Genomic DNA, 144,179 nt, shown 5'->3' with positions numbered 1-144,179 from the left:
GGATGAAAAACCTTTTGTGATGAGGTGTGGCACATAGAAGGATTTCCTGACTACTGTGGCAATGTGATTATCAAAGGAGAGACTACTGTCCACCTGTGTCCCAGCGTCTCTTATCACACATTCGGTGTTAAGTAGACTACCGACTATATGGTAGTTCATGGGTACAGAGTTTTTACCAAAAGGGATGACAATGAACTTTTTGGCATTGAGCTTGAGGCCATGGATTTGACACCAGGCATCTGTCTCAGTTAGGCCCTTTTGTAGGATGCCCACATTGTTAGTAGTTTCGATTATGGCTCCTAGTTTGCAGTCATCTGCAAACTTCATTAGCCAAAGACCTTCTGTGTTAGCCTGTACTTCAGAGAAGTAGATACCAAACAGGAGAGGATCCAGGACTTAACCCTGTGATACACCACTTGTCACTGGCCTGAAGTCGGATTTGGAGTCTACTACTTTTACAGTGTGGGTTCTGTCAGTGAGCCAGTTGGCAACTCATTTTGTGACATAGGGATTTGTACCTAGTTTAGTGAGTTTATCTATAATTCCAGAGTGTGGGATGGTGTCAAAAGCATTGGCAAGATCGAAATAGGCTGTGTGAACCACCTTACCCTCATCTATTGCTTTGGTGACTGCTTCAAAGAAGTCTATCAGGTTTAGGAGACATGATCTGCCTTTTACAAACACAAACTGGGTGGGGTCCAGAGTTTGGAGATTACCAATGTCATTGTTTATAAGTTCCATGATGATACATTCCATAGCCTTGCAGACCAGGCTCGTCACGCTAATGGGGTGGTAGTTCCTAGGGTCCGTGGTGGCTCCCCCTTTGTGGAGTGGGGTAACCGTCACTGTGCATCATTCGGTGGGCACAAAGCCTGAGATGAGGCTATGACTGAACATGGTACTTGGGTGGGGTGCCAATTCCTTCTGTAGTTCATGCAGAACACAGCCTGGGATGTTGTCAGGTCCCATGGATGCTGTGTTCTTGGCTTTGGAGAGTGTGTTTTTTACCTGTGCAGCCGTGATTACAGGAACTTTGCATTCTTCTGGTATAGAGATGGGCCCTTTAGGGGGTGAGAGTGGGGTAAAGTTAGCATTGAACCTCTCTGCCAGGATATTGGCAATATCAGTTGGTTCTCTATATTTAGTGCCATTGTGCTGTAACTCAGAACAGATCTGAGTTTTGGCATTGAGATTCTTGATATAGTTATAGAATGCTTTGTGGATGTCTTTAGAATCAGTGGCGATTTTGTTTTCATAACTAGCTTTGGAGGATTTTATGAGGGATCTCAGCTTCTTACTGAGGCTGACTAGGGAGTTCCTCCAATCATGGGATTTTACATTTTTGCAAAATTTTTTTGCTTCTGTTGTAGAGTTTGTTTATAGTAGGGGACCACCAGATTAGCTTCCTTTTTTGGAGGATAGCATCTTGGTTCTGTTAGGGATTGCATGATCCATGCACTTGTGTAAGTGCTTATAAAGTGCATTTGTGTAGGATTCAGCAGTCGTACCTCTATTGTCCGTCTGCATGGGTGTCGTGAAGTTTGCCACTTCTGTTTTAAGAAGTGCAAAGTTGGCTTTGGAAATTTTTTTTACGGTGGTTTCCCTAATGGGGGGTGGGGGTGGGATGTGGATGTCTAGTCTTAGCACACAACACTATCTGTACCCCATTTGCCTGCCCAGCAATTAGCCACATACTCTAATTCTCTCTACCAAAAATCCCATTTGATCAAATGATAAACAACTGGTTGCCATTCACAAACTACAAAGGGCTGCTGGGGTCAGTCTGTATTCCAATAAATGTAGCTAGAACGTGGAATAAAATTCCTATATCAATCGGGTCTATCTCACACTTTCATCTTTTCAAACCATTACTAAAAGGCTTCCTCTCTGTCTCCTGGCTTTGTCTCTGCTCCTCGTCTGGGATGCAATTTTTCCTAGTATCCTTCATCAACATCTTATACCTCCCTTTAAAGCACTTACTCAATTAACCTGCTTATCCCCCTTCTAATACTTCACTTTACTATACTACTTAAACTACTATACCTACTTATAATTAGCACAACAAAATACCATTCCATCACTACTTCTCTAGTAACACTTAAATTTGCTTATCCCCTCAATGCTTGTATATTAATGTTTGTAAATATTGATATAAATGTTATTATGCTGACTACTATGCTATGTATTCCCTGAAAGTGCATTATAAAATGTGTTACTGTAAATATTGATTGTATTAAATTTTCTTACCTTGGAGGTTTTTCTCCCAGGGAGTCCACTGAAAAAGGGCACTTGTACATAGTCAGACTTTCCCGCAGTGGCAGCTGGTGACTTCAAATCAAAGGGGGGCTGCAGGAGACAGCTGAATAGGTGGGGGTCAATGGGAATGGGTGTGGCCAACTAGAAAGGGGAGGAGCTATGCTCACAACCACAAAAACTGTAACTTTAATTAAATGCTCTGCCCTGGGTGCCAAACCATCATTATGAGAGTCAAATCAAGACAAAATGAAGTGTAGAAGAAAAAACATATTTCAATCAATTGGCTGCATGACAGCTTACTTAATATCTAGATGGAAACAAAAAGGTTGTGAGGCATGAAAAAATAAATTACTTTTTAAATACATTACTGGAATGCTAGTCAAAATCAAGTATAAGAAAAACAAGCAGAACTCAACTCAAACCACTTCTCCTTGTAGTCCAGTTCTAATTATAATTTATATTCAGCTTTATTAAAGTACCAAGTAACGTGCTGAAAGTAGCAACCTCTGTGATACCCCCAATTGTAAAAATGTTTCTTATCCAAAAAATACCTACTGCCTGACAACAACTATCTACTTGTTTCAAAGGGAAAACATGATCAAAGTAAAAAATGAAAAGCAAACAGGAAACAAGCTCAACATACATTGCTTAAAGGATTACTGCACAGGATATGGACCACGCATGATAGATTGGCATTCTGTTTAGTTTGCAGGTAAAGCCTGTAGTGAGCTCTTAAAATAATGTAATCCTGTCCTTTATTACAAATACTGTTATATGAATTTGAATACCCAAGGCTTATTATATGTTATCTAGTTATGTAAGTATTCTCTGCATGGCAACAACAGAAAGGCTTTCAATGTTGGCAATTCTTTAACAGTATGCATATTAAAACTTACTTGCATCTTACAATCTCAGACAAGCTTACCAGATGGTCATTAAAGCACTGCTACTTAAACACAGAGCAACAGGCACTTTCTGAATAATAATAAGCATAAATCAACAGTATAAAGATATGACAGAAACCAGAACATTCTGCAAAATCAAGGACAGATGAAAAGCCATTGTAGTACTTGTGTCTACCTTGGATGGGGGGATAATCTGCACATTTAAACTGCATAACTGCTCCTTGCCTTGCTTGGACACATCCAAAGTCATTACATGGGGGAGTGGGGTGCAACAAGTATGTCACAATTTGAAATGTCTCTGACTGACTGCGATGGCCCTGACACATTTGTCATACCTCTCAACCTCAGAGCAAGAAATCTGGACAAAGCCATACACAGAAGTGGGACAAAGGCCCAAAAATAAGGACAATTTTTAAATATTGCTCTTATAAACTTAGAAAGATAATAGAATAGTAGGTCTTGCATTAGTATGAATTTTCTGAAGGATATGAAATCTGAAATTGAAATGTCTGTCATTATTTTCTAACTTCAGTCTTTAATTATTTGCCACTAATTTGCCAAAAAAAATAAATAATTTTATGAAAAATGGACCAAAAATGTGATTCACAAATATAAAATAGCCACACAATATAGCTGGGAACCTGTCAAAGAAGGCACACTTTTTAATATTAGTACTGCTAACTTGAGCAGCTGACAAAATAAAAGAATCTACATGCATTTTTGAAATAAAAGTAATCTATAACTGATTATTACAGTTATTTATTAATTGTAAACCCTCCATGTTTTCTTCCAAAATTGCCATTTTGCAGAGGGATTATTAGGGGAAGAGTAACATTTTGAGCCAAAATCGGGAACAGTTGAGAGGTTTGGATATGCCTAATTCTATAAAGCAATTTATTTGCATGTACTTCTCAACCTGTTAATGCAGGAAATCTGGACAAGGCCAAATATATGGGGGGAACATATAAACAGTACTAAAAATTGCTCTTGTATAAACTGAGACACTTAATCTAATAAAATGTCTTGCTTTAGCATGCATTTTTCTGAAGGTTATGAAATCTGAAACTCAGTGTTTGTCATTATTTCATGACTTCATTCCTAAATGATTTGACAGAAAACCACAAATTTTATGAGGAACAAATGAAAAATAAGAAGCAAAAATCTATTAATTTGCAAAAATCTGGACAGTTGAGAGGTATAGTTCAGCCGGGGCTGTCTTTGAGTTTGCTGCCCTTCCCCCCTCACAAAATCATGGTCGAATGGAGCTTCCCCCCTACAGCCATTCCAATGAACCATTACTTGGCTATTTCACCCCATTTACCATAAACACTAATGTGCATACTGCTTTACTTCTGCGATGATTTGGACTTCAATTAAAAGTTTTATTTTGCATTTTACAGCGCAAAAACTAATAGATATCATATCTGCTAAACAAAGCAATGCAGTCTCACAATGAGAACAGACAGCATTAAAACTTCTCTGCCCTTGAAAACTCACAATCACTGAAACAGCATTGAAACCCACATTCAAAGAAAATACATTTTGCCAGTGGCAGATTAACTTTGGATTTGGGCTGTTTTCAAATCACAGGCCCCTTGCACACGAAACATACACATGCTCTTTCATACACCTTCCTGATTGTAATAAATTATATTCCTTGTACAATACAGTACCGTTTTAGAGGGTGTTTTAAATTTATTGTTTTGAAAATTTCCAGTAAACAATTAAACAAAATGCATGCACCAGTAATGACAAAACTGCCCAGTTCAAAATATTTCCATCATAAAAGTCTACTCAAACTTCTACAGTCCACCAGTATCAGTACATATCACAATCTCTGAAGAAGTAAAAGTCATCTAAATAATTCCACATTAAAGAGATTTGTAACTAACGAAGAGGTTGCTGCTAGCAAACAACTTTGTATTTCATTGTTTTATCTACAAATAAAGTGCCCGTTACCCTTAAGGAATAAATTTCCTATCTTACACTAAAAAAAATGATACGCTAGCAATATTGCAATAGGGAATGGATGGCAAACTTGATAACAGGTTCATAGGTATCTTCACATCCACCCCTTTTGCAACACAGTACAGTATCAGAAATGCATTTATCTACTGTGGGAATAGAACCCACAGCCTTCTGCATCAAAAGCAAGTATACTACCTGTTGTGCTATTAACAATGCAAGCAGATGCAGCATAAGCAGCACTAAACTTTTGCTCCCCTGCAGCTCTCAGCTCCTTGTAAAATCTACTCACTCAGTTGTATCTCTGAACTTTGCAGCACAGAGAAATCTGGAAAAAGCCAAAGTTTATTGTGGAGGGGGACAAAAGCCCAAAAACCAGGGACACATTTTAAACATCACTTGTATAATGTTGGAAAGTTGCTAGACTAAAATGCTGTGTTACCACCATACATTTCACTGCCAAACCTTAAACCCAGGACCCAGTCCAAAACAGTCAGAGCAACATACCACTATGCCAAATCGGCTGTTTTGTGAAAGAGGAAGACGGAAAATTAAATGGCTACTGTTTAGTGACTTCAGTTCTCACCATAGCACAGTTGTCAATCTCTTAGCACAAAACACATGAACAAAGCCAATAATGGGTGAATACAGCCCCCAAACATTCAGTGAATTCAGTTCTCACCACAGCTTTCAACCTCTTAGCAAAAAACACCTGGACAAAGCCAGTAATGGGGGAATATAGCCCCCAAACATATTCAGTGAATTCAGTTCTTACCATAACTCTCAACCTTAGCACAAAATCTGGATGAAGCCAATAATGGGGGAATACAGTCCCAAAAATAGGGACAAATTTAAAATATCCATGTTATACACTTAGAAAATTGCTAGAATAAAAGCTTTTGTGTTACCGTGCACTTTCTGAAGAATATGAAGCCTGATTTTCAAATTCGTGTCATTTTTAACATTTGTTAACCAGGAAAGTCTGACTTGGAACAAAAGCTAATTTTTAGCAGAGGCCCAGGGAGAAACACTCCAGATAGACACGTGTTTTTGTAAGATGGGAGGACACTAGAGAAAACAAAAACAGGGAGGGCATACAGACTCCACACAGAAGGTAAGGCACCCCAGCCAAGAATCAAACCAGAGAACATGTAGCTGTTAGGCAACAATGCTACCACTGCACCAATGCACTACTGGCTTTTCAAGGACACAAAAATACAGAAACCACACATTTTGTGAGGAACAGAACAAGTATGAGGGAAACATCTGCAGCATTTTTACAAATGGTGGTGGGTAGGGAATTCAGGCTCTTGCAACCTGGGCCCAAGGTATAGTGTTCAAGCCTTATTCTCTACATAACACCTAGGGCATTGCACACACACACACTACCTGGGACAGGTAATCCTTCATTCATTGGAGCAGCACTAAATACATCCACAGCTTCATTAAGCCCAGGTAATCCTTCCACAGTCAGCTACTAAATACATCCTTCCTTCCACAGCTTTGTTAAGCCCCTCGAGATGTCCTTGCCTGCCGATGTTGCAGTGTGAGTCCGATCCCTTTCCAGCAACAGTCTATGCAGTTACAACTGCATAGACTTCTGGGATCTCTGCACTTGAATGCTTCATAATCCAGACTGCTGTTGAGACAGTCTGTGGATGCTCCAGACTGTCTCAGCAGCAGTCCGGATATTGGAAATGCTAGTGTGAAAAAGTCCACTATTTGCAATTATTTTTTTTCTTTTGTGTTTTATTTTATTTGATTTTATTTTCTTTCTTAATTTACAGCTGGGGGGCTGCAGTCCGGCAGTCCAATAGCACGGGCCACCCCTGCTTTCTGGTAAACAAATGTCAGTAAATAAATAAATATACATATCTTCTTGCCACCTATTAAATTATGCAGCATCCATCTGCTTGTCGAGCACTAAATTCCATTATACACAACTATGCTCCCACTTGGCCATTTTAATCCAATGGCCAAAATACTTCTCTCTGTCCAGAAAACCATCAAATCTTCTGGGCATTATCTGTGCTCATAGCATGCTGTTAAGGCCTGGGACTTCTTACCTGTATCCATCAGGTCAATACCTTTCATCCAGTCCTTTAAAACCATTCTAGAAGACTCCCTAGCCAAAATCTGGCTTTTGCTCAACTATAGGATAAACTGTATCCCTAAATATAAACAGGTACCTGTTCATAACTTTCACCTCCTTAGTCCCCCTTCTTCACTCACTTCTTTACTTCAACTAATTTCTCTCCCCTATCTAAATATTTCATAACCCTGTTTTTTTTTTCTCCCACTTCATATTGCATTTCCTGTTTGTATTATAGCAATAACCCATGCCTGGGTGTGGGTAATGCTGGATTTACCCACGATTGGCATGGTTTGGTCCCAAGGGCGAAGCTCGAGGGACCAAACAAAGCCAACCGTGGGTAAATCCAGCATTACCCACACCCAGAAGTGGGTTATCACTATTATACAATGACATTATTTAAGAAAAAAAATAATTACTTTTCTTAAATAATGGCATTGTATAATGCCTCCTTGCTGCCCTTTCGCAGCTGTCTGGTATTCTGCGGCAGTTCTGATGTACTGCGCATGCATATGCCTACGCAGTACATCAGAGGTGTGGGCAAAAGCAACGGAGAAAGCAAGATCTCCATTGCTTTTTACTGTTTCGCTATGTTAAATGGGTTTAACATAGCGAGACAGCTTTAAAAAAAGCAACAGAGAATCTCCGTTGCTTATTTTAAAGCTGTCTCGCTATGTTAAACCCAGTTAACATAGCCAGACAGGTTTAAAAAAAAAAGCAACGGAGAAAGCAAGATCACTGTTGCTTTTTACACACTGTGTCGCTATGTTAAAGGAGTTTAACATAGCGAGACAGCTTTAAAAAAAGCAACAAAGATCTCCGTTGCTTTTTTTAAACCTGTGTCGCTATGTTAAACTCCTTTAACATAGCGAGACAGTGTTTTAAAAAAGACTTATACTAATGGAAAAAATCCGGGCGACCGGACCTTTTTCCATTAGTATAAGTCAATTTACAACATGCATGCTGGCAAATCAGCGTGCATGTTTTGGAATATTAATGGGGGGTCATGGCATATTATATTATCTTACCTATAATATCTCTAAACTGGCTAAAATTTCTCTTACTATTGCATCACTGTCATATAAGTTGTATTTTTATTTATTATTTTATTTATTTATTTACCTTTGTTGACTGGGAAAATCCGACTGGACACAGGTCCTTTTTCAGCGGAGGCTTGGGGAGAAAAGCTCCACAATAAAAACAACAATTAAAAACAACAATTGCAAGTTACAAGAAATATAGGTAGGTTTTGTTTAACAACAGTAGTAAACAGTTATAGTTCAAAATGAAATCAAATATTTAGTTAAATGGTACAACACTTATATCATTGGTGCCATAAAGACTAGCAAGTATTTTAATAGCTGAGCAAGCAGCTATTACCCTTGAATAACAGTGGCTAAGATTACAGCTGCGATATAGGTTTACAAGCAATGTATTTGGCTGCAATCCGAGGTAGTTAGAGGTGTGGAAGAAAGGGATTAGAGAGGTTGGGGTAGAGATGTTAGAGAAGTTTTTTTCACATTATGACTAATTTGGTATAATTATTTAAACTGTTGATGTTTTTGCATTATAAGATTGTAAAATTATTGTTCTTAAAATGTTTTAGTAATACTTTGGAGCTCTTCTCCCTTGACTGCTGCTGAAAATGGGTACCTACCCAGATGGACATTCCCAGTAATCAAATGTCAATAAAGAAATAAACATCTAGACCAAACCTCACAAAATCACACCTGCATGTTGTCTAAGCTAGTTTGTAGATGCCCACAGTGTTTGCAGTTAAATGTCTATCATTTTTTAAATAAATGCATTAATTACATTAGGAGCTCTCTAGTCATATTCCTATATGTATTCCTTATGGAATAGCAATGGCCCCAGTTCATATAACAACATATGTGACCAGTAAATGCTAACAGTTAGTAGTGGGTGTTAAGCTGTGGAGTTTGGCACTTATTGTAGGAATCTGACTGGGGCTGGGCTGAAACCTGACTGATCATGTTCTGCAAGTTATCCCATTTCCTATAGTGAAGGTCATTGTATCAGTGCCAGGCTTGCACACCTGTCTTAAAGATCCCTGTTCATCCTTGGAGCTCCCTTGCAATCCAATTCCAAATGTGGATCTATGTGAAATTCTTCAGTTCTGGTCGCATCTTCTGCTCATGTCCAACATAGATGGCCAGCATTTGTAGAATCTGGTCCTCAGTCCAGTGGGACACACAGATACATCACAGCCTCCTCTCATTTGACATCTTCAGTATTGTCATTATAACTTGTAGAAAAATGCCTTACAAAAAATATTCACTGAGCACTCATTCAGTTTGCAGGTAGCAATGGTAGTACAGGAAAAGATTTCAATATCACCTTTTAAAAGTACTGCATATACGGTGCTAGTAGACTATCGTTGGGCATCAGACACATATTACAGATATTCACATTTATCAATATTTATTGGGCATTTGCTTTGAGCAATGTACAGTTATGCCATGCTATTGGCTGATGCAGCAAGATTTGAGAACTTCCATGGACGTTCACTGATGGCATCCCAATACATTGTATGCAAATAAACCTCCTTAATTATGTATGGCACAAGTGGCACCTAAAAGGTATTTGCACTTAGCTAACCTCACTACGAGGTATAGCTGCCTGACTGCTGCCATCACAAAGGTAAGCTGACCACTGCCCGCTGCCTGAATTGCTTTTGTGGAATGAGCTGCTCATTATCACTCTCCCATGTTCATAGTGTTCTGTGTGATAAATCTAACACATCTCATGCATATTTTCTGTGAAATTCTCTGCACTTCAATATGTCAGTTGCTTAAAATATGCAGTCGTACTTCCTCAGTATGTATGCATATGGGTACATGTCCCCATATGCAGCTGTATGACTATATGCAAACCAGCCACCGTGAATTACGGAAATTCACTTTTATGGCTGAAGTAAATTTGCAGATAATGACAATTCATGAGGCTGTCCACAGGTTGTATGTTCAGGGACTGATGTATGTATATTCTCTGATACTTTCTGACTGCAGTGACATCTGTGCTACTTTCCCATATGCTTGAGGTAGCATTGGTACATGTAATTGGATGTGCATGTAACTGTTGCAACACCATTCTGGTAATACTGAATTTGTGACACATTACTTACACATGTGACCCTTACTTGTATAAACATCCAATGACATGGGTTCACATCTAACCTCTGAATATATGACATACCAGATGTGGAATAGATTGGTAGCTGTGCACATGTATGCTGATGATATTAGGATATATAGATCAGCTATTTAGATATGTTCTTTATGCTTATCTGTGCATGACAGTAATATAGATGACATGGATTGGTTTGCATACCTGTGCACTCTAAAAGAGGGGTGAGGCATTCAACTGACATAAGCTTTGAACATTGACATTTTAATATGTGAACATCTGTATAAAATCTGATGTGTGCATCTTACCTGTTCTTTCAGATGTCTAACCAAAATAAGCAGGACAATGTTTCTCCATGTGAGAATTAAATTATTAAAGAGGATCTGGGGCAGCATGGCTAGAACTTGCTAGGGAGGATGGGCAATACTGAGTGTAGACAGCAAGTGTGGAGAGGTGTCAGCAACATGATAAATGGTGTGGGTGGACACAAATGATCCAGAGAAGCCTGACAGTTATATTTCTCTGACTCTCTACTCCACACCAATAGTCAACTCCTCAATGGTTAGATCTGAACACAAACTAATCACCTTGGAAATCCACATCCCTCTCAGCCACCCCCTTCAAAGGTAACCACCATGAAAAATTTCTCCAAAGCTAATTTTGGACTCCAAAAAACAGAGGTGGCTAACTTCACGGTACCCATGCAAATGGAGAATAATTGCATGACCACCGAATCATACACCAATGCAGTGTATGAACACATACACAAATGCATGGATCTCACCATACCCAATAAAACCAAGATGCTCTCCTCCAAAAGAGGAAGCCAATCTGGTGGTCCCCTGCCATAAACATACTCTACAACAGAAGGAGGAAACTGATGCAGAATAAGGTGAAGTCCCAAGACTGGAAAAACTCCCTTATCAGCCTCAACAAAAAGTTGAGATCCCGCATCAAATCCTCTAAAGCTAGCTATGAAAGCAGAATTGCAGCAGATAGTAAAGACAACTACAAGTCCTTCTATAGCTATGTAAAGAATCTCCACGGCAATACCCAGATTTGCTCTGAGCTACTGCACAATGGTACCTCCTACACTGATCCAACAGATACTGCCAATATACTAGCCAGCAGATTCCGTGCCAATTTTACCCCCCCCAAAGGGCCAATCACAATATCAGTAGATTGCAACGCACCCAGTATTATTGCTGTACAGTTTAAAACAACACTCTCTAAGGCCAATAATACAGCTTCTATGGGACCTGACAATATCCCTGGCTGTGTTCTACATGAATTACAGAGTGAACTGGCACCTCACCTGTGTGCCCTATTCAATCACAGCCTCACCTCAAGCTTTGTCCCTATTGAATGAAGCACTGCTATAGTCATACCTCTCCACAAAGGAGGAGCAACTACAGACCCTGGGAACTATCGCCCCATTAGCCTTACAAGTCTGATATACAAAGCTATGGAACGCATCATCATGGACCTAATAAACAAGGATAGAGGGAATCTCCAAACTCTGGATCCCACACAGTTTGGTTTTGTGAAGGGTACATCATGCCTGCTCAACTTAGTTGACTTCTTTGAGTCAGTCACCAGAGCTGTGGATGAAGGCAAGGTGGTTCATACAGCCTACCTTGAGCTGGCCAAGGCTTTTGATACCATTCCCCACTTTGGAATCATAGATAAACTCACTAAGCTAGGCATCAACCCCTATATCACTAGGTGGGTTGCAAACTGGCTCACAGATAGAACCCCACAGTGTCAATGTAGCTTACTTCAAGTCAGGTTGCTGACCAGTCACGAGTGGAGTCTCGCAGGGATCAGTCCTGGGTCCTCTCCTGTTTGGTATCTACTTCTCAGAAGTCCAGGCCAACACGAAGGGACTCTGGCTGACAAAGTTTGCAGACGATTGCAAGTTGGGAGCCATTATTAACTCCCCAAGTGATGTTGACATCCTACAGAAAGGCCTCACTGAGACCAATGACTGGTGTCAGAACCATGGCCTTAAGCTCAATGCCAAAAAAATGCGTCGTCATCCCCTTTGGGAAAACCCAGTTTGCATGAATTACCACATCAATGGCAGTCCACAGAACACAGAAGGTGTTATAAGAGATCTGGGAACACTGGTTGACAGCAACCTCTCTTTTGACCACCACATTGCCACTGTGGTCAGAACGTCCTTGTATGTGGCACATCTGATTACTAAAGGTTTTCATCCAGGAAGAAAGAGGTCATTGTCTCTCTCTACTCTTCCCACATTAGGCCAGTCATCGAGTACAATGCCCTATTTGGCATGTACCTCACTAGACACCTCCAATAACTGGAGAGGCCACAAAAGTACCTCACAAAGAGGATCCTCAGCCTTAAACACTTGTCCTGTATGGACAGACTCAAAAAACCCAACTATTATCCATCTCATATAGCTTACTTAGAGGCGATCTCTGCTTGACTTACAAAGCCATGTCTGACCCAGTTCTGTTAGAAATGCTACATCTAAAGAAATCCCAATCCCTCCACACCACACACCCCAGAGACCTCAACCTCATTACCACAATCAACAGAACGTGCTGGAGGAACAGGTTTATAACCCACAGACTGCCCATGGTATGGAATAGACTTCCCATACATGTCAAACAGAGCACCTCACTGGCCCTCTTCAAGAGAAATCTTGATAAGTGGATGGGAAATAGAAAATTCACCATGGGGATCACTCCAGTTTTTCTACTAGACAGGGGCACTGGGAACTAAGGTTGGGTGGCACGATGCCAGGGTAATCCTATGGGCTAGGCTTGTAAAGGCCCTCGGACTATTAGCCTACTACACACCTATGACCCTATGAACTTTGATCCTCCTTGCAGCCAACAGACTCTATTGCTGTGAGAGGGTAAGGATTGTCACTGGAGGTGGGCCACCATTACCAGATGTACAGGTATGGCCAATGTTCACAAACACTGAAGCATACTCCAGTTGTCATTAAAGGACTTTCATTCACAATTCTTACCTTATTTTTATATTATTGTTGCAGCAGCAAAACTACTCTATGTACTTCACTGCACCCCTGATACTGATGCACAAGGTAAGTGTTATAGCATGTTATCTTATATACACAATTCATAGATTACATTGTGCCCTATCTACTTCAGAGCAGCATCACCACTTGTCATGTAAGTGTCTCCATATTGTGTTAGTATGAGACATGGTTGTTATGTGCTGTTATGACTGAGGAGTATATTCACATATTATTTGTGAGCCATGATAACCTAAAGATACCCCATTGCACAACATAGGGCATTCATCCTCAGGCACAGACAGACCTGGTAAGTTTGCTCTTATTGTTGCAATAGTACAACACTATTTAGCACACCTGTGATCTTTGATATTAATATTGTTTTTTTGCCTACACAGGTTAATCTTCAGGACATTAGCACTGTTCGCCAGTGTCAGGTAAGTGTCTCCATATTCTGTAAGCATGGTCCACAGCTGCTGTGTACCTCTGCCTCCTGTTATAACTGTGTGCCATTTTAAACTACAGGTTCTGCATTATGCAGGATGATTCATTGCCTAACCAGGCTGGAGGGACCTGGTGAAGGAATATGTAGAGTATTTCCAGTTCAATATTGTTAATTACATCTGTGACCTTCATGACTAATTTGGTCTTGTTCACCTGCATAGGACACCTGCAATCTGCACAATATCTTTGGCCATCTAGTATGTGTATATCTTATTCACTGCATGTTATACGTCATGTTGAATGCTAGATGATGCCTTGTATGTGTTCACTACTGACATGTTTTGTATGCTTCTTTTTCTACATGACAGTGGCATTTCAACCCTCATCACCAGCAGTGAAATCAGAGGAGGATATGGCAGGTAGTTTTTAGTAGTTGTTTTCAAATTTCCCATCATATTTGCTTGGTATGTGAATGACATGGCATGTCTCTACTTTATAGGGCTCCTGCACCACCCACAGCCGCACTGACCTGGTAAGTCTATATCACCATAACCGCTGTAGTTAGACAGCTGACTAAGAATGTCAGTCATATGCTGCCTCATTTGACTTCTGTGAATGTACATGATGTATTAGCTGTCTCTTTTTCCATTATGTCCAATACCTGCCTCCTCCAGTAGGCCTTCCACTGATCGTAAGGTGGGATGCAATGTGCCTCACTCTGATAATACGCCAAATGGCACACAGACCACTGTATTGGGTTCAATGTCCATTCCAGAAGGGGACAGACATGTGTTTCGTGGTGTAACTTCCAGTAAGGAGGACAGTGTGCTTGGCCATTCTGATGATGTGGGGACTTCAGGTGACTCTTCTACCATTGGCCTATATGTGACGTCAAAGCATGTCAGAATGTGTACATTTATTGTTACAGGCACGCACATGAATGCTCACAGTGATGTCATGGCACTCCTGTGCACACTTGCTCATGCCACCAACCATACAGCACACTCGCTGGATGTGTTCTACGAAGGTCAGGACTGCAGACATGCAAAGGTCATGGCAGCATTGGCTGCACAGCACGATGGCGTGGTATGTGTTTTATGCTCTTTTGAAACTCTTGTTTCAGTGGTGTTAGAGCAGTTCAATAGTACAAGCCAAGTGTTATGTGCTGTAACTGTACTGAACAGATTACTTCCAATGGGGAGAGGCGGACCCCCCCCTCTTAATAGACCCACACATGGCCCTTGGACATCACTGTCTGTGCTGCAGTGTGCACGCACATCTGCTGTTGGATAATCTACTCTAAACTGACCAGTCATGTCCAGACAGACACATCACATTTCTGCTCTTTCCCACACTGTGTCCCAAAATATAGTGTCACTGTGGAACAAGTGTTTCTAGATGTGGCAGGGGCAGCCAGGACTGTGTTGTGAGCCATCCATGTGGGTGTCCTAGTCTGCATTAGAATAGCACTGACAGTTGATTTGATGTGTGTCCTGTTATGTCTTTCTGATCTTTTGACAATGATGACCACTTTGCTGACCACTGTCTAACCCAGCTGTAGGTAGCTTCTCCAACATCTAATGCTACAGGGTTTTTCTTATCATTTGTCTGACTTAAGTGACTCCCTTCAAGTTCCGTTACATTGTACATATTTGTTATTATTGTAAGTTAGTTCAGTTATTGATGACAGCAATTTTCTATGTGACAATCTTCATGTTTCAATGTTTGCATCTTTTGATAGTTGACATACAGCAAGTATTTTTGTGATCAACAGCATGTCACCTTAATCATCCACTATTGATTGATTCATTACATATTTCCTTGTTGCCTGCCATTACCAAATGCACAGGTATACCTCTGTATATATAACAGTGCTACATATGGCATTTTACTTAGATATTGCACATCCCTCACCCTTAGCACTACATGCAGTTATGTTGACATGTTTCATTTTGTTATCCTATTGCTGACATGTACTTTCTACATCTTCCTTCCCAAATCTCTCTGTTTATATGCACATATATACCTATGCTGCTGTATCCCAAACAATGATGCATGTTCCACGGCTGATGTGTACTGACTGTCATTGATGCTCTGCATGATTGCACATATTCCTACATCTAACTGACTCATGTTGCAGAAATACACTGTGCATCGTAGTGTTGCCTTATGTGTGACATTCCATATCAGGCATGTGATATGAAACTTGTTTGCAGTATGTTTCCATTTGGCCAGTCCATTACATGCTGCCATTACTCATATCGCTCTATGCTGTATAATGAGCTGTACGACACTGTTACAAATGACTATGTTGTATGTGATGCATCAATGTTAGTGTATGACCATGCAATTAGGTTATGTTTGTGCTGATAGATTCACATACACTGCATGGGCGTAGATTTATTGTGGTACTGACTGCACCAGCTCTTTATGCAATCTGTGCCTATCTATTACTTCCTGCTCAGAGAGACAGCTTAAATGTAGCCTGGTTCACCGCCTTGCTGGCTGCCTTCTGAGACACCTTTGTAAATCATTCTCTATTATGGCTTCTACGCATTAAATGTCAGTTGCATTTTTAAGTTATTTTTGCAGAATCTGGATTGCTTAGGACTTCACAGAATTAAGTAATGTTAAGAGTAAGCACAAATGGCATCTGCCAAATGCTATCTTAAAATTGTCAGTGCACTTGTCTGTTGCATTTTATTTGTGTTAGGCACACCTGTTGTGTTTTGGCAGAGTCCACAATTATCATATGCAGAATAAATTATTACTTTCTTGTTTTACCATCTATCATGAATTTGTGTCCTCCTCTGGTGCACTAGCATTTTCCTTCAGCATTCTACACTGTCCCCAACTTTCTTTTGGAAACCGTCCCAAAGTGAAAAATGAATAAAAAAATGTTAACTTCTTGTGCCTCAATTTAGATAAGAAATGTAGCCAAGGAATTATGCCAATCAGCCAGCTCATTATAAAGAAAACTGAATCCTTACAGTCCAATACACACATCCTGAGGTAAAGCTAGCAGCAGTGAGGGCAACAGGAAACAGTCAGGCAACCAAATAAAGGATAAATTTAAGAAATCATTGTAAAATGGAAACCAAAAAGGCAGTCTATACAAAGCTGGCTGAAATTAATCAATGCCACCTTTACCTGACCAATAAATAACAAAATAAGCACATCTATAGTTTATAAAGTGATACATTTGATTGATATTTTTTCAGACCTGCATCACAGTATTGAGGCAGTGCTCCACCTTGCTGTAAAATCACTCCAAAGGAATCTGACTTTCCTAAAAAATGCAGATAACTGAGACAAAAATCACTAAAAAGGAATCTGACTTCCCTAAAAAAATGCAGATAACAAACATTAAAGTTAACACCACAGTTCTCATCTTCTTACTTTCAGAATCAGGAACAATGTAAAAAATAATCTGGGACACGAGATGCAAAGAAAAATCATAGAATAAGATGCCATAAATTAACAAGCACTTTTGAAAGCAGAGGAGGTCTGTAACTATAAATATCCTCCCTTAGATAACTATTGCAGTATTCCAATCTGTTGAGATATCGCACCAGATAACTTGGACATCTAACCAGGGTACCAAAGCCAAAACCTTCTATAGAGCCATACTTCCAATTTATGACCTAAGCCTGTGTGAGTAAAGGAACATAAGCAGATGTATGAGCGTAAAACCTCAGACTATGCAGGTCTCGCACCCATTGCTCTGTCCTCTATGTGATCATTGATGCTTCACTGGCCCATTGGGGAACCTCCCTTGTTTTTTCTTAATATCATTAGTGTTTGTTACTCTATTAGATGTCAGTAAGGAGGGAAAAGTGTGATTGTAGAGGCAGATTCCCCACAAGGACGTCCACTTTCAGCGGCTCTTCTATTTAGGCACAGAGTATTATTATAAGAATTATACTATTTGCCAGTGATTAGTACCCAAAGCCGATTTACTATCAATATGTCAAATGGCAAAATAATTTCCATTCTACACATCGAAAACAAAACTCAAAAGTCAAAATAAAGAACAAGTCACAATGTCGAATCAGCTGAATGAATTCAGCAGATTCAACACTGTCTTGAACACATCACGTGATGTCCATAAGAGCTCATGTAAAGTAAACTCCTATACATAACATCACGTTTGCACAGTTGCATTTGCTAATATAAACTTTCGAACACTGAGATGTTCAGCCAGATGAAAATTCGAACATCTGTGTTTCAAATTTTCCATCTTCGTGCATCTCAACTAGAGATTATGATGTTAAACCACTAAAGCCTTACTGATGTGACTTTCTTCCCTCAATACTTATTTGCAAACCCAGTGCTTTAAGCACCTCACCCAAGCTAAGATGCAAGATCTTTGCATTACTTGTTGACTGTAACACATTACTGTTTCTCTAAATCTCAACATGTTCAGGAGGGTTAGAGCAAACATTTGAGCCAAAATCGGGGGATACCACCTTAAAGAAGAAGCACTTGAAAGGTATGGTTAACGATATAATGTTACAACAAAAACAATATCCAATGTCATATAAATATCACTATGCATTGTGCATGCATGTACATAGAAGGCAGTCACCACTGCTATTCATTAAGTACAAATTATGAAGTGAGGCACTATGGTGGACTTTGCTGAAAACTTCCAAATGAAGGGTGGTTTCTTTGCTGATGTTGCACAACATGAGAGCAGTACTTAGAGGAAACAGATATATTATTATATTTTGGTAGAATTTCAGATATCTTCCTATGGAATTTAATCACTGAGGGATGCTACGAAATGTTAAGAAACACAGTATTATACATCAAGGTATCCATTGCCCTGATGTGTCATGAGTGTGATCCAACTTAAGAATATGATGGAGAAGAAGAACCCAAGCTGAGCTTTCATTCATGTCAGGTGGGTTGGAGCTAAATGTATGCAGTGTGCATGTCATAAAAGGTAACATCTAGGAAGGTAGTAATGTTTAAAGCATGGTCAGATCTCACCTGAATTATTTCATCAAATTTTATACAGTAATTTTAGGCAGAAAAGATGAGGTTTTGCAGAAGAGGAGAGTGCTAATGTAATGAGTAAAAACAGACATGGTATATCATATGTATGCAGAGGGCAATAGATTCTGCAGCCATACCCTTTGTTGAAAATAGGGAGCAGTATGCAGATAGAGAAATCTAGCTGTGTAAACTGAATCTGTGGTAGTAGACATCTTTAACTCTTTCCGCAGTTTAATATTCATGCAATTAACTTGGAAGTTGGGCATAAAAGGAAGGGTCTTGCCTTTATCTTACAGGAGAGATACTTTAGAAGGCAATTAGAGGATTTTGATTTACACAAAAGTGGTGATTATATGGAATTGTTTTAATAGTATGCAGTAGTGGCAATACAGTGCTCGTTATGTCAGCAGAGGCTTCACTGGCTCCATATCACAGAAGGATAAGTCCTTGCAGTTCAACCCAAACCGTCTAGAACTAGCAAGCAACCTGGATGCTAAATGGAAGATGAGTGAGCAAACAAAGGTTGCTCACACATTCAGGGTGTAGGTAGCTGGATCAATCCACCTTAAGTCTGGCACCTACTGGATAGAGAGAGAGAGAGAGAAAGAGATAGTTCCACATTATTCAGTGCATGGACCAGGGACATGAAATTGGAACTAATAAGTCGCCTGGACATGATTGCCTTCATGGGGTGTGTGAGAAAAGATGTACAACTCTAGAAGAAGTCATAGCTAGATCTTTATTTTGATGAGCACATCAGTTACTGGGTGAGGGGTTAGGGACAAAAAATAGCTGCATGAGTAATGACCCCCACCCCCATGACCATCTCTTGTCTACGGAAAATGAATGAGCTGGCTATGCCATGGGAGTTCTAATGAGTGACAGGTAGTGGTAAGAAAAATTAAAAAAAAAACAAGCTTCAACAGAGGCTTGAAATTCATATGCAGGACATGTTGAAAGAAAGACAGGTAAGCACTGGGAAAATTACTGCAGATGGACAATGTGTCCGTGAGTGTGGATGAATTCTAACTGCATTGGAAAACCTATTTTTTCAAGAAATTATATTGTAATATTATATAAACCAATGAGCAAAATCATATATTTACTCTGTACAAGTATGTTCATGTTTCTTCAAAAATTATTAAAGTGATTTCCAAGTTAAGTTTGACACTGAAGTACAAGAACTGAAAAAAAAATACTTTCAATATTAGACTTTTCACACAGTTATATTAATGAAGTTAAAATGTTAACAGTACTTTTCAAAATGACATTCCAGCCTTAGCAAAGTTTATGTTTTAAATAAATAAACCAGATTTAAGATATCATCAAGCCCATGTTTAGACAAACTGAAGTAGGTAGAAAGAAAAATTGTATGGTATTCTAGTGACATATGAATTTACATTTTAATTTTTTTTCAAAGTATACATTTCATTAATTTCCCCTGCAGCAGTGTATAATGAGAATATGAAAAAGGCTCTATTGGTAATTAAGGCTGGAACTCAGAACTCTTTCAAAATTTGCACAGACACACATGCACGTATATACACACACACACACACACACACACACACACACACACACACACACACACACACACACACACACACACGCACGCACACACACAAAACAAATGAAATGCAGGTCAGACTTAATGAAACACTCCTTATAGCACAACATCTTAATAAATATTGTATATAAACATGTTAATTATATATGTTATATAATTACATGTAATGCAATGTATTTGTTCTTTGTTGACTGGGTTAATCCAACTAGGCCAGTGTCATTTTTTTTCAAGGGACACTCAAGGTGGCTACTGACAAGGGAAAATTTAGCCAGGCAACAGGGGAACTATCCCTGCCCTTTTTTCAATAAATGCCATGGGGTCTTTTATATCCACCTGAGCTACAACCAGCTCAGACAGATGTGATTTTGGTTTCACATCTCATACAAATAGCAGCATCTTCAGGAGTGAAGCACCCCTCTTATGCTGCACAGCAATGTCAGTACTGGGAAATATAGCCAATTACATGACGTGGGAATAGAACCCTCGGTCTTTTGGTTTTTTATTAACAAAGATGAGTGCCACCTGTAGAGCCACTGAATTTGTTCAAAATGCTCCATTATTAGCTTCAAGATTCTCAAAAACTATATCCAAATGCAGAACAAGAAATAAATGAATAAAAGGAAGAAGCATGCACAAATACTCAGCTGTTTCCCAGACTAACTTTACACATTCTTCTAAAGTAACACTAACTTAGACTTCGAAAATGGCACCTTATAGTACTCAAGAGTTTTAATAGAATGCACAATTATACCTCAAACATCCATTTGAGAATAACTCAAGGAAATGCACTTTGAAAATGACTACAGATTTATATCAGGGTCATTGAGGACAGCACAGCACATTGAAGAAAATGTCAGTATCAGTGGTGGACCAGATTTCATAACATATGATAACTCAAGACCAAGAAATTATCTATTCATAGTAGGATAATAGCAGACTCTGCATATGCCTACCAGATTCTTAAATACAACAGAAGCTCCCAATGCAATTTAAATGAGACAATACTTCACTAACGACATTCTGAAAGCAGTTGGCAGAGGCCATGTATGCTTAATTTTAAAGCTACTATATTCTGCAAATTCCTGGGGAATCTTGCAGATTCCACAAACCTAACTTAAAAAAGGAACTCGCATGTAATGCACTACAGCTGGCTGGGGTACTGCAAGCCATAATAAAAGGCAATCTGCGAAGGCATCCCAGAAGACAGCTTGCCAGACATAAAACAAGGCTACAGTTAAGCGAGCTCTTTGAACCGGAAATAATATAAAGAAACTCTACGGAGCTGGTGCAGGCTGTGTGTAGGATGTGTGAAACACACACATGTATGCTCATAGTCTGTGGTGTAACCAGTACTGGCAGAAATAAAAGTATGCCTGAGTCTAGGTATACTAGCCTCTGGGACATTTCAGCAGCATGTGAAAGTTGCTGTAGGAATGTCCCAGATAACTGCTAGTCACATGTTTGCACAGTTCCTAGCAGCAATGTGCACCAAGGTGGATGAATATCTCCACCTCCCAACAACAGCCATGGAACACAGAAATGTCATGCAGCAGTTCTATGCCATAGCTAAGTTCCCCTGTGACATTGGTACAATAGACTGTACCTACATCCCCATCAAAACACCAACTGTACCTGATACTGAACAGTACATCAAGTGAAAGGGGTGGTCATTGCACAGTTGTCATGTGGTGTGTTCTGCAGATACCCTCATTGCTAATATCATGACAACACATTCCATAAGTGTGCATGATGCAGCAATATGGAGGAAAGGTGCCCTAAGGACTGCTTTCCAACATGGTAAAATATGAGAGGGGGTCCTACTAGGTAAGGACATGTCCACCAGAGTACAGTACGCTATAGCCAAACATTGCCACAGGAAGTAAGATGAACAAATATTGTTTCTCATCTCCCAGAAAATAGGTGACAGTAATTATCCACTGAAGCCTTGGCTAATAACACTGTACTGAACCCCATCAACCCCTGACAAGGATGTATACAGCAGAGCACAAACCACAACATGAAACACCACTGAGTGTGAGTTTAGTATGCTGAAAGCAAGATTCAGATGTCTGGACACATCTGGGGGTGCACTACAGTACACACCAGATGGTCACCATGTGTGCCATACTTCACAAATGATTACATCAAAGCATGGCTGCCTGCCAACCACAGGTGTAGTGACCTACCCCAAGAACTCTAGATGTCTGATGTTCATCGATCAGACCTGTCACAGGATGATCACGAGAACACAGCTTTGAGAAGAGATAGTTGTGAGTGATGAAGGATGGGATATCCAGTCACAGTTGCATAGTTCATAGGTATTTACTAGGCTAATGACCACCAGGGCCTTTATAAGCCTAGTGGTGCAATCCATCCCAGTTGTGTCCCTATGTATCATGGGCATTTGTTAGAAGTAAATATGTTAGTTAGGACATCTTTAAGGGTTGTGTAGAAGGCATGTTAGTCTGGGCAATAATGTCTGGCTCTGTCTATCAGAGACATTGGGGCCAGACCCAGGGTGAATTTACAATTTCCCATCCATTGGTCAAGGTTATGCTTAAATAGGGTTTGGGCTGGATGAGGTGCCTGTTCCAGATTATTGGCATCATCTGAGACACATATATATGTCTTGCCAATGCATTTTATTTATATCACAAGAAAAATTGAAATCCTTGGATCTCGTGGTGTTGATGTTGTTCATTTTGCAGATGTACAAAAGGCTCATTAGAGTTGGATTTCAGGATGGCTTGTATGCCAGGCATAGATCGGCTCTCAGTAACCTGTAGGACAATGAGAATAGAGAGAGGGATTTAGGGCAATCAATACAGGATGATGTATTTATAGCTTGGATTCTCCTGGTAAGGAACCTTTGTGGATGTCCCAGCTGTTGCATATGTCTGGTCATGTGTATACTGAGGGGGGCATTATACTCAAAGATAGGTCTGATAAGGGCTGAATAAAGTGGAACTATGACCTCATTGGACATGGATCCCATGCCCTTACGTATAAGTTGAGTGACAGGGAAAGATTTTTCTTACTACCTTGGCCAAATGTTGCACAAAGGCCAGATTACTCTCTACAAGTGTTCCCAGATCTCTGACTACTGGGTCAACTCTTAGGGGTGTCTTATCAATGAGTAATTAGCCTGGGTGGCAGTTTTCCCAAAAGGCATTATAATGCATTTCCTGCCATTGAGATTTAATCCATGACTTTTGCACCCGTCATTTATTTGTATTAGACCCTCTTGTAAAATGTTTGTGCCATGGGAGGAATCTATGATAGCTCCCAATTTGCAATCATCTGTTAACTTAGTCATCCAAAGTGCTGACCAAGAAGTAAATGCCAAAAAGGAGCAGTGATAGCATGAAGCCCTGAGGTACTCCAGGATGCTAGTGATCAGTCTCTTACTGGAGGTGGTCTCACCAATTCTGACTTCCTAGGTCCTGAATGTGAGCCAGCTAGCAATCCATTCAATTGTGTAGGAATTGATGGCCAGTTCAGTGAATTTGTCAATTATATCCATGTGAGGTATGGTATGGATCATATTATCTATACCCATGTAGGTGGTATGCATTGTTTCCCCTCATACATTGCTTTGGTGACCTTCTCAAAGATGTCCACCAGTATTAGTAGGCTTGACCTTCTCTTGACAAAGCCATACTGGGATGGGTCCAGTGTCTGACATTTGCCTTTGTTTTTGTTGAACATTTCCAAAATTATCCATTCCATGGCTTCACATATTAGACAAGTTAGACTAACAGGTCTGTAGTTTCTGGGATCAGTTGATGGTCTACCCTTATGAAGTGGGATAACCATTGAAATCCTCCATTCCTATGGTACAAAGCCTGTTTTGAGGCTACAGTTGAAAATAGACTCAAGTGGTCCTAATAGGCCATCTTTCAAGCTATTAAGGAGGGATTTTGGGATATTGTCTGGGGCCCATTGAGGCTGTGATTTTGGCCTTAGTGAGTGCCACCAGGACCTGCTCCCTGTTAATAGTTGGAGAGGTATGCTAGTAGGCATTTCATGGGTGGAGGCAGAGGGGTTGTTGGGGGGGGGGTTAAACTTTGAGATGAATTTTCAGTCATGAAATTCGCTGTCACATTGCTCAGGGAAAGTGGCAGCGTTGACCATTTCAGAGCACTGATTTGTGCTATCTTTGAGCTTTTGGACATAGCTGTAAAAAGCCTTGTGATTGTCTTTAGCCTATGAGGCTAGCTTGACCTCATAATTGGCTTTGTTCGACTTAATTAGTCCATTTAGTTTCCTATTTAGTTTAATAAGAGAGCTCTTATCATTATGGGAGTTGGTCTTCCTGATTTTAGCCATTACTTTTTTACTTTTGTTATATACCCTATTAACATTAGGATTCCACCAGTGTGGTTTGGTTTTAGATTTTATTTTGTGATTACTTCCAGTAGGTACAGCAGCCTCTATGCAGCCATTTACATGGTTGCATAGGTTCTCTGTGAACAATTCTGCATAGGTTGCTGTGAACTCCGGATTGGGAGGGGCATTGAATTTTGACAAATTATAGGATGTGGTTTGCTTTGGAATATTTCTTAACTGTTACAGGATTTGCTGGGGTTACCAAGCTGATTTTAATTTTGAAGGAAAGAGTTTGTGGTCCAACCTCACCAGTGAGGATATGACGCTTGGGGGGGGGGGGGGGTGTTGCTGCAGTGATCTCCCATATTGGTGAATATCAGGACAAGTATGTTTGAACTTCTGTTGGGTGTGTGCACTGTGTGAGGGTATTTGTGTTAATAAAGTCCAGGAATCACTGTGCCTGCAGGTATAAGGTAGTGTATGTTTCCTAGTCTATAGAGGGGTTGGGAGGGAGGCCTAATGGTTAAGGTGTTTGCCTTACAAACTCAAGGTGCAGGTTTTGAGTCTCACAAGGGATAATATATAAACACAACTTCATGTTTGGCTAATATATGTAAGTCCATGTCCAGACAAAATGACAAACACATGTACACTTATACATATAGGTCTGCCTATCACTCTATATGCATCTGCCTATGTAAACATACATATGTATTAAAATAAAATAAAAGGAGACTGACTTAGCTGGAAACAAATAAATCTTTTGAATATTCCAAATATGGTCATCTCAGTGATACATAAAAGTCAATAAAGCAATTATACCAAGACAATCCAAGTCCAAGTCAGGTTGTTGTATAGTCAGCAAAAACACCAAAATATCAGCATAAAATCCTTTAATGTGGAAAAATAATGGCAAGCGCTTTCACCTGATAGGCTTCCTCAGGCCATTTACATACATTCAACGGATGAGCCATATTTGTAGGTTCATATCCATGACATCACTTCCTATCATATTGTCTAAAAAATTAGTATGTTATAGCTATGATTCGCAACAAAACATATGTTATAAATAACTTTCCAAAAAATAAATACAATAATTTTTACAACATATACAAACATTGCTCATAATTGATTATAATTATCCTCATGGATTATTAGGCTGAGAGCCGATTGTCCACCTGGATTAAATGATATGGTTCCTATTAGACCTATTTTAAAAGGTAAAGGACTTAGGAGAGTAGTGTAGGTATCTAAGCCTTTACATAATAATTGTAATTTTAATAATAATTTAAAAAAAAAAAATGTATGTATCAATGCAAGCTAGAAATGTGACCTTATAGGTGTTTTATGAGCAATGTTTGTATATGTTGTAAAAATTATTGTATTTATTTTTTGGAAAGTTATTTTTTGGGAAGTTATTTATAACATATGTTTTGTTGTGAATCATAGCTATAACATACTAATTTTTTAGACAATATGATAGGAAGTGATGTCATGGATATGAACCTACAAATATGGCTCATCCGTTGAATGTATGTAAATGGCCTGAGGAAGCCTTTCAGGTGAAAGCGCTTGCCGTTATTTTTCCACATTAAAGGATTTTATGCTGATATTTTGGTGTTTTTGCTGACTATACAACGACCTGACTTGGACTTGGATTGTCTTGGTATAATTGCTTTATTGGCTTTTATGTATTACTGAGATAACCATATTTGGAATATTCGAAAGATTTATTTGTTTCTAGCTAAGTCAGTCTCCTTTTATTTTATTTTATTTTATTAACTTGGCAACTATTTGGAGACTTGCGTACGGAGCAGCTATGACATTTTTGGTTATTTTCATACATATGTATTAAATTGTATACATGCATATGTATATACAGGAAGATTTCAACACTGAGGTATCATTCATCATATACATGTGCATGCATTTTTATTGACAATGACATAGCACCACAATAAGTTCATCATAAAATAACTGCACATTGGTATGTCTTTGTCTGCATGGTTAAATATACATGTACATGTACACACGCACACCTGTAAGTGTGTATAATGCTTCCCTGCATATTTATAGAAGCAAGCTGTTTGATTTCCGTCAGTTCATATAATCATATTGAAGCTCAATTAGCTAGGCAGGTAGGGTACTGGTTTGTTGTGTGAACGCAGGTGACAGTTGTAGGTTTGAATCTAGCTTTCGTCTTTTTGTCTGCATGTGCTCATCCTTGCTGTTGGTTGGCTGATACTTGCACTGCTGATAGCCTAATGGGTAATTGGATTTGATATCCATTGTGTACTACAAAGATTTTATTCCCCATATAGTGTTTTCCTAAACATCTATCATCAGTCATACTCATTCTGGTATGGCTGTCACATAGTTTGCAAAATCTCAGCAATGACTTTTGCATTAGTGTATATGTATTTTTGCACTGTATCATGCCTGGTATGCATTCCTAGCCTGTTTGTCATTTTTCCTTTACTCGAATTGTATAGTTGTCTGTGTGCTGTCTGTGTACCATGCCTATCCTTTATTTGTATTTCCAACCTTTGTCATATCTTGTGATATTTGTTATATGTTTGTATCTGCTCCTTTGCCCAGTTCCTCTTTCCATGTCTTTTCCATCCCATCTTTTCTCAAAAAATTGGGGACTATTCCCACCCAAAAGAAATTGCTAATGACCCTATGACTCTTCCCCTGACTTTCCCATTCCATCGTACCTCTTATGTGCCCATCTTCTTCATCCATACCCCACATTTGCTTTCCTATCACCCTATTTCCTTAGGTTTGTGTGTTGCTTGTGTTACCCACGTGTCCCGTATCCATTGTTAGCTGCTGTTAGCCATGGTGAAGTGGCCAGGATTGCCCCACACCTTACTTAATTATTTTTTTTATTAGAAATTTTGTGGACTGTGTCAGATTCCACAAATTATGATGGGGAATTTATATCTGTCCATCTACATATTATGACAACATGTATGTAACTGTTTGCGGACATTTGCCACTTTTTAAACATAAAGACTGATGCACATTTGTCTTCAATTAGCACTTTCCATGTATTAACAAAAGTTCTTTTGGGATTATATACTTCCATAGATATGCACTGGTAATGTACATACAAAAATTACTTCATGGATAACTCTTCCTGGAATACACATTTGACTTGGCTGATTGTGGTTGCACTAGCATTGCTGGTTATACATGCCTTGTGCTGGGCTATTCTCCATGGACTGGAGCATGTTTGCATTTTACTTGGTTTCCTGCAAGTCTTGTGTGGAATTCAATGGATTGTGCTAAGTTCCATGAGCTTTATGAAACCTGATCCAACATGTGACAGGAGTGCAGACATACAAATTCATAAATGTGCAGATTCTAAAATTTATTCTCAGACAAATCAGATTACAGATATATTTACGAAATCATATGCAAAAAATTTGGCTCCACAAATGAGGGGATACATTGTTCTAGTAACATTCAGATAACTTCAAATATCGATATTAAATTACATTATGTTGAAAAAGACTTAAACAAACTGGATCCAAACAAAGCTCAGCGAGGAGATGGATTTAGCAATAATTATTTGAGAGCATTTCAGCATGAACTTAATGTACTATTATATAAGTTATTCACTAGGTCATTCAAGTATGGGGAGATTCCACTAGATTGGAGACATGCACTTGTTAAATCCATCTTAAGGGAAAGGAGAATAGCACAAACCCAGAATTATGCAGACCTGTATGTTTACTTTCTTGTTCTAGAAAATTATGGAGAAATTAATATTGGATGCATAATTGTCACAACTGAAAAGTTTGGCACTTGAAACCGTATATCAGCATGCATATGTCGAAAATAGATCTATGACCATCTGCAACACAATGTTCTATAACAATATAATTACAGACATAAATGCAAACATTGTGTTGTGATGTCATTTATATAAACCTAACTTTAGCCTTTGATCGGGTCATAAGCAAAACATTGATGAATAAATTAGGAAAACTAGGCAATGATGTAATCCTGATAAGATGAATAACTGCATGGCTTACAAACTAGACATGGTAAATATTGTATAGCAATTGGACAGGTGAAATTCTAGGTAACAGTCAGGGTGCCCCATAGGGCTCTGTTGTATGCCCATACTTGTTTAGATTTTATGTTTCAGATCTATCAGATTTTATGTTTCAGATCTATCTTTTTTCAACTGAGATGCTCTACAGTCTATATGCAGATGATTTAAAAATGAGTAAACTGATTAAATGTGTTTCAGATAGGGCATGTCTGCAAAAAGACATGACTAAATTGACCATTTGGACACAGGAGTATAATATGCAGATAAATCAAAACCAAACATAGACTGAAGAGTGACCATTTAATACAGCACACAATGATTAAAACAGTAGAGTCATTTAAGGACATGGGTATATGGATAGATCCAGCTTTGAGCTTTTCCAATCATATTAACCAGATGGGTTAATGATTGTTATAAAACTATAGTTTTTATTAAAAGATTTGTAAAAATCTAGAAAATAAGAAATGAAGAAATAATTGTTTGTAGATTACATTTTACTTTAACAAGAGTATTGAATAGCAATATGGAAACTTTATAAGAAAACAAACATGAGTAAATTGGAAAGAGTACAGAGGAAACATGACAAGGACATTCATGAATGTGAAAATTTAAGTTATAAAGTTTCATCTAGATATTTAAGAAGAGATCCTTTTCAGGTATATAGGGCATTTTGAGATAACTACCCCTGAGAATGATTGGGATATTCACCTTTATAACAACTTAACATCTCTAAAACAAAAAAAAAACTTTTTAGTTAGAATTTAGTATATTTGGGTATAATTTAAAAACTATAACAAACTACAGAAACTTTAAACTGACCTTGAGTCCTTCTTCTTAAGTGATTGTGTTTGTTTTTTTTTTCACCTGAGCTGCTCCAAGCTCAGTGTAGCCCTGCTGCATTTACCCTAGCTATGCTTGGGCTCCCTCCGCTCCCCTATCCTACCTACATTCCCACCCACTCCTAATCAGTTTCATTAATTGTAACCATAACTCATCCCCTTTACCGTCACAATCTCATAAACACTCTACTTACATTTTTCTTCTAAGTAACACATTCCAACACCTACAGACTATATTACATCTAATACATCTCCTTAATAAGACTCTCCTATTTAGAGTAATTATATCCTCAGTTTACATTATTTTCAACTCAATCCTTAACCATACTACTCCTCCTTTCTCCTCTATCCTACAGAATTATATAATTTCTCTCCTTACAACCTGCCCCTTTTTCTATCTTCTTGTATATCCAGTTTTTCTGTTCTATCACTATAGATAATGCCACTACAAACACATTCTATTATCATCTTAACATTCGTTGGCTTACCTCTAACCCTACTATTACAAGCCACCTCCCTCAATGGCACTCTAATACCTGCACCTGTAAAAACTTCCACTTTAGACTTGCATCTTCACATGCTTACAAACAGCTTCTCTACTATAGCTGGCAGCCATTTTGAGTACAGTTATATACACCTCATCAGATTCCAATGTCTTAACTTTACTACTAAACCCAATTTAAAATTCTGCACAGACAACAAGCATGCTACCAAATTCTCCCACCTTTACCACTTCTTACACCAGCTCCTTAAACTTTCCCAGTACGGTGACATTCACCCATCCCTGGTCTTAGTACACATTTATCTACCTCTCCTCAAGCACCCTTCTCTAAAAACTTGCTAATAATGACACTAAATATACATGGTAGATGTAACAAAATCACTGAATTTCACTCATGGCCTGCACACTACTCCCTGGATATGGTAGCAGTTACAAACATCTGGTTAAAAACACATATTCAAGGCAAAGAAATAGTCCCTCTATAATATAATATATTAAGAAAAGACAGAACCCACAAAAAAGCAGGTGGAGTAATACTAATTTATAGTAGCACCTTGTCAATATCACCCCTCTCCAAATCCACTCCATCATTTAGCAATGTAGAAATTTTCATGGTATCATGCCAAGTAAACTACACCAAACAAATATGCATGTCAGTAGTATATATACCCCCTGGCTAAAACATTCCTATGCTAGAAGACTTTCTGTCCTGGACCTCTGATGCTATTACCAATGAAAGTATTATTATGGATGATATAAATATCAATTGACAAAATCTGATTATTGACTCACCATCAAATAGCATCAACCTACATGGTTTCACGCAACTGATTACTACCGCCACAAGAATGCAAGGTAACAACCAACTAGATGCAACATTAGATTGGATCCTAGTTATTGATCCCCCACAAATTTTCCAAATCCAGCACACTCCCTAATACCTTAAGTGATACCTTCCTGCATATGCCCATTGGACCTCTCCTCTAGAGAATAAACCCCATACTTATAAAACATCCAGAAATGTAACCAGTTTCTGTCCACATCTATTTAATAACATCCTAAAATCTAAATAATTGGTCCTAACTAAAAACATTACCATTGAAAGATGAGATCTGCCTCTTCAATACTCTTTTTGGACAGCTTAAACAGATTAGCCCCTCTCTGAACTAAAAGGACAAAAACAAGCCATGCACCTTGCCTAACCAAAGCTGCAAAATAATTATTTCAAACTAGAGACAGAACCTGAATAAACTGGCAAAAGAACAAAAATGACACACATCTACTAATTTGCAAGAAGTTAGAAAATAGAGCTAAAAAGCTAGTCATCACTGACAAAAAATTACTTCTCTCAACAAATATCCAATCAATCCAATAACACAAAAAATTCTGGAAGACAATCTCATCACTCCTTAATCCTGGATCCATACAAACCCCCTCACCAGCCCCTAATAAAGATCCATCCCTACTAGCTAAAATGTTCAATTCTCACTCTAAATATAGCATACTTAAACTTGTACATAATCCCAAGGCCAACAGTAACTCTACAGAAAATCCTATTTCTACATTAGCAGAGTCAACTAATAATTACACCTCTACTTCAACCCATCCTGACCAAAGTACTTCACTATCTAGCAATTCATCTCCTAGTCTCTCACTACAACCCATTTCTAATTTACTAACGCACAAGCTTCTTCAAAAACAAAAAACCCTGCTCTCTCTCCTTTGATAACCTCCCATATGAATATCTAAAACTTGCTGCAGAATCAATAGCCTATCCTGCCACTATCCTGTTAAACTGATCCATCCTAGAGTCTGAATTTTCTAATCTTTGGAAGAAATCTATCATAATCCCTTTACATAAGCGTAGAAAAATAACAATGAATTAACAAATTATCGACCCATCTCTATCCTCTCCTATCTATCTAAATTGTTGGAGAAATATATACACATACAATTCCTGAAGCATCTTTCTGATAACAATCTCCTTGTATCCACCCAACATGGCTTTCATTCTACACATAGCACTATCATGGAATTACTATCCTTCACAGATACTGTGAGCAAAGCCATAGATTCCAGACAATTTACTTCAGTAATCATATTAGATCTATCAAAGGCCTTTGATACAGTATCACATTACAAACTTATACAGCAACTATCTACATTAAGATGCTCCCAAGTAACCCAAAAATGGTTTGCTAATTACTTAACCAACAGACAACAATGCATCAGATGGCAAACTTGGTTGTCACAATTCAGGGTCAATAAAACAGGTGCACCTTAAGGGTCCATTCTTGGACTCTTACTGTTCAATATTTTCATTAATAACCTTCACACTGGCACACTTCAGAGCACACTCTTTCAATACACTGATCACTCCACCATTGTGTTATCCTCCAACAGCCTCCAGCACCTCTTACAAATAACACAGACTCATTTACCCCTATTGAAACCTGGCTAAATGAAGCACATTTGCTTCTAAATCCTAATAAAACTCAACTCTTATTATTCACACCATAATCTCTACTACATAATTTCAAACTATACTCACAAAACAACACAGACATTGAAACTGTAACTCAAGCAAAACTTTTGGGCATCACCATAGATAATAAACTTACTTTTGAACAACACATACTCAATGCCATTAAAAAAAAAACACATTTTAAACTAGGAAAACTATATAAACATAAAGACTGCATGAACAAACCTACTAGAATAACACTCACTAATACCTTCTTACTTCCTTCCCTTCTGTATAGAGACCTATTTTTATCAACCTTCATATGTCCCTAAAGAATAAGCTTCAATCATGCTATTACACAATTGCTAACTTTGCCACAGGCACATCATATCATTCACACTACTGCCATGGTCATGCCATAGTCTTAACAAATTAAATTGGCTAGAATTCTCCCATCGCCTTCACTTTGTACAAATATAACTAGCATACAAAATATGTCATCCAGATAGCTGCCCTGCATTCAAATAATTCCTACAGACCTATATTCCAAACAGATTCCTCTGTTCCACCAGTAAACAGCTTCTAACGGTATATAAACCCAATAAAAGAGCCAGACATAGCCTCTAATCCTTACAGCATCGCAAAACTATGGAATACCTTACCTTCAAATGTTAGCGTCCTTGATTCCTTTAAGACAGTTAAACTTGCACTAAAAAATTATGTTCTCAACACCCACATCCGCCCTTGCTCCGCAACTAAACACAACTATACTTAACTACCCATCTCACAAGTATCTCTCCTTATAACCTCTCTCCCCCTTAATTCTTCCATTCACCCTTCCCTTCTTGTCAGCTGTCTGACCCTATCTTATCTCCTATTTCTCTGCTCTGTTCCCTCCTCTCGTTCCCTCTATCTCTCTCTCCCAACCTATTTCTTCCCTCCTTCTAGCCTTCTCCCTATGTACTCTCCTGATCCTTTCTCTGACTGAACTTGCATATTAACTGTTGTTTTTCTCCTTACTATATCATATCACTTTTCTAACCTCCTTACCTCACCTACCTCTTCCCTCCACTCTTGTGGCATAACTCAAGTTTTTTTCTGTAAATATTTATCTGTACTTATTATGATTAACATGTCTCTGCTTTTTATCTTCCTTGCTATATTCTTGTCTGCTTTCACTCCTTAAATTCTTATACATCGATTCCCTTTATTTTATCTCAAATTACAAAAATAATTACTGTATTACTTTTCTTATGTATAATTTCTGTCTGTTCTTTTATGGCTTGGACCACAGAATTAATCTTGACCACATTACTCATTAATTTTCTTTGCAAAGTTCGTCAAACTATGTTGTATAAATTGTATAACATCTCAGATTGTATGAATGTATTTTAAATGTAGATATGATTGTATTTGCTGGTGGTTTTCTTCCCGGGTCTCCGATGAAAATAGGTTCCTGACCCAGTCGGACTTTCTTGGTCACCAAATGTCAATAAATAAGTAAAAATAAAAAAGTAGTATAGAATCATCAGTCAACCTATGTAAAGGATTATAGAGGAATGAAATAGGTACTGACTGGGTCTCTGAGAGAGTAGCTGATGCATGGAATGGGCTACCAAATTATAATAAAGCAAGCACTAGTGTAGATATTTTTTAAGAACAACATGGATACATTATGGGAATAACTTTTTTGGTTTATGGTCAGGCTAGAAGGGCATTATTGCCTGTGTCTGAAATAACTGTATATATATAAGTATGTATGTATATATGTATGTATTCAGTCAGCATTTACAGCATAATATACATTTTCCATTAACTTTATGGAATCTGATCCAACCACAAACCACTGTCAAGAGAAAGCACAGAGTAGAAATTACTTAAACATAATTTAGTGTGTCACCTAAAAATCTTTTACAAAATAAAATGCAAAGTCTAAAAATGATAATCATACTGATATGATGTAAAGGAATTTTACATTAGCTACAGGACTTCAGAATTTGCATTTCCTGTTTTCAACAGTCATGTACATCGTTTAATGCCTTTACATTACATTTCAGGATACATTTATTTTTAGTTCTCACAATCAAAGATAGGGATCAGTGTCAAATATTTCAAGAAAGGAGATTTATATATGAATGTAACTTTCGCTAACACATCATGGAATCCTTAAAAAAATGGATATCTCTGAAGAGTAATAAGAAAATAATAGTCGTACATTTTTCATATATATTTAACAATTCCTGGTTAATATGCTTATCCAGTTTTAAGCATTACATTTAATGATTTCCTAATTTAACAAGTTAAATGAAATATGCCAATGTCCAGGCAGAAAATTATCATCTTGTACTAAATGCATCATTTTTAGAAGTCAGAACACATTTCAAACTAAACATAGAAAGTAATGACTAACAAACATGAAGAGCCCCATCTAAGCATTTTTCAGAATGAGAGCAGTGGCAGAAAGTAAAACATACAGGTGACTGACATTTGTCATGTTACATTCCTGGCTTGAATGCTGAACATTTTTTTCATTCCAAGATGGCCACCAGCTAGGAAGCACACTTCTCAGTCAGCTCCTGACAAAAAGTTATAATCTAACCCAATCCGAGCTCCTGCACCTCTACCAAATCATCAAAAATCAAGAAATACTGTACTATACTGGATACTAAAGCATCTTTTCAGAAGATTATGTAAAATATATGGAATTTATATACTTATCTTCAAAACTCTTCAAGAAAAATCTTGATGAGTGGATGGGAAATAGGAAATACACCACGGGGATCACTTCTGTGGCTCTGCTCAACAGGCGCACAGGAAATTAACTTTCTTGGGTTGGCATAAGACAGGGAACTTTGCTGGCTAGGCTTACTTAGGCCCTTGGGTCGATAGCCTTGTACCTACCTATGAACCTATGAACCACATGTGCTGAAAGGGGAATTTATGCAAGCAGTTCAGGCCTCACCGATAAACTACAGGAAGCTAGACAGAAAATAAAAAAACTTTGATAAATACAGAAGCGTGGACTCAATGGAAGCTCAAACATCAAAAACAAGACTTTCACAATTAATTTCACCGGAGAAAGAAGTCTGTAAAAAGAGACAAAAAACTGAAAAAACAGCAAACAGACCTATAGAAGCAGGCTGCCAAAATGAAGAGAAAACAACCCCTTTTTATGGAAGAACTCAAAGCAGATCCAACACCCCTTGCAAGAAGAAATACACTCGTTTTCTACAAAACTAAATGCTTTTGGAAGTACTTTAGATCAAATATGTTCTAGACTAGAGAAAAATGAAGGGAAAACTGTAGAAAATGAAACTAAGATAGAATAAATCAGAAGTACTAATGCCACAGAAAAAAACAACGTCTGAACTACAACATAAAATAAAAGATTTAGAATCAAGATCCAGAAAAAATAATGTGCTTATCAGGGGCATCCCTGAGTCATACAAACAAGATTCTTTACATACTGCAATAAAAGAAATCTTTGAAATACTCTTGGACAAAAATGCTGCAATACAAAACTTTGTAATACAGAGATTTCATAGCGCATTAAGAAAATCTCAAACTCTTTATGCCCCAAGGCAAGTCTATGTGAGACTACTGAATGCAGCTCATGCTAACATGGTTTTACAAGCTGGCAAAACCAAAAAACAAATCATTTGGTAAGGCAATAAAATAGCAATTGCACAGGACGTACTCTTAGCTATCAAGCAACAGAGACAAATTCTATCACCTTTCTGTGCATACTTAATAAATAACAAAATAAAGTTCCAAATAAAATATCCTGCTTCTCTACAATTCCAAAACAAGGGGTCTACATACCAAGCAAAAAATAAAGAAGCAACATCAGCTTTCTTAAAAGCATTCAGTGAAATCCCTCCAAAATAACCAGTGAAATGTAAGTAACATTTATACTGTTCTTATCAGCATTTAGAATGCATTTAGACTGTAAAAGACCTTAAATCCGATGAAATACAGATGCCACTAGTATTTTCATGCATTATTTTGAAGTTTCTGAAGATTTTTTACCTTTAAATTGCAAGAAAAAGTCTCCATGGGCTTTCTTTTCCATTGCAACATTCTAAAGCAATTTTTCCAGGAAGCTGAAACACATCAGATGTCCTGTGAACTTTGACCTTGCTTCGCACATGCTAAATATCTCATTCAGTGATGTCAGAGCCAATTCCAGTCTACAGCAGCCAAGAAGTCCCAAAAAGAAGCAAGAACCATGTGAATGCTTTGTGCCATCCAATAGCTCGACCAAATTGCCATCCAGGAAGTAAACTGCAGTATTCCAAAGCTGAAAATTGAGAGGCTTCTACACTTAATGAAAAAGAACAGTTCATGGCTCAAAAATCATTCAGGTACTGCAAAACTTCCTTAATTCACTAACTGTAAGCTTTATTGAAGAAGACTATTTATCTATTGGCAAACTAGACAATGTTGTTGTGTCTTTCGGCTTTTTCCGGTTAGGGGTTGCCACAGCAGAACTCCGGTCCCCTAATAATTGGCAGTGGATTTTTAAGTGCCGAGTTGCCAGCCCTGATGCACAACCTTCAATGAAGGTACGCCCATTCACACATGTCTCCACACAGAAGACGCTCTAGCTGAGAATCGAACAGGACAAGGTCTTACTGTGAGGCGACAATGCTACCGCAGCACAACCACCGCAAACTAGACAATGTAAAAGAAGAAAATAAGCTTTAAACAAGAACTGAATGAGAAAACTAAGGTTACAGTGATCTCTCCAGAATAAAATGGCTGATGAAGAAAAGATGCACTACAATTTGGACTTGGCTGAAATACTACTGTAAATAAAAATGACTTTATGCTCATCCAACAGTTTTTTTTTCTATTGGACTAGTATTAGTCGAAAATACTAGAAAAGGTCAAGTAACAACTTTGTGCACTAGATGCATTTTAATATGAAGTATATAGGGAGCTATATCTTATGTTGATTTTCTATAAGTTTATGTAGGTAAAACACAACAAGGGTACTTATAACATATGCACATAGTATATCTGTATAATACACTATGTAGTAACAGAGTCTGTTTTTCTACTAAAACAAGTTCCAATGTCTGAACTATATAGTACTCAAAATAAGGTTTTGATAAAAAAGATTATATCTAGCCACACGACTGCATATATAAGATTATATTTTTTGTATTGAAATTTGACATTACAAGCCACAACTTACCCTTACTGCCTAATTGGGTTAATAACATCTATATTTGTTATCTTATTTAAGTTGCTGGCTGAGTGGCGTTTATCCTAGGCGTGTTGTGATGTTTTTTGGAATGCAAAATATTTACTGTAAGATAGTCAAAATTGTATATATGCTTAGTTTTTTTCGAGAATGACGTATATGTTATTTGTTTACTGGATTAACCTTTCTCCTTCAGAGGATAGTGGTAAGTGGTCAGGTACTAAGGAAATTCTAAAAAAGAGTTATGTCACCTTCTCCTCTCATGCTATTATTTCTCAACACACAGTAATCAGTACTCTCAGTGCTTTCACAAATCCCCCCCATGACATACATAGTTAATTCAGGTACAGGATTATTCAAAATAATATTCACATAAGATGATTGACATAGCCTCATGGAATGTAAATGGCTTACATGGCATTAATAAGAAAAAGCTAGTTATGCACCTCATATACAAGTTGAAGTCAGATATAACTTTTTTGTAGGAAACTCATATGACTATGGAATAATGGGACAAGAGAACAGAAAAAAACACTAAGTGGATTCAGCAAATAATAGCAGCTAGGGACAGTACCTCATCAAGAGAAACAGCTATAATAATTAAGAAATCTTTTAAAGGGAACATCATTAAACATTCTATGTAATGTTTATGGTCCTTGTAACTATCAGCTTGATTTCTTAATCAAAATGTATAACTTACTAATTAAGCACCCAGATCATCTGATTATAATTGGCGGACATTGGACTATAACAATTAATCCACTCAAAGATAGATTGAATAAAAATTTTCATCAGAACTAATTGAAGATTTCAACCTAACAGATCCCTTTGAACATAACAACACAGATAGTCTAGGTAGCAGATGCACATATTTTTCCCCGTACCACAAATCCTGGTCTAGAATTGACATATTTCTAATTTCTCAAAGCTTTGCTCATTATGAAGTGTGATATAACTCAGAATGTAGATCATTATCAGACCATTCAAAAATAAATCTAACAATAACACAAAATAAAACTGGCTTTACTACCCACAGTACATCAAACTGAAAATTAAACTCAAGCCTCTTGAAAATTAAAGAAGTGGAACAAGAGATTATAAACTCTCTTATTCATTTAAAGGAAAACTTTGCAAACAGTGATATCCTTTTGGATATTCAATAGGCTGCCTTTAAAGTTACGACTAGGGGTACCCTCATCCAAAAGGCATCATATTACAAAAAGCAAAGAAGGGAAAATATAAGTAAAATAGAAAGTAAGCTAAGGGTATTTGAACTGGAACTGCAAAGAAACTACACTCCTACTATTGAGAAACAAATAGCAACTCTACAGAAACAGTTAAATGAGATTATAATGCAACAGTATACATTTACAGAACTTACAGTGCTACACAAATATGCAGAGTGTGCTCAAACCCCTTATAAAATGTTAGCAAGACATATCAATGTAAGGAGTCCCACATGTAAAATACAAGAAATAAAATATAAAGACAAAATTTATAACTCTGATATTGAAATAATAGGGGTTTTTGAAGAAATATTTCAAATCATTTATGGTCCACAAGATCATATTAATGACAACCTATACCAAACCTTTGTGGATAATCTAGAACTCCCTCAGATTAATGACTTTCAATCTAATAATCTCAAAAGTCCATTAACAGAAGAGGAAGTAGTTAAGGCTATTGATAAATTAAAACCTGAGAAAGGTCCTGGTCCTGATGGGTATGTAGCAGAATTTTATAAACATTTTAAGCAACAAATAACACCAGTACTTTTAAAATTATACAACTATATAATAAAAGTTGGGATATCAGACCTTTATCTGAACAACTCCAAAACCATACTTATCCCAAAACCAAATACAGATCCCACAAATCTGAAGAACTATAGACCCATTGCTCTGATAAATATGGATATTAAGATATTTTCAACAATTTTAGCACAAAAGATACAGAACATAGCCCCAGCTATAATTCCACCTGAACAGCTAGGCTTTATGAGTCAGAGACAAGCAAAAGACAACACATTAATCATTGATGCCCTAACCCACTTATGTGCCAAGAACAAATCCCCTAAATACTCATTATCAGTAGATGCAACAAAATCCTTTGACAGAGTCAATCAAAAATTCCTCCTCTTTGTACTTTATCATTTTGGATTCCCAAAAGAATACATAAAAATGATTAAAATGTTACATACTAAAGGGACTACAACTCTCTACATCAATAAGGAAACTTCTAACCCAATACAAATAGTTAATGTAACCAGACAGGGATGCCCACTCTCACCAAACCTGTTTAATTTCTATATAGAAACATAATTACTGCAAATTACCCAGAGAACATACCATCATCTTATTTCAGTATCAAAAACTCAAATAAAATACATAGCTTTTACAGACGATCTCAATATTCACTTTCAATATCCTAATACTGATTTAAATAAAATCATATTACCCATAGATACGTTTTCCCTAGTATCTAACTATGAAATTAATCCTAAGAAATCAATTATTTATCCAATTAACCTGCTGGGACATAAGGAATTTTGCTTTCAGGAGACTAATGTTAAAGTGTAATATACTTTGAAATCTTTAGGTATAAGTTTTAGCCATACACAATCTGATATGTTCAATAATAATATAGTTAAAACTTGGTCAAATATAGTCAGTAACATTAATAAATGGGAAAAGCTTAAACTATCTACATCATCAAAAGTTTCAGTTGTAAAAATTAACATATTGCCTAAGATTTTATACCATCTGAATGCCACTTTCATAAAAATTCCGGTTACCTTCTTCAACAAGATAAAAGTTCGACTGGCAAAATTCATATGGTACCCAAAAAGTACAAGAATTGGTTATAATAAGCTAATACCCTCAAAAGAAAAAGAAGGCTTAAGCCTTCTTGATTTTCAATTGTACTATGAAATTATCAATGCAAGTCGCATCATGCAGATTGCAAATCATGACCCTATAGGTAATGAATGGTACCCATTATAGATTAAATTATTTCACCAGAACATTACAACATATAAAGTTAATCCAAAAACAATTTCCTTCTTAAAAAAAGAAACTCTTAAGACAACAAAAATTCACCCAGTCTTAATAAATAGCTGTGAAATTTTCAAGCAGCTACTGATATCAATAAGTTTAAAAGACACAATTGCTCTTCTGCCACCAATACATAACAACACAGATATAAAACTAGCAAACACTATGGTAAACCTAGATAAATACCCTTTAATAAAAAATTATACAGTATGGGATTTTTACCAATTAAATAACCTTTCAATGGAAAATATCATGAAACTACTTAAAGCAAGCAATAAATATAAAATGATAAACAAATCTTATACCTAGAAAGTACTATAACCAAAGATATCAATGTAGTTGAGCAAGATGTTAACTTAGCACAACAAGTTCTAAAATTGCTTTTGAGTAAAAAGAAAATGATATCAAATACATCTAAATTAATAGCAAATATTAAATATCAAAATATAATTATTTTTTCAAAGCTTTGGGAAAGTAAAGATAACACCATAACAAGCAATCAAAAGGAATTAGCTATTAGAAATACTATGAAACTAACACCATATAAAAAGTTAATATACACACAAATCATGATCTTCAACAATGCCTACAATACACCTGTTCACCTTAACAAATTCAACCCATCCAAGTCACCATATTGCCCCTATTGTCCTAATAAAGAGGCAGATATTATCCACATCTTTTGGAGATGCAAAACAGTTTATAAACTATGGTGTTAACTAAGATTCCTTTTAGGGAAATCAGGCTATTCAAAATTCACGTTGGAATGGGAGACAGCTATACTACATGTATTCAAATGCAATAATAATAATTTCTCTAAACACTTTATAATAACACAGCTCCTTACCTCTGTTCAAACAAAAAATCAAACTGTATTTCCAAAATCACTGGCTCTGTTCCTGTTGGACTCCTGACTAATTTCTTCTTTCGCCTCCACCACTAGAACTCTACACTTTACTTAGTAAATATACTTACTCCTACTTCTTATTGCCCTGTTACTATCCTCTCATGCTCTAACCTACTCCTCCTTTCTCTCTCCCCTGTCCTCTTATACACATTCTTACCCTTCTCCTCTCCAGACTATTTCTTCTTTCCCTCTTCCTCCTTTTTATTCCCTTCTTATCTCCTGTTTTACTTCTCTTCTTCTTATTTCTTTTGAAACCTTCTTGCTAATCCTAATTTTTCATAATGCTTTATACTGAACAACAATTTTTGTAATGCTTTTTACTGAACAACAATTTTTTTTATAGTATGTTCCTTAGATACTTCATGTATATTTATTTTTTGTTTATTCATGTTACTAAATGATAATTCACTTTGTACTTAATTATGTACTCTGTAAATTGTCCCATTGAAATATAGTATGAGTGGAGCTTTTCTCCTCGGGCCTCTACTGAAAATGGACATATATCCAGCTAGACTAGCCCGGTTAACAAATGTAAAATAAAATAAAATAAAACACTATGCACCATGTTAAAAGCTTACATATAAAAAAAAACGGATAGACAAATCAAGACTAACCTGGTCAGAATATAAAAGCATGGCGAAAAAACATATTTTGGCCAAGAAGTTGTATACAAAAAGTCAGAAGAACCAAACCTACTATCAGAGGTGCTGCAAAGCATTAATTGATATTCTATCATAAACAGTAAGTTAAATGCTAATTATATAAGGATAGTAAACACATCACTTAGTTGAGATTAATAACCACAATAATTAAAGTGACATGTTTGTATATATGTATAAAAGGGATAGTAGAGTAAATTGTTATCCTTCTATAGGTTGATGTTATACCTCTAGTACTGCTCGCAATTGCAAAATAGTGTACAAGAGAACTGCTATATGATAAAAGTTCTTGAACTAAATCATAATATAAGTATATCCTCGTACTAATACAAAATTGTAGATCTACTTAATTTAAATGTTAATTAGTAAAGTACACAATATCTATTATTACTTGCTTATGGTATGCATTCTGTAACATCAACTGTACCATATCTATATGTCTTGTTTATCTTCTGCATATTTTGTGTAAAAATATTTAATAAAAAGAAATTTGAAAAAAAAAAGAATGTTGAACATTTTTGGTATTACGGCCATTACTCCTTATATATATATATATATATATATATATATATATATATATATATATATATATATATATTCATCAGTAATATTGCAGCTGGATATAGTTTTGATACCTGCAGAATCGGTATTGTTATGTTGCTGTTAGTACTGGAAAATGCCCTTGTTCATGATACACATCTCCTCCTATACATGCACTGTACATGCAGGCTGCCCTTTTGTACCACCCACGTTACCTATGTGAAGTGACAGTGCTGTCATGATAGTAAAGAATGGCATGCTTCTAGATAATCCCTAAGATAACTTGTACCGTATTTTACACTACATTAGTAAGTTTAGCTCCATGCATTTCTATGTCCATTGCCATAGCTCAGCAGTCCAAACAGGGTGCAGTGATTTGCGTGCCTAATGTGCTGCATGCACTTAAAAATCTCCATGTGATTGCTATTTACATCTGTTATACCTGGACATGTCTCATTGTACCATATTTACATACTTGTGGCGGACATATGTCATATTATGTCATTGTCAACTATTGAATGAGACTCCTGTTTACACCACTCCTTTTGGCAGATGTGGCTGTGTCCCAGTAACATAGTTCAGATGATTCCATACAGGCCTCTGTCTCTTTCATCCCCTTGCATGTCCCCTTGCATAGATAACAATGCACTAGAGGAAGCCCTCTCCACCTTTCATGGTCCAGAAATTTACTCATAGCACCAAATGCATTGTCTGCTCAAAAACATACCATGAGAGTGTATAGTAACCATTTAATTCAAATCTTTGTGGCACATTATCTGCAACAGTACCTTTGGAGTGGCAGGCATATCTTCTACACTGGCATTGCATATTTAATGGCATGTTACTCTTTCCGGTACTTTTTGCCTTACAGAATTATACAGTATCACTGTTTTTTTTTTTTTGCTGTTGCATTTCTCTCTCTTTATCTATAATCTAATTTTATATTTATTTCTTGTTTGTTGCTTTATTTCTATGCATTTATGTTACTGCTTGTCAGCCGCAACTGTAGCTATGGTGCAGAAGTGCTCACCACACCATTGGTCAGCCTTGCCGTCCCCTGCTGGGTCTTCAGCTATCTCCAGACCTCATTCTCTCTACATTTAGTGGTCTGTCACCAATGTGGTGGAGAGGTGTAATCTCTGGATCTGGGGGTGCCATCTCTAAGTCACAGTATGTAAATTAGTAGGAGTTTGTAGACCAGCAGTGTGACACCCACATTGGCTGCCTTGAGGACATCCATGTGTGATAAACAGTCACACCACTGTCTGGCCCTACACATAAGCCAGTCAAACCAGCAGCGAGGGCAGTCACTGGTAACTGACCTCTGGCTGGATATGGCACTGGCCAATGCAAACATCAGCTGTCACCCTACCCTATCCCCATCATAATTGTCCCTTCCTTGTCCATAGGTTCATAGGTATATACTAGGCTAATGATCACCAGGACCTTTATAAGCCTAGTCATAAACCCAACGCAATTGTGTGCCTATGTATCATGGGTATTTATGAGGAGAGGGTATGTTGGTTAGCAAGTTTCTAGAGGTTATATGGGGGTATGTTAATTTGGGAATTGCTGTCTGCCTCCATCAGAGATATAGGGGTCAGACCTGGGGTGAATTTCTGATCTTCCATCATTTGGCCAAGGTTACACTTAAATAGGGTTAGGATGGACTCTGCTTAACATGGCTGGGGAGCCTGTTCCAGATACATGGATCCTATGAGTGGTATGCAGAGAAAAATATTCACTTTTGCCAATGAATCTCAGAAGGTAGGATATCTCTTTACGGGCAAACAGTGATCTCCAAAAGAAGAGACAGAGTTTGTGTAAGAGAGACTATATAGATACCTAGAATTCATGTACTGACAGACACACACACACACACATATATATATATATATATATATATATATCTATATATATATATAGATATATATATAGATATAGATACAGATATATAAATTCTGAAAAACACTGAAGGCATGAGGTCTTAAACAACTCAAACTTCTTGCTCTACACAAACACAAAAATGAAAATGTAGCCCACTTGGCTTAGCACAGCATTCACAAGTCGACATAAAATATGTACATTACTTCAATGCAAGGCTTTATAGCCCATATTCATACCCCACCATTTAGGTTCAGTCTCAAATAGCCTCTCCATTCTCAGGCTACTAAACAGAAAGTCATAATAACACGCCTTGTCTGGCCTTTAATATTGCTCCATCAAATGAAAAATATCTTCACTTGAGCATACCTCAGGTTAATTCCACAAGGAGCCCCACCTGGGCTATCCATCCAACAAATCACAATGAATTTGTGCTTGAGGAACCAATTTCCTGATTTCTCTTTGTCATGCAACCTCCTTTGATATAAAATGTCACTGACAATTGACTTCTCATTCACTGACTAATATTCCAATTCCCTGACAAAAGTGCAATGAGAGTTTTACAAGCACAAGTCACTTCAGACACTTTTAAAGGCACACTCTGCACTTCCTACAGGCATGTCATTAAAACTAGCCCCCGTGCTCACAGTTGGGTTATTGGACCTCAACAACCCATGAGCATTCTTATCAGCTAACCCAAGCCTACAAGTCATGATTCGTTGTAATGGCTGGAGGGAAAGTACCCACTGGCACAATTTTGTTTTGCCATCTTGTTTGTTTATTGATTACAGTGGGGTGTGGTCAGTCATGAAGTTGAAGTACCTATCCAGTAGGTGGTATTTCAATGAATGGAAAGTCCATCAAACAGCCACACATACTCTCTCTATAACTGAATATCACTTTTCAATATTGCTTTATTTTCTGCTAATATAGCACACTGACTGAATTTCCCCTTGAATATGTTAGGACAATATCACTTCGTAATATACCTGTGATGCATCCACGTTCAAGGTAAATTTCTTAGAAAAATCAGGAGATACTAAAACTGTTTAGAATATTATGCTACTAAATTCTCTCTCTGCCTCAAGAGACTACTGTACCTTAATTTGAGCTTTTCTTTTGGTAAGATCTGTCAAGGGACAGGCAATAGTTACAAACTTACAAAACATTTTCCTGTAATAACCCTGTTAGTTCAAGAAAAAACTTTTACTTGCCTTTTAGTGAGAATGTATGGCATCTGGCAGTTTTTTAATGCCTCTTTTTTTCCTAGTTGTGTTTTTTACCACCCTTCTTCTTTTAAGTTACCCCACTATTTGGCTTCCATCATGCTCATCTTATTGTTTTTTGACAATCACATTTAAGCTTGCATGTCTCATAGACTCTAACACACCCAGAACTTCTTGTCAATGAAGCTCCCAGGCCTCTGAATGGATGATCACATAATTTGTTTGTTTCTTGATTTCTTTCTTTCTTTTTTGTTTGTTTATTGATTAGTTTGTTTGTTTGTTTGTTTATTCCCAGAAACAGCCATATCACCCAAGCACTCAAGTCTCTCAACAAGTACTGTCATGACTCTGTCATAGTCCATGCTGGCATGAATGCTTCAGATGTATCTCCCTGGAATATATGAAGAGAGACATGATCGAACTCGCTGAACATGTGTCCCAGGCAGGTATGTTCCTAGCCTTAAGCAGCATTCTACCATCGTCCACAATGATGCCTCAATACAAACAGAAAATAATTGACTTTAACAATTGGCTTAGTTTCTGGTGTCATTAAAAGGGAATCCAGTACCTGACAGGCCGGGATGACATGACTGACAAACCACAATGCTTTGCAGAGATGGTCTGCATCAATCTTCCTTGGGCTTCAGGCTCCTGGCAAAGGCTCTTGCCTCCCCCATAGTGCCTTTTCTTAGGCAATGCCAGTAGATCAAAACTACCAACATGAAAATTTCATCAAAACGTATATTAAAGGTCATGTTGCCAAATGCAAACTGCACTCATTGCAAGCATTCTTAACCCTGGAAGATGCTGACATTTGTGCACTCACAGAAACCTGGTAAAAAGCTGCAGACAGCACCCTAGCCATACCAGGTTACTCATCCTATCATGCTTTCATACCCTAAACCATGGGTAGCAAAGCAAAAGGAGATAGAGTTGCAATATATATTAAAGAAATGCACACCTCCAGGCTGGTCAAACAGTATGATGCACAGGAAACACTCCAGGTGCAGTTAACAATTGACAAGACCACTATTCAAATCATAGCTAGCTATAGGCCCCCAACTTTGACTCAAGATGCCCACTCCACCTATCTGGACTTCTTCAGATCTATCATGGTTCAACCAACCCTTTACCCTGATCCTGGATGACTTTAAATATCCAGCCATAGATTGGAAGAAATACTCATGCCAAAACATAAATGCCCAGAGATTCCTTGATTTTGTCAATGCAAATGCCTTGGACCAGTTGGTCGATAACCCCACAAGAGGTGAAAATATCTTGGACTTGGTATTAACCAACATGAGTGACCACTGCAGCATCCCTACAGTGTCATCATCTCTGGTAAGATCCGACCACAAAGCGGTCAGTTTCAAAGTCACCATCTCCCACCCCCCACCCCCAAGCTAGGGCAAAAATAAAAACTTCTCCAAAGCTGATTACAACCTCCTGAGAGAAGGTATAAACAGCTTCACAGCCCCCTCCCCCTCCATAGGAACTGGCACATATCATATGTCTAAACCTACACCAAAGTGCTATACGAGCATTTATATAGCTCAATCAGAAATACCCAACAGAACAAAATCATCCTCCTCAAGGAAGAGTAAACCTGTCTGGTGGACATCTGCAATAAATAAACTCTATAATAAAAGGAAAAAATTGCTGTCCAGGACCAAGAAGGAGCAGGTGCCTAATTGGAAGCAATATTTCCTTAGCCTGAGCATGCAAATAAAAGCACTAGTGAAATCCTCCAAAGAAAACTTCAAGTACAAACTGGCCACATCTACTAAAGACAGTTATAAGGCCTTCTTCACATATGTCCACAGTATTATGGGAAGCACCCAAATCTGTTCAGAACTGATGGTCAAGGACACCATATACACAAATGCTGTAGATATAGCCAACCTGCTGGCAGACAGGTTCAATGAAAACTTCACCTCCCGGGTCCCTATTACATCATAGTGAGATCGCAGTACAGTGAAGATCAGAAAGTTTGCCCTTTCCTCACTGTAGTGCGATCTCAGAGTTAGAATATAAAATTAGAAGGGGGGGTTTGATAAATGGCATTTTCGATGAAATGACATTTGTTCAAGAGAGTTTTCACTGATGTAATATAGACCCTCACCTCCCTGTCCTCCCCCATCAGTAAAACAAGACATCCTCAGTACCTGCCCCCTTCATCTCTATGGAGCAAGTCATCAGTGCCCTCTCAAAGGCAAAAAATACAGCCTCCGTGGGACCCGATAACACCCCAGCCTGCATCCTACATGAACTCAGGCAGCACCATTAGGCACCCTATTTAACCAAAACCTAAGTACCGGCTTCATCCCAGCCAATAGGAGGACAGCCAATGTCATCCCTTTGCACAAAGGTAGAGCATCTACTGATCCAGGAAATTATAGGCCCATCAGTATAACTAGCCTGATCTGCAAGGTCATAGAGTAGATTATTATGGACCTCATTAACAAGGACATTGGCAACCTCCAAGCACTCGATCCCACACAGTTTGTTTTCATCAAGGGGAGGTCATACCTAATAAATTAGGTTGACTTCTTTGAGACAGTCACCAAGGCCATAGATGAGGCCTGTATTCTTCCCTTATAAGACACATTATTGAGTACAATGCCCCTTTTGGCATGTACCTCACAAAGCACATGCAGCAGCTGATGAGACCACAGAGGTTCCTCACCAGCAGAATCCAGGGCCTCAAGCATCTACCCTACACATATAGGCTAAAGGCCCTGTCATGGTACTCAGTCCCCTACAGACTCCTCAGAGGTGACTTCTGCCTGGCATACAAAGCAATACCAGACTTCGACTTGATGGAACTGCTGCATATCCACAAGTCAAGCTCCACTCAAGTAACCACATGTGTGACCTCAACCTGGTCTGTGACATCAATAAGACTTGTTGGCAGGACAGATTTGTGCCCCAGAGACTCTCCCTTTTGTGAAATAGAGTCCCTCTGCATGTCAAGCAGAGTACCTCATTAACCCTTTTTAAGTGCAACCTGGATAACTGGATGGGGAACAGAAAATACACCCCTGGGATTCCACCTGTGTCCCTGTTGGACAGTGGAATAGGATCCTGACTTGGAACATGGGCTAAATTCTTGGCTAGACTTGTAAGGGCCAATAGCCTAGTAACTTCCTATGATCCCATGATATGTTTTCTACAAGAGTGCACTTGTACAAGACCATTTTCTGCCATTACCAAGGCCATATGGCAAGGACAAAAAGGGCACGTAGTAGCATGACAAATTATCAACAAATACATTACAAGAATATGAGCAAAAGACGGGTCTATATCAGTTTGTCGAAAGCTTAGTAGAACAATTGCTAATCGTTGAACCCTTTTTGGTGAAACTTTGATTAAGCAAACAATCATGTCAACAAAAAATGTCCTAATGAAAGGCTGTGGTTAGCCATCGTCGGGGATTTGTCCTTTTCCCCACTGTAGTGCAATCTCGGAGTTGGTATATTTAGTTCGGGTGGTGTGGAGGGCAAAGCCCCCCACTTTGCAGGGTTTTAAATTTTGTTGTATTTGTTACGGACTGTTGCTGGCTTACTACTTTTGTTTAATAGGAAATGTTTTGCTGAAATAGTCATTCGTTTAATTGAGCTGTCATTGATTTGAGTTTGATGATTAGCAATTTGCTCAGTCAAGATTTCGGCAAAGTGATATAGACCTGCAAGAGACTATACTTATACAATATAAATCATTAAAAAATATATTAAGCAGAAATGTAATGCGGGCTATAAAGACCACTAATACATGCGATAAAGCAAGAGAGCACAGTGTCAGGATTATAGTAATAAATGTCCAGTATCTTTGCAGCCAATACACTTATTTTCTTCAGCAAGATGTAGAATTCAGCCTTGTCATAAATAGGTACAAAAATTGTCTAATCCAGAAGTCCCTTCAGGCAAACTGTTCCAGGCTTTGTAAGCCAATTTGCTCAAAGACTTTGATAGTGGCCATTGAGTAAAGGGGTCTAGTTACTTTTAGACTATTGCTGTCTCAAAATAAATGTGTAGAATTTTGCACAGATAAGTTGTTTAAAAGTGCTGGCCACCACCTGTCTTTTAGCAATTTGAATATAAGTGTGTTAAGTAGAAGCAATGATCTAGCTGAGATAGAGAACCTGTTAGCCTGCTGAAAGGCAGTGATGTTTATTTGAACTAGCAAGATGAATTATCTAAAAATTTTAGTCTTGGTCTTTTGTAAGAAGGCTCTATTGTGACCTGAAAGAAGGGTATGATGGGTAAGGCATATTCTATCCTATGGATTAAAACATTAATGACAATAGATCAATGTGTTTCACTGGACGGTAAATGAGAAATACCGTAGGCTACCTCAAATTGCTGTGAAACTTTAGCAGTTGTCTGCTCTGTGTGATTGTGAGAAGACACAGCATCATCCATCAATAGAGTTATTTTAGAAACAGAATAAAACAGCAGGCAGTAGACCCAAAAACACTGAAGAAACTTTTATCAGTTCTAGCGGCTCAGCAAAATGCCTTCCAGGAATAAAAAAAATCAATAAAAAGCCACATATTTATAAAACCACACGACAAACAATTGACACGACAATTCCAATTAAGTACTTCCAAGTACTTTCAGAATTCAAACCCATATTTTAAAAAAAAAAGTTTCTTTGTAAAATAGTTTGTATTTTAGTAAAACATTTTCACCAAAGTTGACAGTTACCTGTTCGAGGATCGTACCCAGTAATAGAGAAAAATCACCATCATGTTTCTGTATAAAATGCAAGGCTAAAGGATGCTCTACACTAAGTGTACATAATATGTATTCAAGAACATTTTTACCAATATTTTTGTACTTTCTAATCACTCAGAAAGAATACAGTAAGTGTACACGTAGTCTCCACTTTATGGTAACCTTTATGAATCCCTGTCATTATTTAAAGCTGCAAGAATATCAGTAGGAAAAGCCAAATTAGTAAGAAGAAGCTGTGAGTTATGTCTGTGAAATCTGTTCACTCAGAACAGTGTACACTTAGTGTAGGCATTGTTGAATCTCTGGGGTTGTTTTTAATATCCGTAATATCTGCTTGCAGTCTCAGTTTAAATGCTCTTTTACGTTCTCCTATATAGAACATATTACACAGCCATTTAAGGTCAACAACACCCTCAGTAGTACATGCAAATCTACTTAATGGATAAAGTTTAATATTATTAACCCCTGAGAAAGAATCAACTATAAATTGACAAATACATTTTCCACAATGGAAGGTACCCCTCAGTGAATGGTAATATGTAGACAATTAGGCAGCAGGAGAAACAAATTTACTAAGGGTTTTGCATGCAGGAAGAAATAGGTCATTGTCTCCCTCTACTCTTCCCTCATTAGGTCAGTCATCGAGTACAATGCCCCATTTGGCATGTACCTCACTAGACACCTGCAACAACTGGAGAGGCTGCAGAAGTACCTCACAAAGAGGATCCTAGGCCTTAAACACTTGTCCTATATGGACAGACTCAAAAAAATTCCAACTATTCTCTGTCTCATATCGCCTACTTAGAGATGATCTCTGCTTGACTTATAAAGCCATGTCTGACCCGGCTCTGTTAGAAATGCTACATCTAAAGAAATACCAACCCCTCCACACCACACGCTCCAGAGACCTCAACCTCATTACCACAATCAACAGAACATGCTGGAGGGACATGTTCATAACCCAGAGACTGCCCATGCTATGGAATAGACTTCCCATACATGACAAACAGAGCACCTCACCGGCCCTCTTCAAGAGAAATCTTGATGAGTGGATGGAAAATAGGAAATTCACCCTGGGGATCACTCCAGTGGCTCTACTCGACAGAGGCACTGGAAACTAAGGTTGGGTGGCACATTGCCATAGTAATTCTATGGGCTAGGCTTGTAAAGGCTCCAGGGCCATTAGCCTAGTACACACATATGAACCTATGAAACAATGAACTATGAACCAACATATCCTTCAAACTGTGACCCGGTTAAAGGAAATAAAAGGAACATTATTTAATATATTAGAAAGTTCACAATTCCTCATCAAAAATTGCCAATAGTACTTAAGCAAATCAGTCACATTCTGACTAAAGATAGTATAAGTGGTAACAAAGTACACACTTTTCTTTTTGTTCCTATTACCATCCATCATATTGCCCTAAGTCCGAGACAATGAAGAAGAAATAAGCTTGGTATTAACTGGTACATCAAAAGCTGGCTCTGCATTGCTAAGTAGCTGAGGAATCAGCCTATCCAGAGGATAAACATCACTACTGCTGAGGAATCTATTGGATGATTTGCCTGTGCATGGGCTAAACTCTTGGCTAGGCTTATAAGGCCAAAAGCCTAATAATGCCCTATGATACTATGATCCTATGGTCCTATGAACATCACTACTGCTGAGTAATCAGCCAATCCAGAGAATAAACATCACTACTGCTGAGGAATCAGCCTATCTAGAGAATAAATATCTGTAGCTATCTGAAGTGTTTGTGTGGTCTGCATTGCTCTGAGTATCACTCATCTCTGCATTTAATTTTGATTTGAATCTCTTTATTTAAGGTTTCATCACTTCTATTTTGTATCTTATTCTAGTATTACATTTGTTTTGTTTTAAGTTTTCTGTTCTGTTGGAGTTTTAAGAGTTCTTGGCTAGGGTCAGTAAAAAAAAGTTACCAAGAATTCCTTTGCAAAGAATTGCTTTGCAAACTGTGAATAACATCAGTTAATTAGTAGGAGGAGCTGAGAGACAGCATTGCTATTTTATTTAGAAATATCTGTAGTTATCTGAAGTGTTTGTGTGGTCTGCATTGCTCTGAGTATCACTCATCTCTGCATTTAATTTTGATTTGAAGCCCTTTATTTAAGGTTTGATCACTTCTATTTTGTATCTTATTCTAGTATTATATTTGTGACTTTTGAGTTGCCCACCTCTACTATAAATCTCATTTTGGGCACTCCTCCCAGTCCCATTTCATCAGCTTATTCTACTGAGTAGAGAGAGATCATTTGGGAAGGCCCACCCCCTTAGTTTATCAACCTTAAATTATCATGTTTCCTCCCTTCCCATTTAACCAAAAACAAAATTGCACTTTATTAGTCTGCTTTTACTGTATTTGTGTATCTTCCTACTTTATTACTTTATTTTGCTTTTGCTGAAGTACTCAATTGCATTTATTCTGCTGCATTTATTACTGCTTGTTAGTAGCCTGATTAAATTGTAACTGTTATTCTAAGCCTTTTGGTTTAAGCACCTGGGCTTCAGGCCAGTTCTTTTACATTAAGAAGGTTTGTGGTCTGCACTCTTCTGGCAGGATAGGTAGCTTACATCCTTCTAAGCTGGGAGTTGCTGGTTGAAGACTTAGTGTCTGTTACTCTAAAGGTGTCTTAGGTCTGGTTTAAGCACTTGGGCTTCAGGCCAGTTATTTTACATTAAGAAGGTTTGCGGTCTGCACTCTTGTGGGAGGAGAGTGTAGATTCTGCACTTCTGAGCTGGGAATTTCTGGTTAAAGGCTTATTGTGCCTGGTTATTTGAACTGTTTCTTTCTGAAATTGGTGCACCTTGCTTGCTGTAGCATAGACTAGATTCAGACCTGCTGAATCTAGCTTTGTTTGTATAACTTGAGCACTAATCCAGGCTATCTTTTTTGGAGAAGGTTCCCCTGCACCCTAGTGGCAGGAGTGTGCAGCTGGAGCTTGTCTGATTGAAGACTGCTGGAACAGGGCTCAGCTTTGAGCTTTTTTATTGGTTAATTGGTTAATTTGTTTAAATCAGTTTGCTTATTTGCTACTGTTATATTTAAAAAAAAATAAAAAATTCTAGCTTGTTTTACCGCCTTTCCTGTTACTGGAGTAGTCCAGATACATATTTGCTGTATTCAGGACTGTATTGTAGTTTCTGAGTTCCCCAGACCTTTTTGTGTTAGAGGGAAGCCTCTCAGCTTATCGGTGGGAATGGTAAGCACTAGGTAGCCTATCTACCACAAGAGTAGTGGTTTCTAGCTCCCTTTCAACTTTCTGCTGTGCAGAGCCACTAAGCTAGAGTAAACTATTACCAGTGCCAGAAAGTCTCCTTTTCAATTTTTTCCCTTAGATCTTGCTAGTTCTCTTCTCTCTTGCATTTAACTAGCTTATTCGCCTAGCACTTCATCTGGTTTCTTGTAGCAATTATTGTAGCACACATAAATTCTAACAGCACTAAACTTCCTATAAGGAAACAGCTCAAGTACTTATTAATAATGATCATCCCTCTTGGCATGTCTAATGGTCAGTTACCTGTGCTTTCTCGTATTAACTTGGTAAACGTGGGCATTCTGAGGCAGTGTAGAAACTGCTTCATGTACACAGACAACCCTCTTCTCTTACCTCCCAACACTCATACTTGTGAGAAATGCACTTATATATCCAAACTGGAAGACATGCACTCTCCAGCCAAGACCGGAATAGCTGGTCAAGAGGAGAAGGTCAATACCTGCACCACACCACATGGAACACATAGCCCTCCAGAACACCCACCATCACAGCTCTCACATAAAAACACAAACTACACACTCACCTTTGCGGAGGCTGTCAATAGAAATCTATTCAAACAGCAGAGACCTCCAAATCAGAAATGCACTCGACCACCACAACACAGCACAAATCACAAGACACATAGCTCACCTACACAGTATGCCCCTCAACCTAAGCCTCGAAGGCAAAACAGCTTGCTCAATACACTAATCATAGGTGACTCAATAGTGAGGCACACTGATGTCCCACTCACTAGGTTATTTATTTATTTATTTCCAGTTTGATTACCGGGGAAGTCCACTGGGCCAGAACGTACCCATTTTCAGTGGAGGCCCGGGGAGAAAAGCTCCAAAAGCAAAGCAAATACAATCTAAGTTACATAGTGTAAAAGATAGTAATAAAATATATACATTTGGAATAACATTACATTGAATACAGTTAGTAAAAAAGCAAATACACGCAGTATACTTCAAAAAACATCATTCAGGAAGGTAGATACAATAGATTTAGTAATTTCCTTAAGTAGCAGGTTTGACTGTATGAAAAGAAGGTGTAAGGTTACATGCTATTTACAATATTTACATATGAGGAGTAGAGAGAGAAAGTGCATAAACTGAGAGTAGAATATAGTTTGATCAAGCAGTGATCGAGAGAGAAAAGAGAAGAAAAGAAGATAGTATTAGGGTAGAGTAAAGAGAAAGGATGTAGAGGGTTCAAGGGGAATTTATGTAGATTTATGTAGGATGTAAGCAGGTGCACTTATGTTTAGAGGATAAGTAAGAGAAAAGTTGGATTTTGAAGGCTTCAGTGTTAGATGTTGTTCTAAGAGAAGAAGGATAGAGTTCCATTTCCTGCCAAGAGAGTAGGAGGGAAGGAGCTGGCCAGCAGGGCGATTGGGTTTGTGGATGGTGATTAAATTTTGGTGTTCAGATCTAAGAGATCTGTTTGGGGTGTATGGCGGAAGGATGTTTGCTAGGGCTGGGCATTTTTCAGAGTAGAATATTAATTTGTGAGCAGTGGTTAGTTGGAGGTAGTCTAGGTAGTTAGGGAGTTCTAGCCAGTTCAGAGTTTGTAGGGAAAGACAATGGTGAGAAGAGGTTTTAGATTTGGTAGCAAATTTAGAGATTTTATTATAGCAGATTTCGAGTTTAGTGGAGATGGAAGAAGACAGGTTAGTAAGGAGAGGGGCTCCATATAGTAGAGATGGTAGAAGATAGGTAGTTGCTAAGGAATGTCTAGCGGAGTTGGAGAGAAAGCAGTTGTTCTTATAGAGCATACCTAGGTTTTGGTGGGTTTTCTTTATGTTTTGTTGTATAAGGTTAAATAAGGAGAATGTAACCATCAGCTGTCTGTCGGGTGCCAGGATCTGACACATAACACACGCACTCAGGTCACTCCACAACAAGTACAAGTATGCCTGTCATTGTCCATGTGAGTATGAATGACCTCAGACATACATCCCTGGACTACATGAAAAGAGACATGGAGGAGCCCTCGGATTATGTGGCCCAGGCAAGTATGACCCTAGCCCTGAGCAGCATCCTACCGTTGCCCAAAATGATACCGCAGTACAAGCAGAAAGTGATTGACTTCAACAACTGGCTAAGTTTCTGGTGTCATTCTATGGGGATCCAGTATCTGTCTGCTTGGATGACATGATTGACAGGCCTCGATGCTTTTCCAGAGATGGCCTGCATCTGTCACCCCTAGGTTTCTGGATACTGGTTAAGGCTCTTGCCATCCCTATAGTGCCTTTTTTAGGTGGTGTTCCAAAGACCAAATTACCACCATAACAGCTATAAATAAATGCAATCTGAAGGTCATGCTATTCAATGCCAGAAATCTAACTCTCAAGATGCACTCGCTCAAAGCACTCCTCAAAATGGAGAATATTTACATTTGTGCTGTTATGGAGACCTGGTTTAAAGAAGCACCCCTGTGCTACCAGTTTATAACTCATTCCACACCTTTCAGCCTCAAAAAATGGACTGAAGCTCCAAAGGCTGTGGCGTCTCCACATTCATAAAGGATATACACACCTCCAGACTAGTAGCCAGCATAACACACTGGAGATACTTTAGGTACAACTAACAGTGGGTAAGACGACGATTCAGGTTGTAGCCTGCTATAGATCCCCAACCATGTCACAAGACTCTCACTCCACATTCCTGGAAACTATTAGGGTTCAACCCAACACTCTCATACTAGGTGACTTCAACTACCTGTCCATCAAGTGGGAAAACTACTCATGCACCAATACACTTGCCCAATGCTTCTTGGAATTCATTAATTCCAATGCGCTAGACCAGCTCATTCTTACCCCCACTAGAGGAAGCAATATCCTTGACCTGGTTATTACTAACATGGGCAATTGTTGCTCAACACCAATGGTCAATTCCTCCCTGGTTAGATACGACCACAAACTACCATGGAAATCCACATCTCACCCACACCACCAGCAAAGGTAACCACCATGAAAAACTTCTACAAAGCTGACTTTCGGCTCCTAAAAACAGATGCAAATGGAAAATAGGTGCATGACCGCCAAATCATACACCAATACACTGTACGAACATGTACATAAATGTAGGGAACTAGCCATACCCAACAGAACTAAGACACTCTCCTCCAAAAAAAGGAAGCCAATCTGGTGGTCCCCTGCCATTAACAAACTCTACAACAGGAGGAAGAAACTGTTGCAGAAAAGGTGAAGTCCCAAGACTGGAAAAACTCCCTTATTAGCCTCAACAAAAAGTTGAGCTCTCTCATCAAAACCTCTAAAGCTAGCTATGAAGGCAGAATTGCGGCAGACACTAAAAACAACCACAAAGCCTTCTACGGTTATATCAATAATCTCCATGGCAATACCCAGATGTGCTCTGAGTTACTGCACAATGGTACCTCATATACTGAACCAACAGATATTGCCCACATACTGGCCAACAGATTCAGTGCCAATTTTACCCCTCTTTCCCTCCCAAAGGACCAATCACAATACTGGAAGAATGCCAGGCACCCAGCATTACTGCAGCACAGGTTAAAGCTGCATTGTCCAATGCCAGGAATACAGCTTCCATGGGACCTGACAATATCCCTGGCTATGTTCTACATGAACTACAAAGTGAACTGGCACCACATCTGTGTGCCCTGTTCAATCACAGCCTCACCTCAGGCTTTGTCCCTACAGAATGGTACACTGCTACAGTCATCCCTCTCCATAAAGGGGAAGCAACTACAGACCCTGGGAATTATTGCCCTGTTAGCCCGAGGAATCTGATATGTAAGGCTATGGACCACATCATCATGGACCTAATTAACAAGGATATAGGGAATCTCCAAAGTCTGGATCCCACGCAATTTGGTTTTGTGAAGGGTAGATCATGCCTGCTCAACCTGTTTGACTTCTTTGAGTTAATCGCCAGAGCTGTGGATGAGAGCAAGGCAGTTCATACAGCCTACCTTGATATGGCCAAGGCCTTTGATACCATTCCCCACTCAGGAATTATTGATAGACTCACCAAACTAGGCACCAACCCCTATATCACTAGGTGGGTTGCAAATTGGATCACAGACAGAAGCCACAGTGTGAAAGTAGCAGACTCCAAGTCAGACTGCCGATCAGTCACAAGTTGAGTTCCACAGGGATAGGTCCTGGGTCCTCTCCTGTTTGGCATCTACTTCTCAGAACTCCAGGCCAACACGGAGGGTCTCTGGCTGACCAAGTTCACTGACAATTGCAAGCTGGGAGCCATTATTAACTCCCCAAGTGATGTAGACATCCTACAGAAAGGCCTCACTGAGACCAACGACTTGTGTCAAAACCATGGCCTTAAGCTTAATGCCAAAAAATGTGTCATCATTCCCTTTGGGAAAAACTCAATTCTCACTAATTACCACACTGATGGTAGCCCACTGAACATTGAAGGCATTATAAGAGATCTGGGGACACAGGTTGACAGCAACCTCTCCTTCAACCACCACATTGCCACTGTAGTCAGAAAGTCCTTCTATGTGGCACATCTTATTACCAAGGGTTTTGCATCCAGGAAAAAAGAGGTCATCATCTCTCTCTACTCTTTCCTCATTGCACCAGTCATTGAGTATAATGCCCCATTTGGCATTATACACCTGCAATAGCTGGAAAGGCCACAAAAGTACCTCATGAAGAGGATCCTAGGCCTTAAATACATGCCCTACATGGACGGACTCAAAAAAATCCAGCTTTTCTCTGTCTCATATCATCTAGTAAGAGGCAATCTCTGCTTGACTTACAAAGCCATGTCTGACCCAGCCCTGTTAGAAATGTTACACCTAAAAAATCCCAATCCCTCCATACCACACGCTCCAGGGATCTCAACCTCATTACCACAATCAACAAAACATGCTGGAGGGACAAGTTCATAACCCAGAGACTGCCCATGCTCTGGAATAGACTTCCCATACATGTCAAGCAGAGCACCTCACTGGCCCTTTTCAAGAGAAATCTTTATGAATGGATGGGAAGTAGAAAGTTCACCCTGGGGATCACTCCATGGCTCTACATGATAGAGGCACTGGGAACTAATGGCGACATGATGCCAGGGCATTTCTATGGGCTAGGCTTATAAAGGCTTCTAGGACCATTGGCCTAGTACACACCTATGAACCTATGAACCTATAAATATCACTACTGCTTAGGAATCAGCCTATCCAGTGGATAAACATCATTACTAAGCTGCTCAGTATCACAATTAATACATCCCCATTCATCAATAATCCTCCTATAGGACTTCCAGACCTCATCTCTTTTATAAGCCCTATGTATAAACATATCGACAGTCTTCCTAACTTTTTCGTAGAAGTCCTTATCATTATCTACCTACATATACATATTTTTTGTAACAATAAGGTTCCTGTGGGATCGGAACAGTGTTAATTGGTAGGTGCCATTGTGATGTGCCAAAAACTATAAATGTGGATATTGTGGGATTAATGGTCAGCTTGTTTTTCACAAAACCAGTTACAGATAACAGATAATTCATTTTGTAAGGTAACATTGTGGTTATTTTATGATTTATGATGTTGTCAGTAGAAGAGTGTAGGCAGTCATAGTCAGATTGGGTTAAGCAAGTCAAATGGAAGGCTGTTTTTGTACAAAAAAAAGAGTAGCAAGCTTAGAACACAGTCATGGAGAACAACAGCCATGAAATGATCGGTCTCCGAGTAGGAAATTTCCCCCAGCAATAGTGAGCCAGTGGTTATACACATAACCAATAAACCACAATATTATCTCTGAAAAATAAGTCAAAGTTTGTTTTTGCAATAATAAATTGTGCTTAACTATTTCAAAGATACTTTATAGGTCATGGAAAAACACACCCATGTCACCTGTTAGTAGCATTTTTTCTATATTTGCATGAATGTTGCAGGTGAGTGCACAGATTGCTGTATGTGTGTTCTTTTTAGTTTGGAAGCCATATTGTGTATCACAAGGTAGGTCATATTTGCTAACATACAAGATTTCAATTAATATGTAATCTGGAGCAATCTTACTAACAGGAATTTTAGGCAGTGTTATGTTAAGGGCATGTTTAAAATTTAGAGGTACTATCTTTGTTTTAAGAAACAAATTAAAATGTACGAAAAGTTTGACGAGGGTAGTAGAAGTCAGGATTATATTTTAGTTTACCATCTTAAGTACGTTTTCCTTATTCTTGGAAGACAGTAAAAGAGATGGCAATCAAGAATTTAAAGTCTGGTGCATTGTAAAGAGCACGCTAGGTAATGTGGCCTTTTTATATGCAGGGGAGGACTCTAAAAGACTACCTCCAGCATATAAAAAAGTCTGTCTTCATTAGGAGGAAAAATGGGAAACGGTCATATTAATCATGCATATGAGCCTCTTAAAAGCAGGCACTGCAATCCTTTTTGTGAAACAAGAGAAGATTAGTCTTTGATAATATATTTCAGGAAACATAAACCCTATAAAAGTGGGCACAGCCGTTCATGTTACATGTGATACAAGTGTTAATTAGGACAAGCCAAACTGAAAAAAAGTTCTGTAATAAAGTTTTCATAATTTACTTCAAGGAATAAGAGCTCCACAAAGGCATTCACAGTCTCTCATGTTACATGTGGTACAACTATGTTAATAAAATATGTCAATAGCCTCATAAAAAAGGCATTTTCAATGATCAAACTGTAAAGCACTACACAAACCCCTTTATTAGATGGTCCTGATGAAGCTCAGGTTTCATAACTATAGTTCCATATTGGTTGTTCACAGTATGCTGTCATGCTTGAATTCTCATTTTTTATGTTTGTTAAAAATAAAAATAAACCTTTGAGCTAAGAATGAGATTCCACAGGCTGCTGAGGTGATACACCCTCATGGATCCTTCGGGAATATTCAAATAAGGAGCAAACCGCTATGCATTGCGATTGTCACTTTATTTTTCTATCTTCCAGATTTCCTTAGTCAGCTCCCCAGGACCCTCCCACCATTGTCTGTAGCTACCTATAAATAACTGGCCTGTTGACTATAATGCATTGGGACAAGAACACTCATCTACCTACTTAACTGAATAAACTACTTGAAACTTCAACAAGGCATCTTTATTCCTCCCATAGGGAGGGCATCAGAGACAGAAAGTCTCCTAGATAGGCTAACTAAAGCAATTTGATCTGGACAATTCCCTAAAAGAAAATGCAATCCAGGCATATATCATTACTGTTCAGCTTTCTAGTGGCAAGAGTAAAGGGTTTATTCTAAACATACAGAGAATGTTACAGACTGAGGTCAAGGCAGTAGTATGGTCTTTACATGCATACATTTCTGACTAGTTAGCTGCAGTTATGTTTTAAGTAAATCCTCAGAGTTGTTAGGGAATGAATGTTTAACTATTTGCTTGGATGAGTGCTTAAATGTTTTAATAGCTAAGCAAGAGATAATTTGGCTAGTGATAAAACAATCAAAGCTCAGACATGCTCAGAAAGCCACATTGAAAATGGAAACAATGACCAGAATTAAACCAAAAAATCCCTGGGACTGTCCTTTTAAGGTATATTACTTAACATCGGTATATGTATATGACCAAATGCCTGTTTAAAAAAATGTTTTCAATACAGTGGAGATTTTCTCTCCTGGCCTCTGCTGAAAAGACTTTTTATTTTGACTAACCTCAGTCAGACACACCCATTAACAAAAGCAAAATAAATAAATAACAATAATAAAGGATTCTGAGACTAATGTGAGTATGGTTATTTAACTTGTTATTAGCAACAGAATTTTTTGCAGCATAGTCTCAAGAAAAGGAATTATGACTGGTATAGGAATATAAACAGTAGCAATGAATACTTTTGTGCAATAACCTAGCCACAGTTGAATGACACTCCATTTGGGTTCAGAGTCAGATGTAGGATTACTTCTACCAGTTAGTGCTGGGATTAGATGGCAGTCCTTTTTCACTAGTTCATAGGTTCATAGAAGATTACTAGGCTAAGAGAGCTAGAGCCCTTACAAGCCTCTTCATATTTATCCCACGTTGCCCCAGTTGTTGATGGTTATGTGACTGAAGTTCACAGAGGTAAAGGTTTATGGTAGTTAATAATGACTTCCTCTTCCTAGGAGGGATGTGGGCACCACTCCAGGAGTGACTTTGCGGTAACCCATCCATTGATCTAGGTTGTGTTTAAAGAGGGTCAGGGAGGGACTATGTTTTATGTAACTTGAAAGCTTATTTCAGAGAAGTGGCAGCCTCTGGGAGATGCATCTATCTCTCGAGCATGACCTGTTCATGTCAGAGGCTAGGTTAAGATCCCTGGAGAAAGTGTCCCTCATACAGTTTGATTTATGAATGTGTAGTATTGCCATCAGGCCCAGGTCAGAGACTGCCTTGTAAGCCAGGCTGAGGTCACCCCTTAGCATCTTGTAGGCGACAGAATATAGTGAGAGGGCTTCCAGTCTTTCTGCGTAAGACTTGTTTTGTGTACCCTATAATTTCTTGGTGAGAAACCTCTGCAGTCTCTCCAATTGCTGCAGGTGTCTAATGAGGTACATGCAAAAGGGAGCATTGTACTCAATTACTGGTCTGATGTGGGCTGAGTATAATGGAATTATAACATTCTTTGATCTAGATGCAATGTCTTAATTTATAAGATGTGCCACAGAAGGATTTCTTTACTATTCTTAATATTGTGGATACATGGTGATGAAAGTTCAGGTTACTATCAATGTGAGTTCCCAGATCATGTACAGCTGGGTCTAGTGTAAGTACTCCCTGCCTTACCTGAATCCTGATTTGTGATTGGAGAAAGCTGTATAATTAGAAGAAAAACAAAGGTGAAGTACAAGAGCTTTCTTTAATCTAAGACTGAAATAATAATAATGTATGTATTTTATTTATATATTTGTTGACCAGGTAAAGCACTGATCCCAGTGGACCACTTTCAGGTTCAGCCTGAGGGTTTACAGCTAAAAGTGTAGATAGCAAAGACATTATACAAGAATTTTAAATATCACAGTTTGTGCAAGTTATTTACAATTAGTAAGACTTTTGACAAACAAATAATTGTGGTAATTTGTACATGCTTCTGTTTCTGATCATTTATTATGTCTGCCACAGATGTTTAGATAACCTGTGGATATTTTAGTGATTTGCAGTCACTGACTTTGGGTCAGGGTTTACATGAATGCTGCCTTATAGAAGGATTGAAATAATAGTTAAAACAGTTAAATAGTTCTGTGATTTAAAAGCAGACGGAACTGCGACATACAAATAATAACTTTTTTTTTTTTTTTGTAGAAAGAGGTAGTGCAAATGATTTGTAACATACCTGCCATTGTTTGTTTTATGGCCACTAATTTGGGAAAGTAATAAGGTATAAAGACACACACACACACACACACACACACACACACACACACACACACACACCCCTCCCATCAGTGTCAGTCAATCAGTCTAAGCATGTAGAGCAGTGCAAGCAGAAACTGAGACTCTTAGTTAAGAATAGGTTAAGAAAAACAAAGAAAAGAGCTTTGAAAATGTGAAACACCATGGGCCCAATTCCAAATGACTTGCTCTCAGTATAAGTGACTTATTTTGGTCTAAGCCTGCACTGATTACAAAAGACTTGCTCTTCATATAAGCTCATAGGTTCATAGATTTCTACTAGGCTATTGACTACAGGGGTCATCTAAGCCTAGCCATGCAACTCAGCCAAGTTTTATTCTTGAATACATTGGACGCTCATATGGTGAGGATATGGTAGTAAGGAGGTAGCTAAGGGTTATGTGGGGGTGAGTATTTTAGTTTGGGATTAGTTAACTGACTATCAGCATCTGTCCATGTCAGACATGGAAAATTTATGATTTCCCATCCAATAATTAAAGTTTCACTTGAAACTTGTCAGACATGAACTCTGCTTCACATGGATAGGGAGACTGTTCTGTTCCATACTGTGGTGATCCTTTCAGATACATACTGGTCTTTCCAGCATCTTTTATTTATGTTGCAGGCAAAGTTCATGTCCTTGGATCTAGTGTTTCTGATGCTGTTTATTTTTCAGATGTGCAAGAGGTCCATCAGAGCTGAGTCTGAGGATACCTTGCATGCCAGGCAAAGATCACCTCTCAGTAACGTGGAAGAGACTGAGTAAAGAGATAGAGCCTTAAGTTGATCTGTGTAGGATAGGTTACTCATACCCTGGATTCCCCTGGTAAGAAACCACTGAGGAGGTTTCAACTGTTACAAGTGCCTAGTTAGGTCCATGCCACAGGGGGCCTTGTATTCAATGATGGACCTGATAAGGACTAAGTAGAGTAGTACTATAACTTCCTTGGACCTGGATGCCATACCCTTTCCTATGAGTTGGGTGGTATACAATGACTTTTTTACTGTCATGGCTATGAGCTGGTCAAAAGCCAAATTATTGTCTATATATGTTCTCAAATCCTTATCTCACAGATCAACTCTTAGGGGTGTTGTATCAGTGAAGTAATTAGCTTGGGTGGACAACTTCCAAAGGGCACTATAATGCATGTCTTTGCACTGAGTTTTAATTGGTGTTCTGGCACCAATCATTTGTTTCTGTCAAACACTCTTATAGGATATTGATGTCGGGGGAAATCTATGATAACTCATAATTTACAGTCATTTGCAAAACTTGGTGTGCCTAAAACTTTCAACATTAGGCTTGACCTCTGAGAAGTAGATGGCAAACAAGAACATGCCCAACACAGAGCCCTGGGGCACTCAACTTGTGGAAGTGATCTCACCAGTCCTGACTTCTTGGTTCCTATCTCTGAGCCAGCCAGCAATCCAACAAAGTATGTAGAGATTTATGCCTAGTTCTGAGAATTTATCAACAATAGCTGTGTGGTAAATTGTATTGTATAACTTAGCCAAGTCAAGGTAGGTGGTATGAACTGTTTTCTCTCATCAATAGTCTTGGCTACCCTCTCAAAGAAATCTACAGGTTGAGTAGGCAAGACTTTCCCTTGACAAAAACAAACGGGATGGGTTCAGAGTCAGTAGGTTGCCAATGTCCATACTGAAGATTTCCATGATAATTCTTTCCATGGCTTTGCATATTAGACTTGTCAAACTGATGGTCTGTAGTTCCTGGCGTCAGTTGATAGTCCACCCTTGTGCAGAAGGATAACAGTTGTGGCCCTCCACTCACTCTGTACATAACCTGTTTTGAAGCTGTTGTTGAAGAGTGTCTCTAGAGGCCCTGCTAGATCATGTTTAAAGCTATTTAAGAGGCAACCAGGGATATTGTCGGGCCCACTGAAGCAGTATTTTTTGGCCTTTGAGAATGCTGCCAGGACCTGCTCCCTGTTGATAGTTGGGGGGATATGCTAGAAGGGATTTCACAGGGGGTAATAGAGGGAGTGGTGGGTGGAGTTAGAGCTAAATTGATTAACTAAAGGATTTGCTATGTCACCCTGATCAGTAAAGGTTGTTCCATCTACCAGCAGTTCTGCACACTGCTGAGTGTTACCTTTAAGGTTCCTGACATAGCTGAACAAGACCTTGTGATTGTCCTTAGCCTGAGATGCTATTCTGATCTCATAATCAGCCTTGCTGGATCTTATTAGACCTCTAATTAGTTGAATCAGAGGGCTCTAGTCTCTGTGAAAGTTGTTCTTTCTGATTTTTATCATGACTTTTTTCTTTTACCATATACACTATTAAGGATTCCACCAGTGGGATTTGTTTTTGTTGTTAGATCCGGGTTTGCTTCTGGTAGGTATGTCAGCCTCAATGCAGCCATTTACATGTTTGTACAGGGTTTCTGTGAATAATTCTGCATATGCAGCTGTGTTTTTGATGTTTGTGGGAGCCTTGAATTTTGACAAACTGTCACTTAACAGGATGTAGTTAGCTTTAGAACAGTTTCTAACTCTTACTGGTTTAGATGGGATTTCTAGGTAGATTTTTATTTTGAGAGAGTGAACTTTGTGATCTGACCTCACCAATGAGGATGTGAGACATGGGGAGAGTCCAGATGTTTGTATTGACAATGTCCAGGAAATGTTTTGCCTGTGAGTTAAGAGGCAGTATATCTTTCCCTGGTCTATAGAAGAAGTAGTTAAAGTATTCCATGAATAGGGTGTTTGGTTGGATGTTGAGTGCCTCCAGTAAGTACAAGTATGAGTAGTGATCTTTGTTGGTCAGAGATGGCGACCTGTAGCTGGTCAGGACAAGTTACAAACCCTTGTCCATGGAGATCTGGCGGCGAATAAACTCCAGGGCATCATCCTGATTAACTAACCTGGAGTAGTAATTTTGCTAATGTAAATTGAGATACCTCCCCATTTAGCCATTGTTTATGTTGCTGTTGGTCTAAATGTGTGGAAGGCACTATAATCTTGCACTACCAGAGTCCTTTATGCAGCTTTAAGCCAAGTCTCAGTAACAGCACAGATGCATATGATCATATTCCTATGGGAGTCCAGTTATATAGATGACTATGTGGACAGCATAAGTCATCATAAACAGTATGCATTCTTGTGCAGTGCAAAAGTCTGTACAACACTATCTGTGACAAATACTAATTTTTATTTTATTTTTATTTTATTTAACATTTGTTGACTGGGAAAGTCCGACTAGGCTCCACAGAGCCTGTTTTCAGCTGAGGCCCGGGGAGAAATGCTCCAGACATATAATAATAATGTGACATATAAAAAGTAAGAAAAAGGCCTGCATACATAACAGTTGTAAAAGCAATATAACCTGTAATATAATGCACCCTGAAATCCATCTGCAATCTAAGTTTTCTCAAGACAAATTCAACGAATTGTTAAAGAACGTAAATTGGTCACTTCTGAAACATCTTCTCCTAGATGCAGCAGTACAGTATTTTAACACTACTTTTCTAAGTATACTTACTACCCTTGCTCCAGTACACAAATACTAATTTTTATTTTATTTTTATTTTATTTAACATTTGTTGACTGGGAAAGTCCGACTAGGCTCCACAGAGCCTTTTTTCAGCAGAGGCCCGGGGAGAAATGCTCCAGACATATAATAATAATGTGACATATAAAAAGTAAGAAAAAGGCCTGCATACATAACAGCTGTAAAAGCAATATAACCTGTAATATAACGCACCCTGAAATCCATCTGCAATCTAAGTTTTCTCAAGACAAATTCAACGAATTGTTAAAGAACGTAAATTGGTCACTTCTGAAACATCTTCTCCTAGATGCAGCAGTACAGTATTTTAACACTACTTTTCTAAGTATACTTACTACCCTTGCTCCAGTACACACAAAATGAATCAAAAACAATCTTGCACCCTGGTTAAGCAAAGTATGTAAAAATCTCATGAAAAAAGGGACATACACTGGGATCACTGGAAACAAAATAAAAATGAGGAAACCGATTAGTGTTCAGACAACTCTGTAACCAGATAAAGAAGCAAGTGAACAAAGACAAACAATTATACTACACCCACATCCAACAGGAGCATAGGTCTAATCCTAAAACAATTCTGGTCTTCTATCTCATCCTGACTTAACCCCAGAACCAAAAAAGATCATGGCCCTTCCTCTGATGCCCCACCTTCACAAATAGCTAATGATGTCAACAGTCACTTTATACAATCTATAGCTTCCATGATCTCAAATTCCCCCAATCTCAGCTCTAACTCCTCTACTTCCATAACTATCATCAATCCTGCCTCATCTTCACTCCCTGACTTTCATCACTGTAACCACCTAAATCCCCACTTTAATAAGTTAGCAAATTTCTCTTTTCAACCCCTTCCCCACAAGTCTCATAAAAAAACTGTTGCAAAAACTAAAACCCTGCTCTATCTCAGCAGATAACTTCCTACCACAGTACCTAAAATTAGCTGCTGACTCCATTGCATACCCCATCAGTATTCTTACCAACAGATACATCTCTGGATCCACAGTTCCCAACATCTGGAACATATCACACATTAATCCTATCCACAAAGGAGGAAACCCTACTGAGCTATCAAACCTCTGACCTATAGTCATTCTATCTCCCATCTCCAAGATACAGCTTATGCATTACTTACTGCAAAATAGCCTACTAACCCATACACATGGCTTCCATCCAGACCACATCATTTTCACAGTCCTCCTATCCTTCACTGACACTGTAAATAAGGATGCTTGTAACTTTATAGTGGCATTATTTATTGACCTATCAAAAGTTTTCAACACAGTCTCTTACACCTTACTCCTGGCAAAGCTCTCCAACCTAAGACTTACACCTCCCACCATACAGTGGTTCTATAGCTACCTAAACAATTGAAAACAAGCAGTAAAATGGTTAAATACCATCTCGCCCTTTCTTCACACCTCCACGGGTGTTCCACAGGGTTCCACCCTTGGCTCCTTACTCTTTAATATTTTTACTAACAACCTATACATCCTTTCAACCCTAGGAATGCTCAAACAACATGTGGATGATTCCACTATCATCTGCACCTCCCCCACACTTCCTCAACTGCACTCCATCACACAACAAACTTTTACCTCTATTGAAACCTGGCTCACTAACTCTCAAAACAAACTTCTCTTTATGCCTAGAAATTCCTCTCTTGGCTTAAATCAGTTCAAAATTCGTTCGGCGGACAACTCTGTTATTGAAATTGTCCCCACACTACAATGCTAGGAGTCATCATCGACAATCAGCTTAAGTTTGATCTACATGTCCATCATAATATTAAGAAACCCACTAGAAACTTGCTATCCTCTATAGGAATAAATACTCCTTGAATGCATTAACCAAAGCCATTCTTGCCAAAGCCTTCCTCCTCACAAGCCTACTATATGGTGCTACAATTCTCACTAACTTACAGACCACTATCAGGTCCAAAATACAATGTTGCTACAACAAAGTGGCCAAGATTGCCACTAACTCAAAAACCAACATGTGTCATTGTAGAGCATCACATATGCTACAATGGCTTTAACTCCCTAACCACTTCCATTATGTCCAGCTCTCGACCTTACGCAACATCATTTATAAACTATTAGCATGCCCAGCCCTGACTCACATAGTTAATCCTTACACCCCCAATAGAACCCTAAAGTCTAAAGACAAAAAACTCCTAGCTATCTCCAATCCCTCAAAATTACCAGCACAATGGTTATATTCTTACACTGTAGCTAAAATCTGGAACTCTCTTCCCCTATCCACAAGGACTATAACTAACCTGGAAGCCTTCAAATCCTCCCTAAAACAATATCTATATAACACATGGCTATACTTATGTTCAGCCCCTGGGTAACTTGAACTTAAAATTTCCACCTCTGGCTGATCTTATTTAGAAACTTACAAACCAAAAAATAAAATAAAATAAGCAAGACAAAAGGCAGAATATGCAAACTGAACTAGAGAGCTTTATCTTCTCTAGGCCAACTTATTTCTCTACATCTCTACCCCTGGATTTAGACTGCTACCAAAACCTGTATATATTACAGCAGAATTTTTCATGTAATCTCCTTCCTAAACTCTTCCCTCATCTCTCCTCAATGCCTTGTCTCTTGTTTTATATTATAATGGCTGCTAAACAACACATCCCTGTGTCAAACCACAAGGAAGAGCTGTATAATAGCATGTATTACCCTATGAAAGAATGTATAATACCTATCTTCCATCCTAATGAAGAAAAGAATGTATTATATGTGTTTGAACTTGGATGATTTAATGTATTAGCATGTATGAAAAATTAAATGCCTTTATGTAAGTTTCTACATATCAGACTAAACTAGTGTTATATATATACAAAATTGTATGTAGGTTTGGAGCTTTTCTACCTGGGTCTCTGCTGAAAACAGGTCAAATAGATAAATAAATAAAAATCTTTATTAGCTATGTGTGAGATTAGAATCCCTTACACTACATATCTGTAGTGTAGATCCAAAGACACAGCATCATGTCACATGAGTCTGCATGCATTTCATATTGAATTAGTACACAAACTAACAATCCAGCAACTAATGGAAAGCATTGGAAAACCTTGGGATCCATAGTCAGGCCAGAGATAGCATGTAACCTTTGTATATTGAGACAGTAGTCATAAAAGCTTTGTTATGAACCATCAATGAAGAAATATCCATAACAGCAAAAGAACATAACATTAAAGACTTTTATGAAGAAACAAACAACTTATGGAAAGCTTTGGGAAATCTCAGGATCTGTAGGCAGGCCACAGGCAGTATGGATCCTTTCTATATTGAGTCAGTAGTTATCAGACTTTTGTTTACTGTATTTATTTATTTATTTGTTTGTTTTCTGGGGTAGAGCAGTGATCTCCACAGACTTTTTTTTACACTCATCTTGGGAGCAGTGTCAGTTTAAGTGACTTGCTCAGAGTCATACATCTAAGTACCATCAAAGAAGAAATATCCGTAACAGCAAAAGAATGTAGTAGATACGGATAGTGTCAGAATCCATGGGATTCTGTACACACACCACAGAGTATTCAGAATTACCAGTAAGAAAAATGGATGGTCTATAAATCTGTCTTTATGTACTGCACATTTGCAGTATAAATCTATCTATACAACTACATACAGGAATGAAATCCATTAATGAAAATGGCAATACCTCTATGCGTAAAGGTCAGTCAAACATCAGTCCACTAACTTACAACAATTTCTGTTAAAGCACACATTTTCAATAAAGATAAATTTAAATGGCTTCCTTTCAGAATGAGTAACTTTAACAGACATAATATTTCCAAAACAGAAATACTAGCAGGTGCCAATTTACTTCTGACTCGGAATCACTGAAAGTAAGAGCACCTAACGTACATCTGAATTTAAGTACTACTTGATCCATACATAATTAATGAGGTTCATTAACATTCTAAGCTTTGGAGTTCCATCTGCACACATCCGTGTAAATTGGCTACCTATAGCTTAACACCCAGGTGCACTGTGCAAGTACCCAGTAGGTATTGATAAAGTGTACCATGTATGGCACATGCCCGTTATCTTCCAATGATCTGATAACATGACATAAGCACCACTTTTAAATATTGATTTTGATACACTTACAGATCAGATCATTGCTGCCTTCTACCTCAGTGGGACTTCACTGAGCATTTTTCATATTTTGCATTTTCCATACATAAAAGTGTTTTTATGTATGGAAAATGCAACATATGAAACATTTTTGTGGGGGGTTTTTGGTTTTTTTTGATGTTCAGGTTTTCGGAAACTCGATTGTGTTGTCTCTTGGATATTTTTTGTTTGAGTTTCCGAAAAGTTTATCATACAACATAGACCCAATGACCTGTATCGGAGTGGCATGGAGGAGCTTTATCAGGGGGTCGCTGATGTGTGCAGACAGTTCGTGGACCCCTAGAATAAGTGTGACTACTCTACATATATCTGAGCATTCCTACAGAATTTAGAGATATGTCTCTGTCCATATATATATACCAGAAAGCTGTTTTTACCAGCAGTAAGGAGCTCTTCTGATACTTAGCTCATCTGGATAATTAAGTAGACATGGTAACTGTTCCCCATGTGAGTATGGATTCAATTCCCATGCTGTTTATTTACTTAATAATGCTTATAATGTACATACAGTAATTATGACCTTTGCAGATATACATCTGTTTAGCAACATATAACGGCATCATTTCACACATCCCCATTCCTCGTGCATCACTGACACATACAACAGCTAGGCTACTGATAACTAGACATTCCGTAGTTATCAGTTACAGTACGACAGCACTGCCTACTATAGCAGTATATGTCTGAATAGTAATGCATAAATAATTTATTTTATTCATTCCTCCTAATAAAGTGAACATTCTTACTGCAGTTCCATTACTTAAACCAAATGGAATTCTTGTCCAACTGCTTGTACATGTTTTCAGTTATGTGTTGATGGCTGTTATTTCTTTAGAGTATAATGGCCAATACATGGTGGAAGTTTCTGTATTCAAACAGTCTCTGCATGAACAGAAATGAACACAGCAATACCCTGTTTGTTAAAAAGAAACCTGAGGCTTGATCGAACCAATAGAAAGGGAGGTGGGGTAGCTGTTCTGCACAAATCCATGCTTGAAGTGTCCAAAAATGCCCTGCAAACATCCCTATTTGGCAATGCTGAAATTCTTATCACTAAGCTCCACATTAATAAGAACAAATGTAAAAATCTCATCTTTGTGTATATTCCCCCAGGCAATAACATAAATACCCTTGAAGATATCCTACATTGGTTATCCAGCAATTACCCCCAAGAAACCATTGTACTTGGGGACTTCAACATAGACTGGAACATGTGTTCCTCAGAACCCCCCACTCACTACATAAACCTTTATGGATTTTCACAGGTCATATCCTACCCCACTAGGATCAGTAAACCCAACAATAAAGCAAGTATTCTAGATTGGATTCTTGTTAACACTCATCCCCTCAAATACAAGAGTGGGACCCTGCCTGATGATGTAAGTGATCACCTCCTCACCTATTTAATCAGGCAAAAAGCTGATATCCACAACCAGTCCACTTTCAAAACAATAAGGAACAATAAGAATTTCAACTGCACAAATTTCCAACATGAACTCAAATCTTGCAATTGGTCAGTTCTGAAACAATTACCACTTGAAGAAGCAGTAAATTACTTTAATACCAAATTCCTATCCATCTTTGGCACCCATGCACTAGCACAGACTATTAGAACCAAAACAAAAGTTGCTCCTTGGCTCTCAAAAGAAACCAGACATAAAATGCTACTTAGAAATAGAGCTTGGGCTACTTCGAGGACCACAAAAAAATCCATAGATCAACTTAGGTACAGACAGCTAAGAAATGAAACAAAAAAATCCACCATATTAGACAAGAAAAACTCTTACTGTAATCTGCAAGAAAAACATCAAAACAAGCCACAAAAGGTTTGGATGGGTATAAGCAAACTCCTTAGTCCAGGACAGTCCTCCACTCCTACCCCCAGCAGAAATTGCCAACACCTTTAACAGCTGCTTTACAACAACCATCCAGATCCTAACTAACTAATTATCCCCTAGATGCCCATATTCTCTGGCCACTACACCCTGCTCCCAATTCCGCTTTAATTTCAAGCCAGTTTGCACATCTTTGGTCCAATAATTACTTAAACTAAAGCCTACCACCCTGTCTGCTGATCTCCTCCCTGCAGAATATCTACAAAAAGCTGCAGATGCCATAGCATACTCGATTACTATCCCTCTATCTGTAAGATATCCCATGTCATCCCACTCCATAAAGGGGGTAGGTCTACTGAACTTTCAAACTATAGACCCACAGCTATTTTGTCACCCTTGGCTAAAATTATGGAAAAATGCATCCACAATCAACTCCTGAACTGTCTTATCCATAATAATCTTCTAGCCAACACTTAACATGGCTTTAGACCATTCCATAGTGCAACCTCAGCCCTCCTCTCCTTCTCTAACATCATTAACCAACTCCGAAACAGTAATAAACTTTCCTCTGCTATTTTTCTCAATCTTTCAAAACCCTTTGATATGGTAAACCACCAAATACTCATAAACACTTTGAAATCCATCTCCCTAGAGGACCAGGCCATCCAATGGTTTCAATCATATCTCAGTGGTAGACAACAGGCTGTCCTGTGGCAGAGCAAACTCTCCACCCTTTCACCCATCATCCTCAAAGTACCCCAAGGCTCCATACTAAGTCCACTATTATTTTCCATTTTATCAATGATTTGTATAAGGTCATTCCAAATGCAACATGCATTCAATATGTGGATGACTCCACTTTAGTATGCTCTGAAACTTCACCTACAGAGTTGCAGATTCTATCCCAAAATACTTTTAACACAGTTGAAAATTGGCTCCTTAACCGCCACCTCATGTTAAATCCTAATAAAACCAAACTGCTGCTTTTCTCCCCCACTCACAGGTCTGCCCCTATAACCTTTACAGTAAAATCCAACAATGGCACCATTATTTCCTCAGATTCCTCAACCAAACTGTTAGAAGTTATAATAGATAATAACCTTAAGTTTGAGCTACACATCAATAAAACTATTAAAACAGTTAATAAAAAACTTGGCTCACTATATAGGATCAAGCCCTTCCTAACACCATTAGCCAGAACTGTAATTGCTCATACACATCTACTCTCCACCCTCCTCTATGCTTCCCCTCTATTCACAAATTTCAGCAAAACTGACCTTAATAAACTTTCTAGCAGTTACAATCACATTGCTAGATTTGCTACCAATGCAGCCTACAGAACTCATCACTGTCATAATCTAAATCTACTAGGATGGCTTAAACTGCTTAACCTACTTCAGGTTAACCAACTAATAGTTGCATACAAGAACCTGTACCAACCAGATAATACACCTGTACTTAAAAACCTCATCACCCCCTACAGTAACCTTAGCGCACTTCGTGCATCTGAAAGACTACTAGTACAAACTATCAACTCCAACAGCACAGCCGGCAAATCTCTATTTGCTAACTCTGTTGGCAAAACTTGAAATTCTCTTCCTGCTAATCTTACATCTGAACTCTCTCTACCTCAATTCAAGAAAAGTCTGATTCAGTACTTTAAAAAACAATGGCTATGTCATTGTCCTAATCCAGACTAACTCTAACCATCACTCGTGTGCACATGGAGGACTTCTGCCTACATTTTATTGTTTCTTAACTTATACATCCTATGATATCCTTGGATCTACTACTAAGTTAGCCTACTAGGCATTCAATATCCTATCATTCTTAAAAACACTGTCTAGAATTTTCCATCTGAGTAAAAATGTTATCGTTTGTTTGTGTATCTGTTTTTGTGTTTGTTTACATCTGTGTAAAAATCCTTTTATTTGTGTTTTATTTTCTGTTTTAAACTGTAAAAATGTAATAGTTTGTTGAATGTCTTTTTGGAGCTTTTCTACCCAGGCCTCCACTGAAAATGGACATGTATCCAGTCGGACTATCCCGGTAAACAAATGTAAAATAAATAAAATAAATAAATAAACATGTTACCCATTAGTTTCGCCTATAGGGAAACCAGCTGGTATGGTTCAGTTTTGGCATGTTGTGGATTCTAATCCATATAGGCGAAACGTATTATTAATATTTTTCTCCTGGTTTACTTCAAACACAGTAGTTATGTAGAAAAGCATATCACTCATTGATATTAATGTTTATTTTGTGCATGGTTATGAATAACTGTTATTCATCAAATTCCTATGAATATGCCCATAATCTGTAACAAGCAGCTCTTTAACTACAGGGTTATTAAAGCAGTACCTGTTTGTTAAGCAAAATCATGTGCTGCATGTTAGCTTGGCCTGTAAGAAAACTGGTCACATGCCTGCATATTTGGTATGCTGTGGGTTCCATTCCACATAGTGTAAACATATCAATAAATTGTTCTCTTGGTTTACTTCACCCATAGCAGTTATGTAGGGAAGCATATTGCATTTACTGATATTAATGTTTATTTTGTACATTTTTCTGAATAACGTGGTTATTCATAGAATTACTACAAATTTGTCCACATACGTTGTCATGTAGAACACTTGTTTGCCCTTAGCTAAACCATGCTAAGCAGTGCTAAGGCAAGCTAAGCAATGCTTAAACAGGACCTGCCTGAGCAATACTTAGCAATGCTTAGCTCCGCTTAGCTGATTTGAGCATTGTTAAGCAGTCCCATTCTAAGCAGTCCTCAGCTCAGCTAACCAGATTTGCACACCACTAAGTGCTGCCAAGTCTTTGCCACTTTAAGCACTGCTCAACTCAGCTTAGCAGGTTTGCACACTGTTGAGCTGTGCTTAGCATTTTTAAAAGGGGTTCAATGACAGCAAAGGGTGAGAAAATGGCCTCATTTAAACCACACAGCTGGGAATACAGGCAGAACCTGTTAGAGTTTTATCCCTGTAGGAACTATGGCAGGTGTTGGAGAGAGAGCGTGCTTTTGGGTGAAGTGCTAGGGCATGTTGGAGTCCAGGGTCATGACTGGGCTCCTTGTTAAAGTACCAGGGCTCAAAATGCAAGTTTGAGGCCTGGGACTGTCTGACAAATGAGCTCACCAATGCCACTGGCATCCCCCGCACTGGTGAGCAGGTCCATCACCATTATGATGACCTGAAACAAAGGAAGGGTCACTCTTGGATCCAAGATGCTTGGGCCTGTAATGCCTCAGAAGTTTGTAAGTATATCAACTGGTGATTTATCAAATTATAGTATGAATATCTGATAGAAAGGTATGCATAATGGTGTGTTTTACCCCCAGAGCTGCAGAAGAGACGGCTCTTGAAATTGAGGCCCACACAGGATGACTAGTGAGGCTGCACCAACAGTGTGGTGAGTACAGATCTAACTTGTAATATATACTACAATAAATAAGAAAGTGTAATTGTTTGCTGCCATTATGTATAGCGTGTTGTGAGTGTACTGAATAAATGTGTTGTTAGATCAACACTGATATAAGCGACTAATGCCAAGTACTGTGTAATACAGATGAAGGCAGCAAACAAGCTACTATTGATGAAAGAAAGCCAGTACTGTAATAATACTGTGTAGGAATGAATCTGGTAGTAAGGTACATTGTGATTGCTACTATGAAGGTAATAAATGACATTCATTCATCATCTACAGGATATGCAGTACAATTGAAGTGAGAATTTTGAATGTAATGTCACTCTCAATAAAACCTATTCCCACAAACTGGTGTGTTTAATCTGGTCTGTTGTTGAAGAAATACAAGTGTACAGGTGCTACACAGCAAATATAGTTATGAGAGCATGAATTGATGGAGGTTTGTCTGATAACCAGCTGTTAAGCCAAACTGTAGATGTGGAGCTGTAAAACAAGATACAATGAAATTTGATATATGTTCTGCACTAAGACCTGAATTTTGAATAGTAATGTGTAATGTATTATAGTGTGCTCCATACAACAGTGTATTGTGTTAATCTTTGCATTTCAGTTATATGTAGTCCTGAATGTAGGTATGCTGATGCAGCCAAGTATGAGACTGCAATAGGTGGAGACTGCAAATATATGATCTGCAAATGTGTATGGGTCGGGTATGCAACCCAGCACCCTGCTATGGTCTGTACAGATCACACATAATCACATCCACTAGGGGTTATCTGTGTACACCTGCATTCAAAGTATTAATACACATTTCCCTATCTATCATGCATGACTCTCAGGCATGTATATTCAACTGTCACTACAGTCTTCTGTGACACTCCACGTATATTACAAGGTCAGACTTTGTAACCAAGTGAGTTTTAGGTACAAATTAGTCAAGCAGTAGACAGCGGAGCCCCACTAGCTCAGTGTGTTAAGAAATAGATATGTTGTTCATTTTTGAACAAAGAGACCACATTTTAAATCCAGGGACTGGTACTAAGATGTGTTTATAGTTACACACAAGTAATCCTGACTATTTGTAGAAACAGTCAGGTAGTGTTAACAAATATTTTCTCCACAGGGCTTACAGGTAAAGAAATGTTTTTTATTAGCTGTATGAAGGGTATACTAATAAACTGTGTACAAATGTTCCAGTGTCCAACCCCATGCCTACAAATGAAAGCAGGATAGCTATATACACTATGCACTCTTCCCAATACATGTCTCTCAAATGTCACACTGTCACAGTTAGTGATCACTGTTGCCAGTAACCTTGGACACAGATATAAATCCAGTAGAAGCATGCCAGTAGCACACTCACACAACATCAGTTCAGGGTACACCTTGTTAGTCATATATGTAATGCTGACATGTACAAATCCCCTCTAGTCATGTACCAAGAGTTGTCACAGCTTGCTCCATACCATTCCAGGTCAACAGATTAACAGGTATGTATGTGCTACAGAAACTATAGGCCTCAGGAACATGTAAAATGAGGACAGACCTGTAGAGTATTGAGCAGTACTGTTGTGAAAAATATAGCCTATTGGTAATGGACTGTTTTTCTCTCCCCCCACCCCTTATCTGCATCACTAATTATTATTTATATACTACAGGCATGTTCTTCTTAAAATCTTATGTTGGGATGTGTGTTGTATTACTGTTCATATATTTCAATTGGTTGCATACTAACATACTTTGTTCAAATCGCAATGTTGGTGGCCTGTTGCCATAACTGTTGCTGGCATGTTATTACAATAATGACTGTTATTCCATTTATGCATGCATTCCATTTGCTATGCAGTTTTTTCAGTTCTATTGTTCTGGGTTAATTGGAACACCCTTGCATGCTGTTATAACTAATGTTGAAATGTTTCATTCATGGCTAACCAATACACTTTGACAAACCTCAACACCATAGCATGTTTGGGTAGGCAGATCCCAGTGGTTCTTTCTGTCCCGCCTCATCTGGACATGGCACTGGGTCCCAGCATGTCTGTGACCCAACCCAGAGCTGCCACCTCTTCTGGTCCTACTCCACCCTCGGGTGGAACAGTCTCAGAGAATGGGGCATGTCCTCCCCTTGGGCTCGGGTGTGGAGATGACCCTGTCACCCAAGACCAGGTCTGAGGTATGGTGCACAGGATCATCCAGCGGGATCTGGATGACCACATGTGGCAGATTGAGGGCAGAATGGCACACCTCAAGGGGCAGACTGGGACCATTTTCCAGGGCCCATCACAGCCACCTTCATGGCCATGAAGGGGCAGTGGTGGCTGCCCATGGGTGGGGACCTCAGTCCCACTGTTTCCATCTGGGGGCATGTGGTCCTCTGAATCCCAACCACCCTCCCCTCCCAAGATGTTTACCCCCTCATGTGTCATACACCACCCCTGTCTGTTGTTTTGTCTGTGCAAAAGCAATCTGTCCTACCCAACTTACCTACCCAAACATACCTACTACCCTTCCCCAACATCCCAGTCTCATATTAAAAAAAGGGGCATCTGTCCCCTCAACAAATCTTGTCCCATACATAGCTCCCATTTCATCCCCAGGTACTTTGACATTAATCACTTTTGCCATGAATTACTCAACAAATTTATGTTGCCCACACCTGTCCCTGTGGAGTGTCAGGCTTTAAATTCCAAATTGTCCACATCATGCACAGCTGTTGCTGCACAAGAAATGGAGTGCTGTGGTCCTTTCCTACACTCATCCTGCACATCCCTAGCTGTCTTTCATAATGTTTTTCCCCCTGCTTGTCCCATTTCTTCACTTTCCTAGCACCCCTTTTTTCTTTTCTTTTTTTTAGAAATAGCATGGGTTTAAGCAGGAGTAAGTGCCACTAAGTGAAGCTAAGGGAGCCTAAGTGTCTCTTGGCATTGTTTAGTGTCACACAAAACTAGTCAAACATGCTTAAAACTGCTTTAGTCACTCTTTAATCACTCTATCTCATTCAGCCACTGTTCTGCCCAGTAACAAAGTAACCACCCCTGGCAAATCTGAAACATAGGACTCTGTGCACTAGAGTCAGAGCAAAACACCATCACATTAAATCAGCTGTGGGAAGCTGCTACTGCTTTTGTAAATATATCATGCAGTTGAGTCATGTAACATTAGGGGGGAAAAAAAGACATCATTACAAGTCTCAAACCCAGGATCCTGTGCACTTGAGTCAGAGGAATGCACCACTAAGCCAAACAAGCTCTGGAAGTGGTCTACTGCTTTTGTAAATATATTATGCAGTGCAGTCATGTAAAAAGAAAAAAAAGACAAAGCTACCAAGTACTGAACCCAGCACTTTCTGAACTACAGTCAGAGCAGCACACCACTATACTAAATCAGCTCAGTGGAATTGCTGATGCTTTTGTAAATATATCATGCACTACATTGATGTAACTTTAGGTAAAAAAGACACCACTGCCAAATATTGAATCCAGAACCACCTGAACTACAATCAGATCAACATACCAGTAAGCCAACTGACCTCGGGAGCATAGCAACTGTTTTTATAAACTCATCCTGATTGCCAGTCACACACTACTTCCATATATAGTAGCCCAAATCGTAGTATACATGGGTCTCTGATGCAAACACAGAACCAGTACACAGTCAAATAAATGTTGCTGGATTAACAGGAGGCCTACAATAACAGGTAGAGCTGAAACTGCACAGACTGTTGCTGAATATCCACAGTTGTGTCCCCTATTTATGGCAGGGTCATCATAAAACCTATTCTGCGTGCCGACATACTAGCAAGGCAGTGCAGATTGGGGTTACAAAATCATGATGGACAGCTCATTGCCAGACGTCATACTCATCAGAACACACATGTCCATGCTAATCCTGTGTTACATATTGTATACATACACATATGTCTTACAAATACACCCTGCCATGATAATGACTCAGTAGCTCTATCTGTTACATTTCTAGCATCTGTCACATCTAGATACCCACAGTCCTGGCCTATAGCCCAGTCTGTGACATGACAACTAGAAGCATGTCAATGCAACATAGGAATAATTTAGGCCTGCAATGTCCAGAAAAATTGGTTGCTCCTACCGCAGTCACTGCCACCCACAGTAGTATGTTAAAGGCCTGCAGGTTGGGACACATTTAAAAATTATGAATATGTGTACGAAATGTTGCCTAACACTCTCTGGATGGAACTGTTATGTAACATATTCACCACAGGCACATGCCTCACCTGGACTGTTGTGGGTACCCTCAACCAGGCCATCCTGTGACACAACAGCTGACACTGCACCCTCACTGACAGTAACAGTTTGTTCTCCCCCATTGTCTTCACAATCCCTAGTCTGACTCCTGGCCAGAATGCAGCAGCTGTGAACTGCTACACATGCAGCAGTATGTCCTGCTACCAGCTACACACCTAACATTGCTCCCAAACACCTAGAGCAGGGCATCCACACAACAGGCAAACATAAAGGGTTGGGGGGAATGTTGAGGTCTTAAGGGACATGTGCCACTGTCTCCCCCTACAAACATGCACAACTGATAGACCAGCATCAACTGTAGCAGCATGCACAGTCAGACAGAAAAGGATGTATGACACTCACATCTGCCTGTCTCCTTACTCCCCCCAACACACATTTGCACAGTACACTGCTACAGAATCTGAATTTCTGTTAACAATGCCCAGGCATAGCATGCAAAACTGTGGACATAATACATCAATCCAAACAGTGGGCAGTATTTCCACCTACCCTTTGTGATGCTATAGCTCCCTTACCTCCATAATATCCTCCTCACAGGCCAGGAAAAGAGGCAAGGCCCACATGAAGGCCTTAATTATAGCACTGTGTTGTCATACCACTGGCTTATGGAAAGGCAATCCAGGTGTTCTGGATGCAATTAGCAAGTGGGAGCTACATATTTGGTGCACAGGCCATCACCTGTTCATGAGCATTACCTACAAAAGGCAAGCTACTGCCTATGGTAAACAGGTCTGACACTTTCTTCATGAAGACAGACTGTGATTCTTTACAACACTACAAGTTGATTTCTTCTCACAAAAGAGTACAGTACTATACCAGGTATGCCATACAATTAAGCATGTAATAGAATGCAGATGGGGGGATGCAGTCATGGGAAATAGGACTTTAAACAGTAGGTCTCAACAACACTTCCTGGACTGACGTGTTGCTGTTAGTTTGCTGTCCATCACCTACGGCCATCCGTGATGGCTCTGTCTGCAGTGACATAGGTCACAGCTCTGGCCCCTGAGTAACCCCAACAATGGTTAGCTCACATATGACTACTACTGGATTGTCTGTTGTACAATACTGACTGTGACACTGCCAGCACAGCTATCTGGAATTTTGTAAATAATCATATGTAATTTGTGAATATTAATATAATTCATATGCTTGTCTTACAAATGCTATGTGGATATTAAACTACTGGTGCAGAAGTGTGTGTTGAACTGTATGTTATGTACTAAGCTCGTACCTCTCAACTGCCCAGATTTTAGCAGAATGTCCACATTTTTGCCTCGCATTTTTAGTCAGTTTCTCATACATTTCTGTTTTTTCTGGCAAATCACTGGGAAATCGATAAAGACTGAAGTCAAAATAATAGCACACATTTGAATGTCAGACATCATATCCTTCAGAAAATTCATGTGAATGCAAAACCTGTTATTCTATCAAGTTTCTAAGTTTGTAAGAGCAATATTTAAAAAGTGTCACTATTTTTGGGCCTTTGTCCCCCCTTTATTTGTGAATTTGTGCAGATGTCTTGCTCTTAGAGGTTGAGAGGTATGACTGAACTTCAAGAATGTAACCACAGTGCACCGTACTGGACAAGAACAGAAATGTATGTAATCTATTGCCTGTGCAAATGTATGTATTAATGCTAGAAGTTGGAAGCCTTGAACATACAGAGATAACTTGCAAAACGTCAAGAAAATAAGCTGAACGTGTTTTATAAATGTGTTATCTCTGTTTCAGTGCAGCAAGCAGACATAAATGTCTACAGCTAGAGTTTTTTGTATTGTCTTGAAACGAAACATAAATAATTACTAGATTGAAAATGTTTAATCGTGTTATGAATTCCAGTTCTAGACAAACATCTGAGAGATATGTACTTATGATATAAAGATGTTAGAAGGTATGTTAGTTGCTTTTAGCCTGGGAACTGAAGGCAGGTGACAAAGAGTGAGGTAATTTGAGCTAATCCAGCACTACTGTTGATTATTCATTTTAGACCTGTCTCAGGATCACAGGTGCCACTATTGAGATTAGAAACCCTCCCTATCTAGTTTTCTGTACTATAGTGCTACATAGTTATCAAGTACACCACAGAGCTTATATGGCTGAAGGGTGTCCAAAGGTGCTTCCAATGTGAATGACATCAGCAGGCCTTGTAAAGTAGGGCAATGGTAGGTTTACTGGGTGGAAAGGGACACAAAAAAGCTTTAACCTAGAAACACACACACACAGTTGCCAGTGTTGGGATTAGAACCCCTACTTACGTAGCTGTATGTACTATAGTGCTCTATACTTATCACATACCATACTAAGCTTATATGGCTGAAGGGTGTCCAAAGGTGCTTCCAATGTGAATGACATCAGCAGGCCTTGTAAAGTAGGGCAATGGTAGGTTTACTGGGTGGAAAGGGACACAAAAAAGCTTTAACCTAGAAACACACACACACACACACACAGTTGCCAGTGTTGGGATTAGAACCCCTACCAATCTAGCTATATGCACTAGAGTGCTATGTACTTATCACATGCACCACAAAGTGCACATGGCTTAAGAGTGTCCAAAGGTGCTTGTAAGGTGAACGACGTCAGCAGGCCTTGTAAAGTATGTCAATGGGGGGTTAAGCATTCTTAACACTGGAAGAGGCTGACATTTGTGCAGTCACATAAACCTGGTTCAAAGCTGCAGACAGCACCCCAGCCATATCAGGATGCTCATGCTATCATTCATTCATACCCCAGACTGTGGGCAGCAAAACAAGAGGAGGTGGAGTTGCAATATATATAAAAGACATACACACCTCTAGGCTGGCCAAACAGTATGATGCACAGAAAACATTCCAGGTGCAGCAAACAATTAACAAAACCTCTATTAAAATCATAGCTAGCCACAGGCCTCCAAATCTGACTCAAGATGCACATTCCACCTATCTGGACCTCTTCAAATCTATCAAGATTCAATCCTTTACCCTGATCCTGGGTGAGTTTAGCTATCCAACCATAGATTGGTGGTAATGCTCTTCCCAAAACACAAATGCCCAGAGCTTACTTGATTTTGTCAATGCAAATTGACAAGAAGTGCAAATATCTTGGAGTTGCTATTAACCAGGGGCGGCTCGTGGCATCGGGCTGCCGGACTGCAGCCCCCTCAGCTAGACAGCTGAGTAGTTTATTTTGGTTTTTTTTTATGTAAAAAAAAAAATTAAATCTGTTTTTATACTTTAAATTTCGAGTCCGCGACTCGAAATTACGCGCATGCGCATTGCGCGCTTCAAGCGCAACAGCGTTTTTTTTTTTTTTTAATTCTTGCTGCAATGTTTTCATTGCAGCCCGGAGGAGCAAAGAAGGCATCATTGTGATGCCCAGAACTCCCCAGAAGTCTATGCGGTTGAGACACAAACCGCATAGATATGGAAGGGGCTCGGACTGCGATGTCCGCAGGCACATCATGACATGCTTGCTGGGCAAATGCTGCTGATTGGTTGTCGCTCTCTTCCCGGGCTTTATGTCCTGGGAAAAGAGCAAGAATCAGTCAGTCGGTTTTCGGCGTTGGACCTGGATTTAGGATGAAAATATATACATAAAGCTGATAGTTATAAATTGTTCTAATAATTGCGATAACGGAAGATTTACGAGGCTAATATTCAGAAATGTAAAAGCAATTAGTAGTTATTAAGCCTTAGTATAATTTCTTGTATCAGAAACAGGTTATTAAAGAAATGAATGTTGGAAAGTGCCTGATGCAGAGCTCACAGAGGTAATAGTATTATTTTTTATTGCTTTACTGTTTAATTTTGGAGTAGCAGTTTTCCCTTTATGCATAATTGCCGTGAATTTCATGCCAACTGTTATTTCATTGCTGCAACCCTTATACCATATCTACTCCTGAAATGCTTTCTGTACCAAACTTACTACAGCTGTTTTAGTTTTAAGATGGAATTATTTCCTAAGGTATTTGAGGAAACCATTGCACCATCTGCTTTATTTAATACTTGCACATTCAATTTCCTTTCTAACCAAGGCTTAATGAAGTTGCATTGTCCTTAATGCAAACAGAAAATATGTGAGCTTACCTTTGAATGTAGTATAATTACTCTTTTAGGTGGGTTGTTTACCCCGAGTCTCTTCTGAGAACTGCTAAATGTCTTTAAACAGAAGGCACATATACTTATTACAGTAAACTGTTCTCTCGGGTGAGGAGGAAGGTTGAGAAACTTTAGTAACTTACAGATATCTTTTGTCAAAATGATGAATTGTATGATTATTCCATTGAGTAATCAACTGAAATCATGAGTAATGCTGAGTTTACTGACCTTATTTATACTGAAATCATGAGGAATGCTGAGATTACTGACCTTATTTATTGACTGAAGTCCATTGCCAGAATGAGGAATGTTAATAGAACTGTAAATTATTCAGTCTAGTTAATTCTCTCATTTTCTCTACATCTACCTCTCTCTAAAAGAAAAGGACAGCAGTTTGAACATTCACTCTACCCTAGAAAAAAGATTTTAACCATTATAGCTCCTTATCCTCTTCTCTGTAGATGAAATAATTGTGCAGCCATTTCATTTTCTCAGTATTCCTAAAGAGATTGCAAGGATGTTTTTTTCCAAACATCTTTATTAAATTTTCACATATGACAAAGGCAATCTTACAGTTATATAAATTAAAAACGTGCAAAATGATACCACTTTAGTTGCTAACAGTTTACATCACAGACACCACTGAAAGATGTGCAGTTGCAAACATTATACATCACTTATAAATCATCCAGTCATTGTCAGTTAAGCATTATATAGCCCGTTCAAATCTTGGCTCTTAAACCTCATTCCTGCTCTGCATATATTACCACAGTTCCCATTTTTTCCTATGTAGTTTGCTCCTTCCCTTTTCTGAAGATCCCAATTCTACTTGTTTTACATCTGTTACTATATTCACTACTTCTAGTTAAATTGACATGTGCCAGACTGTAGCAGAGTAGAGGGAACCCCCCCCCCCAAGAACCTGTTGTCTCTGCTTTGGAAGCCGTCAGTCAGAAATTGATATTTTATTTGTATGTCTTATTAACTTAGATTTCTTAAACTTTTTAGGTATTCCTTTACCTCACATAACTCATTATAGTGCTGCCCAATAAAAAGTAATGGCTGTCTTGTGGTTTATAGCTTCATGCTTGTCTCCTTTCTGTGTTACTGAAGAGATAAATAAATAAGGAAACAATCATTAGTTTTCACAGCTTTTTATTCACATTGCTTCAGTATGCTGTCTTTATCTATAATAAATGGATATTAAATCAAATATATTTAGGTTTTTTAAGATGCTAATTTAAATTTAAGAAGTAAAACCAAATGCTTCAACTTTAGAATCACATCCTACCTGTGGTGAAATACAAATAGAAGTATTCTTTGGGTATTCATTTTTATCTACAGAAAGATATATTTACTTTATGTTAACCAACTGGACAAAATTTTACTTTTATGCATGCCATAACCACAATAGCCAAGTTCTGGGTATGTGCCTAGTGGGGAATAACCAGCACTCCATGTACTGTAAGGGCATTTGTTTGTCACATACCTTACTGAGCACCTGAAGAATTGATTAAGTCCTAATAAATATGTTCGCTGACACAGATTATTAGCTAACTGATGATCTATACATCTGCAACATATTGATTTTTGCATGGTTTACTACAAACATTTGAGTTCCAAGCTCTCAAAAATCACTGTCTCAAAACAAGAGACTTAGGTTCATAGGTTCATACTAGGCTATCTGCCCAAGGGCATTTATAAGCCTAGCCCATAGTTATGTGGCTTTCGCCACCCCTTTAGTTTGAATAAAAACTATGCCTATCATTTTGCTGTGCCTCTGTCAAGCAGTGACACTGAAGTAATCCCTGGGGTATATCTGCGATCTCCCATCCATTGGTCAAGATTCCTCATTAACAAGGCCAGCGAGGTGCTCTGCCTCACATGTACCGGGATTTTGTTCCACAGCACAGGGAGTCTCTGGGTGATGAATCTGTCCCTCCAGCACGTTCTATTTATAACCGTGTCAAGGTTTAAGTCTCCCGCCCTTGTGGTTCTGAGGGATCTAGATTTTTTGAGGTGAAGCATATTCATCAAATCTGGGTTTGACATGGCCTTATATGTCAGGCACAGGTCACCTCTGAGCAAGTGGTATGAGACTGAATAGAGCTGGAGTTCTTTCAGTCGGGCAGCATAAGACGTATCTTTGAGACCCTTTATCCTTTTGGTGAGGAACTTTTGGGGCCTTTCAAGCTGCAGCAGGTGTCTGGTCAGATACATTCCGAACGGGGCATTGTACTCAATCATAGGTCTAATGAGTGATGAGTACAGGGGGACAATGACCTCCCTTGATCTAGATGTGAATCCCTTCATGATCAGGTGGGCAATATAGAAGGTTTTCCTAACTACTTTAGCAACATGAGTGTCAAACGAAAGGCTACTGTCAACCTGGGTCCCCAGATCCCTGATGACTTTTTCTGTGCTCAGTGGATTGCCACCTATATGGTAGCTAGGGGTAACCTTGTTTTTCCCGAAGGGTATGACTATGCATTTTTTGGCGTTTAACTTCAGGCCATGGCTCTGGCACCAGTTATCCGTTTCTGTGAGGCCCTTCTGGAGGATATCTGTGTCAGATGTGTTTTCGACTATGGCGCCCAGTTTGCAGTCATCTGCAAACTTTGTCAGCCATAACCCTCCTGTGTTTGCTTGTACTTCAGAAAAGTAGATGCCGAACAAGAGTGGACCCAGGACTGAGCCCTGTGGGACACCACTTGTGACAGGCTTTGAGTCTGACATGGCTCCAGCAACTCTGACCCTGTGGGTTCTGTCACTTAGCCAGTTTGCAAGCCATCTTGTGATGTATGGGTTTACATTCAAGCTGATGAGTTTTTCGATGATACCTGAGTGGGGTATTGTGTCGAAGGCCTTTGCCAGGTCGAGGTAGGCTGTATGGACTGCCTTTCCCTCATCAATGGCCTTGGTGACTGTCTCGAAAAAGTCAACCAAGTTTAAAAGGCAGGATCTGCCTTTGACAAAGCCAAAGACTTGAGAGTCTTGTAGCTCACATAGACTGCAGCTTGTGCTAGAACTTGAATATGAGTTTGGGCAAACAGATGCTACACCTTGCTTGAACACATTGTTTTAGTTTGAGTGAGGTAAGAGTGGCAGCCATGGGGAGGGAGCAGAAGTAGGGATTTGAGGGTTAGGGGATGGGAAGGGAGTTTTAGGTTTAGAAAGAGGGAAAGGACTTTTAGGGTTAGGGAGAGATCAAGGAATTTAGGTAGTTTTGTACTAAGAGGTTGACAGCTATGGTGAGAACTGAATTCACTAAATGATAGCCATTTAAGTTTCAGTCTTCCTCTTTTACAAAACAGCTGATTTGGCGTAGTGGTATGTTGCTCTGTTTTGCACAGGGAGCTTGGCAGTAAAATGTATAGTTCTAGCAACTTTCCAAGATTATACAAGCAATGTTTGTGTCCCTGGTTTTTGGGCTTTTGACCCCCCCCCAATACATTTTGGCTTTTTCCAGTTTTCTTGTGCTGCAAAGTTGAGTATTGAGTAGATTTAAAAGGAGCTGAGAGCTGCAGGGGAACAGAAGTTTAGTGCTGCTTAAGTGAAGTTGGTTTGCCTTGTTAATAGCACAACAAGTTATGCACTTGTCTGATGCAGAAGGCTGTGGGTTCTACACCCACAAGGGGTGGATGCCGCTGTACTGAGAATGTTCTCCTTGGTGAAGATACTAACTATGAGTTCGTTATCAGTTTGCCATCCATTTCCTCTTGCAATATTACTAGCTTATCATTTTTTTAATGTAATATAGGCAATTTATTCCTGAGGGGCAACAGGCACTTTATTTTTCGATGAAACCATGAAATATAAAGGTGTTTGCTAGCAGCAACCTCTTCATTAGTTACAGATTTCTTTAATGTGGAATTATTTAGATGACTTTTACTTCAGAGATAGTGCATATTTACTGATAATGGACTGTAGAATTTTATATATTTACTGATAATGGACTGTAGAATTGTGCATATTTACTGATAATGGTGGCCTGTAGAATTGTGCATATTTACTGATAATGGTGGACTGCGGAAGTCTGAGCAGACTTTTATGATAAATGTTCTGAACTGGGCAGTTTTGTCATTATGGGTGCATGCATTTTGTTTCATTGTTTACTGGAAAAATGTTCAAAACAAATTTAAAATGCCCTCTAACAACTGTAATATATTGTACAATGAATATAATTTAGTACGATGAGGAAGGTGTATCAAAGAGAACATGTATATTTCATATGCAAGGGGCCTATGATTTGAAAACAGCCCAAAATTAATCTTTATCTGCCACTGGCAAAATGTATTTTCTTTGAATGTGGGTTTCAATGCTGTTTCAATGAATGTGAGTTTCAAGAGCAGATAAATTTTAATGCTAAGTTTTCATTGTGAGACTGCATTGCTTTGTTTAGTAGATGACTTAGTGTTTGTGCTGTAAAATACAAAATAAAACTTTCAAATGAAGTCCAACTCATCATACAAGTAAAGCAGTATGCACATTAGTGTTTATGGTAAATGGAGTGAAATAGCCAAGTAATGGTTCATAGGAATGGCTGCAGAAACTCCATTCAACCGTGATTTTGTCAGGGGGGAAGGGCAGCAAACTCAGACAGGCCCAGCTGAACTATACCTCCCAACTGTCCAGATTTTCAAAGAATGAATAGATTTTTGCTTCTTATTTTTGGTTTGTTCTTCATAAAATTTGTAGTTTTCTGGCAAATCATTTAGAAATTAAGTCACTAAATAATGATACACTGAGTTTCAGACTTCATAACCTTCAGAAAAATGCATGCTAAAGTAAGAACTGTTATTCTATCAACTGTCTCAATTTATACAAGAGCAATTTTTAGTACTGTTTATATGTATTTGGCCTTGTTCAGATTTACTGCATTAACAGGTTGAGAGGTACATGCAAATAAATTGCTTTATAGAATTAGGCATAGCCAACCTCTCAACTGTCTCTGATTTTGGCTTAAAATGTTACTCTTCCCCCTAATAATCCCTCCGCAAAATAGCAATTTTGGAAGAAAACATGGAGGGTTTACAATTAAGAAATAACTGTAATAATCAAAGTTATAGATTACTTGAAATGCATGTAGATTCTTTTATTTTGTCAGCTGCTCAAGTTAGCAGTACTAATATTAAAGTGTCCCTTCTTTGACAGGTTCCCAGCTGTATTGTGTGGCTATTTTATATTTTTGCATCACATTTGGTCCATTTTTCATAAAATTGTGTTTTTGGCAAATTAGTGACAAATCACTAAAGACTGAAGTTAGAAAATAATGGCAGACATTTGAGTTTCAGATTTTATACCCTTCAGAAAAGTCATACTAATGCAAGACCTATTCTATTATCTTTCTAAGTTTATTAGAGCAATATTTAAAATTGTCCTTATTTGTGGGCATTTGTCCCACTTCTGTGTATGGCTTTGTCCAGATTTCTTGCTCTGAGGTTGAGAGGTATGACACGTGTCAGGGCCATCACAGTCAGCCAGAGACATTTCAAATTGTGACATACTTGTTGCACCCCACTCCACCATGTACTGACTCTGGATGTGTCCAAGCAAGGCAAGGAGTAGTTATGCAGTGTAAATGTGCAGTGTGTCTCCCCCCCCATCCAAGGTAGACACAAGTACTACAGTGGCTTTTCATCTGTCCTTGACTTTGCAGAAAGGTCTGGTTTCTGTCATATTTTTGTACTGTTGATTTATGCTTATTACTCAAAGTGCCTGTTGCTCTGTGTTTAAGTAGCAATGCTTTAATGACCATAATGTAAGCTTGTCTGAGATGATAAGATGCAAGTAAGCTTTAATAAGCATACTGTTAAAGAATTGCCAACATTGAACGCCTTTCTGTTGTTGCCATGCAGAGAATACTTGACTAGATAATGTATAAGCCTTGGGTATTAAAGGACAGGATTCCATTATTTTAAAAAGCTCATTACACTTGTTGGAGACTTCCAGTCATCTCTACAGACTTTACCCGTAAACTGACTTTACCCATAAACTAAACCGAATGCCAATCATGTGTGGTCCATAACCTGTACAGTAATCCTTTAAGCAATCTATCTTGAGCTTGTTTCTTGTTTACTTTTCATTTTTTACTTACATGTTTTCCCCATGAAACAAGTAGATAGTTGTCAGGCAGCAGGTATTTTTTTGGATAAGAAACATTTTTACAAGTGGGGGCATCACAGAGACTTCTACTTTCAGCATGTTACTTGGCACTTTAATAAAGCTGAATATAAATTATAATTAGAACTGCAGTGCAAGGAGAAGTGGTTTGAGTTGAGTGCTTCTGGTTTTGCTTGTACTTGATTTTGACTGGCATTCCAGTAATGTATTTAAAAAATAATTTATTTTTTCATGCCTCACAACCTTTTGTTTCCATCTAGATATTAAGTAAGCTGTCATGCAGCCAATGCATTGAAATATTTTTATTCTACACTTATTTTTGTCTTGATTGGACTCTCATAATGATGGTTTGCCACCCAGGGCAGTGTATTTAATTAAAGTTAGTTTTTGTGGTTTTGAGCATAGCTCCTCCCCTTTCTGGTTGACCACACCCCTTCCCATTGGCCCCACCCATTCAGCTGGCTCCTGCAGCCCCCCTTTGATTTGAAGTCACCAGCCGCCACTGCTATTAACCAACATGAGTAACCACTGCAGCATCCCTACAGTGTCATCATCCCTGGTAAGATCCAACCACAAAGGAGTCACTTTTGAAGTCACCATCTCTACCAACCCCACCTAGCTAGGGTCAAACAAAAAACTTCTCCAAAGCTGATTACAACCTCCTGAGGAAAAGTATAAACAGCTTCACAGCCCCTTCCCCCTCCATAGGAACTGGCACATATATCCAAACCTACAACTAAGTACTATATGAGCATGTAGATACCTACATGGAATCAGGAATACCAGACAGAACAAAATCCTCCTTCTCAAGGAAACGTAAACCTATCTGTTGGACATCTACAATTAATAAACTCTATATTGAAAGACAAAACTTGCTGTCCAGGACCAAGAGGGAGCAGGTGTGTAATTGGAAGCATTCTCTCCTTAGCCTGAACAAGAAAATAACAACACTAGTGAAATCCTCCACAGCAAACTTCAAGTCCAAATTGGCCACATCTGCTAAAGACAAGCACAAGGCTTTCTTCACATATGTCCACAATCTGAAGGGAAGCACCCGGATCTGCTCAGAACTGGTGGTCAAGAACATCACATACACACACCCTGTAGATATAGTCAACCTGCTGGCAGACAGGTTCAGTGAAGACTTCACTCCTCTGCCCCCATCAGTAAAACATCATCCAACTTGTGTCTTTGTGTATGTAAATATATCCCCTTGTGGTACTACAGTCCAGTCATGCCCATCTGGCATATTGCTGTGCAATGTTTATGCATTTTAAGGCCCTGTGACTAACTGCTGGCCTCTGCATTGGCCTCTTTTACAAGGCCTATTGATGTCATCCACATTAAGGGTGCTGTCTGACAGTCATATGTCAGATAAACTCCATGGCACATGCAATAAGTACTGCATAACAGTAGACAGGTAGGAGTTCTAATCTCACATCATCCAGTGTGTGTCTGTGTGTGTGTGTGTGTGTGTGTGTGTGTGTGTGTGTGTGTGTGTGTGTGTGTGTGTGTGTGTGTGTGTGTGTGTGTGTGTGTGTGTGTGTGTGTGTGTGTGTGTGTGTGTGTGTGTATATATCCCCTTACAGCATTATAGACATGCCCATATGGGTTATCTATGTACAATGGTTATGCATTTTATGGCCGTGTGACTAGCTGCTGGCCTATAAATTGCCCTCCTCCACATAGCATAACGAATGTCCACCACCTTCTAGATTTGTACATTCAGAAAACCCAGGTGACACTTATTAAGGGCAGCAGACCTTGTCACAAAATATAACCGCATGATTCCACTGACTGCCCCCATTGTTCCTGATACACTGTTATACACATATGCACTTATGGAGCCATGCACTTATACTGACTTACCCTGCTGATATCATATGTCTACTGTGCTGCCATGCCATCTTAAGCTGCTGTATTGCTGCCATGTGTCCTCAAACATCTGGAATGGACATATACACAGATCCATGACACACCTGTCATTCTGTAACTCTACTGTCAGTCTAACTTCATGCAACAAAGATGCATAAAGTTTGATCTGTAGTCATGACACATGCCAGCATACAATACTTGTAGTGGCCTTCAACAAGTGCCATGGCAAAACAATATTGCACTATGCAAGTACATGTAAAGTAATATAGTCACCCTGTGCAACAGACACATATTTGCATTTCCCCTGCATCAGTGTCATGGATGTCAAGAATGTAGCACAGGTAACATCACATGCACAGGGTGTGGCGTGGGGGTGCCAGATGCCTAGGCTGTGCCAACCAGGTGACACCATGTGTGTGAGTCAGGAAGTGCTGTGGGTTAGATTGGCCATGGAAAGGTATCATGTGTGTCTGTTGGTGACCTGCATGCAACAGTGGTGTTTGAGTATGTGCGGGCACACAGACCTGTTCCCAATAACCAGCTGCGAACCTTTGTAAGGTAATGCTAATTAGCAGGTAATTGCCCTGCACCACTCTGTGGCTCAGAATTGCTAACTGCAGCCAAAACATCTGTATTGCACTATCATTAGTCAATGACATTTCACCACAATACAATATATAAGGCCTTCATGTAGACCTTGGCCCCAGTCTTAGTTTTTGAAATGGACATTACTGAGGTGTGGAGACTACAGTACCACAGAGGGTAGGTATAAACACTGTCCACTGTAGAGATTTATGATGTATGTCCACAGTTTTGCCTCATATGTGTGGTCAGTGTCCCATACCATTGTGGTCATCTGGCAGTGTATTGGCAATCATTGTAGGCTGAGGCCAGTAAGGGAAGACACTCATCACACTGAATACCTGTCAGACTATGCATGCTACTGCAATAGCTGGTATTCTATCAACTTACTATCTTTGTTGGGGCAAACTGTTACACGTGTCCCTTTCTGTGGGGCTTTGTCCCTCCCCCATTAAGTATGGCTGTGTCCATATCCCTTGTTCTAGGGAGTTGGGAGGTATGATAGGTCTGTAACAGCTACCTTAAAATACAGTTGTGTATGCTACAGGCTGCAGATGCTGCTGCAGCCTACAACACATAGGTGGAGTGTGAACACTTTGGTGGACAGCAAGCTGTATGTGTAACTGTGTCAGCTGTGTCAGGCCTGTTGTTAAAGCACAGCCATGGCAAGAATATTCTATACAGTGTAATTGGGGCTTGTGCTTAAGGTACATCTGCTATGCAACAGTGCAACTAAAAGTAAGCAACATGTAGTTAGGCTATAAGGATATGTGCATTGTGTCTCTGCCTGCAGGTCTTTGTCTTGCAAAACTGGGTAGCAGTTAATTAAGTAGCAGTAACTTGTGGGGAGTAAGATTGCATAACTCAGTCATTACTTTCTTTCTTCACAATAATGTAATTGAAGTGCGACTCAGCACTGGATTCAAGCCCAGGACTGTGTGTGGCAAAATGCACTACATGCAAGGCATTTAACAGACTGAGATAGTGAGCCACTGCAAAAACATCTGTATTTACAAGATATATGTCCATGTATACAGGCGGTGAAAAACATTTCCACATCCATGAGTATGTGCATGGCTTTATATGGTTCTATTTCTGCACCAGGGTCCCAGTTATGCATGTACTTTGCCATTGCTGCCTTAGCAGGTGTCTGTCCACAAGTTGCTGATAAAAGGGCACATATACTTGCTATCACAGGCCTCATTTATATCCATTAGTATGTCTTCACTATTATTTATTATTGCATCAGAGTCCAGGGTACACTCCAAGTTTTCCCATTGTTTTTTTTATTTCAGTTGAATGCATAATGTCTGTAAGTAGCAAGCATTATGTTTTGCATTAAACACCTCCTTATCCTAAAGCCTGTGTAGTGTGGTGGGTAATGCAGTGTGCTATAGTTAAGAGAGGCCTGGGTTTGATACTTGGCAGAGGTGTTTACTCTCTACATGTGAGTAACACTGTAATAGACATTAAAGCTCATTTAAGCTGAGCTAAGAGAAGCATCACCACACAAACCTGCACAAAAAATATAAAGGAAAGAAAAAGGGGTGATGGGAAAATGATGAAAAAGGGGCAAGCAGGGGGGAAAACAATGAGAAAGGCAGGTAGGGATGTGCAAGACAGGTGTAGGAAAGAACCATGGGTATCCATTTATTGCACAGCAACAGTATACATATATATAATGTTTTTTTAAAAATAATGTTGTGTGACTATATACATATTAAGTAGGGTGATGTTTTTATTGGGTGGGGTATTTTTGATTTTAACCTATGGCTATGGGTTGAGTGCAATAAATATATGAGAATGTGAAGTTTTAAACGACTCTGAAGAAGCCAGTTGTACTGGTGAAAGCGCTAAGTCATTTTTCCTTGGCAATAAAAGTGGTTAATTCACCGTTCTCCGTGGAGCATCCTTTGTGGTTTCACTGTTTCAATTGTTTTACGTTTTGTGCCCCGAGTGGGTTTTTCTGTGATTATCAATAGGTTTTGTAGATGAATTTGGACTCTCAAACCCCAAAGAGAGGGATTAGGACAACACAAATGTGTTGTCAAACCAATTGGACCAAATTAGTTGTGTCCAGTGGACATGTGTGCGAAATGGAGAGCTATGTATGGGGCCATATTTTTTTTGTGGGACAGATGCCCATTTTTTTTTAAGGAGAGACTAGTTTGTTGGGGAAGACACATAGATATGTGTGGGGTGGTATGTTATGTAGGAGAGGATAAAATAGTAGACAGACAAGACAGCAGACAGGGGTGGTGTGTGACACATGTGATGGTTAAACACCTTGAATGGGGAGGGTGTTGTGGAATTGGAGAAGCATGTGCCTCCAGATGGAAGCAGTCTGACTGACATCACCACCCATGGGCAGTTGACACTGCTCCTTCATTGCCCTGAAGGTAGCTGTGCTGGATGCTGGATACCAGGGCCACCCTGCCGTACCAGGTTGACCAGTGTGCCTTCAATTTGGTGCAGTTGACATTCATAGGTCTGATGAATGATCCTGTGCACCATGACCAACAGTTCCTGTTGGGTTATCACAGCCCCTCCACCACTGCTCTCAGGGAGAGGCCAGGCCCCATCCCCTGAGGTGGATCCACTCAATACCACAGGCAGTGCAGGGGCAATGGAGGGGCCACCACTGGCCTTGGTCCCAGATGTGCTAGGACCCAGTGTCATGGCCGGTTGCAGCAAGGTAGGCAGATCACCAGGAACCAGCCTACCCTGACATGCTGTGGTGATGGAGTTATAACAATAAGTATAGGTTAGTTATGAACAAAACATAGTAATAACAGCATGCCAGAACAATGGAAATAACCCAATTACATGCCAAAGCATATTATGTAAAACAATGCATGACAGAACAGTCAGTATGTTACCAGCATGCTAGTAACAGTTACAACAAAATCTCAACAAAATAGGTAATTCAACAAGATATGTTAATATGCAACCATTATAGTACATATCAAGAATAATACACATGTCCAAAATACAGATAATTTATCAACATATGTGAATAGTAAACCATAACCAATGGATAACAATAACAAAGAAATGAAGATAAGGGGTGGAGAGAGAGAGAAAAGCAGTCCATTAATACCATTATGGGCTATTTAGTTGACAACAGTACTACTATGTACTCTATGGGTCTGTCCTTTCTTTATGTGTACCAGTCCCCTATAGCTGTTGTAGCACATACATACCTCTCAAGCTATTTGCATGGGACAGTATGGGCCACATAGTAACCACTGTGGGTATACAACTACACAGAACACATGCGCATCAGGTCGAACTATATAACTACCAAGGTGTACTGTGGGCTGATGTCATGATACTTTCCAATTTAGGTAATCATTCCAGTGGTAATCCTGTGATATACGGATTATGGTCTACTAATCACATTACGTAACAGCATGACACTTGAGAGACATGTATGTGTACAGTACAGAAACTAAACAACTATCATGCTTTGCTTGGCAAGCCTGGGGATATTACCCAATAGCAATGACTGCAGAGGACATCTGCATGGAATGTATGAACTGACTTCAGCAACTCTGAACAGACCATCCAAGCCAAGTGCCATACCAAGATTACACATGTTATTTATTCCATTTTATTTATGTGGCATTTGAAAGACATGCATGAATTGGCATGCCTTCGTTGAAGGTTGGGCATCGGGCTGACACCTCGGCACCCTAAAAATCTACTGCCAATCATTAGCAGACTGGAGTTCCGCTGTGGCAACCCCCAACTGGAAAAAGCCGAAAGAAGAACAATTATTACATTTATTTCCTTTATGTTGGACTGCACTTTCACATTCCTGCCAATGATTTTAACAATCTGTGACATCTAAACACACAATTATTTACTCATAATATGGGCTACCTCACCCATTTGCCCGTAGTTCCTGTGGAGAAAGAATCTGTAAATATTACGTGACTGATATTATAATATTTAGTGCTACATAGCACTGGATTCATACCCCAGTCTGTGTGTGGCAAAAAGTACTACAGACAGAGCACTTAAAACTGAGTTACTGAGTCACTGCTGAATACTGATTGATACTTGTCTACAGTTCACATGGAACTAATATATGACCCAGTAGTAGTACTACAGTTGTATACTAGACTGCAGTGACAGTAGAACACACATGCATGAAATACAAGCATGATAGAGATAGTAGGTAATCTATACATTAGTATATAGAATGCAGGTGTACACAATATATTGTTATTGGTCTGAAATATCTGTGAAGTCAACAAACAATATCAGATCATGGAGTGGGCTACTTCACCCACATACCTTGCTTACCTGCTGTTTGTGGATGATAATGATTATGTGGACAATATTGGCCTAGAAACAGCATTGAATGGTACTATATGTGTTAAATAAGACATTTTACTGCCATTATATTTGCATGTTATAGCCATTACAGTGTTATACTTGACTGCAGCACTTTGCCTTACAGCCTGAATGTATACAGTTGTACTGCAATGGTAAAATCAAGACAAACCTATGTACAGAATTTACCTTGGGGTTATTGGTAGTGGTTCATGTGTTATTGCAGAACAGTTGGCATTATTCATTTCTTGACAAACAACTCCAATTCCACACTTATTGCACTACAGACTTTATTGTATATACCTTCATGCAGTTTGTGGTACGGTTGCGAGTTTTTATTGGACAACAGTTGTCATTATTCAGGTCTTGCAATACAGCCCTACTTCCACAGTTATTGCACTATAGACTTTCTTGTATATACTTTAATGCAGTTAATAGTATTGTTTCATGTTTTTATTACACTACAGTTGGCATTGTTCATTTATTGCACTACAGCTCTAAGTCCATGTTTATTGCAATACAAACTTTAATGTACATGCTTTATTACAGGTAATGCTTTACTCTTTCTTTCTTATTTCACTACAGTTAGCATAATGCATCCATACTCACCACACTCACGGTGCAACCTGACCAAGCAACCAGAATGCGCCTCAAGGTTGCGGGCCCTCTCCTCTGCAGCTTTTGGGAGAGAAAAACACAATTATGCATACCAATTTAGCAGACATTCAGGTTAGATATTGGTGGTACAGAGGTAAAAGTAATTACATACATGTGGGACATCCCCTGCACAAAATTCTTGGATCCAGGTGTCCAAGAGATCCACTTTACATCTCTTCAGGTCATCATGGTAGGAATGACACTGCTCATCTGTCTGGGTGATACCAATTGCATTGGTGAGTTCCCTTGCTTGCTGGTCCCAGGCCTCTGCCTTGCACTCTGAACCCTGGTAACCTCCTTGCAGAAGCTGGTCTTCATGTTTTTTAACAAAAAGTCTGACCATGACTCCTGGACTCCAGGATGCCCCGACTCTGTGTCTGAAAGTGCAAACCCTCACCAACGCCCACCATAGTATCTTTCAGAGACAGAACTCCAATGGGATTATGCTGCTTTCCCACCTATTGTGCTTAATATAGTCTGCTTTCCTACACTTACACACTATTGGGCAGCATTTAAAAATGTGGTGCATCACTTAGCAGCATACAAACCAGTCCAGCATGCTTAGCAGTGCTTAGCATTGCAGAAACCAGCCAAGCAGAGACAAACAGTGCATAAACATTTTCAGCCCATATTGCGCTTATGCAATGCTTAGCAGAGCTCAACAGTTCTTAGCAGTGCTTAGCAGAGTGCAGTGGGCCAGAATTTAAATATAATTGGTAAATTTGAATTTAAAAAATAAATGCTCATTTTCCTTCCATGTATTCATACCCTGCACCTACTGCTCATGAAGCCATACTTCTACCCATTTAGCTACAAGGATATGTGGAATTCAGCTACACCTTTACATATACCTCTCAGCTGCCTATAAGCACTGCTGAACACCATGCAGCGCCACTCAAACCCGCTCATCTATGCTTAAACATCACCTTTAAATAAATTATTAATTGCATCTGGTTTCTATTTTTAGATGTCTGGCAGGTATCTCAGTGCTGCTTAGCATTGCTGCACTCTCTGCCACCCCTCATAAACATCCTTTAAAAAAAAAAACAAATAAACACTTAAGCAATAAAACAAACAATTGACATTATACAATTGGACAGTGCAGGGAGTGTCTTACTCATTTGTTGGCACTACACTCCCGACACTGATTTAATAACTATGTTCCATGAATCTCCCTTGGCAATGCACCTCGATTAATAACCATGTCATGCTACTGAGGGGGAACTATGTACAAGGACACTAACATTCTGTGTAGGCTCTATACCGTGCCTACATGGAGTTTATTATATCTTGGGGGGTATCTTTCAGTTCTCAAAGCAGCAAGAGGCATAAAGTCTGTGCTAGGAAGATTTCTGTATTGTCTTTAGGATGAACTAATTACTATTCTTGAAAGCATGAAGGAATGCAATTGTTTTATTACTTCCATCATCTGCCAAAGATCTGAGGAAAAGTCCTTGTCTGTATATTTTTGCACGTAGATGGTAAATGCTGCCAGATTCTAGCAATGGGGGGTTTTGGCCTGGGAACTAAAAGTCAAATGACAAGAAATTATGTCATTTTGCAAGCTATCCCAGTAATATTGTATATATTAATTTGAGAAGTTTCTTAGTGAAACAGAGCATTCTATAATCTGTCTTGGACCTGGCAACAAGAACCATTCACCACATCTGCTTTGCTCTAATGAAGTAAGTTTCTAGGGAACAGTATAATTCTCTTAGATATAGCCAGGAATTCAGTGAACTTTAGTTTAGATATTTTCTTTATTTATTTGAGACTGTCCTGCAATGTTGTTTTAAATATTTCCTGTGGTTTTTAACTCTGATGTCACTGTGAATATATATTTTGTGTTGTCTTGTTTTTGTTTGTATTATTTATTATTAAATGTATTTAAACATTCCATTGTGGCTGATCTGTGTAGAAATATTTAAGTTTTGAGAGTACCTGCATATTTACTTGGTGTCTCTGTGTGGACCACTCCTAATAGCTTTGCTCTTGGTCAAACTACCATTTGTGTTAGTATTATTATTATTACACAGTAAAATTGGTCACCTTCTGTTAAGGGTCTTAAAGTAGCTGATAAGGAGTGACTGGTGGCAGTGAAAACTACCTTACAGTATGGGCAGAAGAGGGCGTAGCTAATAAACCTGTGGCAGTCTTTCCCATGTGTGTAAATCAAACCACAAAGAGAGAGAGTGTGAGTGTGTGTGTGTGTGTGTGTGTGTGTGTGTGTGTGTGTGTGTGTGTGTGTGTGTGTGTGTGTGTGTGTGTGTGTCAACAGCTTTGGCAGGAACACAAAGCACTGATTGGACAGAGAGGGTGCTGGAGGTCTTGGCTTGGTCACTCAGCTGAGATCTCAACTCTATAGCTGTGCCAGTGGGGAGTCTTATTTGGGATCTGGATAAAGGGGAACCAGCCCTGGATTGACTGTGGTCTCTGTGTGCTCTTAAGGGAAATTGCACTTAATGCAGACAGCTGCATCTGGAAACACTGTGTGTATACTTGTCATCCTCCCAGTGAACATCCCCCCACTGTTGCCAGTGGTGAGAACTGAGGCTCCTTGATTACTGGTCCAGTGGATGGTTGTCACATTTGGTGGGCAGTGGTGGGATATCCACATCACAAAGACCATTCTTGGCAAGGTAAAGTGGTCTGCTAACCATGTCCATGCTGATAAATATTGGATTCCCCTGGGAAGAAAACAGAAACTAAGCCAATTATTAAAAATCAATAATTCTGTAACACTGTAGCATCATCCTTGGTGATGGTAGAATGCTGCTCAATGCATGGAATGTACCTATCAATAATTGACACATATTTACAGGGATTCATAATGTCTATTTTCAAATAGTCCAGTGAGGTATGCCTCAGGTCATTTACACCCACATGGACTATGATAGAATCATATTGGTACCTGTTGAACAGTGACCTGAGTGGCTGCGTGCATGATATTGCAGAGTCTAGCTCCAGGTAGGCAACTAACCATTATCTCCTTCTTGTCTAGCCTGGTGAAAGGGCCATATGTGTGTCATAGAATAGACTCCCATATGACAAGGGTACTAGGTAAAGTGTTTGGACTTTGTTCTTTGGGGGATTATTGGGTGTGGGAGGGTGGCCTAATGGTTAAGGTGTGTGCCTTACAAACACAAGGTGCAGGGTTTGAGTCTCACAAGGGATAATTGACTAGGCTTAAAATGGCTCACAAGGGCAGTTAGCTTAGTACTAATCTATGAGCAACTCCAACTGAACTTTAGCTAGTATAGTCCAGTTTTCAGGTTAGTGCTGAATTCAGGGCTGTGTTACAAGTTTCTGTGTTTGCCCATACCTTACTTTGATAGAAGGAAGTTTCTCTGTTCTCTGTGAGAGAGGGAGCTTTGAGCAGCCTATCTGTCCACGGAGGAGTGGTTTCAGCCCAGAAATTAGTAGTTTATTGACCATTTTGGGCTAATTTCTCTTTCATTTCCTGCTATAAAACCCACATTTACAAGGTTTTTGTGCTAGTATACAGCTCAGCAAACTCCTGCCTGGTGCCCTGCAGAGTTCTACAGCAGCAGAGAGACAGAAGAGAGACTTTGAAGTGATTAAGTATCATTTTTCTGCATTTTCTTGCTGCCTTTAGCTAATTTCACCTAAAACATCGATTTTCTAGAGTTTCTGTGATTTAGAAAGCTTGTTTCAGCTGCATATTGTACTTATTTTACTGCCTGCACTTTAACAAAGTCAGTTTTGTGTTTAAATTACCTGCTTAACTGTTGCAGCCTACACAGTCAAGTGTGATAGACATTTCTGTGCATTTAAAGTGTTTTTTATTGTATCTGCTTTATTTTCTGAAAAAAACAAAAAATATATACTTGTTTTCCACCTTTCTAAGCTAATATAGTCCAGTTTTCAGGTTAGTGCTGAATTCAGGGCTGTATTACAAGTTTCTGTGTTTGCCCATACCTTACTTGGATAGAATGAAGTTTCTCTGTTCACTGTGAGAGAGGGAGCTTTGAGCAGCCTATCTGTCCCTGGAGGAGTAGTTTCAGCCCCGAAATTAATAGTTTATTGGCCATTTTGGGCTAATTTCTATCTCTTTCATTTCCCTGCTATAAAACCCACATTTGCAAGGTTTTTGTGCTAGTATACAGCTCAGCAAGCTCCTGCCTGGTGCCCTACAGACTTCTACAGCAGCAGAGAGACAAAAGAAAGACTTTGGAGTGATTAAGTATCATTTTTCTGCATTTTCTTGCTGCCTTTAGCTAATTCTGCCTAAAACACCGATTTTCTAGAGTTTCTGTGATTTAGAAAGCTTTTTTCAGCTACATATTGTACTTATTTTACTGCCTGCACTTTAACAAAGTCATTTTTGTGTTTAAACTACCCGTTTAACTGTTGTAAGCTACACACTCAAGTGTGATAGCCATTTCTGTGCATTTAAAGTGTTTTTTGATTGTATCAGCTTTATTTTCTGAAAAAAAAAAAAAATACTTGTTTTCCACCTTTCTAAGCTAATATGGTCCAGTTTTCAGGTTAGTGCTGAATTCAGGGCTGTATTACAAGTTTTTGTGTTTGCCCATACCTTACTTGGATAGAAGGAAGTTTCTCTGTTCACTGTGAGAGATGGAGCTTTGAGCAGCCTATCTGTCCCTGGAGGAGTGATTTCAGCCCAGAAACTAGTAGTTGATTGGCTATTTTGGGCTAATTTCTATCTCTTTCATTTCCCTGCTATAAAACCCACATTTGCAAGGTATTGCGCACCAGGCAGCGCCGGTTAGCTAGGATATAACTATTCCCAGCTTCACAAAGTCTACTCTTCAATTTTTTCCCTTGGAACTAGACAAACTTTCAACTTAAGCATTCAAACCATTTACTTTTCATACCAGCACTTACTCAAAACTCATAGCAAGCACTAATAAACCCTAGCACTAGACCCCCCCCCCCTATACTGCAGAGAAGGAAAAGGGTCTCTATTTGACCTTACTGGCCAATCAGTAAAACAGTTCACTGTACCTATCTAGGCATGTCCAAAGGTCAGTTTCATATGTAGTCTCTGGTCCAGCTGGTGAATCTGGGCATTTTGAGACAATTTTACAACTGCCTCACATACACAGACAATCCTCTCCTCCTTCCACCAAAAACTAATACATGAGAGAGAGAGATGCAATTATACAGCCAAACTGGAGGCAAGCTCTCTCAACCCAAGACTGGACCAGACAGTCAAGAGGAGAAGGGAATTACTTGCATCACACCACCAACCTAGAAAACCAGCACCGGCAAAAAACACACATAAATTTACGAAAACATACTCGGAGGCTCTAAATAAAAATCTGCAGAAGCAACAGAGACCTCCAAAGCAGTCATCCAAGCAACCTACACCCCCCAACACAAACCATGAAACATACTTCACAAAACCAGTGAGCCACACAATCACAGCCCTTAAGACAAAATAACATACCCAACACACTAGTAATAGGTGACTCTATAGTCAGGCACACTGACATCCCACTCACTAGGCTGAACAAGGAAAAGGTTACTGTTAGCTGCCTGTTGGGTGCCAGGATCCACCACATAACACAAGTACTCAGGTCACTCCAGAACAAGTACACATATGACTCTGTCATTGTTCATGTTGGTGTGAATGACCTGAGCTGTACCTCCCTGGACTACATGAAAAGAGACATGGAGGAGCTCTCTGATCATGTAGCCCAGGCCGGTATGACCCTGACCCTGAGTAGCATCCTGCCCTCACCAAGAATGATACCATGGTATAGAGAAAAAAGTATCAGTTTCAACAATTGGCTAAGCTTCTGGTGTCATTCAAAGGGGATCCAGTGTCTGTCAGCCTGGGATCACATGCTCGACAAGCCATGCTACTTTGCTAGAGACGGCTTGCACCTGTCACCTTTAGGCCTTCAAATACTAGCCAAGGCTTTTGCCACCCCCATAGTGCCTTTTTAGGGAAGGCTCAAAAGACAAACCCACCACCGTAAATAGCACAAGTAACAAAAAACTGAGGGTAATGCTACTCAATGCCAGAAGTCTAAACCTCAAAATGCATGCACTCGAGGCACTCCTCAGTATGGAGAAAATCAATATATGTGCAGTAACAGAAACCTGGTTTAAGGCTCCAGAGAGCACCCCAGCACTACCAGGCTACAACTCATACCATATATTTCGGCCACAAAACCCGGACCGAAATACAAAAGGCAGGGGAGTATCCATATTCATCAAGGATACCCACACTTCCAGGTTAGTGGCACAGCATGATGCTTCAGAGATCATCCACATGCAACTAACAATGGGCAAAACTGCTATTCAAGTTATAGCTTGCTACAGATCAACCACCATGTTCCAGGACTCCCACTCCGCATTTCTGGAAACACTGGGAAACATAAAGGTCCTACCAAACACCCTGATATTGGGTGATTTCAATTATCCAAAAATTAACTGGGAGAACTACTCAAGTACAAACTCCCTTGCCCAACATTTCCTAGAATTTATAAACTCAAACACCCCGGATCAACTGGTCAACATCCCCACCAGAGGTGACAACATATTGGACCTGGTCATCACCAACATGGGCGATCGGTTTTCCACACCGGAGGTCAACCCCTCGCTGGTTAGATCTGACCATAAACTAATCACTCTGGATATCCACATTCCACCACCACCCCCTGTCAAAGAAACCACTGTGAAAAACTTTTCAAAAGCAAACTTCACATTACTTAAGACCAAGGTGGGAAGTTTCAAAGCCCCCATGCTAAAAGATAACACTGTCCAAGCTGCAAAATCCTTTACCAATGCACTCTATGGGCACCTACAAGAATGCATGGATTGTGCTATTCCAAACAAAACCAAGACTCACTCCTCCAAGAAAAGGAAACCAGTCTGGTGGACTCCTGCCATAAACAAGCTATACAATAGAAGGAGGAAACTAGTACAGAAAAGGGTAATATCCCAAGAAGGGAAGACATCCCTGATTAGTATCAGCAAGAAACTACGTTCTCTCATAAAATCATCCAAGGCTAGCTTCAAAAGAAAAATTGCCATGGACTCCAAAGATAACCACAAGACATTCTTTAGCTATGTCAAGAATCTAAGTGGCAATTCTCAGATCTGCTCGGAGTTAGTGCAGAATGGCACAAAATACATTGAACCAACTGATATAGCCAACATCCTGGCAGACAGGTTCAGTGCAAACTTCACCCCCCTTGCCCCCTAAAGGGCCCATAACTATACCAGAAGAATGTAGTGCCCCTGAAATCACAGACACTGAGGTTAAAACATCCCTCTCCAAAGCGAAAAACACAGCATCTATGGGACCAGATGGTGTCCCAGGCTGTGTCCCACACAAGCTCAAAGATGAACTAGCCCCTCACCTAAACACACTGTTTAAACTCAGCCTCTCCACAGGCTACATGCCCACAGAGTGGCGCACAGCAACGGTTATTCCACTCCACAAAGGTGGAGCTACAATGGACCGTGGGAACTATCGCCCTATAAGCCTGACTAGCTTGGTCTGCAAAGCTATGGAGCGCATTATCATGGATCTCATTAACAGAGACATTGGAAACCTCCAAACACTGGACCCTACCAAGTTCAGCTTTGTTAAGGGCAGATCATGCCTCCTAAACCTGGTGGACTTCTTTGAGACAGTTACCAAGGCTATAGATGAAAGAAAGGTGGTCCACACAGCCTACCTAGACCTTGCAAAGCCTTCAACACCATTCCCCACTCAAGTATTATAGACAAGCTCACCAGCATGAACATAAACACCTACGTCACGAGATGGGTTGCTAACTGGCTCATGAACAGAACCCACATGGTAAGAGTTGCGGGAGCTAGGTCTGACTCTAAACCTGTTACAAGTGGCGTTCCCCAGGGCTCAGTCCTAGGACCCCTCCTGTTTGGCAAATACTTCTCAGAGGTACAGGCAAGTACAGGATGACTATGGCTGACCAAGTTCGCAGACGACTGTAAACTAGGGGATATAATTGACTCTCTGGCTGACACAGACATCCTCCAAAAGGGTCTCACAGAGACAGATACCTGGTGTCAAAACCATGGCTTCAAGCTAAATGCCAAAAAGTGCATAGTCATCCCCTTTGGAAAAAACAAAGTACCCACAAACTACCACATAGTTGGTAAATATGGAAGATGTAATAAGGAATCTGGGAACCCAAGTAGATAGTAACCTCTCTTTTGATAATCACATTGCCAAAGTGGTTATAAAATCCTTCTATGTGGCCCACCTAATCACAAATGGGTTTGTATCCAGATCGAAAGAGGTCATTGGGCCCCTCTATACATCACCCATCAGACCCATCATAGAGTACAATGCCCCATTTGGGATGTACCTTGCAAGACACCTGCAACAACTGGAAAGACCACAGGAGTACCTCACCAAGAAGATCACTGGCCTCAAGCAGATGCCCTATGCAGCTCAACTGAAGAAACTCCAGCTGTACTTGGTTGCATACCGTCTACTCAGAGGTGATCTATGCCTGACATACAAGGCCATGTCCAACCCAGAATTGATGGACATGCTCCACCTAAAGAAAACCATATCCCCTTGGGCCACACACTCCAGGGATCTAAACCTCACCACAACAATAAATAGGACGTGCTGGAGGGATAGATTCTTGTCCCAGAGACTTCCCATGGTCTGGAACAAAATTCCAACCTACATTAGGCAGAGCTTCTCGCTAACCCTCTTCAAGAGAAACCTTGACGAGTGGATGGGAAACAGAAAGTTTACCCCAGGGATCACTTCAATGGCACTGCTGGACAGAGGCACATGGAACTAATCTAAGGGGGTGGCGAAAGCCAACACATTCCAGCAAGACTTATAAATGCCTTACCTATGAACCTATGAACTTAATTGTGATGTTAGGTGTTGCTTTGGGTGCCTGCTTTAGTGATTACAAAGAATAGGTGCTGCCATTCAATGGCTTAGGAGATCTTTGAAGTTTGGAATTTTTTTATTTGCCTCAGTATAAGAAGGTCTATGTGTGTGATTAGCAGTATGTGTGAAGAATGCAGTGAGCATGTTCTTGACAACCTTGTTTGTAAGTGATATTTTTGCCTCCAAGAAATGTATATATGTACATCTCTCACATACTGTGTTAGTTTCTAAAGATTGTCTTGAGTATATGAGACAAATGGTACATTGTCTTAGGGTGTCCATATCTATCAAGCTGGCCACAGAGAGACATTAGGATATTGCAAATCCATGTTGTCAGGAACTGTATTATTTTATTTATTTATTTATTTGACATTTGTTAACCGGATTAATCCATCTGAGCCAATGGCCTGTCTTCAGTGGAGACCCAAGGAGAAAAGCTCCAGCAATACAAACATAGAAAGATAACATAGTAGACAATATACAAAACCCCTAGAAAAACTGTGCAGCAATACAACATAAGCAAAAACTACATATGGAATAATCAGGTGAAACAAATAACTGTAATAAAAATAAAACAAAATGAAGTAAATACAACTAGTACATTTAAGTATTTATAATAATGACATATCTTTCCCAAGTAGCATAATGTAGTCTTGTCTAGTGAGCAGATTAGTCATTGAATTATTAGATGTAGACAGGTAGTGAAAATAAAATGCAGATTATGGAGGATTTAGGCAAGTACAGACATTTGAGTTCAGAAAGTAGTGCTTGACTTCAGTTTTAAAGCAGCTGGAACTAGCGATGCTATGAATGTGAGGTGGTAGCCCATTCCATGTGAGCGACACAGAGTGTTTATAGCGGGGTTTACTATAAGTTTTTGTTGGGTTTATAGATATCTAGAAAGTGCAGGTTTGAGCTATGAAGAGACCGGGTTGAGGTATAAGAGGATACTAAGCTAAAGAGTGATGCGCAGGCTAGCGGTTTGTTGAGTAGGGAGTGTGTCAGCTGCAGCCGGGCAAGTAGTAAGAGCTTGAAGAATTCTAGCCACTGAAGCTGTTTCATGGCAAGGCAATGATGGGATTTATAAAGTTGGTTACTGGCGGATCTGGCTATGTTATTGTAAGCTTGTTCTAGTTTAAAGAGAGGGTTTGACTGGAGGTGAGTTAGGATAGGGAAGGCACAGAGGAGACATGGAAGGAGATAGACTTGGGCAAGGGTGGGTTTGGAGTTGGGAGCAAGGAATTTCTTGCTCTTGTAGAGAAGACCTAGTTTCATGTTGTTTTTTTTGCTACAGTGTTGGATATGGATATCAAATTTTTTTGTTCATCAATTATTGTACCCAGTAACTTAGCGTGAGGTTCAGCTTTGATGAGAGTGTTATCTAGTGAAGAAATAGTAAAGGTGGATTTAAGGTGGTGAAGAGTTTTGGGGAGAAATAGTAGGAGCTTAGTTTTTGGGTTGTTGAGTATAAGTTGATGCTCTGTGAGCCATTTACTCACAGAAGAGAAGGAGTTTTGTGTGATAGAAAGACGTTTAGAGATGTTGTCAACACAAGCGATATGAGTAGAGTCATCTGCATACTGAATGTGGGAGAAAGTGTTGCAGGAGGAGTGAAGATGATTGGTGAAGATGTTGAATAGGAGGGGGCCAAGGAATGAGCTTTGAGAGACACCAATTTGGATAGGTAGGAAAGGGGAGCAAGCAGATTGCCATCTGACAGACTGGAGCCTATTTGATAGCTTGAGAACCAGTAAATAGCAGAGGGGGAGAGATTAAGGTCAGTAAGCTTAATAAGTAGTTTGGAATGGGAGACAGTATCAAAAGCTTTTGAGAGGTTGAGAAAGAGGCAAGACATGAGGAGGTTTTTGTCCCTGGCTTCAGCAACAGTGTGAGGTAAAGATAGGAGGGCAGTGGAAGTACTGTGCTGTGGCCTAAAGCCATGTTGAGTAGGGATCAGAAAATTTTTATTAATAAGGTGAGTTAAAAGCTGATTGTGAATACATTTTTCGAGGATTTTGGATAGATGAGATATGATGGCAATGGGTCTGTAGTTAGAGGGTTCAGTGGAGTTACCTCCTTTGTGAAGTGGAATGGTTTAGAAAGATTTACAGATGTTGGGGACAGTAGACTCTTGGATAGATCTATTTATTAGGATAGAGACAGGATAGGCTATGGAATGAGCAGAGAGTTTAAGAAAGAGGGGAGGGAGGGAGATTATCAATAGCAGAAGAACAAGGTTTCAGTTTTAGTAGAAGTGACTTGATATAGGCTGTGGAGATGGGGTTAAGACAAAAAAGGATTGTGTTACATGTGTAGTGAGTGGTGTGAGGGTGGCTATGGCTTTAGCAGGGTTAGGTACGTTTTTGAATAAAATCAATGAAGTGGGTATTAAGTAAGGTAGCAGTTTCTAAGGGAGAATTACTAGGGTAAGGGTTGGGGTGGTAGGTTGACCTGGATTTAAGATTTTATTGATGGTATGCCACAATTGTTTGGGGTTAGACTTTTGGGAGAACTGGGGATTATACAAGTAAGTTTTCTTGTCTTTGTTAACTGCTGTTTTTGCTAGATTTCTTAGTTCTTTATATTTTTGTAGGAATATTGCTGCTTTAGTTTTTAGCCATTTTTTCCAATTTTTGTCTCTTTCTTTTATGAGAAACTTGATGTTTTTGGTGAGCCAAGGTGAGTATTTGGCTTTGATTCTCACATTTCTAAGAGGAGCTAAAAAGTCAAGTATATCAAGAAAATGAAAATAAAAGTAAATCAAGAAAAATGAAAATAAAAGTAACTTAAGAAAAATTAGGGTTGACCTTTTATGGTTTTGGGACTTGGTTTTACAGGGGTCACCTGAGTGGTGTCTAAGGTTAAGACTAGATGTTAGATAGCACTATGATCAGATATTAGTGCTATCTGGTACACTATCTGGTCTAAGTTTAGCTCCACATAAATCATTTTTGTGTTACAGGTTAAAGCCCTAAGTACTAGCTTTATAGGTTTGCTTATACAGGATACCGCTAGCCGCCACTACACAGGAGATAGTGCAAATGTGCCGGATTTATATCAGATAGAAAAAAGCTGAGAACTAACTCTTGTGACCCCTGCCCAATGAAGGTCTACATTTTGAACTCCCTGGAGTTCTTCCCAACTCAGAGAGCTCAGGTAAACTCCTTCTGCCACAAGATAGATAATTCTGGAACTTCTTAATGTAAAAGCACAAGCATAGCTCTCAAGTGTAGATTAACACCAAACAACTAAATCCCTAAAAAGCCCTCTGGCTGATGAAACAATCTCACTTTAAGCCTACCTATATGTCACACCAGGATTACTTATTACTGAAACTAGAACAGTAATCACAATCTTCTTAATGTAAAAACACAGTTGTGTTAGCATAATGTGAAAAAGTACCAACTAGTTACAACAGGTAATTGTCACTTTAAGTTCTTTTGTGTGTTTCCCAACTTGTACAGATCATGCTACCTTTTTACTGCAACTAGAATTTCAGGTCCAGTCTTCTTAATGGAAAAACACACTTTAGTTAGCCAAAAGTGAAAAGGAATCAGAAACAAATCAAACAACTAGCTATAACAAGTAATTTTCACTTTAGCCTGCATGTGAATATCCCAATTCAGGCAGACTAGGCTGCCTTTCTACTGCCACAAGTACTGTAGTTCAATCTTCATAATGTTAAAACATACTTTAGTTAATGAAAGTGTAAAGGTATCAGAAACAAATCTAACAACTAGCTACAAGTAATTACTTGGTGATTCAGTGGTAGACAAGCTAGCAATGAGGAACACATGCACTTTATAGCAATTTCAGTGCACACTAGCAGTCTAAAGGGATGATGAATACAGTAGACAAGACTGGAAGGAGCTTCTAGAGGCCAGCAATACTGAAAATGAGACTGGTAAGAGTTTCAAAGGCCAAATATACAGTAGGGACATGTAGCTTAATATCCTTCAAGTTTAAAAGATGACAGGAAAAGGGTGGGTGGGAAACAAACTCGGAAGAGATTAAAAATTTAATAAAATAGGGGTCCACTCAGAACACCTTGGCCCAGCATAGAAACCATTTAAAAAGCACTGCAGACTATTGAAATGCCTTAAATTAATAGTTTTAACTTCAAATAAAGAGCAAATACAACACACAAAACTGATTTAAATGGTAAGACAAATGCAATATTTTAAATGTAGTTTAAGTGTACTTCCTTGGATACAAAATGTAGTCATAATGCTTTGTTTTCAAACTTCCAACTTTTCAGCAGTCTCAAGACTCATAATTTCCCTAGGGGGTGTATCATTAACCATAATCTACCTTCATTTTGAATCATGTATACCAGTCCATTAAGGTCTAATGTAAACCTTATGAATTAACATAGCAGCACCTCTTCTGAAAAGCTTAGATAGACTGTTTGATATTATGCTTGGCCACAGATTTAATTACACTGACATTAAAAGAAAGAGAGAGAGAGAGAGAGAGAGAATGCACCCTAAGGATACAATAAGCACACTTGTATCATTTTGCCTGTAACTATTGAGTAAATTTGAAAGTAAGAAATAGGCAGTTTTAGTCATGAATTTATTAAGAGGATAGACACTGGCACAGCTAGATGGTGGAGAGCACTGTAGTGAAAATAATTCGCTCTTCAACAATGCTAATTTGAGTTTCCCTGTACAAGTGTGTATGCTTTCTGTGTATTTAGTCACCAGTGTTCTTTTCTGTAATTTTATGTGAACTGTTTTATTATTGAACTACAAATGCTTGTGGTGCATTGGTTATTGAAGTACATAATGGCAATTGCACATAACTAGTACAGTGCAATATTACTGTTGATATCTATCTGCTAAACATTTTCCAATTTTGATACAGCTATAGAACTAATATGATACTCTTAGCTCATTTTCAGAGTGTTTACTAACTGATATTTGTAGTGTCAGAGTGGTTTGGCTCATGACATGTGGCATCACTGACTTAGAAAGGGATTATGACACCGAAAAGGTACCATTTGACCATTTGCACCTCCCTGAAATGACTCTGTGTGTGTGTGTGTGTGTGTGTGTGTGTGTGTGTGTGTGTGTGTGTGTGTGTGTATGTGAAATAATGCTCATAAGATAACATTGTATAACACTGAAATAATAGTGAAGAGGGTGGAATTCTGGGAAGTCAGTAGTCGTATAGCTACTTTCCACACATCCAGTGTGAAGCTTATCAGAGTATATCTGGTAATGGTTGTGAAGATAGGTGAAGGCTGCCAGCCTAGCTAGGTAGAATTTGGTAAATAATTCTGTCATTTGTAAATATTAATGCAAACCACAGGCTTGTTCTCTTAAATGTGGAAAGACTGTATTAGATGTTGAACTGGAAAAAATGTAACAGTGCACTCTGCTGTAAGAAAGCTGATAAGTCAAGCATTGTGAAATCCTTTGATCTAAAACTCAGAGCCGAGATGTCTAGAGGGAGACATTCTGCCTATTGTTTTGAGGCTATGTTAATGGCTAGAATTTACATGTATAATTTCTTTATTGCTCTGGCTTCCTGACCAGCTGTAAAATCAAAAGGGCTATTAACCTCTGAGTTTCTGTTAGCCTGGGAACCAGAAAAAATGATGTAATCTGAAATGAATCAGTGGTATTGTGTTATCAATTTAAGGACAGAAAGCATGAGAACATTTGAGGATTTGTCTTGAGAACATCCAGCTCATCAGCACTCTGCCTGTGCCTGTATGTAAGTTTATTTTAGAACTGTGTTTTCTCTTAGATATAGCTAAAAACTGGGAAGATTAGATTATTTTTTTCTGTATTGATGTCAGAACTTTTCTAATGTATTATTTTACGTATTTCTCTGTGATCTCTGAACTCTTGACTAGCACTGTATAGTAAGAATTATTGTCTTGCGTTAGTATTATTTATTATTAAATACTTTTAAACTTTTCAACTGTGGCTGTTTTATGTAGAGTTAAATTAATCTCTAGAGTACATTGCATATATATAGTGATACTGGCCAAGCCACTCCAATAAGTCTTGAGTGTTCAGTTGCACTTACCATTTGGATAATAATATTGCACAGTAATAATTGGGCACTAGGGTGGCCACGGTGGTGCAGTGGTTAGCATTGTCGCCTCACAGCAAGAGGTTCTCTGGTTCGATCCTCGGCTGAGGTGCCTTCTGTGCGGAGTCAGCATGTCCTCCCTGTGGTCGTGTGGGTTTCCTCCAGGTGCTCCGGTTTCCTCCCACATCCCAAAGACATGCTGTAGGTGGATTGGACACTCTAAAATGGCCCTAGGTGTGAGTGTGTGCATGTGTTTGCCTTCTGTGGAAGGTTGGGTGCCGGGCTGATAACTCGACACCGTAAAACTCCACTGCCAATCATGAGCAGACAGGTGATCCATTGTGGTGACCCCTAACCGGGAAAAACTGGAAGAAGAAGTAGTAAGTGGGCACCCTTTGTTAAGGCCCTATTTAGTAGCTGATAAATATTGGTGGGTGGTGGCAGGTGGTACTACCATATAGTCTGGGTAAAAGGGGCACAGCTGGAGAACCTGTGCCAGCCTTCCTTAGGAGTGTCTATGTGGTTGTATATAACTCTTATCTCAAAGTGTGTGTGTGTGTGTGTGTGTGTGTGTGTGTGTGTGTGTGTGTGTGTGTGTGTGTGTGTGTGTGTGTGTGTGTGTGTCAGCTACTTGGGCAGGGACACGAAGCACTGGTTGGACAGAGAGGGTGCTGGAGGTTTTAGCTTGCCCACTAGGCTGAGATCTGGACCCTATAGCTGTGCCAGTGAGGAGTCTTATTGGGGATCTGGACAGAAAGGGAGAAACCAGCCCAGACTGACTGTAATCTCTGTGTGCTCTTAAGGGAAATTGTACTTTACCGTTTGTGTATTTATTATCCTTTCCCTATACGGACCCCCCCTCACTGGTGTTAGTCATGAGGATTGAGGCTCCTTGATTGCTGGGCCAGTGCACTGGCATCGCATATTAATTGTTTGGCAGTGGTGGGATATCCACACCACATATTAATTGGTTGGCAAATACTAATTGGCTTGTAGTGGTGTGGGTAGTGTGAATTCCTGTAGCTTGTGTACAGTGATGACTAAAGTTGTTTTTTGTACACTAAATCAGCCATGCAGTGAATACTCAGAGTTCAGATCACAATTGTTTTATTTCTTTGGTTCCCTTAGGTCAGGGAGAGCAGGCAGCATGTCAGCAGAGGAGCAGGGAAAGCTGAGAAGGAGCCAGCTGACTGAGATGTGCCAGGCTAAGGCACTGGTGCATGGGAACCTGACTAAGGCAGACATGATTGCAGCTTTGATCACAGCTGCATCAGAAGACAGCAACCAGGAGAACAATCAGACTGGCAGTGGAGATGTACCACACTCAGAGAATGGACAGCTCAACCTTTCTGCAGAGGACTTAAAAAATCCATCTGGAGCTAAAGAGACTTGAATTGGAGGCCAGTTGTTTTTAAATAGAAGCAGCTGAGAGACTGTGGCATCTAGAGAGTGAGGACAATGAGAAACTGTAACATTTGCAGGCTGAGGAGAATGAGAAACTGCTATGCCTGGAAGCTGTGAAAAAGAGCGACAGAGGCAGCATGAAAAGGAGATGCTGACTCTTGGCCAGAGTCATGGAGGTAATGGGGAAAGGAGTAACTGGACCCCAGAAGCACAAAAGGTCAGTAAAATTCTTCTGCAGTTTACAGAAGGAGATAATTTTGATAGTTTCATTAACATCTTTGAGAGGGTATGTAAACAGTATGATGTTGACCAAAGGCTCTGGGTACGGTTTCTGAACCCCTTACTCCATGGTAAAGCTGTAACTGTGTTGTCTAAAATTTCTGATTAGGAATGTTTTGAGTATACTGCTGTTAAGAACTGCTTGTAAGAATTTTTAAGCTAACACCTGAAACGTATAGGAAAAAGTTTTGTGAGCATAGACGCAAGGCAGATGAAGGTGTGTGTGTGTGAATATGTTGATGAATTGAGCACTAATTTTCATAGGTGGGAGAGTGGATGTCAGGTCACCACTTTTGAAGGCCTGGCAGACCTTTTGGTGAGGGAACAACCCTTAACACTTTGCCTGAGGACATGAGGATCTGGTTACCTGATAGACAATGTGCTACTTCAGATGAGTTGTGGAAGAGAGACCTATACCTAGCAAGCAGGGCATCTCTGCACAGGAAAGGGACCCCCAGTACTGCTCATGAGTCTAAAGGAACCCATGGTAGGCAGCACAGACTGCCCCAACAGAATCTGCCAGTAGCAGGGGAAGTCACTAGTCCAGGTATACATCCAGGACCTAGGGCTAAATGTTTTCAATACAACCAGTGGGGCCATGTGGCATACAGATGTCCATGGAATCAAGGTAGGAAACAAAAGATGAGGGAGCCAGTAAGTGGGGAAGACAAAATGCCAATAGTAGGTTGTACTGAGACAACAGAGCTACTCAACTACCATCCTGCAGATGTCCTGATAGGGAAGGATTTGGATGAGGCAGTACCATGTGCTTATGCAGTTACACGCAGTCAAGCTAGGAGACAAGCATGTGGGTCTGGTAGCCTGGGGTAGACCCAGACAGACTGCATACTTGCATCCAGGACTGGTGAGGGGGCTACTTCAGGGAGGGAGCTACTCTGTAGCAGTGAGACTGAAAGTGAGTCACAGCTGCTTGTGGGTACTGATGTTCCCTTGGACAGGGTGACTGAAAATGTAGAGGTAAGGAATAGTAGTACCCATGCTGACAGTTAGGCACCACTATCAGAGGATGCCAGACTTCCTGTGGAAGGGGAACTGAGAAGGGTTACAAAGACAGTTGAGACAGGCTCAGCTCTCAGACCATGCATTGCAAGGCCTGAGGCAGGTAGCTACTGAGGCACCTGATTCTCAAGGGAAGGGGGAATCTGTATACTGGGACAAAGGGTTACTGTATAGAGAGTGGCCCCTGAGGGGAGGGCTAGAAGGTGAGGGAATATAGCAGTTGGTAGTGCCTAGATCCTACTGTCTGGTGCTTCTAGCCATAGTCCATGGTATTCCCTTTGCAGGTCATATGGGCATAAAACATACAAAAGAGACCTATTGTGCAGAACTTCTATTGCCCTGGAATTTTCAGAGCTGTAACCGGGTACTGTAGGACCTGTGAGCAGTGCCAAAAGGTAGGCAAGGCAGGAGACAAGGTGAGAGCTCCTTTGATGCCTTTGCCTGTGATTGAGGAGCCATTTCAGATGGTAACTATGGATATTGTGTGGCCTCTGAGTACCCCAAGTTCCACAGGGAAAAGTATATCCTAGTGGTAGCAGATTATGCTACAAGATACCTTGAGGTTGTGGCTTTGTCTTCCATTGAGGCAGAAAAGGTGGCAAATGCTTTGTTAGAGATTTTCTTTCCCAAAAGAACTACTGACTGACAGAGGTGCCAATTTCATGTCTGTGGAAATACGGTGGTGTGAAGCACCTGAAACCCACCCCTTACCATCCCCAGACTAATGGTCTTGTTGAGAGGTTAAACTCTACAATCAAGTCCATGCTACGGGCATTTGCAGACCAGTTTAAGAGCAGGTGGGACAAATATTTGCCCCATCTGTTGTTTGGTTATGGAGAGATTTCCCAGGAATCCACAGGTTTTCCACCCTTTGTGTTGCTGTATGGGCATAGGGTGAGGGGACCTCTAGATTTAGTTCATGATGAGTGAGAAGGTGAGTGTGAATCTCATAAGGAGTCCATTGTGGCATATGTCCTAAACCTCAGGACAAGGCTCAGGGAACACATGGGCTTGGCCCAGGAGAACCTAGCAGAAGCCCAACAACAGAAAAAGGTATGGCATGGTATGACAGGAATGCTCAAGCTAGAGAGTATGTTGTAGGACAGCAGGTAATGGTTCTCATACCTGTCAGACACAACAAGCTGCAAGCAGCTTAGGACGGACCGTACAAGGTGAAAAGAAAGGTAAGTGGTGTTAACTACATGGTAGAACTGCTAGGCAGGAGCAAAATTGTACCATGTTAACATGATGAAACGTTACCATAATAGGGAGGCTTTTGTGCTGATTATTTGCAGTGGCTTCCAGGAGGAGTCTGAGGGAGATCTGGTGACTGATCTTCTCAGTGAGGCTCAGACTGACACCTCAGTGGAACGGTTAGTAATGTCCCAGCAGCTATCTCCTACCCAGGTTTGAGAAATCCAAGTAGTGTTACAGGAGTTTGGGGACATGTTCACTGGGAAACCAGGGTGCATCCACCTGGCGCAGCACCAGGTGGATACAGGACCCCAAAGGCCTCTTAGGCAGGCCCCTTATGGGGTGTCTAAGAGAGTCAGACTTTGGGGGAGGAGATACAGGAGACGTTGGACCTAGGAGTAATTCAAGAGTCCAACAGTCCCTGGGCCTCCCCAGTGGTGCTGGTGCCAAAGAAGGATGGCAGCACCAGGTTATGTGTAGACTACTGGAAATTAAATAGTCACACAGAGTCAAATGCTTACCCCATGCCTAGGGCAGATGAGTCCCTAGAGCAGCTGTGTTGGGCTAAGTATCTTACAACTATTGATCTTGCCAAGGATTACTGGCAGGTGCCCTTGACTCCCAGTGCTAGAGAAAGGTCAACGTTTGTAACTCCTTTTAGCTTGTATGAATTCACAAAGGTGCTCCTTGGGATGAAAAATGCCCCACTGACCTTCCAGAGGCTGGTAGATCATATCCTAGCATGAGTAGGAGGGTTTGCCCTTGCTTATCTAGATGATATTGCCATCTACACCCATTCTTGGCAAGAGCACCTTCAACATGTCAGGGAGATGCTGGGCAGACTACACAGGGCAGGGTTGACCATTAAGCAGAGGAAATGTTAGGTGGGCATGGCAGAGGTCTCCTACTTGGGACATAGAGTGGGGAGTGGTAAGAGCAGGCCAGAACCTGCCAAAGTAGAAGTCATTCAGGCATGGCCTGCACCTACAAAAAACAGGTGAGGACATTCTTAGGGACAGCAGGGTACTACAGAAAGTTTGTCCCCAGTTAAAGTAACACAGCTGCTCCCCTCACACACCTGACAAGGACAAACAGGCCAGATAAGGTCGTGTGGACCCCAGCATGTGAACAGGCATTCCAGAATCTTAATGAAGCTTTGGGAGGACTCCCAGTGTTAGCCAGTCCAGATTACAGCAAAGAAGTTGTTGTGTAGGTGGATGTTTCGAACCGTGGGGTGGGGCTGTACTTAGCCAGATTTCTTCAGAGGGAAAAGAGCACCCAGTGGTTTATCTCAGTCGTAGGCTCCAACCTAGGGGGGGATGCTATGTAACTTTAGAAAAGGAATGTCTAGCCATAATGTGGTCACTGCAGAAACTTCAGCCTTATCTGTATGGAAGAAAATTCACTGTAGTTACAGATCACAATCCTCTAACAGGGTTAAACAGAGCCAGCCAGCAAAATGCCAAGTTGCTAAGATGGAGCCTAAGGTTGCAAGCATATGATATGTCAGTGCAGCACCGCAGTGGGATTAGCAATGCCAATGCAGATGGGCTCTCAAGACAGGGAATGGAGTAAGGTATATTCAGATAGACCTAACCCTCTCAAGCAATGTTAAAACTAGCTTCAGTTCTCTGGGGGGGTGAAAGGGAACTAATCTAAGGGGGCAGCAAAAGCCAACACATTCCAGCTAGGCTTATAAATGCCTTCAGGCAGATAGCCTAGTACCTACCTATGAACCTATGAACCTATGAAGATAGGTGAAGGCTGTCAGCCTAGCTAGATAGAATCTGGTAAATAATTCTGTCATTTGTAAATATTAATGTAAGTCACAGGCTTGTTCTCTTAAATGTGAAAAGATTGGATTGGATGTTGAACTGGAAAAAAAATGTAACAACAGTGCACTCTGCTGTAAGAAAGCTGATAAGTCATGCATTGTGTAAGTGTTTGATGTTAACACTCAGAGCCGAGATGTCTAGATAAAGGTATTCTGCCTATTGTTTTGAGGCCAGAGTAAATGGGTAGAATGTACATGTATTATTATTGCTCTGGCTTCCTGACCAGCTGCAAGATCAAAAGGGCTATTAACCTCTGAGTTTATCTTAGCCTGGGAACCAGAAAGAAATGATGTAATCTGAAATGAATCAGTGGTATTGTGTATCAATTTAAGGACAATAAGAATGAGAGCATTTGAGGATTTGTCTTGAGAATATCCAACTCATCAGCACTCTGCCTGTGTCTGTATGTAAGTTTATTTTAGAACTTTGTTTTCTCTTAGATAGAGCTACAAACTAGGAAGATTAGATTAGTTTTTTTCTGTATTGATGTCAGAACTTTTCTACTGTATTATTTTAAGTATTTCTCTGTGAGCACTTTGTAGTAAGAATATTGTCTTGTGTTTGTATTATTTATTATTAAATACTTTTAAACCTTTCAACTGTGGCTGTTTTATGTAGAGTTAATTTAATCTCTAGAGTACATTGCAGGTATATAGTGATACTGGCCAAGCCACTCCAATAAGCCTTGACTGTTCAGTTGCACTTACCATTTGGATAATAATATTGCACAGTAATAATTGGAACCCTTTGTTAAGGGCCATTTTAGTAGCTGATAAATATTAGTGGGTGGTGGCAAATGGTACTACTGTATAGTCTGGGTAAAAGGGGCACAGCTGAAGAACCTGTGCCAGCCTTTCCCAGAAGTGTCTGTGTGGTTGTATATAACTCTTATGTCAAAGTGTATGTGTGTCAGCTACTTGGGAAGGGACATGAAGCACTGGTTGGACAGAGAGGGTGCTGTAGGTTTTAGCTTGCCCACTAGGCTGAGATCTGGGCTCTATAGCTGTACCAGTGGGGTGCCTTATTTGGGACCTGGAGAGAAAAAGAAAAAACAGCCCCAGACTGACTGTGATCTCTGTGTGCTCTTAAGGGAAATTGCACTTTACTGCATGTGTGTATTTATTATCCTTCCCCTATATGGATGCCCCTCATTGGTGTTAGTGGTGAGGATTGAGGCTCATTGATTACTGGGCCAGTGCACAGGCACCAAAATGGTCATATTGCAAGGTAGCATTACATGTTTGCCATGTTAAGGCTGTCCATCACATATATGGATTTTATAAATTGCACATAAACACTCTACAAAACAATGTTTTCATCAAAATGGTATATGCAGCCCTGCAAGTAAAAGTAAATATCCAGACATATGTATTACATGGATGTTATTTTATTTATTAGGCAACATAAGCTAAGAAATAGCACTAAAAAGCCCGAAAGAATACAGAAAGATGTCAGTGGTATAACAGACCAAAGCCTGTAAATGTTGATGAGAACAGTACATTCTGATATGAGCAAGTGTGAGACAATACCCACTTTGGGTGTAGATGAAGCTCAGTCTACATAATCTGGATGGAGCCTGGTAGTTGCTGTAGGTTTACAACATGCAGCAGAAATACAACTCATTACATCCCCAGATGATCTCAAAATGAAAACAAACTGTGAAACTTAGAAATATAAATAAGATGTTTGTAAATTGAAGGACCTAAGACAGTTAAACATCTTTAAGTGTAGGAAAGGAAGAATGACTAAGAAGAATGTGAAAAGGAGAATGATAAAAGAGCTAAACTGTGCAACATGATAAAAAGGTGCTCAGTTTTTGCCATATGCATATGAGCAACAGAGATGAAAACTCAACCTTCCATACTGGGTCATTTAGAACTAAATTGTTCCCATGGTATTAAGAAGAGAATGATTTTCATAGTATTATTCAGAGAGTTGAATATCTAGACAATTGTCACCAAACTAGACCGGGGCAATGTGTGATGTTTTTCCATACTCTACCTATAGGCGAGGTAATTCATGCTTTAAGTGAAATACATTGTGACTTCCCTCATCTGGATCAGTACTCAAGAAGCCTCAATCCTCACACTGACAGTGGTGAGAAATGTTCACTTGGAACAAAAATAGGTGCACAGAGTATTTCCAGATGCATTTCTGTGCACCAAGTACAATTTCCATAAGAACACACAGGGAACACACTGCCAGCCTGGGGCTGGGTTTCCCCATCTCTTACCAGGCCCCCAGTAAGACTCACCACTGACACAGCTGTAGAGTTGAGTCCTCAGCCGAGTGTTCTAAGCCAAGTCCTACACCACCCTTTCTGTGAAACCAGTGCTCTGTGTGCCTGCTCCAAGTATCTGACACATACACTCTTTGAGACTTGATTTTCACACATACATGCACACATACACATACACACACACACACGCACACGCACACACACACACACACACACACACACACACACACACACACACACACACACACACACACACACACACACACACACACACACACACACACACACACACACACACACACACACACACACACGTGCACACACCTGGGAAAGATTGTCACAGATGTGCCAGCTATGCCCCCTCTACCCAGACTATAAGTAAGATATTGCCACCAGAACACTCCAAAACCAGTTAGTCTAAGGCTCTTACAAGGGTACCCAATTATACTGAGTAAAATTAATACGAATACAAATGGTAGTATTTAAACAATGCAGCAAGGCTTTGAGGAGCAGCCACAGTATCACTAAATAAATGTAAGTACTCTCAAAGATTAAAATATTTTCTAAAAGACCAGTCACAATGAAAAGTTTAAATATATTTAATAATAACACAGAGCACTGGTTTCACTCCATTGGAAAACTATGGAATTCCCTTCCTAATAACCTAAAACTAACTACCTCTCTCAACCAGTTCAAAAGTAATCTTAAAACATTCCTAAAAGCTCATTGGCTATGTCCTTGCACTAAACCGGACTAGTCCAAATAAGTCCACAATCACCCCTTGTCGTTTCCTATTGCCCTCTCTCTCAGCTCTTTTTCCACTAAGATTCCTACAATTACATGTTTATAACATCTCTAGTTCCTCTGACTGCCTTCCCCTCATAATCTCTATGAGAGTTTTATTGGACAATTATTTCATCCTTCTCCTCTGAGCCTATTATCTTATTCCTCTATACTGTCTAGAGCAGCCCAATTCCACTTTCCTTTACATCACTTGACTATTTTACCTATGCTCTGTTTAAATTGTCAACTCTTACTATCATGTTATCAAGTAATTAATTTAATTTAGAAAGATTGTATCCATATATGCATAACAAAGTCTTATTTTTTAATGTGGAGCTTTTCTCCCCGGGTCTCTAACCTGCAATGGGTATGTTTATTTCTGTGTCTCTAACTAATAGCATTATCATGAATTTATCTGTATGTAAGTCAAAGTCCTGTTTTTAATGTGGAGCTTTTCTCCCCGGGTCTCCACTGAAAATGGATATGTATCCAGTTGGACTAACCCGGTAAACAAATGTAAAATAAATAAAATAAAATAAATAAAATAACTAATAAAAGAACATGAAAATACTAAATATCTATTTACAATAAAAATCAGAGTTTCAAACACAGGAAATATTAGAAATAACACTGACAGAAAGGTTCACATAAATACAGAAAATCAATACTTAACTAATCTCACTATATTTTCCTGACTGATCTAAATAATTACTGTGTCCTAGTTCACTTACTAGAGCAAGACAAGATGATGTGGGTGAGTGGTCCTTCTTTGTCAGCTTTCAAAAACAGACTGTCCTGAGACTTCTATCTCATCTAGTATTAAAGCATCATTTCAGTGCTGGCTTACAGAATGACATCACACACATCTGGTCATCTGACATCTGGTTCCCACACTACCACCTTTACTAGAAACTGAACCAGAATCTAGCACAAATTTGTCATAATACACGGATGTAGAGCTTTGTTAAGATGTGTTATAGCATTTGGAAGCTGTAAAACCATCTTAAAATCTTCCACCCTTCCAGGGTAGCAATTAGTTTACCCCTAAGGATGATACAGTAAGATTCCTTGTCCAGGCTTTCACAGAGATTTTTTTCTCTGGCTGCAATTGTGTGATACAATCTTTATGGCTTAAACCAGGTAATTTAATTTCAGACTATTTTTCAAAGTTAGTTGAACTGAGAGTAACCTCTTCTCTTCTAGTATCCTCTGTTGCAATATATTAATTTCAATAGTTACAATGCAGTCTGACATACAGGTGCATTTCTTTTTCTGTCCAGCAGGACCCACTGTTGATACATTTTTAACACAAGCAGCCTTACAAATACATTTTCAACACAAGCACCTGTAAAATTAGTTTGATATATAAATGACATATAATTCTTTACAAAACTCCAGTTAGCTATGCTGGCATATGCTACACATCCACTGCCCTACTTCTCCAAATGTAGCTGGCAATACCTCACATCATCATATAATTGATACTGACTATCTTGATTATTTAAAAGGTAAAGTGCTCTTTGTAAATATTTTAACACCTAATACTTCTAGAAAAAAATGTTTAGGGTATTTAGAAAAATGGCAGAGGATAGCATCAATGATTCATTGCACAACAAAGAACTCACTTTAATAGGTGAGTAAGTAGATGTCATATTATTACTGTACTGAACTGTTGGACACCTTTTGATAAAGTGGTAAACATACAATTTGTTTGCCATATCGGGAGCATACCACTGCTAAGGAGATAGGTGAAAAATGGTAACCTCTGTCCAGCTATCATGGTACAATCTCAATAAAGGGATTTATTTAACACTAAACATGTGCAAAATTTAAGAAATAAGTGAACACATGCACAGCAGTCTACACCATTATAGCAAATCCCACAGAAATGCAGAGCCTTTGGTTTTTAACTATTTTTTTTAAATATTGGCATACCTCCAGATAATGTTTAGCGCTTGGCACAGCTCCTCTTGCTCCTAGGTTTTATGTTCCCAATACTAGTGGCAAGAGTTAATACTGTCTTGGCAGTTGATAGCTTCATAATGGGAAGTGCAAATGTAAAGAAAACTTTTGAGGTTAGATACTTCTAGTGCAGCCAAGTGGGATGTGCATGGGTCAAATGTTAATAGTGAAATTGTGGGGAATGAAAGACAAATGAGAGAGCTGACAGAGGTGACACTATTGTACTGGTGGATAGTCTTGGGGCAACAGTTACTCCAGACTACCACAAGGGTCTGTATCCTATCTTGGTGGATGAAAAAGAAACCATGGCTAAGAGAAATGCCACATTAGATATTAATATCAAAGCCTATACTTCTTAAAAAAGGAAAATTACTTGCCCAAGCAGTCCTTTTATGGCCATGGGAGGGACACTTTTTTAGGTACCAGAGATCACAGTATACTGGGACCAAGAAGGAAGGCATAGAAAACAAGCAGATGGTTGCATTTAATGCCAGCTTTAGAGATAAAACAAAAATGCTATGCTTGGATAAGTAATTGAAAAGTAGAAGGCCTCAATGGAAAAGACTTTCTTAGGGCTGTAATTATTTCTAACTGCTTATTCACTAGTGACCAAGAGAGTCAGACAGTGAATGGACACAAGTTACATTTAACTTTACATTCTCAGCTTAGAGAGAAAAATTAAGGTAGTATAAACAGGCTTCCGAAGCTGTAAATTTCATTCAGCATCTGAAATGTTAGTGAGTGTGTGTGTGTGTGTGTGTGTGTGTATGTGTGTGTGTGTGTGTGTGTGTGTGTGTGTGTGTGGGTGTGTGTGTGTAAAAGAAGGAAACACAAACACTAATTCCTTATCAAAGTGCCAGTTAAAAGTCTGTCTGGGCCACTATCTTTACTTTGCTAGAAAAAAAAAAAACAAGACTGCTATACTATCCTCCATAGAGAAAAGAATGAGGGCTAGCCAGGGTGGGGGTTGGGGGAGCAGTCACCAGTCTTTTGGGAACATAATATCCAAAGACTAGGCCACTGCAAACAGGAAGGGTGTGGACAGGATCTGAGTGCAGCTGTTACAGTATGCTAGAAGGCGTCTGTTCCCACAGTCTTTGATCTGGGGGCATTGAAATGCTTTGTGCCAAGAGTACAACTTCTTGTGTGAATGTGTAGGTGCTACATTGTTTCTTAATTACATCTGTATTCAGACCCCATGCCAGCAGGCTGTGAGAAAATACAGGGCTGATGTGCAGAGAGAAGATTATACAACTTAAAAGAAGTGGGCTACAATTAAATTATTTTGACAACTTTAGAAACTTGAAGTGTGACAGCTGCTGGCAGTCCAAAGGTACCACACTACCAATAAATGCATAATTTGAACATATCATTTATTAAAAGAATATTTGCAGCATGCAAAGTTCATATGGGCATCCTTTACTACATTCAAAGGTCAAAGGTATTGTCAGTTTGCCACACAATCTGTTTCCTTCCCCAGTATGCAATGAATAGGACATCACCCAGCCAAACCAACAATAGAGGTATGTATCAAGGCATGCTAGTTTTGCTAGAATGAGGTTGAAGTTTCCACGGTTTCATGTATAGTCATTAACGATACAAAAGCATACCTATATTAGGCAATCAGGTATGTCCACATACGATCCTTTTGTCAGGTTTTATATGTGGATAGAGATGCACAGGAATGTCAACCTACTTTTACATATTTATTCATTTGTTTGTTTGTTTGACAAATAAGTAAATGGAAGTCATAGAGGTGGAATTTAAAGTGTGTGGGTGAAATATGGTCAAGATTCTATGGAAATTTCCTTACTCTCTCAACAAATACAGTGGAAACTTTTACATCCAGCTGTGCTGTTAGTAACTCAAGCAAATGAGACATTACTTTAGCATTTCCTGTGAAGAATTTACTACCTGCACAAATAGCAGTAATCCTCTTATGTGAAACAGAGATTAGAGAATCACTGGCTTGACATTCAAGGAATAGTTGTATTTGAAAGGAGAAATACTGCATTTGATCGATAATCGTGCCATTTTGTGTGATGTTGCTATGTAAAAGTAACAACTATGCTAAACCAAAGTGCAGGTATTTGAAATAGGTAATTCAGCTGCTTCACTGCAGACTCCTATGTTAATAGCTTAGGGTAAAAACTGAAGTATACTAATTATAGTATTTTAATTTGATTACTGGCCAGATTCAACGAAGCCTACATGGTCCATTTCCACTGTGTGTGCGCTGCTCAGTGTTTTGGTTTCAGTAAGTGGCTCTACACAGTGTGTAGAGTCGAGCACAGCCACACAAACAAGGTAAATACCATGGCATGCAAATTACAGCATAAGCAGCTGAATTGTACGCTAATCAACCAATCCAACCAATCAAGATGGAGAGGCTATTCAATAAGGTATAAAGTAATCATGCAGACTCAGTGCTGGTTTTCCCTGTGAATTCCAAAATCTGTTGGAATGCAGCCATGGAAAATAGTCTACACAGAAACAATGTTAGGGGCTGCTATTGCTTTAATTAATATGTACATGCAACAGGCTGAAGTCTATGCTGCTGCTACTAATAGACTGAGGCCAAGAAGGAGAAGAGATTTCAGACCCCAGGTAACTAATCACAACCTACATGACATGGAAATTCCAGAGTGCTACAGGGAGGATAGAGACACACTACAGGAAATCTGCAACCTCTGTCATCCTGAACACAGCGCCAGGGCAAACCGAGGGGAACTCATCCCAGTGGAGGCAAAGGTATGTGTAGCACTTAGAATCTTAGCTACAGGTATCTTTCAGAGACCAGCATGGGACATGCTGGGGGTGTCACAGGCATCAACATTCAGGATTCTCCATCAATTCTTGAATGCTATGCTCCAACATGCTAGTGACCACATATACTTTCCCTGTACTCCTGAAGATAGGGCCAGAAATATGAAGTTCTACCTTGTAGCACACTACCCTGAAGTACTGGGTGCCATAGATTACACATATATAGAATTAAGGCACTGCCAGGGAATATGGAAGGCTCTACATTAATAAAAAGGGTTTCCACTCTATTAACTGCCAAGTCCTGCATAATGCCAAGGGAATCATCTTGAATGTGTGTGCTGGCAACCCAGGCAGTTACCATTACTGCTGGATTTACAAGGTAAGTGTTGAACCTGGAGTGTATTGTGTAATAATATGAATGACTGGCATATCTATGCATGCTGTTACTTGTAAAAGGTGGGAGATTTGTACAGCAATGACCTTAACATGTGACATTTGACTTATATGTCCATTATTAAGTAGTAAGCTCAGGCATCAAAGAGTCACACAGTCATATCTCTCTAAAGTAGTGATGGTCACTGCATGCCCTGAGTTTAGCACCATACATATGCACTGGAAAATCATTAATGAGAGATGCTAGAAAGTAATGATGCACATTACAGTTTCAGACTTCACAACCCTCATAAGATCATTAACAATAATGATGGACAAATTCTGATGCTATCAACTGTCTAACTTTCTAAAGCCAATATAAGTCAAAGGTACAATTACCAGTTCAACGTCACAAATGCAGACATACTAAGCACAAAGTCAGCTATGCACCCTGAGCATCAGACACAAACCTTACATATTCTTGAATCCAAAAAGTACAAAACATGGATATGGCACAATTATCGTCACTTGCACAGGGTATTGTGGGGGGGGGGGCCTAGGCTGACATAAAAGGTCAGTGAGTGTATGTGAGTAAGAAAGGGTAGTAGAAAGACATTCAGGTAAAGCAACAAATGGACAGTGAGACAAAATGAGTATTAAGCTGCATGGCTAAACCATGTAACTGTTGTGTGTGTGTGTCTGTATGGGTCCTCCAGGTGAAATTGGTGTGTGAGTGTCTGCATGAACCCAGACATGCACTGTGCTAGATCTGTGTCTTGGTATGTTGGACAGATGTGAGCCATGCATGGTAGAGGTGGCAGTTCATTGTTGTCATACCCGAGGTAAAAACTAAAGTTAAATGTGGTATTGTATGAGAACTGGCTCTGCCAGGAGGTACACTTGCACATCCACACCCATGGTCAGATGCACTGCTGCTACCTGAATGTTACTGATGTCTGCTGAAAGAGCTTCCCTCATGAAGATGCCCAGGACCATGACCCCCATGGCCTGCCATGTCTGGGTGCGGATAACTCACTATGGGAGAGTGATTGGGCATTGCCACATTGGCTAACAGCAGATGATGTGGCTGACCTGCACCCATGAGGATGCCATCCATTTCCCAGCAGACATTCCACCACAGACACTGCTTGTTCCAATGTGTCATTCATCCAATCCATTGATTCAGCAAAACAATGGAGGCAGTCAAGAATGTCAGCCTGTGCCACATCTACAACCCTAACCATTTCTGTGGAGCGCCTATTGGTTACATGCCTGTGCCTCCATGATGGCCCTAAACATACAATGAGTGACACAAGAAGAGACACCTGTATCAGGTGGAGGATAGACAACAGGCCTCTTTGGAGCACCCCTAACAAGTTTCCTGCATGGCACCTAGCCCACACTTTGGCTATGGCCAGAGTCAAAAGGCACTGAAGCCACAGTAACCACACATCCCTGATCGATTGTCTTGCCCTCCACCTGTCCAATATCTGAGGTCTTACTGGAATTTCAGAGGATGGCTATACATCAACCTCAGTGTCAGATTCAACCTCTGCGCCCTCTGACTGTGCCTCTGTTTGGACACCATTATCATCAGAGTTTGATGATACTCTGACATCCGGTGGAAGAAGTCCCACATTTCCACTGTCAGGATCAACTGTGATAATAAGCAACAAACACAGGAAAAATGAATACTACACTTCTATAGTCCAACTGCTCATTAGTACCAACATAAAAAGGTTTGACTCACCATGTGCAGATGATGATATGCTCTGTATGCCAGATCGTTCTGGAAGAAGTTAAGTAAAAGATAAGGACAACATCAACATAATTAACAGTAATAAATGGGGTTAATACTTTTTTCCCTTTTATATGTCCATTAACTATACTTTCAACAAGAACTTGGATGACAAGTCCAACTTAAGCCAGTGTGTAATCAATCAGAATGTGTTGTTAACTGTAGCAATCTTCAATTCCCCCCCCCAAAAAAAATCATTGTGAAGCAGAACTAACATATTGATTTAAATCATTTTACTATACAATAGTATTTAACAACTGAGATATAAAAGCCTACCTGAAAGCTCTTCCTGGGACATGCTTGCTGTCCCTGAAACACTAGCACCAGTGTCAAGGATATGTTGCTCTGCACTTTCCTGGGAGCTGTCTGGATCCCTGACAGTGGACAGGAACTCTTCATTTGATGTTAGTGATGGCTCTATAGCAGCACTTCCCTCAGTACCCATCCCATAATAGGCCACTGCAGCTGCTCTCATCCATGCAGATGAGATAATGTCAAGTGGCCCTGTGGTGCATCTGGTCATGTTTCCTGCTGTGGCTGCCCACTGCATTAACATCTGCAACTATCTGCTGCCAAATTTGCATTTTGCCTGACATATCTCCATGTCCCCTCTCAACCAGGAACACACCATGCCATCTAAAAGCTTCAACAATGACCTGATTCTCAGGATCAGTAAAGGGTGTTTTTTAAGGACCGAGACACCTGGGTGCCATAGTCCAAGGTATCCTAAAAGACAGCAGAAGGATAATACATGCATGTATCACATAACTACAAAAATAGCTGTTCCCAGATAAAACAGAAAATGTAGCATTTTAATATTGCCCACTGGAGAAACATAGAACAGTCTGCACATTTGAAATATGACAACAGGCTGCATGCAAAAAAGGAGAGTAACAACTGCAACATATCCTTGTTTGTGCCATAACAGAAATGTAGCTTTGGTTCCCTCATCCCCCAAAAGAACAGGCAAATGACACATTTTGCTAACAAACTATCTTTGAAATGCTAAAAGTGCTTTCAAATGAACTGTCCCTGAAACTTGTCTACAGATTTAACACAAAGCATTCCATGTTAAGGTATTGCCAATCATGTACACCTGTGAAGTGGCCTGACAAACATGCCCATGCCATCAGTACACTTTTAACTAATGCCTACTGATAAAAGTGTAAAGCCTTTGCTAATCAAAATAGATATATAAAACGGTACTTCCTTATTATAGTGGTCCCCGCGATAGCGGCCTTAAAACAGAAGTAGAACGAACATCAAAAGACTAATGCGTACCAATAACTATGCTTTTGCCCACTCAAAATCAGAATTTCCTGCATTCTGTTTTTGTGTGATGTTTTCCAGCAAAAGCCACTTCATCATTTTGGAGAGAGATGGAGTATAACTTGATTCCACCTTTTCAAACTGAACTGCATTAATAACTAGAACACCTATTACTTCAACATTTATGTGTCAGATTTTTTTTTGGGGTTAGTTAGGCTTAAAGTGGTTAAAGTGGTGATTGTGGAGCATGTAGCTCTTGACCTCCGATCGCCTAAATGTGTACCCTATTTCATAATGTGGAACAAATGCTCAAAGTGTGCAAGACTTACTAACAGCTTCAGTTAGGAAGTTCACAACATGGTTAAATGTGCTATTGTATACTTATTTTAGGCTCTTAGTGAATCGGTATGATTAAGTATTAATTGCTGTAAATTAACGTTGGTTAAACATTTTTTACAATGACTGTATGAGAGACACTTCTGTCGTGGAAGAGTGAGGAATGTGATCTTTTTTAACTGCAAGTGAAGAATGTTCCTCATAATGAGGTACACTTGAAAGATACAGGAGCAAGGTAACCTCTGGCATGTGCAGTAGCAAACCTCCCATGCATTAACAACCTTCCCTGGACTTTAAACACACCCATTCAAAAACGTATGAACAGATATGGACCTTAGAATACATGTAAACATATAAATGAAAACAACTGTACAAATTAATGTTGCATAACTCAGTTTTATGTAAATCTATGTATTAAAATTAAAAGTTCATATAATTATGCCTGTTAAACATAGTTTGATTCTGCACATGTGGTTTCAGCTGAATCAACGCATTAGTCTTTTGACGTTCATTCTACTTCTGTTTTAAGACTGCTGTCATGGGGGGGTGCTATAATAAGGAAGTACCTATAAAACAATCAACGCATTAGTCTTTTGACGTTCATTCTACTTCTGTTTTAAGACTGCTATCGTGGGGGGGGGGGTGCTATAATAAGGAAGTACCTATAAAACTATTAAACAGATTTTTATTAATTACATTTCAGCATATTCAGTATATAGCTGACAAAATGCAAGCATACCATTTTCTCAAGTTAAGTAATTCTCTGTGCAGATATATTCTACAGTAATAACCTCTTTTCTGTGCTCTCCACATAAACAAGTCTCTTCACCTTCAGTGTCCCTAGCCACACAATTGCCTTTTTATACTGTAGATTCAGGGCAAATGAGGTGTGAACTCATCAGATTTGTTGAATCCCAAATACTTGTTTCCATGTAGGTGATGTAAATATAGTGCAGGCACTCCTTCAGTGATTGTTTTTAATGGATTATAGCTGTGAATGATTACTGGTAGGGAGAAGGAAAACAGAACAGCATTGCAGACTGCCCTACATGCAGTTGGGGTGTGTCAGGTTACACTTGCAAAGTGTTAGATGTAATTTTGTCAAGGTTGGAAATGTAAGTAAGCAGAGCACAATTCACAGGTTCTGTTCGTTAACATCCAACATCCCCTTCGTTTGTTGGCATCTGCATATTATATTATTGCCATTTAATATCCTCACCCATTTTAAGGCAATGATATAAAATGGCTGACAGACTGCATGTCGTAGATAATTAGTCAGATAAGAGAAGAATGAGCAACGATTACAGAGAGGTAAGAGAGGGCTGCATGTTTGCAAGAAATACTCATGACTGTTTGTGTGATTATGTAGTGTATTACATCCAAAAATAATAAATGTGGAAATAACACTTGTATGGTTTCATATGACTGTACATGATGTTGCAGATGCTTGTATGCAGAAGGATTTCAGTGCCTTGCTGCAAAGGTGTTTGTGTGGTGAAGAGGGATAAAGTACTCTTCCTGTGTTCTGAAGGTTCATTGGAGTGAGAGTTCAAATACAGACCTATGTAGAAATATCTCATGTGTATTAACATTTTGTAGTGTGTGTGTCATAGACTGCTTTTCTCCATTTCAACTACTTTCCCTTTTTTCTTTTCTTTCTTTTTTTTTTTTGAGGGCCAACATTTGCGTGCTGCGCCACTTAGGGCAAACACAAGAAATGGAGAACATGAAAGTCAGGTATGGCTGTGCTTATCTCATTTGCACGAAGCACGACAGTGTACAAACTGGACTAGTGGCCCACCAATGAAGAAGACAGAACTCCTGCAGAAAACCTGCAAACAGGATGTCTGTAAAAGGACAAAGGTCAAAAACAATACATTGCTGCAATTTCTGTGTTCCATCATGAAACTGCACTTAGTGGTATTGCACGACAGAAAGCAATTTTTCTGAGCAACTGCAGCCATCGAACACCTGCAGACAGGACTCAGACAGCCAATAATTGAAACCAGATGCATTCAATTAATTCTGTTGGGCACCGTGCAAACCCACTAAACGGTATTGAGTGGTGGTTAACACAGAGACCTTAAGACTGATTAGGAAATTAGAAAATGCAATGTAACTACTCTTGTGGCAGTAGTTGTAAGTGTAGGACTGGAGTACAGATGATCCTGGCTTTTAGTATAGGGTGTCCAACCTTTTTTACTGTTGTGTCAGTGCAGTTTATAGCAGTGAACTGAAAAACAGACACGTGTTGTTTCAACATTTGTGTGGCTTCAACATTTGTGTGTCAACAGGTGCAAGTGTAAGACTACCATAATACATGGTCCTAGGTTCTAATACAGGATATTTCATACACTTTTACCGTTGTTCCACTTCCCATTATATTCACTCTCACTTTTAACACTTTAAATAGTGGAGCTGATCTGAATTATATGTATGAGGAATAAGGCACCATTATTGTGTTTTCAGATGTATGACTGATGGCATGCTGTCTACCATATTTCTGTAAATATAATTCGCTATCTGCACTTGAATGGGCTTCACAATTACATAAGAGACATACACAACTGGATCTATATCCAATAACCTTGTCAGGTCACACACATACTTGTGTAACAGCTCAAACTATCACCTGTATTTATGTATGATTCCTGACTATGTCTGAGCAGCACTTCTTCTGTGGTAAAGATGGAAACTCAACACTGTAAAAGGAAATGTTTGTCCCTTATGCCTAGGTTTGAATCCCACAGTGTAAAAATCAATTTTTCTTAGTGTATAAAGGCAAAAACAAATGTGTCAGGTCATCACATTTATGCCCCCATTGCATGTCTGCAAACTTAACTCACCTAACAGTTAGCTTCCAATTTCCAATATATATTTCCAGGCTGTATTAGTAGACACTCCTCAAACTAAGGCCAAGTGTCAGATTAACCTTCCAATTTCAATTATTTAATTAGTCCCTGCTTGGCGGTGCTGCACTCTGCTTAACATCTTGCAAATGCAGTTGACATCATTGCTCACTTTTGCGCATTACCAGTAAATGTGATAATTGGAATTGGTGGGAAAACATCAGTTTCCATTGCTCTAGTTCAGCTGGTAGACATTGCTGGTGTTAGAGAGGAAGGTGCCAAGTTTAGGATACAGAGTTTGGGTGTCCAGGAGTCCAGAATATTTACTGGACTCCTGGTAAAGCGCCACAGCCAAAGGCTTCTGCAGGGGGACTATTCTGGCTCCCAGTTCAAGTCTGAGGCATGGAATAGTGTAGCCCAGGCTGTATCCAGTACCACTGGTATCCCACACACTGGAGAGCAGTGTAATCATCATTTTAATGACCTACACAGGTGAAAGAGGGATATCTCAATCATTGGTCGAATGAGTTTGAGACTGCTGACATCTTACAGCTATGTAAGTATTACAATAAGAGAGTACTTGTAAGACTTAGAAAGCTAAATATAGGCAAGACAGGTATGCATAATGCTCTTTGGTTCTTTTCTGTTCTTTCCTCAGCTCCCACCCAATGTGAGTTCAATCATCAGGCTCATGTTACTCAAATGGAGAGAATAAGGGAAGCAAGTGGTGTGTATGCAGCAGAAGAGAAGTTTTATTGTAGCGTTAAAAATTAAAGATAGTTTTTCTGGTCTTTTAAGAGATGTATCAAATTGAGCATGCATATCCCAACTGTAAAAGCAAGTATGAATGCATTAGTCTGTAGCGCAAACCAGTTGTAGGATTCCAGTATTAGACTCTCATCAGAGACTGTGGGTTCAAATACCAAGATTCACAACTATACAATACCGTTATTTCTTCAATAATATTTACATTAAATTTAAATTAAAAACTCTATACCAGTAGGAAAAATGAGTGGCAATGGTGGTGCAGCAGTTAACATTGCTGCCTCACAGCAAGAGGTTCTCTGGTTTGATTCTTAGCTGAGGTGCCTTCTGTGTGGAGTCTGCATGTCCTCCCTGCAGTCATGTGGGTTTCCTCCGGGTGCTCTGGTTTCCTCACACATTCCAAAGATATGCCGTAGGTGGATAAGACACTCTAAATTGGCCATAGGTGAGTGTGTGTGTGCGAGTGAGTGGTGTGAATGATTTGCCAAGGGAGGGCTAGCCATCTGGTGGTGTAAACCTTGGCTTGAGATGATTGTCACTGCAGAAGTGACACCCTGACCCCATGTGCAAAATGGGAAAAGGGGTTGAGGATGGATGGACCAGTGCAACAAATGCCCTGCTATAAACTGTAATCTGTATAATTGGAGCATGCATATGTGCAATACATACACATTTCAAGGATTACTTTCAGCAATATATAGTATAGTGTTTGTCTGTTAGGCTGTATACTTAAATGTAATACTTCAGATAAAAGAGTTGTTTAATTGTATTAATGCATTGTATGTCACATATGATAGTACTAATTTTATCTTTTTTTTTCTTTATGACATGAAATTACATGTAGAAACATAACAAACTGAAGGTCCTATCTAAAAATATGTCACACCCTCAAAAGTTTTGCACTGCCATAAATAAAATACTCCTCCCAGGCAAATCCGGTGCTTCCTCTCCATCATCAACCAATAGCTCAGAAAACTTAGCTACCCAATTCAACACATATTTCACAGAAACTATTCTTGCCCTTTCTAATTCTCAGTACTCCCCTAACACCTCTGATTCTTCCATACCACAGAATAACACCAACCCCTTCATTTTACAACCAGTTTGTATTAACACCATAGAAAAATTACTAAAAAAAAATAAAGCCAGCCTCACTAGCTGCAGATAAACTTCCAGCTGACTATCTGCAAATTGCAGCAGAAGCAATACATATGCATTATACAGTAGCCATACTTATAAACAGATCTATATCTGAAAATCTAGTCCCTGATATTTGGAAAATCCCCCACATTCTACCTTTTCACAAAGGAAGTAATTCTACAGAACTGACCAACTATCACTCAATTGCCATTCTATCTCCCTTGCCCAAAATCCTAGAGAGATGCATTCACACACAACTGCTGGACTACCTACACACACACACACACACACAAACTTATGTCAAACGCTCAACATGGCTTTCACCCTTATCACAACACCACAGCCCTAATGGCTTTTACCAATACTGTTAATCAGCATAGAAAAAAAGGACAATCTATATCTGCCATTTTTCTTGACCTTTCTAAAGCCTTCGACATGGTAAATCATAATAAACTTATCAATGTTCTCACTGACCTACATTTTAGTCAGTCCTCCATTATGTGGTTCAAAAGCTACTTATCAGAAAGGCAGCAGGCTGTTCAATGGCAAAACAATCCCTCCCTTCTTCTTCCATTTACCTTAGGAGTTCCCCAAGGCTCAATTCTAGGGCCCTTACTGTTCTCTCTTTTTACCAACAATCTTCATACCTCTATTCTACATGTTTCAGTGATCCAATATGCTAATGACTCCACCCTATGTGCAGCTCCATATCTACAAGACCTAAAGTCAATAACCCAAGATTCATTCCTATCTGTTGAAACATGGAGTACTATTGCCCATCTTATCCTTAACCCCAGCAAGACCCAAATTCATTTTCCTCAACCCTGCAACATCAACACATGCACTTTTCTGGTTATTTATTTTATTCCTTAAACAGTACAGATGTGTAATCCCCCTCATTCAATATCATATCCAAAAATAAAACCATAATCAGTCCAGTTTCTCACACTAAACTCCTAGGTATAGATGTCAACAATAACTTGAAATTTGATATTCACATATCTCAAACCATTAAGATGGTCCACAAAAAGCTAGGTGTTCTATACAGAAAAACAATTTCTAACAAATAACACAAAAGCTACAATCACTCGTACACACCTCAGGTCAACTCTCCCTTACTCCTCACTCATTCTAAACAACCACAGAAAAACTGATCTAACCAGACTCGAATCTTGTTATAACAAAATTGTCAGATTCACCACAGACTCCCCATACAGATCACACCATTGCTTATCCCTTAACAAACTTAGCTGGCCAGAGCTCCCTCAACTACTACTCTTTAATCTAATAACTTTTTTCCACAAAATCCTGCATCAATCAGATAAAACCAATTCTCTCAAGAATCTTCTACAACCATGCTCCAATAACAGATCTCTCCATTCCAGTAATAAACTACTTCTTGACATCACTAAAGCTAATAACTCATCTGGAGAATCACTCTTCTCAAACTTCATTTCTAAAATATGGAACACACTGCCCACCCAAATAACCTCTATTGGCTCTACATGACAATTAAAACAACTATTAAAAATCACTCTTAAGGAACACTTGGCTCTGTACCTGCACTTGCTCTGGTTATTTATTTTATTCCCTAAACAGTACAGATGTGTAATCCGCGCACATTCCTTTGACTACTTACTAGAAACCCTTCTACCACCAGTATGGAATTTATGTATACATCTGATTTTCACAAATGTTGCTATTAAATTAAGTTGAAATGCACATATCAATGTAAAATACTAACTAAGCCATAGTTTAACACTTGTACAATGCAAACATTCTACGTACTTAAGTCAATTCTGTACTATTCCCAACTTTGTGTTTTTGTGTTTTTGTCTGTACCTTACCCAACTCTGTACCTTTCTCAATTTTGTATTTAGTATTTTTATTAATTTGGAGCTTTTCTCCATGGACCTCTGCTGAAAAAGGACCGGTGTCCAGTCGGACTTTCCCAATAAACAAATGTAAAATAAATAAATAAAATATTTAGAATACAGCCATGTGTTGTCGTCCCCCCCAAGCATTGCAACCCTGGTGTCTCAGTACTTTTTTCACACATATATCACCTACACTACAGAAATTAATATGAAATGTTGTGTGATATGCAATGCACATCAATCTGTTAACATGCAGAACTAGAACTATTGACCCATAAGCCTAAAAACCTTATCTGCAAGACTAGGGAAGGAATCAGCATGGATCTTATTCACAGGGACATAGGTGACCTTAAAACACTTGACCCGGTCCATTTTGGTTTTGTCAAGGGTAGATCTTGCTTATTAAACCTAGAGGACTTCTTTTATACTGACCCCAAAGACCTAGTTGAGGGATAACAGGACATATTGCCTATGTTGAGTTATCCAAGGCTTTTGACACTATCCCCCATTCTGGTATCATAGAGAAAATCTCCCATCTGGGGATTAACACACATTACTAGATGGATAGCCAACTGGCTCACCGACAGAACACATAGTGTCAAAGTTGGGGACTGCACCGGCACCACTAGACCACTTACCCTTTGAATACCACAAGGATCTGTGCTAGGCCCTCAACTGTTTGCAAACTATTGCTCTGAAGTCCAGGCAAAGGTAGATGGTCTGTGGCTTACCAAGTTTGCAGATGACTGTCAACTGGATGCAGTCATGCACAGTCCTCTAACTATGTTAACATATTACAGAAGTGTCTGACACAGACAAATGATTGGTGCCAAACTCACAGACTGAACCTTAAAGCAAAAAATGCCTCATTGCCCCCATTGGCAATGAATTACCCCTGCTAATTATAATGCACATATCACTCCTCTAAGCTCAAACACAGTACTGTGAGACTTAGGGACACATGTTGATAGCAATCTACACTTCAATCACTGTGTCCATAGTGGTGAGACACACATTTTACATTGTGCACCTCATAAATAAGTTCATCACATCTAAGACCAGGGATATCAAAGCTCTGCTGTCCCCTACCCTTATAAGACCACTAACTGAGTACAATGCTTCTGTCAGTCTGTACCTCACCAGACACCTGCAGCAACTGCAGAAAACATACAGGTTTGTGACCGGGAGAATTCAGGGCCTCCAAAACATGACATACATGGAAAGAGTGAAAGACCTGTCACTGTGCACAGAATTATGAAGGCTGCTGAGAAGTTACCTATGCCTGGCCTATAGAGCAGTCTCAGACATTGCCCTATTGGAAATGCTGGACATCTGAAAATCAAATGGGGCAAGAATAAGTCACTCCAGGCATCTCAACCTAGCCTGTGACATAAACAGAACATGCTGGGAAGACAGATATATCTTCCAGCAATTGCCACATCTCTGTAATAGGCTCCCACTGAATATGAATCAGTGCTGCTCAATGACGCTATTCAAGAGCAACCTTGACAATTGGATGAGTGCAACCCTGGGGTGGCACTTATGTCCTTCTTGGACAGGTCCAGTCAGTGCTGATCACAGAATCACTCTGCTAACAACCATCTAACTATGCTGAATAACATTACTTGTGTTTCTACATGGTTAGGCTTGTAAATGCCCTAGGGCTATTAGATTAGTAACCTCCTGTGAACCTATGAACCGATGCAGGCCACCCAACATCTTCTCTCTAAAATGCTCTGCTGATGGGATCCAGTCTTGCAAGAGTCAGACTTGTGCCATGGTGCTTGTGTAAAGTGATGAGTTCTGTAGTGTGTGTACTTAGATAGTTATGGGTTCTGTTCCCACTGCAGTCAACTCTATGTGTCTAGCCAGAAGAGCAGAACTGTGTATCCTACAGTTACCACTACAATCCCATGGATTGACAATATTTTGATACTTGCATATGCCTACGCATCCATTTCATTCATATCTCTGAACATCTTCTCTCCAACATGCCCTGCTGATGCCATCCACTATAAGTTGACCTGGAATCTTCTAAAAGTCAGACTTGTGATGTGGCACTTGCTTAAGGTATTGAGTTTTGTAGTCTGTGTACTTAGGTAAGAGTTCTGTTCTCACTGCAGTCAACTGGTGTGTGCATGTGTGCACTTGCTTGATATTACAGAGAACCTTTTATATCAACACGTGGGACACTGTTATTGCCATATTTTCCTCACCAGACACCTCTGATGTCATCAGCTATAAAGTGTTGTCAGAGACATTCCAAGTCAGATTTGAGCTGTGACTCTTGCCTTAAATACAGAGTTTTGTAGTCTGTGTATTTAGATAGGTAGGGGATCTATTTTCACTGTATCTGTATCTAAGAAAAAGGGGTAACAAACACGGCTCGCACATAAAATTTATTAAACACAACAACTCAGTAATTGCTTCCACGTCTAACTTGGACGTCATCTTCCATTTAAATAAAAAATGCCACTTAATTCAACATTCACTTAAGGCTTAACCAATCAGCTGTTACAATTAATAAATGTCTATAAACCATATATAGAGAAGTTCCTTTAAAAGCCTACAAATATAAAGCAGTAAATAACATCTCATTTACAAGTGCTATAAATAACATTCAATGCACTGCATGAATCCATTTATAAAAACTTTACCAACTTTTAAACTGACTCAAATTAAAAAATGTGAACATATATATATATATAAAATATTGCATTATCAAACTTACATCTATATATGGCAGTACAATACAATATATTGTAGCTCTGCATCAAGACATGAATAAAACAGCAACCTAATAATCATGTAACTAATGGGTCAGCAAAAAGAAAATAAACTCATATTGCAGTGTCTAAACAGTAGTGCATTACATTCATAAAATATTAAAATGTGATCAAGTCATGTCGCTACGTACAATACAAAATACTACAATGCTCGCATAAACACTGCTCAAAATTCAGTGTATAATACATCAACATTTGGTGAATACACATAAACCAAGAGAAATGTTAAACTGGTCAAATAATACTGAACTGATGAATCTCAAAAATGTGATGTCATGAAGGCTAGGCAGAGAAACATCCTAAACATCTAAAACTCATAAAACAAAAGTACACTATATGCATAAAACATAAATTCATAAATAAAGCAATAACCTAATAATCATATAACCAATAAATCAACAAAAGTAACAATGATTGAGTATAATGAAAACAACTAAGCACAGATCTAATGTCTTAAAGGCCTGTCTATCAAAAAAAGGCTTCAAAGATACCTTATCATTCAAGCTATATGGCTTATCCGCATGTAATCTTATGATCCACCTCACTTCAGACTTCCCAGTGATGTTCTTAAAACCACCTAGTCTAAAGCTCCTATTGATGATTTCCAGTGCTAAGAAAGAAAACTTATGAGTAAGGTCATTGTTATGAACATGTCTAACTAGGGCATTGCTTTCATCCTCATGATTAATGGCATATAGATATTCCCTAACACGCTCCCATAAGGAGCAGTTAGTTTTACCTACATAAAATGCTAGGCACTTGGTACAAAAAGCTAAATATGCCAGGTCCCTTGTCTTACAGTCTGTGTAATGAGTGGACTCATCCACATTCTTAGTTGTAGGATGGATAAATGTATTATTATTAGCCATATATGAGCAATAATTACAGCTCCTACAGTTAAAAGTTCCTCTTATCTGGAACTCCACCTTGGAGGATTTCTCTTTTTTCAAAACAATAGATAATTCTATTTTCACTGCAGTCAAATGGGGTTTATGTGTGTGAGAGATACATTACAGACAGCCTTTTACACCAACATGTGGGACACTGTTATTGCCGTATTCTCCTCAGCAGACACTGCTTATATCATCAGCTATATCTGATTTGCGTATGTGCACTATTCCCACTAGTGCTGGGTCACACACTGGCCTGGAGGCCAGGCAGAGGTCACCTCACCCTATACAATACAGATTACAGTGTCATCTATTTCAGTCTATCAACATACATCATGGCATGGTTTGTATGCAGTGTGTTTTCTTGATGAGTAACCCCTGCGGTCTCTCCAGCTGCTGCATGTGTCTGGTGAGGTACATGCAAATGAGAGCATTATAATCTATATTAGTGTTCTGATGAGTTTCGAGTACAGTGCTGTAATATAATCCTCAGATTTGAATATGATGGTGTGACTTAATGATGAGCATAACATAGGCTTTCAATACCAGTGTGGACACTCGGTGGTTGAAGTTCAGAGTGTTATGTACACGTGTTCCCAGTGCTTGCATCACTGGGTTTCAAAATAGCAGGATTGTTGTCAATACTGTAATTAGCAGGGAATTCCACTTTGTAGAAGGCCAAAACAAAGGCAAATTTTTGAATTTGTAGACCATGTGGCTTTGTCACCAATCATTTGTCTGTGATAGGCCCTCCTGTAGTATATTACCATCATAGGTGGACTCAATGATTGCACCAAATATGCAAGAATCAGCAAATGCAGTAAGCCAAAGGCTGTATACTTTAGCCTGAACTGTCAAGAAATAGATTCCAAACAGTCAAGTGCCAGGCACAGATCCCTGCAGTACACTAATGGCAGCAGTTCTACTGGTACTGGTTGGTTCACCAGCTTTTACAGTATGTGTTCTGTCAGTGAGCCAATTGGTTACCCATCTAATGACATGAGGTTAAATCCTGAGCTGGGAGAGTTTCTCAATGATCCCTACATGGGGGTTGTGTTCAAGCACTAGGCCATTTGAGGACAGCCAGTATACACTGTCTTACCTTCATCCAGGCCTATCACACAGAATCAGTGGGTTGTGACAACATCACAGATCACCTATCACGTAACTCATTACATACACTGTCCTGACATGGTTGAATGCACACTTCAACATACCCACCACACAGAATATGTTGCTGTAGAAGGGTGTTTTCAACATGCATCTGTGTGAGGTGGGAGGAGGGACAGCACCTGATTCACGCATGTACAGACACATCCTAACCTTCCTCATCTGTGAGGTAGACCAACATGTGATATCTCAGCTGTGTGCAACAGACCTGTGTGCGTTGTTAATGCTACATCATGTCTATAACATCTGTTAGATGTCCTCAAAGAGGTCATGGAGGGCAAGCATGACAACTACAACACTATCAGCCTTTTGGACTTGTCAAGCCCAAGGCATTTGACACAAATCCACACTGAGGTATTCACTCAAGACTGTCAGATGTGGTCATATACACCTATATCACCAAGTGGGTAGACCAGAGTATCACATACATGGCATCAAAATGTATTGACATGTGTGAAGTGACCTGTATCTCAGGTCCAGTGATCAGGTCTCTACATCAGGGGTGTCTGCTAGGCCCTTTTCTGACCATTATTTACGTGATGGACATCACAGATGACATATGCATCTTGTGTCCAAACAGCTACCCAAAGGACTACAGATTGTGATCAAACATTGACTCCAACTGTGATATTAGTATAATACAGACAGTATCAACACACAACAAAGATTGCTGCCACAACCATGACAATACCTACAATGACATGAAAACTTGAGGGAATTTGTTAGATCAGGAAAGGAAACACACAACCAAAGCATAATGTAAACATTACACCCTCTAATCATACCACTAGGTATGTGACCTGTGTCTTAGGTTAGATGGCAACAGGAACATCTACCAAAATGTGGTTACAGTGCTGATTGCTCCCATGTATGTAACACAACTACTGAGTATGTGAAGGATATCCACATCAGATGCCATAATCACTCCATAGTTCACAGCCTTCATCATACCAATAACTGTACAATTTACCCTTCATGTACCTTACTACACATCTTCTAGTAATGTATAACTGAAGTGTACCACCTTTGTCACAGTGAGCTCTCACACATCTTATTGGCCATACCAAGGTATTCTTTTTGTGGCATAAACATTACGGACTGATGTTGCAGAATCCACATCAAGTTGTTACACCAGATGCATGTGTGCTACCTGTTCTGGGGATGCACACAGTACATACATAGTTGTTTGACAATATTAATGGTATGAGTAGCATTTGTGACAGTGTGGATTGTGCCATATATATATATATATATATATATATATATATATATATATATATATATATATATATATATATATATATATATATATACATACATACACATGTGTATATGATATCCACAGCAGTCAACTAGCCTGCATTAATCATAATGTTACATACAGGTATATCAGTGTCCCACCTAACACCTCCATCAGATGTTATGGTGCTATGACAGTGTGTTATCCTCTTAGAGTGTGGATGTATCATAATAGTTGTACACGTGTGTTTGTGCAGAATCATCTTTGATTACTCTAAATCACATATATTATGGCAGAGGCTTGGGATTACTTGTGGTATTATTCTGATATTGTCCATGATTGTACTTGCTTCTTATAATGTCCATGAGCCTTTACCTGTGTCCCACTTGCTGGAGACCTCTGCTGAGATTGCACTCATATTCAGGCAAATCTATTTGCACAGCTTTGCAATATGCACCCTACCCCAATTGTATGTAACATCCCTGATAGATGTTCTCTGCATTATTGATGTAAGAATGCATGTCACACACAGATATCCTCCCCATTGTTATGTCACCTTGTATGACATTCACATAATACACATTTTCACCGTGCAGTCCGTACTGTACCAGACTGATATGTGATTGGTGTTGGTGCTACAACCATCTTTCATTGACATACTCTCATCTGCTGTACATTAGGTTGCTTCATCTGTCTTCTTTCCCTGTTTTCATTCCTACAACTCATCTGTATGTCCCTATCTAATCCACGCACTACACCTAAATGTTTATTTTACATGGCAATCCATGTACCCTTACTTACAGAGCATTTACATAACTTCCATACAGAATGCCAGGAATGGGTTTTCACAATAATCTGCACTGTAGATACACTGTCCTGTACTGTGTTTGGACCAGATACTCAACATCATGCTTCTCAACTGTACAGATTTTA

This window comes from Protopterus annectens, chromosome 1.part1, assembly GCF_019279795.1.
Source record: "Protopterus annectens isolate FY-2018-M chromosome 1.part1, PAN1.0, whole genome shotgun sequence".
In the NCBI taxonomy this organism is placed as follows: Eukaryota; Metazoa; Chordata; order Ceratodontiformes; family Protopteridae; genus Protopterus; species Protopterus annectens.
The sequence above is the reverse complement of the archived record's forward strand: the minus strand, read 5'-3'. Positions refer to the sequence as shown.